The 144179-nt window shown below is 42.2% G+C and overlaps 2 protein-coding genes and 2 pseudogenes across 6 annotated transcripts in view; 3 read left to right on the top strand and 1 right to left on the bottom strand.

Annotated features, from left to right (window-relative positions):
* The first annotated feature begins 2158 nt into the window (after positions 1-2158).
* Positions 2159-75788, top strand: Gdpd4 (glycerophosphodiester phosphodiesterase domain containing 4). The gene is made up of 14 exons (XM_076842082.2): positions 2159-2296; positions 5105-5164; positions 18188-18286; positions 18359-18452; positions 19281-19358; positions 20190-20335; positions 20705-20787; positions 49915-50071; positions 60659-60880; positions 61988-62142; positions 72272-72419; positions 74814-74896; positions 75618-75670; positions 75760-75788. The coding sequence occupies exons 1-14, from the start codon at positions 2159-2161 to the stop codon at positions 75786-75788; spliced, it is 1545 nt and encodes a 514-aa protein (XP_076698197.2).
* LOC143391276 (cytochrome c, somatic pseudogene) lies at positions 29871-30298 on the top strand (annotated as a pseudogene).
* Positions 75789-79122: 3334 nt separating the features above from the next.
* LOC143388140 (histone PARylation factor 1-like) lies at positions 79123-81059 on the top strand (annotated as a pseudogene). Its single transcript, XR_013155069.1, has 2 exons — positions 79123-79187; positions 80153-81059. The product of XR_013155069.1 is annotated as a histone PARylation factor 1-like (transcript).
* A 17269-nt stretch (positions 81060-98328) lies between these two features.
* The window catches only part of Myo7a (myosin VIIA), a 61116-nt gene continuing 15265 nt past the window's right edge, over positions 98329-144179 (bottom strand). For 2 of the 4 annotated variants that reach the window (XM_076843947.2, XM_076843945.2), the window contains 38 exons: positions 143801-143943; positions 142803-143013; positions 142222-142357; positions 139827-139933; positions 133985-134122; positions 132150-132308; positions 131706-131798; positions 130032-130126; positions 128853-128937; positions 128310-128528; positions 127804-127911; positions 126538-126747; positions 125982-126185; positions 125560-125736; positions 125007-125096; positions 123641-123768; positions 121422-121548; positions 120634-120753; positions 119951-120124; positions 118986-119213; positions 117538-117708; positions 114904-115021; positions 114034-114160; positions 112880-113049; positions 111785-111975; positions 111092-111216; positions 110426-110583; positions 109525-109678; positions 108213-108368; positions 107653-107758; positions 106501-106614; positions 105287-105374; positions 105003-105109; positions 102574-102759; positions 102050-102166; positions 100632-100715; positions 99412-99531; positions 98329-98852 (listed from right to left, as the gene is read on the bottom strand). In XM_076843947.2, coding sequence (XP_076700062.1) covers positions 98763-98852; positions 99412-99531; positions 100632-100715; positions 102050-102166; positions 102574-102759; positions 105003-105109; positions 105287-105374; positions 106501-106614; positions 107653-107758; positions 108213-108368; positions 109525-109678; positions 110426-110583; positions 111092-111216; positions 111785-111975; positions 112880-113049; positions 114034-114160; positions 114904-115021; positions 117538-117708; positions 118986-119213; positions 119951-120124; positions 120634-120753; positions 121422-121548; positions 123641-123768; positions 125007-125096; positions 125560-125736; positions 125982-126185; positions 126538-126747; positions 127804-127911; positions 128310-128528; positions 128853-128937; positions 130032-130126; positions 131706-131798; positions 132150-132308; positions 133985-134122; positions 139827-139933; positions 142222-142357; positions 142803-143013; positions 143801-143943 — 5334 coding nt within the window. In that variant the 3' untranslated portion in view covers positions 98329-98762. Of the gene's footprint in view, positions 98853-99411; positions 99532-100631; positions 100716-102049; positions 102167-102573; positions 102760-105002; positions 105110-105286; positions 105375-106500; positions 106615-107652; positions 107759-108212; positions 108369-109524; positions 109679-110425; positions 110584-111091; positions 111217-111784; positions 111976-112879; positions 113164-114033; positions 114161-114903; positions 115022-117537; positions 117709-118985; positions 119214-119950; positions 120125-120633; positions 120754-121421; positions 121549-123640; positions 123769-125006; positions 125097-125559; positions 125737-125981; positions 126186-126537; positions 126748-127803; positions 127912-128309; positions 128529-128852; positions 128938-130031; positions 130127-131705; positions 131799-132149; positions 132309-133984; positions 134123-139826; positions 139934-142221; positions 142358-142802; positions 143014-143800; positions 143944-144179 lie in introns of all 4 variants that reach the window. The other 2 variants (XM_076843948.2, XM_076843946.2) reach the window with 2 other exon arrangements.

A 144179-nucleotide genomic window follows, 5' to 3' on the forward strand; every position in this document is an offset into this window, starting at 1 on the left:
CAAAGGAAGATCATATAGTTTGGTCTCTTTTATCACCTGCTTTCAAGGTAAATGACAGGTCTAGAATGTTAATGCTGAAGCCAAAGTACCATCTAGAACTCAGGAGGAGTTCTATGGGGTCTATGGCCTTTTGAAGGATGAGGAACATATAGTTTGTAGGGATGCACAAGGAAGCAGCCCCACTGGGCAGTTCCACTTGGAGAAATCTATTTAAGAGATAGTCCTGAATACTGGGATGTTTGGAGTGGAGACTCCCTCCTTAATACCTCCCAAGTGCAGTCTCAAAACAGGCCAAGCCAAGACTCGGAAGCAAGACTCAGAAGAAAACTCCATCTTGTCCATGGCTAGTCTGGCACTGGACCACCCCCATGTCTTTTAATTGGAGAGTTGAGCATTTACATTCAGTGTTATCATGGAGAGAGATTTATTAATTTCTACCACTGTGATTTATTTCTAACATTTAATTTGGTACTATTTTTCATTTGCTTAGCTATTCTTCAAATGAGATTTGTCTATTTGAGATATCTGTGGTTTCTGATTTCTTCTGTGTGTAGTTATTTCTTTTAAGTAGTTCCTGTGGTATCAGAATAGTAGTCATGAATTCTTTTAGATTCTGCTTATCATGTAGGTTGTTTTTTTCTTCAATTTTGAATGTGCCTGGAAAATAATTAGGAAAAAAAGTGATCTCATTGAATAGCAAATCTTAGGTTTTCTTTTTTACTTGGAAGGAAAACCAATATCACTACTTATACTGTTTGATTAATTCTTCGCTGTGTCTAGACCACTAATAGCAATCATTTTTTTTTTTTAAAGAGAGAGAGGAGAGAGAGAGAGAGAGAGAGAGAGAGAGAGAGAATTTTAATATTTATTTTTTAGTTTTCGGCGGACACAACATCTTTGTTTGTATATAGTGCTGAAGATCGAACCCCGGCCGCATGCATGCCAGGCGAGCGCCACATCCCCAGCCCTCATTTATGATTTTTACTTCAGTAAAATTTTTATGATCCATTTGATTGTTTTGATAACCACATGGGCTTATAGTAAACTATCCTATTCTTGTTTCATGGATGTCTTTTCTTTACTTCTCTGAAGATCTTAAATATATGTATTTTTGTGGAACTTTTCTGATTATTCTATTAATTATGTTTTCATTTTTTATATTTGTTTTTTAGTTTTCAGTGAACACAACATCCTTATTTTATTTGTATGTGGTGTTGAGGATAGAACCCAGTGCCCTGCACATGCCAAGCAAGCGCGCTACCGCTTGAGCCACATCCCCAGCCCTTAATTATGTTTTCTTGGATATAAATTCTTCTTGTTGGCTTCATTGGGTTCCTATGTTGACTTTCCTTACATGTTTTCTGATTCCTGGTTGAGAGCTCATCTATAGAGTATTCTTCTTCCCAGTGTCTTGATCTGGGATTGCTCTTACTTGGAAGGGTAGTTGCCTGTTTCTTTGTAGTATGTCTTATAGCCACTCTAAGAGGGGAATTTCCTATTTTTATTTTTAATATGTTTGTATATTTACTAGCACTTACATATTTAAAGATATAATTTCTCCAGTTTTTATATGGAAAGGAGGTAATTTCTATTATCTTGAAATGAAAAATCTAAGTTCTTTGACATGTGTAATCTCTAGACCAAGTATAATGTTGTTTTTAATAAATCATTACCAATTTTATCTTATACAGTACTTTAGGAACAGAATAATCAGGAATGTTTTTAAAGGACCCAAATCTCTTACACAGAGTAGAGCAATTAACATGGCAGTTAGTATTGCAATTGTGTAAGAAAATATTCATGCACATGGATAAAGAACCTGCCAAAATGTAAATTAATAGTTTAAGACAGAAAACTTATGGGATAAATTTTTCTTTTCTTTCTTTCTTTTTTCTTATCTTTTTTTTGGTATTATGGATTTATGTATTTTTTAAAAGAAGATATAACTTTTGAATTTTTAATCTAAATGACTTTTAAAAAGTTCTGCCTTATAGAGGCTGCATTAATGTACCCTATTGCCTATAGAATGAAGTTAAAACTCAAGTAAATATCAGCAAAGCTCTCACAGATCTATTCACAAAGGGCTTCTCCTATCCCTCCATTATCTTGTGCTCCATTTAGTCTTATTTTGTCCCCATACTTTGATGCAGTTGCTGCTATGGATTTCTGCTGTATTTTAAGGATTGAAACTAATTTTTTCAGGGTTGTTTATCTAGGAACAGGATACTGGCTCTTCTGGTCCATTTTTTTGCTGAGTTTTGCTGCAGTCATGGTTGCCTATACTTCATTGCTGTTGGTGAGTAATGCTTTCCCTTTCTCTGTTAATAGCCTCATGAGGCACTCCTGTCAGTGATAGTATCTAATTGGTGTTGGAAACCATTACAACCTGTGATCACTCTAGTCTTAGTATGAGTCATGCTTTATATCAGCCATGTGAATTTTATGCACAATGGATGGGGGAAGAAGCTTATGTAATTATAGGATGTGTCTAACCAGTTTAACCCTTTGAAAGGGTGCAGAGCATTTTTTGTCTATTTCCCATTTTCATAACCTATCCTATGGTTTACTCAATAATGTCATTTTAGATAACCATGCTTCTTATCAGCAGTCTTTCTGGGCCTTGTAAATTAAACCTGTTCTAATGTGTAGAAACTAGCCTCCTAGCCCACATGCAAAGCACATTTTAGTTAGTCTGTTTTTGTTTTTGTTTTAAGTGTTTTCTGTTCTTTTTTTTTTTTTTTTTTTTTTTTGGTGCTAGGGATCAAACTCAGAACCTCATGCAGTGGACATTTTAGCAAGTCTGGGTAATAGTGTGACTGCTTTTGTTGCTCACCATGGTAGTGTTGTGTAGTGAGGCAAATTTATACTGTGCAAGAGGAAATAGAGAGCTGAATGGGAGGATAACTTTAGTAAGAGTTTCTCAGAGCCTATTTATACATAGGGCAAATACCTTTCTCTGATTTCACTATTCTGTGTTCTGACAGATTTCATGTCTAATAGAGAAACCAACCCCTGGATCTATTGCCATTTGTACTGATTTTTCTTCCATCAGAATTTATTAATTATTAAATGAGGAAAACACTGTGATAAGTAATGAATATACAGAAATCAGTAAAATAATCAGTTTCTGTTTTTATGCAAAGTACTCCATAAATATGGGTATAAGACATAAAGTTACCACTGTCCCTTCATTCAGTATTCAGAATCTAGTAGGGCAACTAAGTCATAGACAAAAATAACATGGAATATTATAATGTTATGACTTAAGAGAGGCCTAAATGAAGTTCTGCAGAGATTCTGAGAAAAAAGGGGTGACTTCCAGTTAAGAAGATTAAATAAAATTTCTCAGAGGAGGTACCATTGGAGTGGGACTTTGAAGGGATGATGAATTTGGACTCATGGATATAGGAATAGGGAAGGACTTCTCAGATGAGTGAATATATCATAAGAAAATAGCAAGACAGGGGCTGGGGCTAGGGCTCAGTGACAGAGTACCCGGCTTGCACATGTGAGGCACTGGGTTCAATCCTTAGCACCACATAAAAATAAATAAACAAAATAAAGATATAGCATCCATCTATAACTAAAAAATATATTTTTTAAAAAAGAAAGTAGCAAGACAGAAACGAAATGTCTCATTAAAAGCAACAGGTCCTTTCTATTAGTGTGTAAGGCATGATGAAGAATAATGGTAAAAGATGGCTTAAGATAGATTTTGGAAAGCCTGGAAAGTAAGGCTATGACATTTGGCATATATCAAGTTTGTATTTTAAGAAAATCATTTTTGGGCCTGGGTGTGGTGGTGCACGCCTATAATCCCAGTGGCTCAGGAGTCTGAGGCAGGAGGATGACAAGTTCAAAGTCAACCTCAGCAACTTACAGAGGCCCTGACTCTAAATAAAATATAAAAAAAAAGGCTGAGGATATGGCTCAGTGGTTAAGCACCCTGAGTTCAAGTCCCAATACCAAAAAAGAGTATTTATGAGGCTGGGTGTATAAGCTCAGTGGCATAGTGCTTTCCTTGCCTAGTATCAATCCCTTGAGTTCTAACCCCAGCAGTGCAAAAAAAAAAAAAAAAAAAAAATAGAAGAAAAAAGAAAAGAAAAAGAAAAAAATCATTTTGGAAGTTGTGATGTGGAAAGTGGCTATGAGCAGAGAGACTAGCTATACACTTTTCTTTTTACTAGGAGAAATGCATATGATGTATGAGCTCTAGGCCAAATTCTGGCCACTGAATTATGCCACTTTCACACACAATTAACATAAAATGGTATTGTTTGCTTTTAATGTAGAATCAATTCTAGTGTCCAATAAAGGTCTGTATATTAACTAACTTTCCACTCTAGCCTATATGGGTACATGCAATTGTAAGAGCAATGAAAAAGGAAGGAGACCTGGATTCTATTTCAAGCTCTGTTATTAGGTTACACTATAGTCTTGATCAAGTCATATAACTCTTCTAAGCCTCAGTTTCCCCTTTTCAAATGAGAATAATGATATTATTTAATAAAATGACATTTTATAGGAATGAGTAAAGAATAAATGAAATCATATAGATGAAATTATTTTGATGCATTCAGACTGTCATTAATATCCTAGCATCTGAGGACTCTACTTTTTAGTTTCCATCTCCACACTGACTTGATGACTGACTGGATTTAGATTTAAGTCTGGAATTTACCAGTGTAGTTATATCATCAGCCTGAGACCCTTGGAAGGGCTGATTTCTGACTTCTATTCTCTTACAGGTGAATGTAAATTACACTGCTAGTAAAGTCCATCAAAAGAAATGGGCAAGAATTCAGAAAGGGTATCAGTGTGGTAACTTATGAAATCCAAGAGGAAATAATAATGAATTCTTCCTGGGGGTGCTGGCAAAAATTACAAATAGGTGACATTTGAACTGGATTGAAGTGTCAGTAGCATAGAGAGGGAGAGCTTACAGGTAGAGGAGCAGCACCACAAGCTCCTAGAGGCTGAAAAGTATAGGAATAGCATGAAGTAAATGTGTTGCCAGGCTCTGAGAAGAACTTTGAGCTACAGAACAGCGGGTTACACAGTAATTTGGTGATTTTAACCCCCTTTTTCTTTTTCACTTTTGCAGATACTTGGATCTTTGTTGCTTTGGGAAAGGATAGAACTGTACCTGCACACGTGTCATAAGGTAGGATGTTTGATCATCATGGGGGACTGAATGTGCCCTTTGGCATTTAGTGTTATCATACATGATTGCCCTTCTCTCATTATTGCCCTAAAGAAAAGAGATCTATTGATACAATTTTAACTAAAATTATTAAATTTCTTAAAGTTGTAACCAATTTACTGAAGAACTGAACCCAAACTTTATTCTTTCTCACTACTTCATGTTGAATTCACTCTGTGGCCCTGTTCTTCCCAACCTAATGAGATCTTAGGCAAATTTCTTACTTTCCCAGTCCTTTTTAGTCACAAGAACATTCTCCTTTCAATCATGAAAAATTTTAGTTCATCGCTGGCTGTGGTGGCGCACGTCTATAATCCCAGCAGCTTGAGAGGCTGAAGGAGGATCTTGATTTCAAAACCAGTATCAGCAATTTAGTGAGGCCCTAAGCAATTCTGTAATTCAGTGAGACCCTGTCCCATAAAAAAAAAGAGAGAAAAAAGAAAAGAAAAAAAAGAGAGATTCACAGCATTGGCGACAGGAGTCCCCTGTGTTTCTCCTTTACTAGCAAAGCAATAAGCCTTCCTTTTCCTTTTTCTCAAAACCGTGTCCTCATTATTAGATTGGCATTGGGGATGAAGACCAAACTTTCAGCAACAAATCTGGTGACCCAGATGGGACCCAAGAGCAGCCCCTGCTGCAGCTTTCTTGGGCAGGCCTGGCTCTCCAAGGAACCCTATTTCCATGCTGAAGATGCAAGGTTGCTGGCAAACTTACTGAGAGCCAACTGCTAGAGAGTTAGGAGATGGGTGAGTTTGCCTCAGATTGAACCAAGAGATATTCCTTTGAGTGAAGGAAGGGACTTTGGGACTGTCCTAGCAGCTGTGAAGCTCCTTTTGCTTTGGGGAACTCCCACCTTCTCTCCCACAAGGTTGCTCCTTGTGGTCCACTTTGAGAAAAAGGAAACTGAACTCAGGAAAGTCACAACAACTTTGGCCGTTTGGTAAGCCCCTGGTGTGCACACTGAGATCCCTGATTCCACACATCTGGTTCATTTGTGAAGGAACACCTCTGGGACCCCCCTATAGATATAAGCCTATCTAAGATAATGTTTTACTATAATGATGTCCCTTTTGAATAGCTTTCTGGATAATTGCAGTTGGAGTTGGTCTATCAAAAGTAAGTAAGTGGAAGAAATGTGTATGTGCAGGTCTGTCTATTTTAAAGCTTCCTTTCTGTCAGCCCTTGTTTCAGTGATCTTCTCTTGTCTGTTTTTTTATTTCTGTTACTGGCCCTTTAAGACATGGGCCATGCTGCATTGCTCTTACAAGTAGTCTCTTGAGCAGAGAGGTCTTAGCTTTCTATACCACCTATTGGTATAAGCCTGTCTAAGAGAAGGACATTTTACTGTAACACAATCTGGCCTTTGGAGTAGATCTGTTGGGGCTAAAGTATATGAAAGAGATTTTGTATGTATAGGCATTTATGCAGTTGCATGATAGGGGTCTGAACCATTGGGGACTAATTTGAAGGTGCCAAAGGTACTGCCTCTGATATGCAAGGATAGCAGGACACCAGAAGAAAGGGTTATAAAAGATTTAAATATTTTAAACCCAGTGCTGACACTCCCAGCACTGTTTCTTAGCCTGGCCCCAGGCAGCCAAAGATCATCTTACTGTAGGTCAAGGACACCAGCCCTAAACTGGGGGGGGAAAGTCCCAGAAAAGCTGCCTTAGCTGTAGGAAAACAGCTAAAGAGAACCTGACTTCTGCCATGCCTTCCAGCCCCTTTTGCCCATGTTAGGTGAAGCTGCTGGCCACAAAGGATGTTGCAATAGGTTCCAGCACAGTCAGTTTATGACCTGGGAATGAGAATAGTTTCCCATTTTAAGATCTAACAGGACACCTCATTTGGCCAGGGGATGGCCATCATAGGGGCAAAGCATTCCTTGCTATAAAAATATCCCATCAAACTAAGTGCATGGGGAGACTGGCAGAATGAACAACTCACTCCAAAAAGAAAAAGACAGAAACTAAGGCCAACCTATATTTTGGAGGCAGCCCCTACAAAGGGATCTTCAAGGAAGCCTAAAGAAAAGGATGGAAAGGGCTTCCTGCATTACATATCAATATGCCTAGTATGAGAAAAAGATCCCAAAGGAGCCTCTGGGTACAATTGACAATGGGGAACTCACTTAGTAAGCCTTATTATAATGATAAGGGAAACAGGTCAGGCTCAAAAATATACTGTTCGCCAACCCCTTAAATGCAAACTGTGAGAAAAACCATTAAGGCATAGTTTTTGTGCATTCTGGATTGTCCAGCTCTCTCCTGGGATGAAATTGTTGTGTAAATTGCATGCACAGGTAACATTCATAAGGTCTGTTTCAGAATATGAATTTAAGAAAGGACTGAAACTAAACTGAAGGGGTTGAAACTGAAACTAAAAAAGATAAAGGAAAGATATAGGTATGGAGATATTTTATTATAGAAAATTAAAAGGTAAAAGAAATGTTTCTGAATGAGAAAGTATTTTTTCCAGTAAAGTAGTATTCTTGGGCTAAAGTCCAAGATGAAAGAGAATAAAATTAAGGATGTAAAGTTATGAATGTCTAAGTAGCAGAAGTTTGTGGAAGGTAAATCTCAATTTTTTTTGTGTTTGTGATTACATTGGCTATAATTGCACAAAGTTATTGGAAATTTAATGCAATTATATGAAGCAAAGTCTGAAACATGGATCTCTTATCAAGATAATTTTCTTGTATTTGTTAGGTTTTATTACCTGGGGAAACTAAATCTTAAAGGAATTAGGGCTTGTACCTGATTTAAAGTCATAAACACTTTGTAACTGGTTAAACAAACAATTGTCACTTAGGTTATAAATATATGGTTTAGACAGATATGGTTGACTAAATACATGTGATTAGGTATATGTATGCATCTGAGAACTATATCTGTCTAAGCCTTGTCTAAGTGATATTTAAAAGTTTATAAAATGAAAGTTTATGTAAGTTTACTGGCGAGATAACCAATAAGTGCTCTCTTTTATATACATTATATCTCACATAGACCGGCCACACTGTCATTTTGAAGACCTGTCTTATATCGGTTTGCTTTGACTAAGTCAATTTCTGATCATTAACACTATTTTCTAAATGTATAAGAGATTTAAAGCTATCCTTTGATTTTTATTAACCCATGCAGACATGTGATTATTTGATACTGTACACTTTGGATTCTAAATTGTACTTTAAAAGTTAATTAAATGTAAAGTTTAGGAGAGCACTTTTCCAAGTTGGTGTTCTCTGAATTAAAATTTTGTGTAGCAAAAGTCTCAGATAAAATAAAAATAACAAGTTTGGTTGGTATTTATTCATGTCATTTGATGTTTTATAGCTGGATAAAGTAAGCTGTTGTCAATAAACTATATATACAATTTTGTGTTACTCTTCACACTGGAATTGGAATTTAAATGCATTTTTGGAAGATAATAATGAGATCCTGGTCTAAAGGTGACATTGTAAAACATGGAAGCATTCTGCCACTTCTTCCACAAAAAGACAGTTAAAAGTTCTCTTAATCTTTCTTTGATTCATGTTTTAAATGTAATGTATTGTTATTTGTGAAGAGCTCTGCCTTACCTGAAATAAGGCTCTACCTCCAACCTTATTCTATGTGGGAATGGCTTCAAAATAGGCTAGATTTCATCTCATTTAAAGTTGTGTTCAAAAGATTGATTTTTGTTGTAAAGACTACTGTGATCTCAAACAAGGGATATAATGTATAACTAAGTAAAGGTTCAAGATTATAAAAGTTATTTTTCTTGGTTCACAGATATTACATAACATGTTTTTGCTTTATAATTTTATTTTGTATTTTCCTTTTAGACTTTATATAACTGTTGCCTGTTAGCGTTTTGTAGAGGTACTGCTTCTTTAAGAGAGAGAGAGAGAGAGAGAGAGAGAGAGAGAGAGAGAGAAAACGAGAACACACCTGGGTTAATTTGAGATAATAAGCCATCACCTACAGGAAAGATAGTATATATAATGCTGACTACCAGTATTAACACTAACCCCAATTAAATGAAAGAGGTAACTAAGATTATAGATGTTGAAGTTATAACTTGTGACTCCCTCTTTAAGACTGGTGAAACTGGGTTGGTGGGTGTTTAAAACCAAAAATGTGGAAACCAAAGTCAAGGAAGTAAAAGTGCCAAGGAAAAAGCAGTCAACATTTTGGCCCTTGCCCTATAAGGTCAATCAAGACCCAGAGAACAATGGGAACCCTCTCTGGGCCCTGCACCTGATCTGCTTATCAAGGAGATGGAGAGGACCCTAGAGAATAAGAAGCCAACCAGTGCACATTCTGCAAAGAGGAGAGTCATCAGAGACAGAAACATCCCTGATACTTCCAGTAGAAGACACTTATTGTCAGCAGGACTCTGTCCCATCCTAGCAGATGACACCACTGGTTGAGGAAAGCTAAAGGAGTCAAGAGGCTTCAGACATGTCTCCAAGAGTGATCTCTGAGGAATCTCAGCTGCCTCTGAAGAATAGGTAGGAACAAGGTCAGTTTTGACCAACTTAAACATAAAGTGGACCATTGTTACACTTACAGCCTAAGTGTAACAGGGGTTCACTTGAATGTATCCCTTGTGGCTTTGAAACTTACATGTTTTTCCCCAGTCTTCTTTTTCCTAAATTTCTCCTACCTGTTCTTCTTTTCTCTAACCTCTTCCCTGATCTTCTTTCCCCTGATCTTCTCTGGTATTCTTTTCCCTGAACTTCTCCTTCCTTATCTTCTCTTTCCTGATCTCTCCTCCCTAATCTCATTTTCTCTAAATCACCTCTATAAAAGCCTCCTGTTCCTGCTGATGGGCAGAATCGGCTCAGCCTTTGGGACAGGAGTCCCCTGTGTTTCTCCTTTGCTAGCAAAGTAATAAACCTTCTTTTTTCTTTTTCTCAAAACCGTGTCCTCGTTATTGGATTGGCATTGAGGACAAGGATTGAGCTTTCAACATTAGCACAGCCCTACATGGACATTTAAAAGGAAAAACAATGTTTTTTTTAAATGTAACCTAAGAGGTACACTTGTGTTAGCTCTACCAAAAGTAAGTAAAGCTGGAGGCTATAAAGGAAGGGTTCTTGGGTGAGAGTGACTAATAATAATGATCATAAAGGACTCTTTTGAGTCACAAATTTGTCCTGAGTTAATTTGAGCCTGATCTCATAGACCTACAAATTTTCCTAACTTCCTACATTGATAAAGTTGATCTTTTTTTTTACTGATATGATTATGAGTCGTTGTCTTCATGGTTTTCAGAGACTGGCTTAAATACTAACTGCTTTTGTGCTAATTATTTACAAAAAAGTAATGCTTTGCTATCTTGCTTATTGTTGTCTTAGCATGATCCCTTCCCTGTGTATACCTTTTCCAGTCACCTGTCATCTGCCACTGTGGACCTCTGAACTGCTTTGATTCTGAATACCCTTAACTAATCATGCCCCAACTGATAGAGAATAAGGACTTTGAGTTACTTCCTCCTAACTTTGCCCTCTTTCAGCAGGAAGCAGCTTGGAGGTGTCATCACCCATTTTTCCATAGAAATGGAAATGTAGAAATTGACAGAGGGGAAATGTAACAGTAGTCCACTTTATGTTTGAATATAACCCTTGATGCTTGGCCACTGCAACTTATTTTTAAAATGGACATGTTTCTTTCTCTTTCTCTCTCCCTGCTCCTCCATAATCTCTCCCATTCTCTAATCTCAGAGGAAATAGGATTACCTTTCTTCCCCATTTTAGGCAGATTTATCTGTCCTTGAGTACACACCCACCATAAGAATGAAGTAATACAGAAGATCTCAGAAATGACTCAATCCCAAATTAGCAAGTGAATCACAAATCTGACAGACAATCATGGAATATAGCCTTTGAATCTCCTCTTTAAAAGCCCCCTGTTCCTGCTGATGGGCAGAAGCATAGCCTTTGGGACAGGAGTCCCCTGTGTTTCTCCTTTGCTAGCAAAGCAATAAACCTTCTTTTTCCTTTTTCTTAAAAAGAAAAAAAAAAGGGCTGAGAATGTAGCTCAGTGGTTAAGTGCCCTGAGGTTCAATGACTGGTACATACATACATACATACATACATACATAAATAAATAAATAAATAAATATTTAGTTCATGGAAACTGTCATGCTAAGTGAAATCAACCAGTCCCCAAAAAATCACAGTTCAGATGTTTTCTCCTGATAAGTGAAAGTTGATCCAAAATAAAGGGTAGGATAAAAAAGAAACTAGAAGATTGGTGGAGTAGACAAAGGGGAATGAAGGGAAGAGAAGAGGGATGGGAGAGGCAAAAGACAATGGAATGAATCTGACCTAACTTTCCTTTGTACATGTATTAATCTCACCATCATGTACATCCACAAGATACTAATTAAAAAAAGAACTATAAGTAAATAGCAGAAATATCAGTAGAGCAGAGGGAAGGGAACAGGAGTGGGGTCGGGTAGGAGAGATGGAGGGAAAGGGAAAGTACTAGGGTCTGAATTAGAACAAATTATATTCCATGCTTTTATAATGATGTCAAAATGAATCCTATTGTTATATATAACTAAAATGAAAAAAATGTTCAACATCTCTAGTAAATAAAGAAATGCAAATCAAAACTATTCTAAGATTTTATCTCACTCCAGTCAGAATGGCAATGATCAAGAATACAAGCAACAGTAAATGTTGGCAAGGTTGTGGGGGAGAAGGGTACACTCATACGTTGCTGGTGGGACTGCAAATTGGTGCAACCACTGTAGAAAGCAGTATGGAGATTCCTCAGAAACTTGGAATGGAACCACCATTTGATCTTGTTATCTTGGATTGGAACCACCATTTGATCAAGTTTTCCCACTCCTTGGTCTATCTCTGAAGAGCTTAAAAGCAGTGTACTACAGTGATGTAGTCACATTAATGTTTATAGAAGCTCAGTTCACAATAGCTAAACTGTGGAACCAACCTAGATGCCCTTTAACCGATGAATGGATAAGGAAAATTTGGTATATGTACCTAATGGAATATAACTCAGCCTTAAAGAAGAATGAAATTATAGCATTTGCCAGTAAATGGATGGAGCTGGAGCATATCATGCTAAGTGAAATAAGCCAATCCCAAAGAACCAAAGACCGAATGTTTTCTCTGATATGAAGATGCTGATTCATAATAAGGGAGGGGGCTAGGAAATAATAGAGATTCTTTATATTAGACAGAGGAAAGTGAAAGGAGGGGAGAGGTTTGGGGGTAGAAAGGATAATAGAATGAATCTGACATAATGACCCTATGTGCACATATGATTACATGATTGGTGTAATTCTACATTATATACAACCAGAAGAATGAGAAATTGTACTCCATTTATGTATGATGTGTCAAAATGCATTCTACTAGTGTGTATAACTAATTAGAGCAAATAAAAATACAAAAGAACAAGAAATATTTAAATATTAAAAAAGAACCAATGATGGGCTGGGGTTGTGGCTCAGCAATAGAGCGCTTGCCTAGCTTGTGGGAGATGCTGGGTTTGATCCTTAGCACCACGTAAAAATAAATAAAATAAAGGTATTATGTCCAACTACAACTAAAAAAAAATTTTTTTAAAGAACCAATGAAAAAAAGTTAGTTCATTATAATAACCCAAACCACAGTTTTATTGATTTTAAAGTTTTCCCCTCCCTATTTGGACCTGATCCAAGGCTGGAAATCTATATTGGTGGAGAGAGCATGGAGGTCCTTTCACCTTTCCTACCAACAAATGGGGTGTAGGGAAAGAGGAGGGAGACAAGAGCACTGTCCTGCAAGGTGGCACAAGCTGGCATCTAGGTACATGCACAGTTGGCTTGTTTCCCTTGTGTCATTTTACTGTGTGTGTGTTTTCAGGGACTCTTCTCTGAAAATCTTGACTGAAACTCTGTTGATGAAGTCAATGCCTATAATCTTCCTTTCTTTTTTTAAAATAAGCTCTCATTTTTATTGCAATATGTGCATTTTTGTGAGGATGGAGAGTTAGATTTCAAAACAATTTTCCATTTAAGGATCTTTTATACATAAATTGCCATCATGACTAGTATTCAAAATATCTTTAATATTACAATATTCACATGGTGAACATAAAACTTCTATACTTTACTCAATGGAAAACAAAAAAAGCTATTTTTTTAAAGAAACATACCGATAAAAGGAATGAACACTGAGGTACTAGGATAAATTGATGACAGTTAATGAAATTCAATTAACATTCCTTTGGGAAGGACTAAAGTCATTACCAAACAAGTGCTTTTACTTCCATGCTTCCCTGTCCCAGAAAGGCTTGCCAAGGTAGGTAAAGTATATAAATGCTATATAACACGACACAGAACTACAGTCAAGTGCAGCTATAAATAATAGAGAAAGGTTTACCATTTGACCAGTGGATAATATATTTAAGGCATTGAACTTGGTTACCTTTTGCAGAATTCTAAACTGTTCACATTAACAATCACATTCATTGTAGTGCTTGCTACAAGGGAGGCTTATAACCAATTATTTTGGCTAAAATAAGACAGGAAAGCATTCCTTTTGTTCTATTTAAAAATAGCCGTATTAAAATCTAATGGCAATCACTGGCAAATAGATGGAAGGGCCCATAGGAAAGGGAAAGCAAAAAATAAAATCTTAATACTCTTCTAGTGGACTGAGGTAGAGAAATGAAAATCCCTTAAAATGTATATAGCACTTGACTGTTATAATGGGTTTCCTTCAAGTGAAACAACTACATTGCCTCCCAGTTTATCTCCAACTGTTGAATGGTCCTTAATATGATCAAGCCATTTACTTGCCATTCATGTTTAATGCCTATAAATTTCTTTTTTTATTGGTTGTTCAAAACATTACAAAGCTCTTGACATATCATATTTCATACATTAGATTCAAGTGGGTTATGAACTCCCATTTTTACCCCAAATACAGATTGCAGAATCACATCGGTTACACATTCACACATAATGCCATATTAGTAACTGTTGTATTCTGCTACCTTTCCTATCCTCTACTATCCCCCCTCCCCTCCCCTCCCATCTTCTCTCTCTACCCCATCTACTGTAATTAATTTCTCGCCTTGATATCAAATCAGAGACTCTGCGTCTGATAGAAGAAAAAGTTGGCTCCGATCTACATATTGTGGGGTCGGGCTCCAAATTCCTTAATAGGACACCCATAGCACAAGAGTTAATAACAAGAATCAACAAATGGGACTTACTTAAACTGAAAAGTTTTTTCTCAGCAAGAGAAACAATAAGAGAGGTAAATAGGGAGCCTACATCATGGGAACAAATTTTTACTCCTCACACTTCAGATAGGGCCCTAATATCCAGAGTATACAAAGAGCTCAAAAAACTAGACAGTAAGATAACAAATAACCCAATCAACAAATGGGCCAAGGACCTGAACAGACACTTCTCAGAGGAGGACATACAATCAATCAACAAGTACATGAAAAAATGCTCACCATCTCTAGCAGTCAGAGAAATGCAAATCAAAACCACCCTAAGATACCATCTCACTCCAGTAAGATTGGCAGCCATTATGAAGTCAAACAACAACAAGTGCTGGCGAGGATGTGGGGAAAAGGGTACTCTTGTACATTGCTGGTGGGACTGCAAACTGGTGCGGCCAATTTGGAAAGCAGTATGGAGATTCCTGGGAAAGCTGGGAATGGAACCACCATTTGACCCAGCCATTGCCCTTCTCGGACTATTCCCTGAAGACCTTAAAAGAGCATACTACAGGGATACTCCCACATCGATGTTCATAGCAGCACAATTCACAATTGCTAGACTGTGGAACCAACCCAGATGCCCCTCAATAGATGAACGGATAAAAAAAATGTGGCATTTATACACCATGGAGTATTACTCAACACTAAAAAATGACAAATCATGGAATTTGCAGGGAAATGGATGGCACTAGAGCAGATTATGCTTAGTGAAGCTAGCCAATCCCTAAAAATCAAATACCAAATGTCTTCTTTGATGTAATGAGAGCAACTAAGAACAGAGCAGGGAGGAAGAGCAGGAAGAAAAGATTAACATTAAACAGACATGAGGTGGGAGGGAAAGGGAGAGAAAAGGGAAATTGCATGGAAATGGAGGGAGACCCTCATTGTTATACAAAATTACATATAAGAGGTTGTGAGGGGAATGGAAAATAAACAAGGAGAGACATGAACTACAGTAGATGGGATAGAGAGAGAAGATGGGAGGGGAGGGGAGGGGGGATATTAGAGGATAGGAAAGGTAGCAGAATACAACAGTTACTAATAGGGCATTATGTAAAAATGTGCATGTGTAACCGATGTGATTCTGCAATCTGTATTTGGGATAAAAATGGGAGTGCATAACCCACTTAAATCTAATGTATGAAATATGTCAAGAGCTTTGTACAACCAATAAAAATGTTTTGAACAACCAATAAAAAATAAATAAATAAAGAAGAATGAAATTATGGCATTTGCAGGTAAATGGGTAGAACTAGAGAATATCACGCTAAGTGAAATGAGCCAAACCCCAAAAAAACAAAAGCCGAATGTTTTCTCTGATAATGGGTAGGGAAGAATGAAGGAACTCTGGATTGTGCAGAGGGGAAAGGGTGGAGGGCTGGGGGGATGGGGATGGGAAAGACTGTAGAATGAGACAGACATTTTTACCCTATATACATGTACAGCCAGAGGAATGAATAATTGTGCTCCATTTGTGTACAGCTGTCAAAATGCATTCTACTGTCATGTGTAACTAATTAGAGCAAATTAAAAATAAATATGGGCTGAGGATGTGGTTCAAGTGGTAGCACGCTTGCCTGGCATGCACGGGGTGCTTTGTTCGATCCTCAACACCACATAAAAATAAAAAATAAAGATATTTTAGTTTTAGTTTTCCACCTAAAACTAAAAATAAATAAATAAATAAATAAATAAATACACACACACACACACACACACACACCAAAAAAAGATACTAGCATGGTTTATCTCAAAAGGCCCGTATCTAGGCCTAGGGTTATGGCTCAGCAGTAGAGCGCTCGTCTAGCATGTGCGAGGACCTGGGTTTGATCCTCAGCGCCGTATAAAAATAAAAATAAAATAAAGGTACATCTACAACTAAAAAATAAATATTAAAAAAATTAAAAAGGTACATATCTGGCCCCAGAGAATAGGCAACTTGATTCAATCATCTGTGAACCTACCGCATATTTCCAGCATAGCCTCCCTTATTTTGCCATGGGCTTAAGCAGTTCTAGTGACAGCCTCTTGCTTTTTTATGAACTTTTTCAGGCATGATAGTGATTATCATACTTGGTTTTCTCAAATTTGAAAACATTTAAGTAATGTCCTTAAGTCTTTTATCATATCACAAATACAAATGAAAACATAAATTTTAGAGTTATTAGAATGATGGAAATTGAAGCCACTAGAATCTGTGAGGCTTGGAATTTTAGTTTTGTTTTTCTCAGAATAAACCCAGGAAGAAAGAATTTACACCAGGCTCATAACCCCTTCATCTTCTATGTAGGAATATCCAGAGATGAGTGAATGGCCTCAGTCAAAACTCCTTTTAATCATGCTAATATTCTGACCTCCTAGTAAATACATTTAAAGTATTTATTAACCAAAAGATAACAGAGTCCTTTTCTGTGAACATTTCTAATAGGATAGACTGGGTATATCTAGGTACCTTTGCTGTAAATATATAAATCTTAATAGATTCCACCTTTGCTGGAATATATAGATTTCTTTTGTGGAAGACATGGTTCGCTAAAGTTTGTAAGATTAATGGAGTAACAAGTAAGGATGCTTCATAACCAGCATGGCTCCTTCTGTAAAGCAGTGTTTTTATATATTTTGCTCAAAACACATCTCATAATTAAGTCCTAAATCAGGATGCATCACTAATGGAGGAAAGACTTTTTTTAATGAATAGCTATATTTGACATGATTAGATTTCTCTAAGGGAACATATTTTATCTGTATCTCATGATTGTTTGAATCATTTAAATAATTTGTGAAGTTTGGTGTTCAGTAAGATCTGTGATTCTTAAGAGTCTGATATGACCTTTGTGATGTGATGCTTTCAGTTTACTAATAAGATTTTTGCATCTATATGCATAAAAGATATTCATGTCTACTATTTTGTTCTTACAATGCTTTTATTAAATTTGGGTATAACTATTTTGTTGGCTTTATAAGAAAAGTTAGAAAGTATTCCTTCTATTCTCTGGAAGAATTTGTAAAAGTTTGGAGACATTTCTTCAGAAGTGTTTGGTAGAATTCACCACTGGAGCTAACAAAAAGTTATTTTGTGAGAGGTTTAATTATACATTTAATTACTTTAGATAGACCATGGAAAGGAGGGAACTATCTAGATAGCAGCACACATTTAGGAAAACTATACATTTGAAGTAGAAGAAGTTAAAGTTATGTCTTAGTTTTTATGTCCTTTCTTTGTAAACCATATAGTGTTCTGGTAGGCAGATTATTTTTCATCTGTTCAACAAATATTTATTGAATGCTCACCATATGCCAGATATTCTGCAAGGCACTGAGGATATAATCATAAATAATATAAATGTCCTTGATCTTGTGATGCTTATACTCTGTCGAAGAAGACAGATGTCAAAAAGGCAATTTCAAAATATTTTTTACTTAAAATCTAATTGAGTTGAGATTTAAAGAAAAGGTGAGGATTTGTAGTGACTGTTGTTGAAACTAAGAGAGAGATACCAAGCCATATTTAAGACTGAAACTAGAGATGATAAATTAATAATACATCAAGCCACATAATTGTGTAATTTTTTTCCAGTATGCTGTACAGCAAAGACTGAAGAGCTTAAGTGAATGATTGAATCCACCATTGTAATTTGTAGGATGATTAGATTAAAAGGATGAGATGAGGTCCCTGATATTGTAAATATACACATAAAATTCCCAAACTTGGTGCCTAGAAGTCAGAAGATCCTTTTTGTTTCCCCAGATCCTGATTATGATAATGATTACGCTATGCACCTTCATACTGTCTGTTATATGCATATTCTGGAAAGATAAGTGGCTGATAGCTGGGCTGTCACTGCAGGTAAGCATCATCCTGTAGCTCTTAGTACTATCTGTCCATATATGTCTAGCCTGACTTTTGACTTTCTCCCAGATCTTTGCACCTGTTGTACAGCCGATCAGCATAATTGTGATGGTTATCCTTTCCTGGCCTTTGGCCATGTATGTGGGCTGTTTGGAAAGAGAAGGTATGTCATTTGGGGTGGGTTCTTGCCTGATCCCTTCAGTTCTGGCTTTAGCTTACATACTCTATTCAGAAAAATAGAAACTTGGCAGATAGCCATCCCTACACTCTTTGAAATTCCTTTAGCTTGTTACATAGGCATGTTTCTTATGTTTACTCACTACCCTATGTGGCCTGTCATACTGTTTCCATATACTGTTTCCATGAGGAAGCAGATCTTCTTCTAAAGATCTTTGTTCTAGAAAAATAAGTTGTATCTTTATGTTATTGTATATCTACTCTATGGAGACAAAAGGCAATTTAAATTTTTGACCAGAGTGTGGTGCAAGTCACAGTTCCTTCAGTTTGTACTCAGATGTTACTAATTTAAGTAACACTAGGTCCAAAAATCCCTGATTACATCCAAGTTATTCAAAGCAGGCCCCTGTGAATCCCTGTCATATCTGGGGACTTACAATGGGAACAGAAATTTCTCTGCCACTGGTTTCCTCTCCATTTACCCTTCCCCTACTGTAACAGAAACAGAAGAAAATGGAATCTGTACACTAAACTTTTTGAGAATGGAGTTATCTTTTACCATCCTTACTGAGAAACCAGAGGATCTTCTTTCTGTATCTCCCTGTTTACTCTTGGTTCAGTAAGGGGCATTTATTTCTTGGCTTGTGGAGGGATGCAGGTAAGAGACCATCTGATTTGATAGTGGTGCAATTGTATGTTTATATAGTGTATTTGTGTGGTGTGGGTGAGAGGAAAATTTTAGAAACTACTTCTGGGGCAGGAGTCTAAAAAGGACAATAATAAACTCTTTTCTTTTTCATTTTCTAAATTTTAGTTATGAAAAGAAGACGCAAGATAACACCTTATGAGAAAGCAAGACTCAGGAGATGTAATATATTCACAAGGTTAAGAGGTTAGAGCTGGAGACATAGATTTGAAAGTCACTGAAGCATAGGTTGTAACTTAAAATGTACAAATGGGTAAAGTCCTCAAAGGTCTAAAATAGTGTTGGGAAATGACTGTAATAATGGGTTTATGGACAGGCTCTGTGTATGAGTGTGTGTGTGTGTGTGTGTGTGTGTGTGTGTGTGTCTGTGTGCATGTGGAAATGCATGTATGTGGTAAGGAAGGGAAGGAGGAAAGAAAAATAACTAGAATTTATTGAGTAACTATTATGAGTCAATGTGGTTATAACAACTCTGTAAGAGTGATGTTAGCAGCAAGGCATCCTGTTTTACAAAAGAAAATGAAGACTCAAAGAGGTTAAGTCAGATGTTCTTAGTCATACAATTAGGAAGTGATAGAACATGGCTTGGAACCCAGATTTCTGTCAGTTAGTGCCCTTTCCACTATACTGCACTGCCCTAAGGATTTAGGATGATCTATATAGGCTTCAGGGCTTTTTCAGAACTAAACAAACTTCTCCTCTTGAGAAGCTATTTCTTAACATTTCCTTTCCTTCCTTCCCTTCTTTCCCTTTTACCTATCCTCTCTACAATTCTTTGTAAATTTTTAGTTAGAGTAATGTTGCCTTAATAATAATGTCTTATGTTTGGATGTTTGTATCTATCCCTGAAAGTAAGTGGGGATGTGACAGAAATAGAATGTAAATTAGCCAATCTACAGAGTCAGTGAAACCCATGGTCCTAGGATTTATTTAGACTGCTGCTGGTGTAGTGTTATTTGGTATGGTTTTCCGTTCGTTCAATTTTATTCCACTTCCCTCTCCTTCCAACTCTTTTAGCTCTACAAATTGCTGCTGGATTGCCCTTTTTTCTTATCCTTTTGTGCCTCTATGCAATGCCATTGGGGGTTTATTCTCCCTGCATTCAGGAGAAGGAGGAGCTGGGGCCTAAGCCTGTCTTCTTTGCACACAGAGGTGCACCCATGGTAAGTATGAGCAGGATAAACATGGATGAGTATAGGTATGTACAGGGCATGTAGATGAGAAGAGGAAAGCTCAGAACCATACAAATCCCTAAAGAGAACAAGAATTGCTTTGATATGACAAGAATAAGCAGTTAATTGTTGAGGTTTGACTTGAACCCAGGTTTTCTAATTTCCTGTACAATTCTCTTTGCTATGCCCAATGTCAGATTGGACAGAGAGGAATACAGACAGGATCTTTGAAAAGAGTTCTAAGGAAGCCGAGGTCTGCTTCCCAAAGCCCTTTTATTCCTGGACTTCATCCCTACCACAAAAGGGATTTTGAGAGGAAAGACTCTGAGGCACAGGGCCTGATGTTCCTTTCTTCCACAGGCAGGGCCAGAGAATACCGTGATGGCCTTTGAGAAAGCTGTTGAACAAGGGGCATATGGACTGGAGACTGACATACATGTAAGGTAGGAAAGTAGGGACTAGGATAGAGGACAGGAGGGGATATATCATTGGTAGAGAATCAGCGTGGCCTAAGATATAGAGAGAGCAAGACTTGGGGCGTTTCACCTGTGTCCACATGGCACATAAACACATATTACGTAAGTGAACCATACCCCCCTTACAAACTATACCTCTGTACCTCCATATTCTTAACCATGGATTTACAAACTGGATGTACACTGTGTAGTTTCCACACATAATTCAAATTTGTCCCTATTGCAAACCATGTTTACAAGTTAACCTGTATGTTGCCTTTGTAATTTATTTAATTAACATTCCCTAGACACCTGTTATATTCTAGGTCTTCTGAGTGCTGGGGAGATGCAAATGAATAAGATATAGTCAAGTTAAAGAATTATTCCCAACTAATGAAGACATGACATATTTACAAATAATCACAGAATAAGGCTATTTGTGTCAAAAGCCTTCCAGAAAAGAATATGTAAGTATAGAAGAAGCCTTAGTGGAAGGGGAAGTTACCTCCTATCTGTGAAAGAAAGAAAAAAATCCATATACTCTATCTATATGGTTTGAGCCTTCAAGGAAAAATATTATTTTACCAACCAGAGATCAGGGAAGGAAAACATTCCAGACATGTATCAGCTTATTCTAAGGCATCTTACTGAGAAATAACAAGTTTATAGATCATTGAACTGTCCTGTATGTATATGTATATCTCCTTTAGAGATAGTAGCAGCTATATAAGGAAGAGGTGTGTTTTTAAGGCTTACAAGGCTGGTTCATGGAGATCCTTAAATGTGTAATGGAAACCATGAGAAATTTTAGGTCACCTCATAGTTTTAGAAAGAGTTATCTGGGAGTTAGATAGCAGAATGTAAGAATGGTCCAAGGGAAGACAAAGGGAGACTTGAATTAGATCAGGGACAGAGGAAAAAGAACATTTTCCCTGTAGAATGTATGTACCAGGGTAGTTGAGAAACTAGAAATACTTCATTTCTAACAGAAGTTTCTATTAGTCTATGTGATGTGCACAAGGTCTCTTCATAGTCATTCTGTGAAGCAAACAGAAAAGAAATGAACATTTTATTTTGCAGAGGAAACTGTGATGTTGAAACTGGATCCAAAGATGGGAATTGTATGGCTCAGGTCATAAGGCTAGATGGTACATGATAAATAAAGATTAGAATTGATTTCCTCATCCCAGAGTGGGATTCTTGACATCACCCAACAATGATACCTGTTCTGCACAGGATGTTTTGAATCGGGATTAAAACTGTTATTCTAGCAGAGCTCCTAGAGTCATTTGTGGAGCTGCCCGATGGTCATGGATATAATGTGGTAAGGTTCTGAGCCAATGAACTCATGGAGCATTGTCTTTCTCTGTTCTCTTACTTCTGTGACTTCAACTTTGATATAGATTATCCTTCCAACTCCTTAATTTCTCTGCTGACAATTTTGTTTCCAATTATGATTTTTTCCACATATCTCCACCACATTCATGGTCATAACCCAAAACTCTATTTTACCCCAAATCCCATATCATTCAAGATCCATTCAGGACATGAAACCCACACCAGTAATTTGAATAGGAAAAATTTAATATCAAGAACTACTAAGTAGTAAATGTGGTTAACTATGAAAAGAGGTGAAAGAAGACCCTAAGGTATAAAAGTAGAAAATCATATACCATACGTACCAAAACCTACAAAAGTCTCAAAGGAAATAGTTGTAATTATGTTAGAAGAATTTAAAGCAGCTATCATAAAATGGCTTCAGTGATATCCAGAACATATTAAAAAAAACCTCAGTAACAGAAAGACACCTGATTTTTAAATGGTCAAAGAACCTGAATAGATATTTCTCAAAAGATGACATGCAGTTGTTTAACAGAAATGTAACTGGAACTAAATAAGGTACTATTTCACATCTACTAATAGGGCTATGATTTAAAAATGGAAAATAATATATAGATGAGGATTTAGAGAAATCAGAAAACTTGTTCATTGTTGTGTTATAAAATTGTGCAGCTGCTATGAAAAACCATTTGTTGCTTCCTCAAAAAGTTTAACATAGAATTACCATATGAACTAGTAATTCATCTCCTAGATACATACCTAAAACAATTGAAAACAGGGTGGAACAGATATATATATATAATTGTAATGCCCGTGTTTATTGCAGCAACATTTACAGTGGCCAAAAAAGGTGGAAACAACCTAAGAGTACATCAGCAGATGAATAGATAAACAAAATGTGCCACACCACTCTCACTCATGTACAATATAGGATAATATTTAGCTGTAAATGTGAATTAAATCTACAACATGGATAAACCTTGAAAACAGTACACTAAGTGAAACAATCTGAACAAAAAAGGATACGTTTATGTGATTCCAATTATTTGAAATATCTAAAATAGTCAAATTCATAGAGACAGAAAGCAGATTAGAAAGTACTGAGAGCCAGAGGAAGAAGAGGAGAATTATTACTTAATGGGTTATAAAGTTTATATTTAGAGTGATGAAAAAGTTTTGAAAATTAGTGATGGTTGCACAACATTGTATATATGATCAGTGCTACTAAATATTATGCACAAAAATAAATGGAAAAATTTTAAAATGATGGTACAATATTTTGCTACAAATGTTCCTAGAGCATTTGGACATCCAGAGGAATTAAAAACAAAGATGAATGAACAAAGATGAATTTTTTTTAAAAAAACCAAAAAACCTTGACCTAAACTGTATGGTTTATAAAAAAAGAAATCCTCAAAAATGATCATAGATTTAAATTAAAATCATAAAATTTGTAGAAAACAAACATAAAAGAAACTAGGGCTAGGTAAATGTTCTTATACTTTATACCAAAAATATTATCCTATGAAAGGAAAAAGAGAAAAATGGGATCTCATCAATTGGAAACCTTTTGCTCTGTGAAAGACTCTATTAGGAGAAAGAAAAAACAAGTGTCAGATTGGGAGACAATATTGATAAACCATAAAACTGACAAAGGACTTATAACTAGGATTTATAAGGAACTTCCCAAACTCAACAATTTAAAAAAGAATCCAGTTAGAAAGTAAGTAAAAGACATGTACTTAATGAAGAAGATGTATAGTTAGCAAATAATATGTGAAAAGATGTTAAGCTTCATCTAGCCAATGGGAAAATGCAAATTAAGACTAACACTGCTAACTGGGCACAGTGGCATATAAGTGACTTGGGAGGCTGAGGCAGAAGGATCATAAATTCAAGTCAGCCTCAGCAACTTAGCAAGGCTCTAAGTAACTAATGAGACCCTGTCTCAAGATTTTAAAAAAATGTCTGGGGATGTAGCTCCATAGTAAAACCCCTGAGTTTAATTCTCAGGACAAAAAAAATGACAATACTGCTCATCTATCTGAATGACTACATTAAAAAATAATGAGATAGGAGGCAGAGCAAGATGGCAGCTGAGTAAGACTGAGTAAGACTCCAGTGATTGTCTCCCCATAGACATACCAGTTTAAATAGATATCTTCACAAGAGCAAAGGAAGCAAGGTGAGAGAATTTAGTGCCTGATTTTAATATAATAATGAGTGGCCAAAAAAGGTGGAAGATAAGAAGATGCAGTGAAGAAGATAAGAAGGAAAGAGTTGCCCATATCACTGCTTTCTCAATTCTAGGCAGCAAAGAGAAAAACAAGACTACTTCCTGGGGAGCAGAGCACAAAAGCTAGCAAGGATATTATGTTGGCGCTCAGTGCTAGACCTGCTCCTGGGAGACTCAGCATCAGGCAGAAACCAAAGACCCCTATATCCAGCCCAGAGCTTGCAGATAGAGCCCCTAGGCTTGTGGGACAGACTGAAGTTTTGGTATGCATCATTACCAGCCTTGGAGTGGGCCTGGTGCACATCCCCATTTCCAGATTGTTCATGTTCCTGCAACTAAGAAACTGAGGTATATTATCCTTGACAGCTGAGGGACTGTCTCCATCACCCATCCCTTAACTTTGGGTAGCAGAGATATCCCCAGGCCTGTAGTCCCATATGGAGCCTCTAGATCTTCTTTGGCACTAGAAAGAGAACTGCATGCATCCTGGTGTGGTAAACTTGTGTTTCAGCCTGCATCATCACCAACTTCAAGGTGAGCCTATGTGCACCTCTGAGATTTTGCAGATCCTTGCAGGAGACATAGGTGCAAGGCACTGATCTCTGTGTGGTGCCAGGGCTGGTGGAGTGGTTCACTCTGCAAACACTGGCCTGGGGATAGCATTTTCCTGAGGTTGGTCATCAAGGCTGGATGATAAGTTGGGTTCGACAATACCAACACTACCCTAAACTTGGGTAGCATATGTAGAGCAAGACTCATGTGCCTGTGGTAGGACAGGGTATTAAGCATAGGAACTTAACTTGGAACTCAGTGGCCAGCTGATGAAACCTAACACTGGGCAGATCCTAATAGGCCCCCTCCCCACGCCTTCTGTGGATGGAACAACCCTGGTTTCAAGCAGAGACTACAGACTATCAGTATATAGGTCTTTTGATACAGCTACCCTCACCTATTACTGGTTGCAGTGGTCATGGGCCATGAACCCATCCCAGCAGTAGGTACCCCATAGCATAGTGCTATGCTGGTCCTGGCAGGTTTTGGGCTCCGAGTATAACACAGTACTATGGTGTTAATGGACACAAACATATCGGAGCCTGATGCTGGTCCTTTTATGGTGATTCTGCTCAGAGTCAGGCAGAATTCTGTAGTGGCTGACCATATGCTGGTGGTGACTGTGGATGAAGCATCTGGGCTTATGCCAGACCCAGAGAGAGGTTTGTGGGGTTGGACAACCCTGTTTAGATACTTCCCAGTTCATGCTGAACAAAACACCAACTCTGGATTTAGGATAAACCTGGGCTTGGATCATCCACAAGTGCTGAAACTGGCAACATACCAATAGTAGACTCACAGCATGCATTGTTTTAGAGTGCGTTCAATGCTAAAACAAAAATGGAGCTTCGCAAGAATGGAGTCTTACTCAGAGAAAAACAGAATTTCTGGAGAAACAGGCACAAAGCCAGGTTATAAAGACTGAAATAAATATTGTGTCATACACTGGCAAGCATTAAGATCTTCAGGGAACTATGACAAACCTGATAGTCAAAAGAAAGTGCAAGAGCCAGGCACAGTAGTATTCTCTTATAATCCTACCTACCTGGGAGGTTGAAGAAGCAGGATAGCAAGTTTGAGACCATTTTGGACAAGCTAATGAAATTCTGTCTCAAAAAGGGCTAGAGATGTAGTTCACTCATAGAGCACTAGCCTAGCATGTGTGAGGTCCTGAGTTCAATTCCCAGTACCATCAAAAAAAATTTTTTTAAAAAACACTAAGATACAAGAAATTGAACAGATAGTAAAATCTGTTCTATGATTAAAATCTCTGATGGAGAATTTAAAACAGGTATTGTAAGGAAACTAAACTTCAAAAGAACACAGAAACAGCTCTGTACTAGGGCTTGGGTTGTGGCTCAGTGGTAGAGTGCTCACCACGCACGTGCGAGACCCTGGGTTTGATCCTCAGCACCACATAAAGATAAATGAATAAAATTTTTAAAAAGGTATTGTGTCCAACTACAACTAAAAAACAACAACAAAAAAGAAACAGTTCTGTACTCTAAGAGAGAAACTTAATAGAGAGATAGAAGCAGTTTTCAAAAACCATACAAATGCTTGAGCTGAAAAATATACTAAGTGAGATTTTAAAACATGATAGAAGGCAATATAGATCAAATAAGAGAATTAGTAGACTCAAAGACAGGCAAACTGAAAATACCTAGTTGAAGAAGATAAAAAGAATGAAGAGAAATGAAGAGAAAATGAAGAAAGTTCTTATAGGAACTTTGTGACAGCATTAAAAGAGCAAATATTTGGATTATTGAGGTTCAAGAGGAACTTGAGAATGCCTTAGGGATAGAAAAGTTCTCAAAGAGACAATAAGAAAATTTTCTAAACCTAGAGAAGGGATGCAGATATAGAGGTATAGAAAGGTCTAAAGTCACCAGTGATTCAACTCAACAAAAGCTACTCCAAGATATGTTGTGATCAAGCCCCAAAAGTTAAAGAGAAGATTCTCAAGGTAGAGAAAAGAAACAGCATGAAGTTTTCCCAATTTCCCTGAAAACAGACTTCTCAGCAGAAACTTTATTGACCAAGAGAGAGTGGCATGAGATTTTTCAGAGTACTAAAGTGGGAGTGGGGATCCACAACAAACTGCCAAACAAGATTATTGTACCAGCAAAGCAATTCTTCAGAAATGAAGGAGAGATAAAGACATTCCCAAACAAAAGCTGAGACCTGTCCTACCAGGCATATCCCATAAGAAATGTTAAAGGGAGTTCTTCAAATTGAAAGAGGAATATTAGTGAGTAAGAAGAAAACATTAAAAGGTATAAAACTCACTGGCAAGAGTAATTATACAAATTCAGAATGCTCTAATTATTGTACACATGAGATGTAAATAATTCATATCTTCAGTAAGAAGACTAAACAAATAGTAATAATTATACAAATATGTTAAGATAGGCAATTTGTAAAGATATAAAGAACATCAAAAATTCAAAATGTGAAGAGAAATTGAGTACAAGTGTTGAGTTTTTACTAGTTTTCTTTTTTCTTTGCAATAGTGTTATATTGTTATTATTTCAAATAGCTTGTTATAACAAAAGATATTTCATGATCCTCATGGTAGCCATAAAGCAAAAATCTAATATAGACAAACCAAAAATAATAAGCAAGGAGGAATCAAAAATACACTGATAGGTTAAGTCACTTAACCACAAAGGAAGGGTATAAAAAAGGGAGAAATATTTGCATTAAAAGTAGGAAACAAGTTTAAAATGATTGCAGTAAAACTCAATCATTAATTAACTGTAAATAGATTAAATTGTTCGATTAAAAGACACAGAGTCACAAGTGGACTAAAAAACACTACCCAACTATATGTTGTTTACAAGAAACTAATTTTACCTTTTAGGACATGCATAGAGTGAAAGTGAAGGGATGGCGTGGAATATTCCATGTAAATGGAATCCAAAAGAAAGCAGGAGTAGCCGTACTTAGATAAAGTACAGTTTAAATCAGAAGTAGTAAAAAGAGACAAGAAAGGTCTTATAAGGATAAAGGTCAATTCAGCAAGAGGAAGTAATTCTAAATACATGTGCACCCAATATTGGAATGATCAAATATATGAAACAAATATTAATAGACCTTTAGGGAGAGGTGGACTCCAATAAAATGATAATAGGGAATGTTAACACCCCACTCAACCAAATGGATCTAACAGACATCTACAGAACATTTTGTCCAACCACAAAAAATACAGTTCTCAACAGCACATCATACATTTACTACAGTAGGCCACATGATAGTCCACAAAACAAGTCTCAACAAATTTTAAAAATGTGAAATCATATCAAGTATCTTTTCTGACCAAAATGCAATAGAAACCAGTAACCAAAAAACCTTAGAAACTGTACAAACACATTGAAATTGAAATCAAATAACTTGCTTTTTTTTTTTTTTTTTGAAGAGAGGTATAGCTGTGCTGAACAAGCTAATCTCAAACTCCTAGGTTCAAGTGATCCTCCTACTTCAGCCTCCTAAATATTGTGTTCCAACATGCCTGTCTAAGCAACTTATTCTTGAACAACTATTGGAGCAAGGAATAAATCAATAAGGAAATTCAAAGATTTCTTTAAACAAATGGAAATGGAAACACAGCATACCACAACTTATAGAATATAGCAAAAGTAGTACTGAGAGAGAAGTTTATAGCATTCATTGCCCACATAAAAAAAGCAGAACAGTCTCAAGTCAACAACCTATTGCTGCATCTCAAGGAGCAGGAAAAGCAAGAACAAACTAAACCCAAAATTTAGTAGAAGAAAAGTAATAACAAAGATCAAAACAGAAATAAATGAACAAGACTAAGAAAACAATGCAAAATATCAATGAAATGAAGAACTAATTCTTCAAAAGCCAAAAAAATTAACAGATCCTTAGCCAAACTAAGCAAAAGAGAGACTCAAATAAAACCAGAGATGAAAAGGCAAAGACTATAATTGATACCACGGAAATACAAAGTATTATTAAAGGTTAATATGAGGGGCTGGGGATGTGGCTCAAGCGGTAGCGCACTCGCCTGGCATGCACGGCCCTAGGTTCAATCCTCAGCACCATGTACAAATAAAAATGTTGTGTCCGCTGAAAACTAAAAAATAAATATTAAAAAATTCTCTCTCTCTCTCTCTCTCTCTCAAAAAAAAGGTTAATATGAACTGTTGTATGCCAACAAATTTGATAACAGAAAAAAATGGACAAATTCCTGTACACATATCTTACCACCTGAATTGAATCAGCAATGAAACATGTCCCATTAAAGAAAAGCCCAGGACCAGATGGCTTTACTAATGATTTCTACCAAACACTTGAATAAGAACTAATACCAATTCTTAAATATTGAAGAGGAAGGAATTCTTCCAGTCTCATTTTATAAGGCCAACGTTATTCTGTTTCCAGAACCAGACAAGAACACAACAACAACAACAACAACAACAACAACAAAGAAAGGTACAGGCCAGTATCCCCAATGAACATACATGAAAAAATCCTCAGCAAACCAAATCCAACGATTATTCACCATAATAAAGTGGGATTTGTCCCAGGGATACAAGGGTTGTTTAACATATGCAAATCAATAAACATGACAAAACACATCCACAGAATAAAGGACAAAAACTACATGATCATCTCAAAAGATGCAGAAAAGACATTGAATAAAATTCAACCTCCCTTAATGATAAAAATTCTGGACATATTTAAGTACAGGAGGATTGTACCTCACCTAATAAAGATCATTTGTAATAAGCCTGCAGTTAACATCATATTGAATGGGGAAAAACTGAAAGCTTTCTGAAGCCTGGAAAAAGACAAGGATACCTGCTTTTACCATTTTTATTCAGTATAATACTGGAAGTCCGAGAGTGGGACGTCTGGCTTCTGATTGGGATCCTTCTTTGCGTCTTTGCGCTAGCCACCAAAGAACGAGTTAAAAATGGGTGATGTTGAGAAAGGCAAGAAGATTTTGTTCAGAAGTGTGCCCAATGCCACACGGTGGAAAAGGGAGGCAAGCACAAGACTGGGCCAAATCTCCATGGACTGTTTGGGCAGAAGACAGGTCAGGCTGCTGGATTCTCTTATACAGATGCTAACAAGAACAAAGGCATCACCTGGGGAGAAGATACACTGATGGAGTATTTGGAGAATCCCAAAAAGTACATCCCTGGAACAAAAATGATCTTCGCTAGCATTAAGAAGAAAGGAGAAAGGGCAGACCTAATAGCTTACCTCAAAAAAGCCACTAATGAGTAATAGCTACTGCCTTATTTATTACCAAACAGAAATGTCTCTTGGCTTTTTTATGTGCACCATAATTTAATTGATGTGATACACCAGAAATCAGATCATGAATGACTGACAAAATTATTTTTGTTGGAAAATCCTGATTTAAGTAAAACTTACTTGTAGTTAAATTAATATTTTGGTTATATTCCCACTTAAGTAAATTCTATCACTGTTTCCCCTTTTTAAAGTTGTGGTTGGACTTAATTAGTAATGTTCAGTATTTCACAAAAAATGGTGAATGACATCTGAAAACTGGTTTTATATTTAGTTTTATGGAACTGATTATGTGAATATGTTTAAAATATGGGGGAAATCCCTTCACTCTCTCAGACCAAGCATGATTCACATTTGTTTCAGTTTGTGTTCATTAGCCTATTAAAGGTTGAAGATAAGGAAGCAGTGTCTACTTTATATTTTTGTTGATCATGCCAATTTAATTAGAATTCCCTGTATCTAAAATGCTGTTCTTTCCTTATGGAAAGGCATTTTTAGTGTGGTTTATGTATGATATTAAATGAAGAATATTTAACACTTCTCAAATTTAAAGCTGATCTATAAGTTCAGATGCTTTTTAAGTCAGCATAATACAGTAACAAGCTAGACTTTTTAATTCTTTATTTTCTAAGACTAAGTTATCATTCAGGATTGTTTTTAAACAACTATTCAGAAACAATACTATGGAACATCTAGGTGGTTGGTAGTGGTGCTTTTTGCCAACTTATTAGATGGAAAGATTAAGGTAAAAGAGATATACCCATCAATACAAATTTTGTAAAATACGTTACCATAAGATTTAAGACAATTAAAAACAATCACAGATCAAAAAAAAAATATTGGAAGTCCTAGCCCAGATAATTTGGTAAGAGAAAGAAATAAAGGCCATCCATATTGGGAAAAAAGAAGAGAGGTTGTCTCTATTCAAAGGTGACATCTTTTATACAGATAAAGACTCTGCTAAAAACCAAAACTGGTAAATCCAATAAATTCATTAAATTCACAGAATACATAATCAACATACAAAAATCTATATGGTTGGACTGGGGACATAGTTTAATGGTAGAACATATTCTTTGCATGTGTGAGACCCTGGCTTTAATTCCCAGCACCATGAGCCCTCTGACCCGCCTCCCCAATAAATCAGTATTGCTATAGGCCAATAGCCAATTAGCTGAAATAAAAATAAAGAAGGCAATTCAATTTGTAATAGCTAAAAAAATTAGTAATAACTTTTTAATCAAAGAGATAAAACATCTTAAAATGAAAACTACAAAACATTGATGAAAGTAATTGAAAAGAACACACAAAAAATGGAAAGACACTCATGTTCATGGATTCAAGGAGCCAATATTTTTAAAACATGCATACTACCCAAACAGTTATTGAATTCCTTATAATCCCTGTCAGTATACTAATGGCATTTTTCACAAAACTAGAAAAAACAGGCCTAAAATTTGTATTGGACTCCCCAAGCCCCCCAAATAGCCAAAGCTATTTGGGTTAAAAGAACAAAGTAGGAGGCCTTACAAATATATTGCAAAGCAATCACAATTTGAACAGCATGATATTGGCATAAAAACTCATATTGACAAGTGGGACAGAATAGATACCTAGATGGAAACCCACATACCTATACCAACTGATTTTCAGGGCACATAATCTAGAAGGAGCAGCCTATTCAACAAATGGTGCTGGGAAATTTTGATATCCATATGAAGAAGAAAGAAATTAGATCCCTGTTATAAAAATCAACTCAAAATAGATTGAAGACTAAGATTGTTGTGAAACTATGAAATTAGTAGGGTAAATACTTTAGGACAACAGAAAAAGCAAGACTTTTTTTTAATAAGATGCCCAAAGCATAGGAAACAAAAGCAAAAATAGATGAGTGGGATTATATCTAATTGATTATATCAATCAATATACATCTAACAAGGGGTTTAATATCCAGAATATATAAGAAACTCAATAGCAACAAAACAACCTGATTTTAAAATGGGCAATGGAATTAAATAGATATTTCTTGAAAGTAAGACATACAAACTAGCCACAGGTATATGAAAAAAAATGTTCAACAGCATTATTCATCAGGGAAATAAAAGTGAAAACCATAATAAATATCACTCCTATTAAGAATAGCTATTATTTGGGCTGGAGTTGTGCTCAGCGGTAGAGCATGTGTGGGGCACTAGGTTTGATTCTCAGCACTGCATATAAATGAATGAATAAAATAAAGGTCCATCAATATCTAAACTTTTTTTTAAAAAAAAGAATGGCATTATCAGAGGGACATATCAAATGCTGATGAGAATGTAGAGAAAAGATAACTCTTACATACTGTTTGGTGGTAGTGTAAATTTGTACAAACATTATGGGAAACAAGATGGATATTCCTAAAAAATATTTAAATAAGGGACTGGTGTGTAGCCTTGTGGTAGAGTGCTTGCCTCTTATACTCAAGGCTCTGGGTTCAATTTCCAGCACTGAAAAATGAAGAAGAAGGAGAAGATAATAGGACTGGAGATGTAGCTCAGCTGTAGAACATGTGCTTAGCATGCTCAAAGACCTGGGTCTAATTTGCAGTATCAACAGAAGAAAAAATAAAATGGAACTACCATATTATATACTCCTGGGAATTTATCCAAAGAAAATAAGTCAGTATATGGAAGAGGCACCTGCATCCCCATGTTTGTTTTGGCAGAATAGCCAGAAATGGAAACAACTTAAGTATCCATCAACTGGTGAATGGATAAAGAAATGTGATACACAATGGAATATTATTTTTCTGTAAAAAATGAAATCCTGTCACATGTGGAACCCATTGGAACTGTATATCATTATGTTAAGTGAAAAAGAGCCAGGCACAGAAGTACAAGTACCACAGGATCTCATTCGTAAGTGGAATTGAAAAAAGTTTATCTCACAGAAGTTGAAAGTAGAATGCTAACCAGAAGCAATGGAGAATTGAGAGAGGGAAGAATGAGGAGGAGCTGATCAGTGAATTCAAAGTTATTTTAGGTAGGAATAGAAAGTTCTGGTGTTCTAGAAGGAAGGCCCTCAATAAAATGATAATGTTCAATGTATTTTATAAAACTAAAAGAAAAGATTTGGGTATTTTCACCATAAAGAAATAGTAAATGAAAAATGGTGGAAGGAGTTGGAGATCATTACCCTAAGTACATATATGAAGAAACGAATGGTGTGACTCTACTTTATGTACAGCCAGAGAAATGAAAGATTGTGCTCTATATGTGTACTTTGAATTGAAATGCATTCTGCTGCCACATATAACAAATTAGAAAAAATAAATAAATTTATAAAAAAATGGTGTTGGAGGACTAAGAGATACTTAATTTGATTTAAATATTATACCATGTATACATATATTAAAACATCATATCATTCTTCATAAATATGTATTTTTTGTTTTTATGTATCAGTTAAAATTAATTAAGTTTTTTAAAAATGAGAACACTAAATGCTAGCAGATAAATTTGATCACTCATACATTGCTGATGGAAGTATAAAATGCTATAGCCATATAGGTTAAATTTGGTGGATTCTGAATAAAACTAAATGTTACCATATGTATCAGTCAGTTTTCCATTCCCATGACAACCTTCACATAATAGGGGAAGGAGTTTATTTTAGCTCACAGTTCCAGAGGTTTCAGTCCATACTGGTTGACCCTATTGCTTTGGGGCCTGTAGCAAGGCAGAACATCACAGCGGAGAGTACATGTTGGAGCAAAGCCCATGTGCTTCGAGGCTTCTGGGAAGTGCATAGAGAGAGAGGAGGCCCAGGGACACAATATTACGTATAATGGCACACTTTCAGTGACCTGATTTCCTTCCACTAGCTCCGCTGCAAACAGGTTTTACCACCTCCCACTAGCACCACAGTCTGGAAACCAAGCCTTCAACACATGGACTTTTGGAGGACATTAAAAATCCAAATTATAGTACCTTACAACCCAGAAATATAGACTCCTGAGCATTTATTCCAGAAGAGAAAAACAGCAACCAAACACAGTGTTGATACAAAAACCTTTATGTTAATTTTTATAGCAGCTTTATTAACAAAAGCCCAAATCTGGAAATAACCCAGATGTCCTCCAAGAGGTCCAAGAAGTAAATGGTTAAACAAACTCTGGTTCATCCATATTATGGAATATTACTCAGCAGTGAAAAATAATGAACTGTTGAAACATGCCATATTTGGATGGATCTTATGGGAATTATGTTGAATGAATAAAGAGTCTCAAAAGTTTGTATATCCCTTCAAAATGACAAAATTAGAATGATGAAGAAAAATCAGTTATTTTGAGGGATATAGCTATCAAAAGCAGCACAAGTCTTTATAACTTTTATAGTCTGTGGTGGTCATGTTGCTGTACATGAGATAAAAACAGCAGAGCTAAACATACACAAATAAGTACATGCGAAACTAATGAAATTTAGTTAAGGTCAGTGATATTATCAATGCCAGTTTCCTTGTGACATTTTAGTATATTTTGTAAGATGTTACTGTTGTTGGGGAAAGGATATACAGGATCTACATATTATTTCTTATAAACTTATGTGAATCTACAGCATCTCAAATTAACAATAAAGAAAAAAATACCATCAGCTTTAAAAAAAAAAAGTATGTAGAAACACACACACACATACACACACATACCGATTATAAAATCAAGAAAGAATTCACCCTGAAATTTTAAAACTACCAAAACCTGCATCCTGCTCCAGTTTATTCCTGTGTCTTTACCTTCTTTCAAACAACATTTCCCAAAGAGTTTATACTACTGTAGGGAAGGAATGATTTTTGTTTGTATTTACCCTTCTCAGTTCTTTGACTGGTCTACAAATTAAACTGGCATAAGAGATTATCAGGGAAAAAAATAATTACATAAAAACACTTGGGAATCCCACAAAAATATGAGATTCATGGAAAAAGACAGGTGATTGAAGCTTCCTTAACTATAGAAGGAATGGAGTTGGGGCCATGGTACTTATGAGGGGAGAGTATGACAAACTTAGGAGAGTGAGAGGAGGGCAAGTGTGGTGAATGAATGTGGCCTTGTTATACAGTCTCTCAGGTAATAAAAGTTGTCTCAAAGTAACTCTTCTTGAGTAAGGAGTTTTACTACAAATGAAAATTTTCTTTATAGATGTAAATTTCATTAACAAAAGAGCAATTTTCAGAGTTATTTCTGTGTCTGTAGTTTCTCAAAACAATTGGTTTGAAGCAATCAGTGTGCCAAAGAAGTGTATTTTGGGGTGGTGTATATGGTCTGCTGTAGTCCTATTTTGAGGTGATGTTCCTGAGCCACAGCTCTTGTCTTACTTTTTATTCTTCCAAATCCTTTTAAGGTAATCCTAATCCAACCAGGTTTCTTACACATGACTTCACTCTGAGCTCTTACTAAATTACCAGTGACTTCAAATTTTCCAAATATGATGGAAGATTTTCAGTTTTCATCTTAACCCCTCAGCATTTGAACACACCCATCCTTTTTTTTCTTTTAGTTATAGATGGACATGACTTTAATCATTTATTTATTTTTATGTTGAGCTGAGGCTCGAACCCTGTGTTTTACACGTGCTAGGCAAAAGCTCTAGTAGAAGTTTTAGCACAGAAGCCCAGCCATCAATATACCTCTGAAGTGTTTTCCTTGAATTGGCTTTTCTGGAGATTTCAGGAACACAGACTGAAACATATGCATTTTCTTATGGACTTTTTCTACCACTGAGCCACAACCCCAGGCTCACTCCCTTATTTTTAAAACATTTTCTTTGTTTGACTTCCAGAACATCCTACTGTCCTGTTTTTCTTTCTCTCTGGATCTTTCATATGTGATTATCTTTGCCACCTCCTCCTCTTCTTTCCCTCAAAACATTAGCATTTTTGACATTTGTGATAAAATGATTGTAAGGGATGTCTCAGAATGTTCACCCCACTTTGTAAAACTACAAACGTGTTGTTAAGAAATGCCAAATATGCTGCTATGATTTGGATATGGCTTGAGACTGGCCCTCAAGCATTCATGTGTTGGGAGCTTGGTCCTCAGTGTAGCAATGTTAAGGCTGGAGCTTAGCGGAGGTCCTTAGGTCACTGGGGTTTGACCTCAAGGGATTTAGGTGGTTTTCATGAGAAGCTTGAGTGAGTGCTCTTGAGAGGGTTGTTATAAAAGGAGCAAGCCTGGCCACTCCCCTTTGCTATGGCTGCCTGTCTGGCCATCTAATTTCTCCCTCTCATATGTGCTCCCATAATGGTGCCATCTGCCATTAGGCTCCTCTGCAAAGGCTGAACCACTGGGGCCATCTGGTCTTGGACTTTCAGCCTCCAAAACACTAAGCTAAATAAACCTGTTTTCTTCCTAAGTGCCCAGCTTCAGGTAATTTCTTTATAGCAATGAAAAATGGGCTTATATACCTGAATATGTGAAACTTTTCCTTTGAACATATTTTTGAAAAAACGTTTGGAAACCAGATCACATGTCTGTATCTCAGAAGCAAGTAATGTAAATAAATTATTTACAACTGACAGAAAACCTGTGGGAGGCCCAGATAAGAATCCGTGCAGAGATTTAATCTCCATTGCTCTAGTAAATGTTTTAGCACAGAAGCCCAGCCATCAATATATCTCTCTGAAGTGTTTTTCTTGTATTAGCTTTTCTGGGGGTTTCAGGAACGCAGACTGAAACATATGGACTTTTTTATGTAGATGAAAAGGAAACATCTTGCCAGCAGTCACTGGGTGTCCAGGCAAGCTGAGTTGGAAAGAGATTAAATAAGCAGTGTATCTTTTGCCCCCACTTCCTCTCCACCAACTCAGTTTCTTTTTATCTATTTAAGGGAAGTAAATTTAAATGCTACATTTAACAAGTATGTGTGTGTGTGTGTGTGCGCGCGATCAGTAATTTCTCTCAAAATTCTCTGCCTTTCAACATACATGATGAACAAAATGTGAAAATTTCAATAAAGATGTCATGTCAAGCCATGTTACAGTGTAAAGCAAAAGAAAAAATCAGTAATATTAATCTTATCTATGCTTAAACTTAATATTTTGTTTATCTGAATATTTCTATTAATTTTGATTTTTAAAAAACATTACATTAAAGTAGTACTTACCTTGATTATTGAAGTTTCCCCCCACCCTTTAAATTTTAGACCTGACGTAAATGAATACCATTCTATTATTTTCTCTTTCCCTGCTTCTTTTTAGACTAATAGAGTATTTTTCAGCTTTTAGTTTCCACTTTTCATATTATTAACTATATAGCTTTTTGCATGTATGTGATTGTGCTAGAGCTTACAATATTATCTGTAACATCTCTTTAAATGTTATACATTTTGTGTAAAATATAAATCATAACTGTATTAATGTTTCACCTCTCCCATTGCTTGGGAACTATCATGAAGCTCACCATACATTCTTATTAACTCTTTTTTTTTAGTAGGCAAATTATCTTTTTAAAAGATTAAACAATAAATAAGTTTTTAACATTTAATCACTATCAGTCATTTCTGGCATTCTTCATTCTTTTGTATAGATTCAGGTTTCCAATTGTGTCACTTCTCATTTGCTAATAATTTGTTTTGACTTTGCTAGTAGTGAAAGTATACTAGAAATAAATTATCCTGCCTTTTGTTTGTTTGAAAATATTTTTTCATTTTCCCTTCATTTCTGAAGTATATTATGCTGGGTATAAAATTCTAAGTTGACAGTTGTTTTCTTTCATCATTTAAAATATGTTGTTCCTAGACTGGAATATAGCTCAGTGGTTGTGTGCTTGCCTAGAATGTGCAAGACCTTGAATTCAATCTCCAGAGTCCCCCACTGCAGTGTTGTTGCATAGGTTTCTATCTTGTTTATTTATTTATTTATTTATTTAGAAGTCTGCAGTATGTTCATTTTTATTCTTCTCTGTGTATGCTTTCCCCTGGCCCCCCACTCCTGGCTACTTTTGACTTATAGTTCTTCACCAACTTGATTAATAATGATCCTTAGAACAGTGTGTGTGTGTGTGTGTGTGTGTGTGTGTGTGTACGTGTGTACGTACTATTGTATTTATCCTTTCCAAGATTCATTAAGATTCTTGGATCTGCTGATATATAATTTTCATCAAACTTTTTAAAAATTAAAAAAATTATTTTTTATTTCTTTAAATTTTTTTATTCCTCCCTACTTTTTAGGACTCTATTTGCATATATGTATAATACTGGTTGATAATGCCTTGTAGGTCACTTATACCCTGTTATTTTTTATTTCATTTCTATGTTTCATTTGGTATTTTAGCCAGTTTTTTCACTGATGTGACTAAAAGACCCAACCAGAACAATTGTAGAGGAGGAAAAGTTTGAGGGCTCACAGTTTCAGAGCCCTTATTCCATAGAAGGCCAGCTCCATTCCTCAGGCTTTCAGGTGAGACTGAACAACGTGGAAGAGAGTGGGGTAGGGAAACAGCTCACATGGTGATCAGAAAGCAGAGAGAGCCTCTTCTTGCCAGATAAAAATATGTTCCCCAAAGGCACGCCCCCAATGCTGTACCTCCTCCAGCCACACCCCACTTGCCTTCAGTTACCACTCAATTAATCCCATCAGGTGATTGATTTACTGATTGGGTTAAGGCTCTCACAATCCAATCATTTCCCTTCTGAACCCTCTCACATTGTCTCACATGTGAGCTTTTGGGGGCACCTCAGATCCAAAGCATAACATTTGGAGATATATCTATATGCACAAACACATATATACATACAAACATACATATATATACACAAACATACACATATACACATACATCTATATAAATATATATATGTCTCCCGGGATTAGAACCCAGACCGTCATTCATGCTAGGCAAACACTATACCACTGAGCTACATCCTAGCACTTTTTAAATTTTTATTATTTTTAATGTTTTTATTAGTACATCAGTTATACATAATGGGTTCATTTTGACAAATAGTTATACTTGCATGTAATATAATTTGCTCCATTTTAATTCTCAGTACTCCCCACATTCCCCCCTCTCCTCTATCTTTCTACTGTCCTTCCTCTACTTGACTGGTCTTCCTTCTATTTATTTATTGTTTTTTTAAATTATAGATATACATAAAGTTGATTTCATTGTGATGTATTCTTACATTCACATAGCATAATTTGGTTACTTTTATCCTGCAGTTCCTACCCTTTTCCATCTCTCCTCCCTCCTCATCAGTACCTTTCCTCTATTCTACTGATTTTCCTTCTGTTTTCATGGGACTCCTCCCCTTTTTAATTATTAATTTCTCTCTATCTCCCTCATATGAGAGAAAACATTAAACCTTGACTTTCTGAGTCTGGCTTGTTTCACTTAGCATGATATTCTCCAGATCCATCCATTTACCAAAAAATGTCATAATTTATTCTTCTTTATGGCCAAGTAAGACTCCATTGTGTATATATTACCACATTTTCTTTATTCTTTCATCTGTTGATGGGCACCTAGGCTGGTTTCATAACTTGGCTCTTGTGAGTTGCACTGCTATAAACATTGATATGCATGTATCACTATAGTATGCTGATTAACTAAAAGAACTAACTTTTGGATAAATACCAAGTGGTGGGATAGCTGGGTCATATGGTATTCCATTCTTAGTCAATTTAGGAATCTCAATGCTGTTTTCCAAAACAATTACTAATTTGCAGTCCCATCAACATTGTGTGAGTGTACCTTTTCTCCCACATTCTTGCCAGCATTTGTTGTTATTTGTATTCTTGATTATTGCCATTCTCACTATAGTGAGATGAAACCTCGATGTAGTTTTGATTTGCATTTCCTTTTTTGCTAGGAATATAGAACATTTTTTCATATATTTCTTAGCCATTTGTATTTCTTCTTTTGAGAAATATGTTTAGTTCATTTGCCTATTTATTGATTGAGTTATTTGGGGGGCAGTGGTGTTAAGTTTTTTGAGTTCTTTACATATTAAGGATATTAATTCCCCATCAAAGAGTAACTGAAAAAGATTTTCTCCCATTCTGTAGGCACATTTTTTACTCTCTTATTTCCTTTGCTGGGCAGAGAATTTTTTTATCTGATGCTATCCCACTTACTGATTTTGGTTTTATTTCTTGCATTTTAGAGACCTTGTTAAGGAAATCAGTGCCTGTGTCAATATGTTAGAATGTTGAACCTATATTTCCTTCTAGCAGTTGCAAAATTTCTGGTCTAATTCCTAGGTTTTAAAATCTCTTTTAGTTGACCTTTGTACAGGGTGGAAATCTAATTTCATTCTTCTGTGTATGGATATCCAATTTTCCCAGCACCATTTGTTTAAAATTTATCTCTTCTCCAACATATGTTTTTAGCATCTTTGACAAGTATCAGATGACTGTATCCATGTAGGCTTGTCTTCTTGTCTTCTATAATTCCATTGATCTTCATGTCTGTTTTGATCCAACATCATGCTGTTTGGTCACCATAGCTTGGTAGTATAATTCAAGATCAGTTATTGTCATGCCTACCGCATTCTTACTTAGTATTGCTTTGCTATTCTGGGTCTTTTATTGTTCCAAATGAATTTTAGAACTATTTATCCCAAATATGAATTTTAGGACTGTTTATCTATAAAGAATGTTATTGGTATTTTGACAAGGGTTGCACTGAATTTGTATGTTGATTTTGGAAATATGGTCATTTTGACAATATTTGTTTTGTCTGTTCAGAACATAAGAGGCCTTTGCCTTTTCTAAGGCCTTCTTCAATTTCTTTCCTCAGTGTCATATTGTGTATATAATTTTCATTTTAAAGGTCTTTCACCTCCTTGGGTTTATTTCCAATTTTTTAAGGCTGTTGTGAAAGGAATTATTTTCCTGATTTCTTTTTCAGCAGATTCATTATTAGAAGTATAGGAAAGCTATTAATTTTTGTTTGTTGATCTTGTATCGTGCCACTTTGCTTTATTAGTTTATCAGGTCTAGAAGTATTCTGGTGGAGTTTTGGCATCCTTTATATATAGGATAATGTCATAAGCAGAGATAATTTGATTTCTTCTTTTCCTATTTGTGTCCCTTTAATTTCCTTCTCTTGCCAGATTGCTTTGGCTACAGTTCAAGGAATTATATTGAATAGGAGCAGAAAGTGTGGACTTCATGTCTTGTTTCTGATTTTAGAGGAAATGCCTAATTTTTCTCTCTTCAGTATGATGTTGTCTTTGGGTTTGTCATATATAGCCTTTATGATGTTGAAGTAAGTTCTTTCTGTCCTAGTTTTTTCAGTGTTTTATCATAAATGGGTACTGAATTTTGTTGAAGGCTTTTTCTGAAACTTGTGGGAGGATCATGTGATTTTTGTTGTTAGTTCTGTATGTGATGAACTGTATTTTTTGATTTCTGTATGTTGAACCAGGCTTGCATTCCTGGTGATAAAACCAGCTTGATCATGGTATATAATCTTCTTAATGTGTTTTTTATTGTAAATTGCTAATATTTTAATAAGAATTTTTGTCTTATGTTCATCAGGGATATAAGTCTGTAGTTCTCTTTCCTTGATATGTCTTTATCGGTTTTTGGTATGAGAGTGATTATTGGCTTTTTTGGATTTGAGAGTGTTCTTACATTTCTATTTCATAGAATAATTTTAGGAGGATTGGGGTTAGTTCTTCTTTAAAGGTATGGTATAGCTGAGCTGAGAATCTATCTGGTTCTGGGCTTTACTTTGTTGGAAAGCTTTTTTTTAATATTTATTTTTTAGTTGTAGTTGGACACAATACCTTTATTTTATTTATTTATTTATTTATTTTTATGTGGTGCTGAGAATCGAACCCAGGGCCTTCATATGCTAGGCAAGTGCTCTACACTGAACCACAACCCCAGCCCCTGTTGTAAAGCTTTTAATTGCTACTTCAATCTCATTGCTTGATATTGGTTTGTTTACGTTTTTTGTATCCTCCTAGTTCAATTTGGGTTGGTTATATGTGTCTAGAAATTTATCAGTATCTTCTACATTTTCTATTTTATTGGAATATGGGTTTTCAGAATAATTCCTAATGATTCTTTGGATTTCTGTGATGTCTTTGGTGTTATCTTCTCTTTTATCTCTAATTTTGTTGACTTAGGTCTTCTCTCTCTTTTGGTTGGTTTGAGGGCTTATCAATCTTGTTTACCTTTTCAAAGAACCTACTCTTTGTTTCATTGATTCTTTGTATTTTTAAAATTTTCTATTTTATTAATTTTGGCTCTGATCTTAATGATGTCCTGTCTTCTACTGGTTTGGGGATTAGTTTTCTCTTGCTTTTCTAGGGTCTTTGGGTATAACATTAGATCATTTACTTAGAATCTTTCTGTTATTGTTATTTGGTAAGCATCAATGCTATAAACTTTTCTCTTAGAACTGCCTTCATACTGTCCCAGAGATTTTAATGTATTATCTTTGTTCCCATTTGTTTCTAAGAATTTTTAAATTTCTCCCCTGAGTTTTTCTATGATCCACTCCTCACTCTAAAGCATATTATTCAACTTCCATGTGTTAAAATATTTTCTGGGTTTTATTTTGTTATTTCTTTCCTTTTTTAAAATAGTTTTTAAAACTTAATTTTAAGTTGTAGATGGATATAATACCTTTATTTTGTTTGATTATTTTTATGTGGTGCTAAGGATTGTACCCAGTGTCTCACATGTGCCAGGCCAGTGCTCTACTACTGAACCACAACCTTAGCCCATATCTTGTTATTTATTTCTAATTTCATTCCACTATGATCAGATGAGATACAAGGAATTAGATCAGTATTTTTTTCAGTATTTTCTAAGAGTTGTTTTGTGGTCTAAAATATGGTCTGTTTTGGAAATTGTTCCATGAGCAGCTGAAAAGAAAGTGAATTAGCTGTTGTTGAATGAAATATTCTATAGATGTCTTTAAGCCCGTTTGATTTATAATATGTTTAGGCCTGAAAAGTCTACTTAGTTTATGCCTGGATGACCTATCTGTTGGTGAGAGACATGTTGAATCACCAACATTATAGTATTGGGGTCTACTTGCATCTATAGTTTGTAGGATTTCTTTTATTTAACTAGATAGATACACTGCCATTTAGGATGTAAATATTTAGAGTCATTATATTTTTTGTTGGATAATTCCCTTAAGCAGTATGAAGTGACCTTCTTTGTCTCTCCTGAGTAATTTTGGCTTGAAGTCTATTTTGTCAGATATGAAAGTAGCTACTCCTGCTTACTTTCATCCTCCATAAGCATGGAATATATCTATTCCAGTTCTTTCACCTTCAGACTAGATATATTTGCTTAAACGGTGAGTCTCTTGTAAACAACATATGATAGGGTTTTATTTTTTAATACACTCTGCCAATCTTTTTTAAAAATACCTTTATTTTACTTATTTATTTTTATGTGGTGCTGAGGATCGAACCCAGCACCATGCATATGCTACACGAGTGCTCTACTGCTGAACCACAACCCCAGCCCCAGTCTATGTCTTTTAATTGGAGAGTTCAGACCATTTACATTTCTTTTTGTGCAATATTTCATTCAGTATTTTCTGTAGTACTGGCTAATGACTAATTCTGTAGTAATATGTTCTTTTAGTTTCTGCTTATTTTGGAAGGTTTTTATTTCATCTTCAGTTCTGAAGAATAATTATTCTGAATATAGAATTCTTGGTTGGCACTCATTGTCTTTCAGAGTTTGTTTATATTTCAAGCCCTCCTGGCTTTTAGAGTCTAGACTGAGAGATGAGAGGAAAGTCTAAACAGCTTACCTCTAACTGGGACCTGACATTTTTCTCTTGCAACCTTTGAAATTTTATACTTATTTATATGTTAGCCATTTTAATTATTTCTTTGGAGCATATAATTTTTTAAACCTTGTCTGTTTGGGGTTCTAAAGGCCTCTTGTATTTAAATTTCTGTCTCATTCCTAAGGTTTGGAAATTTTTCTGAAATTATTTCTCTGAAAAGATTGTACATTACTTTAGTTTATATCTTGGGGTTTCCTTTTGTACCAGTAATTATTAGATTTGGTCTCAATGTTGTCCCAGATTTCTTGAATATTCTGGTCATGGATTTTTATCTTTATTGTTGACTTTGTTTTCAATATTGTATACTTTGTTTTTGAGGCCTGAAAATCTATCTTCTGTGTAGTCTGATCTTTGATGATTCTTTCAACTGAATTTTTAATTTGACCTTTTGAATCCTTCATCTCTAGGATTTCTGTTTGGTTCTTTTTCAGAATCCCTCTATTGAAGAGTGATTTCACTTCCTGTATTTTCTCTCTTAAAGTTTATTCCATATATCTTCTTTTAGTCCATTGAACATTTTAACTGTCAACTTTGTAAATTCTTTTACCTGGCATTTCCTCCACTGTGGTGTTAGTGGAATCATTTGTGTTGTAATCTATTTGGGATGGTTTGTTCCCCTCTTTTTTTCATATTGCTAGTATTTTTACCCATATTCTGGGATGATTATCTCTCCTACTTTTATATGAAGGACTTTTTAATGAACTTATTTCTCTTCACTAAATGCCCCAGGCTGGGCAAATATCTGTCATTATTCACATTCAACATGCATCTGCTGCTATGCCTGATATCTGTTACCACTTTGAGAAAAGAGAGAAATTCCTTTTAGCTGCAGTTAGTTTAGAACAAAGCTATTAAAAAAACGGATGGAAAGGGGTTGGAGTTGTAGTTCAGTGGTAGAGCAATTGCCTAGCCTGTGTGAAGCACTGGGTTCAATTCTCAGCACCACATATAAATAAAATTAATAAATATCCATCAACATCTAAAACAATTTTAAAGAAGCTGATTGAAAATGTCTGCACAACTTCACTAATGCAATTATGGGGATAGTAGAGTTATTGAACATATTGAGAAATTAGATATCATGATAGTAAAATTACTATTATATAGTGGTTAAAACATGAATACTTCAAAAATTTGCAAATTATCCTTGTGCAGGACCATGCTATCTTCCCTATCACTCCAATTTTAATATAGTTGGGTTTTTTTTTAGCATTTGAAATATGTTCCTAGTATTGGATTATAGCTTAATAGTAGAGTGCTTGCCTAGCATATGTTCTGGGTTCAATCTCCAGAGCTTCCTGCCAGAAATGTTGTTCCATAGTTTCCTATCTTGTTTAATTTTGAATGAGAAGTTTTATGCCTTCCCCTGCCCCTGGCTACTTTTGATGTCTGAACTTTATTTTTATCATCAGCTTTTCACCAATTCAGTTAATAATGATTCTTAATACTGTGTGTGTGTGTGTCTCTGTGTGTGTGTGTGTGTGTGTGTGTGTGTGTGTGTGTGTCTATCTGTCTGTCTGTCTTGTCTTCAAGCTTCCTGAGATTCATTAAGCTTCTTGGATCTGCTAATGTATGATTTTGATCAAAAAAATTAAAACTTTTTGTTTCTTTAAATATTTTTTCTGTTCCTCCCAACTTTTTAGGACTTTGTTTACACATATAATACTGCTTGATTATAATACTGCTTGATATTGCCTTCCAGGTCTTTTATACCTTGTTATTTTTTTATGTCATTATATCCATATTTCATTTGGGGACACATACATGAACACTTGTACATGTATGAATGTATGTGTGTGTGTGTATATATATGTATATACACACATATATGAATATTTATATTCATTTGTGTGTATGTGTTGTACTGGGATTTGAACCCAGGGTCTCATATGTGATAGATAATCGCTCTAACACTAAGCTACTCCATATTCCTTTTTTTTTTTAATTGGTTTTTCAAAAAATGACAGCAGAATGCATTACAATTCTTATTACATATATATACCACAATTTTCATATCTCTGTTTGTATATAAAGTATATTAATACCTAATTCATGTCTTCATCCAACATCCTTGCTAATCCCCTGCCCCCTACCTTTCCCTCCCATCCCTCTTCCCTATTTAGAATTCTTCTAATCATCCCATGCTCCCCCTCCCTATACCACTATGAGTCAGCCTCCTTATATCAGAGAAAACATTTGGCATTTTTTTGGGGGGGGGGGAATTGGCTAACCTCACTTACATTATCTTCTCCAACACCATCCATTTACCTGCAAATGCCATGATTTTATTCTCTTTTATTGCTGAGTAAAATTCCATTGTGTATATATGCCACATTTTTTTATCCATTCATCCACTGAAGGGCATCTAGGTTGGTTCCACAATTTAGCTATTGTGAATTGTGTTACTATAAACATTGATGTGGCTGTGTCCCTATAGTATGCTGTTTTTAAGTCCTTTGAGTATAGACAAAGGAGAGGGATACCTGGGTCAAATGGTGGTTCTATTCCCAGATTTCCAAGGAATCTCCATACTGCTTTCCATATTGGCTGCACTATTTCCACAGCAATATATGAGTGTGCCTTTTCCCCCACATTCTTGCCAACACTTATTGTTGCTTGAATTCTTAATAGCTGCCATTCTAACTGGAGTGAGATGAAATCTTAGAGTAGTTTTGATTTGCATTTCTCTAATTGCTAGAGATACTGAGCATTTTTTAATATATTTGTTGGTTGATTGTATAACCTCTTTTGAGAAGTGTCTGTTCAGGTCCTTGGCCCATTTGTTGATTGGGTTATTTGTTTTTTTCATGTTAAGCTTTTTCTTAGAGGATTTTTTCTTTTTTTCAGAAGATTTATCACTGATATACAGAAATTTTTTCTTTTTCTCAGAGGATTTGTCACTGATGTACAGAAATGCCTTTGATTTATGGGCATTGATTTTATATCCTGCTACTTTGATGAATTCATTTGCTAGTTCTAGAAGTTTTTCTTTACATACCCTAGAGATTAGTGCTCTATCTGATGTGTGAGGGGTAAAAATTTGCCCCTAGGATGTAGGCTCTCTGTTCACCTCACAGATTGTTTCTTTGGCTGAGAAGAAACTTTTTAGTTTGATTCCATCCCATTTATTGATTCTTGGTTTTAATTCTTGTGCTATAAGAGTCTTATTAAGGAAGTTGGGGCCTAATCCCACATAATGAAGATTAGGGCCTACTTTTTCTTCTATTAGATGCAGAGTCTTTGGTTTAATTCCTAGGTCCTTGATCCACTTTCAGTTAAGTTTTGTGCATGGTGAGAGACAGGGGTTTAATTTCATTTTGTTGCATATGGATTTCTAGTTTTCCCAGCACCATTTGTTGAAGATGCTGTCTTTTCTCCAGTGCATGTTTTTGGCAGCTTTGTCTAACATAAGATAATTGTAATTTTGTGGATTAATCTCTGTGTCCTCTATTCTGTACCATTGGTTTACCAGTCTATTTTGGTGCCAATACCATGCTGTTTTTGTTACTATTGCTGTGTAATATAGTTTAAGGTCTGGTATAGCGATGCCACTTGCTTCACTCTTCCTGCTAAGGATTGCTTTAGCTATTCTGGGTCTCTTATTTTTTTAGATGAATTTCATGATTGCTTTTTCTATTTCTATGAGGAATACCATTGGGATTTTGATCAGAATTGCATTAAATCTGTATAGTGCTTCTGGAAGTAAGGTCATTTTGATAATATTAATTCTGCCTATCCAAGAGCAAGGTAGATCTTTCCATCTTCTAAGGTCTTCTTTGATTTTTCTCTTTAGGGTTCTACAGTTTTCATTGTATAGATCTTTCACCTCTTTCGTTGATTCCCAAGTATCTTTTTTTTTTTTTTTTTTGAGGTTATTGTGAACGGGATAGTTTTCCTCATTTCCTTCTCAGAGAATTTGTCACTGATATACAGAAATGCCTTTGATTTATGGATGTTGATTTTATATCCTGCTTCTTTGCTGAATTCATTTGCTAGTTCTAGAAGTTTTCTGGTGGAGTTTTTTTTGGGTCTTCTAGGTATAGAATCATATCATCAGCAAATAGTGCTAATTTAAGTTCTTCTTTTCCTATACATATCCCTTTAATTTTTTTCATCTGTCCAATTGCTCTGGCCAGTGTTTCAAGAACTATGTTGAATAGAAGTGGTAAAAGAGGGCATCCCTGTCTTTTTCCAGTTTTTAGAGAGAATGCCTTTAATTTTTCTCCATTTAGAATGATGTTGGCCTGAGATTTAGCATAGATAGCCTTTATGATGTTGAGATATGTTCCTGCTATCCCTAGTTTTTCGAACATAAAGAGGTGTATTTTGTCAAATGCTTTTTCTGCGTCTATTGAGATGATAACATGATTCTTAAAGATATCTTTAAGTCTACTGGTGTAATGAATTACATTTATTGATTTTTGTATGTTGAACCAATCTTTCATCCCTGGGATGAATCCCACTTGATCATGGTGCACAATCTTTTTGATATGTTTTTGTATTCGATTTGCCAGCATTTTATTGAGAATTTTTGCATCTATGTTCATTAGAGATATTGGTCTGAAGTTTTTTTTCTTTGATGTGTCTTTGCCTGGTTTTGGGATCAGGGTGATATTGGCCTCATAGAATGAGTTTGGAAGTGCTGCCTCTTTTTCTATTTCCTGAAATAAATTGAAGAGTATTGGTATTAGTTCTTCTTCTCAACTGTGTGTCCATCTGGTCCTGGGCATTTCTTGGTTGGTAAGCTTCTAATGATGTCTTTTGTTTCATCAGTTGATATTGGTCTGTTTAAATTGTGTATATTTTCCTAATTCAATCTGGGCAAATCGTATGACTTAAGAAATTTGTCAATGCGTTCAATGTCTTCTATTTTATTGGAGTATAAGATTTCAAAATAATTTCTAATTATCCTCTGTGTTTCTGTAGTTTCTGTTGGGATATTACCTTTTTCATCAAGTAGCTGGTAATTTGAGTTCTCTTTCTCTTCATTAGCGTGGCAAGGATCTGTCAATTTTATTTATTTTTTCAAACAACCGACTTTTTGTTTTTTCAATTTTTTCAATTGTGTCTTGTTTTTATTCCATTGATTTCAGTTCTAATCTTAATTAGTTCTTGCCTTCTACTGCTTTTGCTGTTGATGTGTTCTTCTTTTTCTAAGGCTTTGAGATGTAGTGTGAGGTCATTTATTTGTTGACTTTTTCTTCTTTTAAAGAATGAACGCCATGCAATGAATTTTCCTCTTAGTACTGCTTTTATAGTGTCCCAGAGATTTTGATATGTTGTGTCTATGTTCTCATTTACTTCCAAGAATTTTTTAATCTCCTCCTTGATGTCTTCTGCAACCCATTGTTCCTTCAGAAGCATATTGTTTAATCTCCAGGTGATGGATAAATTTTTATTTTTTATTTTGTCATTGATTTCCAATTTCATTCCATTATGATCTGATAAAATACATGGTAGTATCTCTACTTTTTTGTATTTGACAAAAAGTTGCTTTGTGGCATAGTATATGGTCAATTTTAGAGGCAGGGTTCTAGGTCCCCACAATCATACTAAGAAGTCTTCCACAGATTTTTTTCTCTAGAACCCTGCCTTGTCCTTATCCCCTTCACTTTATTCTCAGGCCTATTGCTTTCCCAATATCAGAATGGTTGTAAATAGGGAAGCTACTCTTTTCCCATCACTAGTATGATTATAACATGAAATATTGATCCCTGGGCCAGAAAAATATTGATATTGAGGTGTAAATGACTGGTTCTTAGGCCTTTGTTGAGATTTGTGAGAGAGTAAGGAGTCCTAGAAAGACTTTGAACCTTGAAAGGCTTTCTGGGGATTCTGTCTGACAGGATGGCTAAGTTTAGCATGTCTACCCCTCCCACTTATCTCCCTCTGCCTGCAGTTTTGATCATGTGCCTTATCTCATGCATGACTATGACCTGAGACGAACAACCAATATCAAGGAAGTTCTGCCTGAAGATGCCTTTAAACACCCTGCCTTATTCACTTGGGATTTTCTAAAGACTCTAAATGCTGGTAAATGGTTTATAAAACCAGAGGTAAGACACATTCCTCAGTTCTATAAACTTGGATTGTATTCCTGTTTTGTATGAATTAATTTGTTGCCCCTGGAGATAAAGGTAGACAAGTGTACACAAAATTTCATCCTAGTTTGGTAGCAGGGTGAAGGGCTTTTCTGGTAATGCAGTGAGTCTGATTGCTGCTCTCTACATTCACAGAAAGTCTGAAAATAACCTTGTAAACTTATTCTTGTCATTTAATTCCTATTTACACAAGTATTTTATAAACTTTGATAGTGTGCCCACTGTGTATGTAGTATTTTCTTAGGTATTTTGAATAGCTCACAGTCTTATATATTATGCAGACTGAGGAATCATATTTATACTTTGTAGAAGACTTTTTTTTTCTTTTGGTGATGTGAGGATTGAACCTGGGACTCTGCCACTGAGCTATTTTCCCAGCCTGGAAACATTTATTCTTGATTCCTTCTTTCTATTCAACAAATAGATATTGAGTACCTAGTGGGTACTAATATGAAATATAATGATGAATAAACATACCTCCAGCCCTAATGGAGTTCACAAGGTAAGTGTAAACACAAAATTATGATACATTGTGATAAGTTCCAATCTAGAGTTCATTTCAGTTTTTTCAGGAACACACAAGAATAATCTCTAGTTCAGTTTGAGGGATGAGGATGGCTGATTCTGGAAGGAGTAGGCTACTAATGGGTGTAGTAAAATATAAAGCCTGTACTGTGTAAAATGTAGTTTTGAAGCAAGAGTTGAGTAGTTCGCCTTGAGGAAGTCAGAGAATGCAGAGATACCATTTGTGCTAAGGGGAGATAATTACTAAAGAGAACCATGGGCAATGGTGGTGATGTGTTTGAGAGGTTACATTATAGAGTGTGTGCTTACGCGTGTGTTTGTGTGTGGGGGGAGATACATAGATAGAGAAGGAAGGGATAAGATGATAGGGAATAGTTTAGGAAAAGAATCAGGAAAACATGTTGATGGAAGATTATAGCAATTCTTAAGTAAAAAGTTCTTAAATAACAAGTTAGCTTAGAATTATCTTTTGAGTGTTTTGTTTTTAGGGTTATTTTGTTCATTTTTGTTTTTGTTTCCTTTTTTGTGGGTCTGGGGATTGAATCCAGGAACCACTGAGCTGAATCTCCAGCACTTTTTGTCTTTTTATTTTGAAACAGGAGCTCTCTAAATTGCCCAGGTTGGCCTCAAACTTGTGATCCTTCTACCTTAGCCTCCCAAGTAACTGGGATTACCAAAGTGTGCGCCACTGCACCCAATCCTTTGGGGTATTTTAAAATGGGTAAAAAGTCAGATTTTCATTTTATAAAGATCAAATCTGTCTTCTCAGGATAAAGAAAATAAAACAATTTATATTTTCTATCCTGTCTTATAACTAGGGATAATACATGTGACATAGGTTCTGCCCAGATACACTCATTTGAGACTGATTTTGAAAATAGACATTTCACTATGATAGATATTAGGCATCCATATTGATAGCACATGTGACAGCAGAGATACCAGAGTATGTGGGGTATATCAATTGTGATAATAGCTCCCTTATCAGGTAGCTGTAAATAAAGAAAAAATAGTAAGGTTTTTAAAAATGGTGTACTAAGGGTGAAATGGAATTTTATTTAAGTTTGATATTAATCTTGAAAGTTATTTGATTGTGTTTCACACAAAAATAGTGAAAAGTTAGTGAAGCATTATGTTAAAATAGACTTTAGAGACTCCACTTCAGATTTATTCTACTAGCTAGTGTTAATATAAGAGATAGTTGCAAGTAGATTTATAATAGCCATAGCTCCTTAAAATATTTGTTCTCATAGGAGTACATAGCCTATAAATGCTGTTTCCTTATGTGTAGATAATGGGGTTTCTCTGATATTCCAGGTTTCTATGCATATGTAGGCCATGTAATATGTCTCATCATACATGAATACATGAGCACATAAAATCTAGATATATACATCAGCATACATATATTGGATTAGCTAGCCATAATTGATGTTTTGGCAATGGGTATTGTAGATGAAAGGGCTGTTAGATATCTGATGTATGATGTATTGCTCATAAAAGTCTCACTAGGATTTGAAGAATTAAATTTACTTTTAAAATTGAGCCAATGTTTCATCATTCTGAGATTTTTGATGGAGTAGTAGTTTGACGAATGAATGGCTGATGATTTTAGTTAATATGTGATTTTTCTTGTTGGTTCTTAGAACTAGAGTCTTTCTTTTAGAGAGATAATAATAGTCATTTTTCTTGTCAGTGGTCATGGTTAGATACCATATGGGAACTAGGATATTTAATATTTAATATTTTTATTAAATATAATGTTTCATTATATTGTTAGTGTGCTAATGAGGAATATCCTGAAATTAGGGGTTCAAATAAGATTATTTGGGGGACTTAAGGTTTGTTTGAGGTGCTTTCTTTGTTTTCATACTGTGTGGTCAGCAGGTAGTTGAAAGGACATTATCATATGATTTAAATGATTTCAGGGTAGGGTAATTTTTTACAGCAAAGAACTTAAAGGTAAAGATTATTCTGATGATTATTGGCATAGGTATGATTAATTGATGATGGTTATAAATTAGTCATTATTCATTAGTATATTTATTGTTCTTGAGATTACTTGTAAAAATCAGTCTGCGTGGTAGTAACCTTTTTGTTACTGTAACAAATATCTGAAGTAATCAACTTTAATAAGAAAAGGTTTATTTTGGCTCACAGTTTTAGTGGTTTCAGTCCATGATCAATTGGCTCTGTTGGTTTGGGCCTGTGGCAAGGCAGCACATCATGGTGGGAAATGTGGCAGAGGAAAAACATTCACCTTATAACTGTGAAGTAAAAAAGAGAAAGAAGAAGGGACTAGATCCCACAATTCCCTTCAAGGTGTACCTTGAAGTGACCTGAGACCTCCCTCAGGATCTCTGTCTCTGAAAGATTCCACCACTTCCCAATAGGACCACTCTAGGTGAAAAAGCTTGTAACACATGGGGCTTCAGAGGACATTCCAGATCCAATCTGATGGATAATGAAATAAGAATAAATACAAAAAGTCTGGGAGTTGTTCCTAAAAGCTCAGCCAAATTCCTGTTTCTTTTTGTTTGTTTGTTTGTTTGTTTTATTTTTTTATTTATACATGACAGTAGACTGTATTGTGGCAAATTATACCTACATAGAGTATAACTTATTTTAATTAGGATCCTATTCTTGTGGTTGTACATGATGCAGATTTACTCTGACTGTATATTCAAATGCAAGGCTAGGGAAGTTATGTCCAATTAATTCTGCCATCCTTCCTATTCCCCTCTCCTTCCTTCCCTTGTTCCCTTTTGTCTAATCCAATGAATCTATTCTTCTCCTCTCCCCGCCCTCCCTTGTTTTGGGTTAGCTTCCACATATCAGAGAGAACATTTGGCCTTTGCTTTTGGGGGATTGGCTTATTTCACTTAGCATGAAACACTCACTTCTATTCATTTACCAGCAAATGCCATAATTTCATCCCTCTTTATGGCTGAGTAATATTCCATTGTGTATGTATACCACATTTTATTTATCCATTCATCCATTGACGAGCACCTAGGTTGTTCCCATAGCTTGGCTATTGTGAATGGAGCTGCTATGAACATTGATGTGGCTGTGTCACTGTACTATGCTGATTTTAAGTCCTTTGGGTATAAACCAAGGAGTGGGATAAGTGGCTCAAATGGTGGTTCCATTCCAAGTTTTCTAAGGAATCTTCATACTGCTTTCCATAGCAGTTGCACCAGTTTTCAGTCCCACCAATAATGTATGAGAGTACCTTTCTCCCCACATCCTCGCCAGCATTGATTGTTACTTGTATTCTTGATAATTGGCATTCTAACTGGAGTGAGATAGAATCTTAGTGTAGTTTTAATTTGCATTTCACTAATTACTAAAGATGTTGAACATTTTTTCATATATTTTTGACCATTTGTATTTCTTCTATAAAGTGCTTGCAAATTCCTGTTTCTTCAGCCCAACCAACATTTGTGGAATTCTTGTATTCATTAGGAAAGTTTCATTTTCACAATGACACAGATACAATATTCTTAAAATAACATGAGTCCAGCTTTTGTTTTAGCACATTAATGAGGGACTAGGCAGGATGTCAAACCCACTCAAAAGAGAAGTAAGAAATCAACCAGTGGAACAAAGAAAATCTGAAATTAGATTGCTAAGTTAGACACATACTTGGTTAATATACTAAATGACAAAGTCGTAACTTGAGGGGTTGACTTCCATGAAAGAAATCATTCACATTGTTATTAGACAAAACTCATTTTTGTTTTCATCAGTTTCCTCAAGTTAACATCTAACTTTACCTAATGAGGGCTCTGATCAGAAGTAAAGAGGAATTCAAGCAGAAGTACATTCCCCTAAGTAACAGATAGATAATCTTCAGTTGTTCTTAATATCTGCCATGATATTTTGATATGAAGCAACAACTACTTGCCTTATTTTTAAGTTTTGAATAATTTAAGTTTCTGTTGTTATCATAATTTATATTGAATATTTAGAAGCTTGTCTCATTGTAATTTTGTGATATTTTGCTTTATTAATTTACATAGATGCAGTAAGAAGGATCAGTTAATACACATAAGGTTCCTTGTTATGTATGTAATCAGATGTCTAGAGTTAGATTGTATTAAACAACTACTAAAGCCATTAAGTTAGGGTCTAGAGATTATTTAGGTGTTTCTTTTTTGGTGATTCTGGGGATTGAACCCAGGGTTGCTGTATCACTGAACTATGTCCCCAGCCCTTTTATTTTGAGATAGGATCTTGCTAAGTTGCTAAGGCTGGCCTTAAACTTGCAATCCTCCTGCCTCAGCCCCTGGAGTAACTGTGATTATAGGCATGTGCCACCACACCCACCTAGAGTTTCATTTTTAATAGTATGTACCATTGATTGATGCTCCTCTTTAACCATGATAATAATAATATGGACATAGAAAACACCTCAAGAAAATGCTAGTATCTCAAATTCATGATTGTGTAAAAAAGAAAATATAATGTAAGTGAAGTCCATCTTAGGAGTAAAGACTAGTTTAACATTGAAAAATCATTCAGTGTAACTTATTATGTAAATAGTCTAAAGAAAAACTACATGATCACTTAAATTTGAGTAGCAAAAGCATTCAGTAACATTCAACAACAACAAAAAAATCCATTTGTGCTGAAAAAAAAAATCTTAAAGAATACATGAGAACTTCCTTACACTTACAGAAGAGAACTTCAAAAACCCTACATCTAGCCAGGCATGGTAGTATACACCTGTAATCCCAACTACAGAGGAGGCTGAGGCAGGAGGATAGCAAATTTGAGGACAACCTGGGCAACTTAGCAAGACCCTATCTCAAAAAATAAAAAGGGCTTGGGATGTAGGTCAGTGGTAGAGCGCCCCTGAATTCAGTCCCTAGTACTGCAAAAAAAAAAAACAAAACTACACCAACAAAAATCTACAGTTAATAACATTCTTAATGGTAAGAGGATGAATGCTTTCTTCCTAAAATTGAGAACAAGGCAAGAATGCCCTTCCTCACCACTGCTAGTCAACATCACACTGGAAATCCTAGACAGCAGGAAAATTTGTAAAAGGCTTACAGACGAATAGATTTTAAGGGAAGAAGGCAAACTGTCTTTGTTCACACACGGCCTGATTGTCTAGGTAGAAATTTTAAAATAATCTGTTTTTAAAAGTTTTAGGAACTTTTAAGTAATAAGTGATGCCACAAGATCCAAATCTGTATATAAAAGTCAGTAGTATTCCTGTGTTCTAGTAATGAAAAGTTGGAATTTGAAATTAACAAAATCATGACTGTGTAATAGCACTCAAAAAAAAATCAAGTACTTGGATATAAATCTAAAAAAATCATACATGCAGAATTTGTATACTGAAAACTATAGAAGAAAAACCCCAAAGATCTAAATTAATGGAAAGATATATTGTGTTTATACATTAAGTCAATATTGTTTCTAATTTGGTTGATAGCTTCAGTGTAATCCCTATCAGAATTCTAGAAAATTTATTGTTATACATGATGTACAACACGTTGGGTTTTCTGTTTGGTTGGTTTTGGTTTTGTTTTTTTTGTAGTGTTGGGGATCAAACCCAGAGCCTCACACATACTAGACAAGCAGCTGAGCTACATCCCAGCCCCAACAGGCTCTTTTGAAATGTATGTACATTGTATAATGGATAAGTTAAGCTAATTAACATATATTATCTCACATAATTATTTTGTGGTGAGAATACTTAAAATCAACTCTATTAACAATTAAGTACATAATACATTGTTATTTACTATAATAATCATGTAATAAAATAGATCTGTTGACGATATTCCACTTATCTCTATGAAATTTTGTATTCTCTGACCAACATGTCCCCAGCATTCCCCCTGCCCACCAATTCTGTGGTAGTCTCTCTTCTATTCTCTGCTTCTTAGTTCAATTTTGTACACACAAATGAAATTATGTGGCATTTGTCCTTCTGTGCCCGGCTTATTTTCTTTAGCATAATGTCCTCTGAGTTCATCTCTGTTGTCTCAAATGACAGAATTTCCTTCCTTTTTCAGGCTGAATAATATTCCATTGTATGTGTGTGCCACATTTTCTTTATCTAGTCACCCGTTGGTGTACACAGATTGAGTTCTTATTTGCCTATTGTGAATAATGCTGCAATGAACATGGGAGTATAGTTGTCTCTACCTTTCCTGATTGTCCCCAATAGTCCTTACATATTCTGATATTTTCCGTCTGTATTCCTTTTGTTTTTCAAGTGTGAAAGTTTATATTAATAGATCTTCAAGCTCAGAGATTCTTTCCTTAGCAGGCCCTATGTACTAATAAGCGCATCAAGGCATTCTTCATTTTCGTTAGTTTTTTTTTTTTTTAATCTGTAGCTCTTTTTGTTTTGTTGGTTCTTTTGTAGGATTTATATTTATTTCCTTATACCTGTTTTGCATGCTATCAACTTTATCCTTACAGCGCCATTGATTTTTTTTTTCAATTTCTGGTCCCTGGTTCCACTTCTTGCTCTTATCAAATTGTGTTATTTTGCCTTTTAGCATGCCTTATAATTTTTTTGATAGCTGAATGTGATGTACCAGGTAAAAGGAACTACTATATATAGGTGTTTAATAATGTCATGATTTGGTGTATGGGAGAAGTGTTATGTAGTTATATGACTGGATTGTAGTCTATTAGTGAGCTTGTGCTTCTAGACTGTGAACCCCAACCTCTTCAGATAGAACACAATGGTTAAAGAGAGCTGAAATTATTTCCTTTCCTTTTATTTTGTTGCACTCTAATAAAAACATTAGCAGGTTAAATAATTACTTCTTTTTATATTTTTTGGTACCTGGGATTGAATCCAGGGGTGCTTAACCACTAAGCCACATCCCCAGTCCTCTTTTTGTATTTTATTTAGAAACAGTGTCTCACTGAGTTGCGTAAGTGTCTTGCTAAGTGCCTGAGGCTAGCTTTGAACTCTCAATTCTCCCGAGCCACTGGGACAGGCATGTGCCACCATGCCTGGCAAATAGTTTCTTCTTAAGAAGCAGAGTACTCTAAGGTATTTAAAAGTGTTTTTTTATTTCCCCCTGCTGAAGATATAAATATTCCCCTCCCTCATATTTTTGAGAATTTGATTGAGCTCCTGTAGATAAAACTCAAAAGTGTGTGGGCTGCCCTAACACTGGGTCTTCCTTGAGTTTTTTAACTCACTGACCACACTGAACCTCCAGCAATTTATCAATTGCAGTTTAGTTTTTCCTAATCCCAGCCCTGGTTCCCTCAGTGGTTTCTATTTATGAACATTCCTCTGGGAAGCTGTGATCCCTCTTTTTGCCTCTCTCCTGAATCTTGTGGGAAGTGGTTTGTCTGTGGTCTTCCTCTCTACAGATTCAAACTCCAAGAAGTTGATTTTTCAGTCTGTTCAGCTTTTTACTTGTTGTTTAAGATAGAATGACATCTTCCAAGTTCCTTATACATGAAACTAGAAGTCTATTTGATTATCTTTTAATCTATATACAAACGTCCATACCAACTATAAATTGAAAATGTACAGTAGAATTTTCTGAGGCTTTTAAAAATAATTTGTGGTACATTTCTTCTGCTGGTTCTTCTTGGAAAGTAGATTCCTCACATTTAAGTTTATAAGGGAAGTGCCATTAGAGAAGAAAGGAATGTTCTTTAAAACAGCAGTCTCAGAGTAACAGTTTTATGTTGAGACATGGAAGAGGATTTAGGATTGTTTAGAAATCCCTGGTACTTAAATGGTTTTAATACTCTTAGCAATCTGATTTTTTATGGTAGTGAGATTAGTGTTAGATGGAGTGGAATCTATTTCAACAGAAAACTTTCTGTTGTTCATCTATATTTATAGATAGTTCTCCTAAGAATGTTTCCCTCGATGTGATGTCATTAGACACATTTTGAATAATTGTCCTATTTCTTAACAAATATGATACATTGGCTCTTCCAATAGCTCTTCTATCTGTAATATCTATCAGCCTAGGCATAGAGAACAGAGGACCTTTTAGTCTCTTTTTATTTGAGGAACTAGCTGTTTACCTGAAGAATCATAAGTTTGTTTCATTTCTAGCTCTGTACTTCCTATGACTTTTTTGAAAATGTTCAACCATATGTAGAATATAGTCTAAACCCGACATTATCCCATTCTGGTTTATTTTTCTGATTAAGTCTCCTATCTTACATAAACAAAAATGAATCTCAGGGGCTGGGGATGTGGCTCAAGCAGTAGCACGCTCGCCTGGCATGCACAGGTGCTGGGTTCAATCCTCAGCACCACATAAAAATAAAATAAAGTTGTTGTGTCCACCAAAAACTAAAAAATAAATATAAAAAAAATGAATCTCAGTTTACTTCAGATGTTAGGTCAATACCATGATACTATTTAAAACTTACTGGAGTTAAATTCTCCTACTGATAAATTTTCATTATTTTTTTGTTATTTTGAATTTTTGTCCTGTGTTAATCTTTTCTATCCTGTTAAGTTTTCCTCATAATTAAGTGATCCTGTTGATCTGGATCTTGCAGTATCTAACTAAATCTTGAATTCTGTAATAAATACCTATTTTTTTGAGAATTAAAAAAAATCTAAGTTGTAACCCACAACTCAGATCTAGACCATGGTTTAACTTACATGTTTGGCCTTCTGATCTGGCAATTTTATTGGGATATTCTACAATATGTATGAAAAATATGAGAAAGGGCAGATTGTTTAGGAAGTTAAATGGAGAAAGAAAAGGAAATATGGTATGAGAATGAGGTAAAACTGTATAGAGAAAAACATTTCTTGAGTCTTTAGAAAATGTAAGATATATATTGTTTCCTTTTCCTAAGAAGTAGACTTTTTTAAAAATATTTTTTAGTTGTAGATGGACACAATTTCTTTATTGATTTATTTATTTAATTTGTATGTGTGCTGAGGAGTGAACCCAGTACCTCACACATGTAAGGCAAGGGCTCTGCCACTGAGCCACAACCCCAGTCCAAGAAGTAGGCTTTTATCACTGAATTCACCCACAGATCATCTAAAATGGACAAGTGATAATAAAAGTAGCTTCTGTTAAATTTAATATAGCAAACTTAGTATGTCCTACTTTGTATAAGGGAAAATGCTGAGCATTGAAAATATATGACACTTCCTGCTATGAGAGAGTTACATTCCAGTGTCAGTAGAGTGTGAAGGAACAAATGTGAATTTTCCACTTTTCTATGTGCCAGATGTGTTCCCAGATCCTGTAAATATTTTTTCACATATCTTATCCTAAGAAATACGTGGATTACCCTTCTATTCCCTCATTATGTAGTTTGGGCAATGAAGTCTGAGAATTTAAATGATTTTTCCAATGTTGTACAGCACAAAGCTTATTGAGCCAGTATTTGGACTTCGATCTGTCTATTTGGACAGCTACGAAATATCTATAGACAGCACAATGAGAAATACACTTATAGAGGCATAAAAATAGAGCATCAGGGCTTATTGCCACAAAGTCTCTTTAGTTGGAATATTTAAGGAAAGCTTCATGAAGGAAGTAACATTTGAGAAGGTTAAGGGTAGGATTTTTGCAGGTGGATATAGCAAGGAAGGCAAATGAGGGAGGTGTAGAATTGGAATTGAATTTATTAATTCATTTTGAAGCCAAAGCATATGTTCCATCTATTACACAAAACTAGAACTGTAAGAGCACATGCAGGAAAACAAGAAGACTAAAAAGGACTATATTACTTTGAGTTATAGAAGAAAAGGGTTCAAAGCAAGATCAAGATAAGAACATAGAGGATCTTCAATGCAAATACAAGAAGTTCTAGGATATAGAAGAAATCATTCCAAAAACTAATTACCAATGGTGATTACATTGTATTTCTCTCCTTGGCAACTCTTATCTCAGAACTAATATTTCTGAGCAATTTGTGGTTTGTAGTGGTAATGGAGCAATATGCAGGTAGAGCTGTGGGTGAGGCTATAAAGAAGAACTGGAAAATGTTTTTGATGGAAACCAATGCTTTCTTTGATGTATTTATTTTTAGCGCAGACCATTTTTCAATATGGGACCTATATCAGAGGCTGATAAAAAAAGAGCAAGCAACCAGTCAATTCCACAACTAACTGATTTATTGGAAATTGCAAAGAAGGCACAAAAGTTTCTGATATTTGATCTTTTTGGCCCTCCACCAAAACATCCTCTCAGAAACACATTTGTTCGTGAAGTAGTAAGGGTGATCCTTGACTCGAAAATTGCGCAACATCTGGTATGTTTAAGTATATATGAAGGAAATTGGGAGGTGGGTAGCACATCCAGGAGCACAGTAGTTGAATTTGACCTACCTTATAGGTCTTACCTGGGATCCTTAAGTAATTTTGCTTTCTATAGAAATGGAAATAATTTTTTATACAGCTACATGTGATTATCTGAGAAAGACCCAGTTAAATTTATCTCAGTGAGGGAAAATATTGAGACTGTTTGCTATTCTAAACCAAGTGGAATAACAGCACCTTGTTAAAGAGGCTTGTGTATAACAGCTGTGATGTGACCTGCACTATGACCAACATAGGCCTGTTAGAAAAAGCCTTCATAACATTAAGACTTTGAAGACTTAGATTTAATGAATAATATAGAAAGACAACTGGTTCTTTCTTGAACAGAGATTTTTCTCATCACGTTTTTCAGAAACAGCTCTCTGCATTTGGATAGTCAGTCATTCCAAAGGGCTTAAATTCTCAGAATATGGGAGTATTATGAGTGAAACAGATATCTTCTTTTTTTTTTTTTAATATTTATTTATTTATTTTCGGCAGACACAACATCTTTGTTTGTATGTGGTGCTGAGAATCGAACCCTGGCCGCACACATGCTAGGCAAGCGCACTACCGCTTGAGCCACATCCCCAGCCCAGATATCTTCTTGAGAATGGAACTGTTTCCATAGATGAATCATAATAGTATCCTTGGTGACAGGAAATATCTCCCCTCAATGATAAACTTTTAGTATCACCAATTAAGAAGAGGTTTTTTTTTTTTTTTTTAACTCCCACCTTTCATCCATATCTACCAACTCCTCATCCACTTTTCAGTGTGAAGCTTTCTCTACACAGTGGGCCCTTGATCCTTGATATTAATTGGTAACTGAAGAAGTCCTAATAAAACTCAGCTCCAGAACAGCAATGGTGAAAGGCCCCATTATAAGAGTTCATTGGACAATATTAGCCAGGTTGACTCTCTTCACCAAGGACTGAATCTTTTTCTGTTTCCTACTGACTACTACCAGTGCTGGAGTGAAGTCTGATCCATTTCCCATGGGGTTGTTTGTACATTGTCAGCTAACTATCCACTGAAGAACTTCCTGTTTCTCCTTACAGATTTTTTGGTTGCCATCTCATGATAGGGAGTATGTCAAATATATGGCTCCTGGTTTTCAGCATGTGGGTCGTTTACTCTCCATTGAAGACCTAGCAAAAGAGAATATCAATATAATAAATGTTGACTACAAGAAGTTATTCTACAGTGGGTTGAGGTAAGTGTTTAACCACACCTCTCTTGGCATGTATTGCATTACTTGCATAGAATGTACATTCCACCTAAGGAACTGAACTACCTCTTCTCGTTTTAGGATATCTTTTTATGGTTATATACTCGGAATTCTATACTTTCTCCTTCCTATCATCCCCTCCCTTCTCTGCCAACACATTTATCAAGTGTAAACTGTGGGAGGTCATCCTCACATGTGATTTGAGTTGTCTCCCTGGCTGGGTGAGAGGCACTTAGACACATATTTGTGTTCAGAGCTTTCCCCACCCTTCTTAGGTCCGAGGGCTTGTTCGTGTGGAGGCGTGTCTGGCCACTACCCTTGAAGACCCAATCGTTGCACCTGACCTTGGGACACTGCCCCCCTTAATCTTCATTGGATGGGATTTTCCCCAGAATTTTTTTGTTCCCCAATAAAAGTCCACTCCCTGGCGTGTTCTCTCTCTCTCTCTCTCTCTCTCTCTCTCTCTCTGGCCTCTTCAGTAAACCTCGCTACCCTAATAGGTAGCTGGAGGCTGGAGGTAGGAGAAGCAGTTCTGGAGCTGGTTTAAAGGTAATTAGAGTCTGTCTCTTTATTTCAAACTCCCTTCGGATTTCTCACGTAACTGAACCTTTATTTATGAAGCCTGTGCTGGCCACGGGCTAAAGTAGACTATGCATTTTGAGCTCCTTCTCCTCGGTGCTCCAGTCTGTTACCATTCAACACACTTTTTTGTATACTTGGCATGTCTTTTTTATTTTTTTTTTCTCATTGCTGCTGTTGTTGTTCCCACTAAAACTACATTCCTGGCCCTTTTTCATTTATTTTTGATAGCATCTCACAAAGTTGTCCAGGCTGGTCTCAAACTTGTGATCTTTCTGCCCCCAGCTTCCAGTATAGTTGAGATTACAGGTGTATGCAGCTACACCTGACCATATTTCTGTTTTTATATATGGTAATCATTGAAAAGTCAAACTCAAAACTTGTTTATTTCCTCTTACCAGATGGATTGAAGTGCCTCATAAATAGTTTTCTGATCTAGATAGCCATATGTCTTATAGGCATAATTAAGAATATATCTAAACCATTATTAGGAAAAAATTAAAGTAGCCAAGCATGAGAAGCAAGTAAAATTCTTTCTTTCTTTCTTTCTTTTCTTTTCCTTCCTTCCTTCCTTCCTTCCTTCCTTCCTTCCTTCCTTCCTTCCTTCCTTCCTTCCTTCCTTCCTTCCTTTCCTTCCTTCCTTCCTTCCTCCTTTCCTTCTTCTAATCAGTTATACATGACAGCAGAATCTGCTTTGATTCACTGTGCACAAATAGAGCATAATTTTTCACTTCTCTGGTTGTACACAAAGTATGGTCACACCATTTGTGCAATCATACATATACGTAGGGTAATGATGTCCATCTCATTCCACCATCTTTCCTATCCTCTTGCCCCTCCCCTCCCTGCTTTCCCCTTTGGCCTATCCAAAGTTCCTCCATGTCCCCCCATTATGAATTAGCATCCACTTATCAGAGAAAACATTCAGCCTTTGGTTTTTTGAGATTGGCTTACTTTGTTTAGCATGATATTCTCTAACTCCTTCCATTTACCTGCAAATGCCATAATTTTAGAGAAACAAGTAAAATTCTTAATTACCATATTTATAAATATACAATTGAACATAGATTTCAGAATTCAAACACATGGAAATAAAATAACTCTTTCAGACTTGACTGTTTGGAATCACTTCTTAATTATCTCCCTTAAGTTTCCTTCATAAAAATTCCACTATGTGCCATTCTGCATCCCGAGGCATTAGCCACACTGTCAAAAAATTATATATGTGTGTATCTATTTTTACGTTTGTATCTATATGTAATATATTACATATTGTATATATATATATATATTTAATATATATAAATGTGACATTTTGTCTATTATATATTTATATGTAATACATAATTATATATTACATATTTTATGTTCTATTTCCCATTCAGAAGATTTTTCTACTTGACTATTCTATTTTGAAGATATTTTTATTTCCTTACATCTTTTCTCAAATTGAAGGTCTCAGATAATTCCGTCTCTTAGTGCTAACAGAGTAATCTACTGGTTGAAAACAATTATAATAGCTTCCATTCATTGAATCTTTATTATGGGTCAAGTTCTGTATTTGTTAGACTGCAGACTGTGTTTCAAATTCAGGCCTACCCATTAGCTACACATGTGACTTTGGACAAGTTTCTAACAGTCATTTTTCTCCTTTATAAATTAGTGTAACAATAGTACCTGCTGTAATTAGGATTACAGGATTAAATGTGATCATTCATATTATGCACGCAGCAAAGCACTGAACAAATGTAAGAAGACTTTAAATCATCACTATCTATGCCTTTATCATTACCAACTCTTTTGTACAGTGGATTTATCATCATTTCCCACTTATAGAGGTTAGGCAGTTCACGAAAGTTAATATAATTGGTCAGTGGTGAACCTGGTATTTAGATATAAGATGGACAGACTACAGAGTCCAAATTCTTTTCTTTCCCCTCTATGCCTTTAAAGTTGTTTCATGGCCATGGTTATATGGGCATGGTTTCCACTGGCATCATATTTAACGGAGGATCATTTCCTGAGTCCTAAAGTCAAGTAGTTTAGTTTAGCTCAGTAAATATTTACTGAGTAGAAATATGTACAGTAATATACCATGATAATTTTATATGAAGGTCAACATAAGCAAGACACCACCCATCTCCTTAAGGAAGGCATATACTGTAGTATGGGAAATAAGCTTTTTCCTTATAGTTTTAATACAAAGTAAATCATGAACAGTTCATGAGCAGGAATCTGTTACAAACCATTTCCTTCAAGGGAATGAAGAATTTTAAGAGAGTAAACAGTTACAGCTTAAATATTTATAATGCTTATAACCAGAATATTTTTAAAATTCCATATATAAGTACAATAATACAATATTTATCTTTCTATGCCTAGCTTATTTTATATAGTATGATGTCTTCCAGGTTCATCCATATTGTTGCAAATGACATTTTCCTTCTTTTTTGAAGCCGAGCAAAATTCCATTTTTTGGATATACCTCATCATCTTAATCCATTCATCCACTGGTAGATACTTGGATTGATTCCATATCTTGGCTGTTATGAATAATGCTACATTGAATATGGGAGTGCATATAGCTCTTTGCCATATTAATGTCATTTCCTCCAAATACATACCCAGAAGTGGGATTGATGGATCAAATGACAATTCTAATTTTAGTTTTTTGATGATCCACCAGCCTGTTTTCCTGTATTTATGTTCCTACCATCAATATATAAGTTCCTTTTCTTTTCATCCTAGCCAACACTTAAATTCTCTCATCTTTTTTTATACTAACCCTTCTAACAGGGGAAAGGTAATATCTTACTGTGATTTTAATTTGCATTTCCTGAGGATTAGTAATGTTGAGTATTTAACTCATTTTTTTTTAAAAAAAATCAAGTGGTTTTCTTACTGTTGAGTTCCTTATGTAGTTTTGTTACTGACCCTTTATCAAAATTATGGTTTATACACATTTTCCCACACTTTCTAAGTTGTCTCCTTGCTCTATTAATTATTTCTCTCTGCAGAAGTTTTTTAGTTTGATGTAATTCCATTTGTCTGGTTGTTGTTGTTGTTGTTGTTGTTGTTGCCTGTGATTTTGGGGTCACATATAAGAAATCATTTTTCCCAGACCAGTGTCCTGGAGCTTTTCCCCTGTTTTCTTCAAGTAGTTTTTACCATTTCAGATCTTAATTCATTTTGAATTGATTTTTGTATATAATGTGAGATAAGGATCTAATTTCATTCTTCTGCATGTGGATATGCAGTTTTCTCGATACCATTTTTAGATGCATTATATTTATACATAATAGTGGGATTTGTTGTCAAATATTCATACAAGCACATAACAGTTTGGTCAATTTCATCCTCCTGTACCTCCCTTTCCCTTCCCCTGGTCCCTCCTGTACTCTTCTAATCTTCCTTCTATTTTCATGAGATTTCCCACACTCTTTTTTTTCTTTTCTTCCTTTTTTATCTCTAGCTTCCACAAAAGAGAGAAAATATGAGACCATTGACTTTCTGAGTATGGCTTATTTAACTAATACTCTCAAGTTCTATCCATTTTCTGACAAAAGTACATAATTTTATTCTTTTTATGATGGAATAAAACTCCATTGTGTGTGTATATATGAATATATGTATGTGTGTATATCCATTCATCTACTGAAGGACACCTAGGCTGGTTCCATAATTTGGCTATTATAAACATAGGTATGCATGTATCACTATATATAGTATGCTGACTTTTAAGTCTTTGGGATTAATACCAAGGAGAGGTATAGCTGGGTCATATTGTGGTTCCATTCTTAGTCTTTTGAGAAACCTCCATACTGATTTCAATAGTGGTAACACTAACAATCTTACTGACTTCCTTCCCCCCCCCCACACATATTCACCCCAGCATTTTATATTATTTGTATTCTTGATGACTGGCATTCTAACTAGAGTGAGGTGAAATCTCAGTTAGTTTTGATTTGCATTTCCCTGATCACTAAAGATGTTGAACATCTTTTTATATATTTTCTAGCCATTTGTATTTATTCTTTTGAGAAGTGTCTGTTTAGTTCATTGGCCCATTCATTGATTGGGTTGTTGTTTTTTGGTTTTTGGTTTTTTTTTTTTTTTGGTAGTGATTTTTTTTTTAGTTCTTTATGTATTCAGAATGTTGATTCTCTGCCAGAATATTAGCAAAGATTTTTCTTCCATTCCATAGCTTCTACTTTTACACTCTTACTTCCTTTATTGTGTAGAAGCTTTTTAATTTGATGCCATTCCATTTATTAATTCTTGGTACTACTCCCTAGCTTTAGGAATCCTGTTGAGGAAGTCATTGCCTGCATCTGTGTGTTGGAGTGTTGACCTTATTTTTTCCTAGAATTTCCTCTGAAATCACTGATCCATTTTGAGTTGACTTTTGTGCAGGATGACACAGTGATCTAATTTCATTCTTCTACATATGGATATCCAGTTTTCCCAGCATCATTTGTTAGAAAGACTGTCTTTTGAGTACAGCCATGCCAAACTGGGAGCACCTGTCCACCCGCCCCATCCAGTACGCTGCGTCCTTTGACTTGTTCCAACAATCTATTAAAACATGTTTGACATGTGAGCCAAGTAGTAGTGTCAGCCTGCTGTGAGCTAACGTTGCCAGGATGAGTCTCCGATAGAAATAATTTGGATTTTTCCCCCCAGTATTTAGTAATGAAAGATATTAATACATTAATGGTAATACATTTCTGGTTCAATATAAATTTTAAGGATGTTTTCTAGTTGCGCATGAATGCTGGCAACTTAGTAAAGTATAAAGTAATGTTAAGCTTAGGCTTAAAAAAGCTGGTAAACTGGATCTTTGTCATTTGCTTTAAAAAAAAAAAAAAAGGAAATATGAATGTGTTGGTGCATTTTTTCCTGGGGGAGAAAAAAGGCTGTCTTTTCTCCAATATGTTTTTGGCACCTTGTCAAGGATCATAACTGTACATGTGTGCATTTATCTCTGTGTTTTCTATCCCATTGGTCTATGTGTCTGTTTTTAATGTCAGTACCATGCAGTTTTTGGCACTAATGCTCTGTAGTATAATTTAAAACTGGGTATTGTGACGCCTCTTGCATTTCTTTTTTCTTTTTCTTCTTCTTCTTCTTCTTTTTTTTTTTTGGTACCAGAGATTGAACTCAGGGGCACCTGACCACTGAGCCATATCCCAGCCCTATTTTGTATTTTATTTAGAGACAGGATCTCACTGAGTTGCTTAGTGCCTCACTGTTACTGAGGCTGGCTTTGAACTCGTGATCCTCCTTCCTTAGCCTCCTAAGCCATTGGGATTACAGGCCTGCGCCACTGTGCCCAGCTAGCATTTCTTTTTTCCTTATAATTGCTTTGACTATTCTGCATCTTTTATTGTTCCATATGAATTTTAGCTCAGTGTTTTCTAGTTCTGTGAAGAATGTCATTGGTATTTTGGTGGGGTTACGTTGAATCTGTAGACTACTTTTGGCTACAGATTCATTTTAACGATATTAATTCTACCTATCCATGAATATGGGAGGTCTTTCTATCTTTTAGGGTCTTCTTTAATTTTTTTCTTCAGTGTTCAGTAACTTTCATTAGGTATTTATTTTTGAGACTATTGTGAATGGAGATGTTTTCCTTATTTCTTTTTTAGAGATTCATTATTGTAATATAGGAAAGCAGATGATTTTTTTTTAGAGAGAGAGAGAGGTAGAGAGAGAGAGAGAATTTTAATATTTATTTTTTAGTTATCGGCAGGCACAACATCTTTGTTTGTATGTGGTGCTGAGGATCGAACCCGGGCCGCACGCATGCCAGGCGAGCGCGCTACCGCTTGAGCCACATCCCCAGCCCCAGCAGTTGATTTTGTATCATGATTTTGTATCCTGCTACTTTGCTGAATTTATTTATTAGCTATAGCTGTCTTATGGTGGAGATTTTTGGATCCTGTGAATATAGGATCATATCATCTGCAAACAGTGATCATTTGACTTGTTTCTTTCCTACGTATGTCCCTTTTATTTCCTTTTTTTTTTTTTTTTTTTTTTGCCTAATTGCTCTGTCTAAAATTTCAAGTACTATATTGAATAGAAGTGGTGAAAATGGATATCCTTGTCTTTTTCCTGATTTTATAGAAAATTCTTTCAGTTTTTCTCAATAAGTATGATGCTGGCTTTGGGTTCATCTTATAAAACCTTTATGATGTTGAGGTAAATTCTTCTATTCCTAGTTTCTTCGATGTTCATCATGAATGGGTGCTAAATTTTATCTAACACTTTTGCAGCATCTATTGAGATGATTATGTGATTTTGTTCTTAATTCTATACTTTCCTTTCACATAGTATGTTCTTGGCACCTTTGTCAGAAATCACAGGGCCATGATGCATGTTGCGGGTAGAGGGACAGTTCTCTACAATTTTATCAGATGTGCAGGTTTGTAGATCCAACACCACCACCAAGATACAGACCATCACTACATTTATCCCTTGTGTTGTCCTCTTATAATCAAAGTCTGTTTCCTTCCATTTCTTTCCTCACTGCTCAAACCCTAACTCATGGCAAAATTTCTGAAATATTATTTCAAGAACAAGTCAATTCATACAGCATGCAACATTTTGGGATTGGCTATTTTTTTCATTTAGCACAATTCTCATGAGATTTGTCCAAGTCTCTGATTTATTAATATTAGTTTCTTTTTGTTTATGGGTAGTATGTGATAGTATGGATAACTTAAGTTTGTATAATCATTCACTAACTTGAGGACAATTGTTTCTATTTATGAGCTGTTACAAATAAAACTATTATGAATATTTATATACAGATTTGTATGTGAATGCAAGTTTTTATTTCACTGGGATAAATGTCCATGAATGCAGTTTGTTGGGTTATGGTAATTACATGGCCAGTTTAATAAGAAACTGCCAGACTTTTTCAGAGGTGATACCATTTTACATTTTTGCCAGCAATATACGATCCAGAGCTTCTGCATCCTTGCCAATTTTTGTTGTTGTTACTGTATTTTAATTATTCTGATAGATATAGAGTGACATAATTGTGGTCTAAATTTTTATTCTTTTATGGATAATGATGTTGAACATCTTATGTCCTAATTTTCTAGTGGTATGTTCTTTTCATTAAAATGTGTTTTTCTTTTCTTTATTGTTGAATTTTGAGAGTTCTTTATATATTCTAGATTCTAGTTCTTTGTTGGATATAGTTTGCAAATATTTTCTCCCAATATTATCTGTAGCATCTTCTTAGCAAGGTCTTCCACAGAGTAAAACTTTGTTTTTTTAAAACTTTGATGGTGTCCAACTTAGTAGCAACGTTCACTCTGATGTATCATATTTTTAGTTCAAGTCTAAGAACTCTTTGCTTTGCCCTAGATTTCAAAGATTTTCTCCTATATTTTTCTAAAAGTTTTATATTTTTACTTATGTATTCAAATCTGTTATCCATTTTTAGTTCATTTTTATATATAGTGTGAGTTTAGGTTGAGATTTTGATATTTTTTTTTTCCTGACCTATGGTCATCCAACTCTTCAGTATCATTTGTAGAAATACAATTCTTTCATTGATTGTTTTTATACCTTTGTCAAAAATTATTTGGTCATAGTTATGTAAGTCTGTTTCTGAATTTTCTGTTCTGGTCCACTGATTTATGTGCCTGTCTTGATAACCATAAGTTATATGGTAAGCCTTAATACCCAGTAAAGTGATTCCCTCTCACTTTATTCTTTTCAAGGATTGTTTTAATATTCTAGGACTATGCCTTTCCATAAAAATTTTAGAATCAGCTGGCTTAATTATTCAAAAAAACTTTGTTAGAACTTTTATAGAACTTACATTAAACTTACAGATCAGTTTGGGGACAGTTGACAGCTTTATCGCATTGGATTGAAATCCATGAACACATCTCTCCATTTTCTTTTAATATTTTTTAATATATATATTTTAGTTGTTCATAGACCTTTATTTTATTTATTTATATGCGATGCTGAGAATTGAACCCAGTGCCGCACACATGCCAGGCAAGTGCCCTACCACTGAGCCCCAGCCCCAGCCCATTCGTTAAAATGTTCTTTTATTACTTCTAACAGTATTTTGTAATTTCAACATAAGAGCTTATACTTGTTTTCTTACATTTGTACCTAAATATGTAGTTTTCTTTAAAGTGATTATTGATGGTATTGTCTTTAATTTCAGTTTCTATATATTCCTTATTAATATAGAGAAATAGGATTGGTTTTTGAGTTTGGGTTTCAAAAAGTACAAGAAGTAACTTTTTACTACTGGTTGCCTAATTTCCTTTTCCTCCCTCACTCCTTTAGTTATTGATAGAATTTATTTATTTATTTGTTTGTTTGTTTATTTATTTATTTATTTATATGCAGTGCTGAGAATTGAACCCAGTGCTTCATACATGCTAAGCAAGAACTCTGCCACTGAGCTACAATCCCAGCCTTCCTTTTTTTCTTTTTAAAATTTATCTTAAGGTGGTCTGTAGAATTTTCTTAGAGGTAGTTCTTATAAATTAATTGCTAGTAATACTGGCAATAGAAGTATTATTTAAAGTTTATGTGCTGAGGCTAAGAGCTTGCCAGGCTAATGTTAAGAGCTGGGACTCAAACACAGGCTTGCACCGAGCACTTTCCAATATGACATACCATATCAACATTTAAAAAAAAAAATTTTTGACAGTACCAATGTGGTATGTTTTCAGACTAGGACTGAATCTCTAAAAATGACAACCTGGCTAGAATTATTAAGTGTTCCTTTACTTTTTTCCTGTCTCTATAGACAGTGTACAATTTTCTACTAACATTCAGTGCCTTGAGACAAATTGAGTTTTATTCCCTTTAATCCAATTCTTATAAAAATTCTTTATATTTGAAATTTAAAACATTCATCAGATTTATATTTATTTTATGCCCCCAACTAATATTTAAGAGCCAGGTATTATGCTAGGTCTGAATATACTGGGGTGAATAAGACATTATTCTTTAACTTGCTGATGGTCAAGTAAAGAAGACTAGTAGGTGATCAGATCATTGGAGTAGGAGTAGGGTCATAAGCACTGGAATACATTAAAGTAGGAGTGGTGAGTGATACAGCTAAGTGCAGGTGTTACATGAGTATGTGCCAGAGATATCTCATACTAGCTTAAAGAAGACAACTATTAAAGAGTCAGACTGATTTGATTTCCCCAGTGGTAGCTTGAAATTGGGGTAGGAATATTTACACCATGAAACTTTGGAAATGCCCCAAATAAGGCTTTCCTTTTTCTTTTTCTTTTGTTAAATTTCCCTTAAGAAATCTAGTTTACCAGTACACCACTGTTTCTATAGGAATAGAGCTACTAGATTTAATCCTTCATCTCTCTGCATGAACCTTTCCTGTCAAGTTGAATCTTGTCTCTGGATGAACTACTGCAGATTTAGGCAACAGCCTTTCACAAACATGGTGGCTGCTCCTCTCTTTAAGATGTTGAGAGCTAAACTGGATCTAAATACCCTGTGGGTTCTGTTTTTGTTCCAGAGATTATAAAGCAGCTAACATCAACATCAACTTATACGTTGTCAATGAGCCCTGGCTATACTCACTAGCCTGGTGCTCCAGGATTAACTCAGTGACCACAGACAACATTCCACTCCTGAGTCAGCTTAATCACCCTCAATTCTTCATGGTAAGCCGCTTGTTCAGATTGTTCTAAGCCTAGTACAATAGTGGTCTATATCCCCTCCCCTATGTTGCCCACTGTGCAGGCCATGGGAGAGCTACTTAAAAACAAAGACTTCTATAAATAATGGAGATGTGGCATTCTCCATTCTTTTACCCAGATCCTTCTATGATTTTTATTTATTGAATCTTTACAATGTGCTTTGTAACTTAGCCCTCTGAATAGGCCACTATTATTTTTATTCCCATGAGCTCCAAGATGTCTCTGCACAGGACCTCATGATGTAATATTCATAATTAGATCTGACTGTAGAGATTTTTTTTTTTGTACTCCTGCCTTGCTTGGAGGTATGGCAACAGTGGCAATGGGGTGTGGAAAGAAAAACCAAGTATACATGACTCAAAAATGAAAACTGTTTCTTAAGCAAAATTTTTCTGAAGAGGTGAACCAGTGTTCATTTGTCTTCCTTGGAACCTTAGCTAACCAGTTACCATATCAGAGAGAGAGAGAGAGAGAGAGAGAGCGAGCGTACGCACACTTTGTGGTACTGGGGATTGAATCTGGCCTTGCTCATGCTGTTCAAGCTCTCTGCCATTGAGCTACATCACCAGTCCCCCATCTTTTATTATTTTATTTTGAGACAAGGTCTTACTAAGATGTCCAGGCTGGCCTCAAACTTGCAATCCTCTTGCCTCAGCTTCTTGAGTAGCTGAGATTATAGGAATGTGCCACCGTGCTAGCCTATGTTTTTTATCTATATAGAAAGTAAGTTGACAGTCTCATAGGGTAGGTACTGCATTAAAGCCCACTGGTTGAAATATGGAATCACTGACCCCTTTTTCCTCTCTTACTTGAGCAACTTTCTGGAGATAATAATGAAGGAAACCTTGGATGACAGATCCATCAGCATAGGTGAAGCCTTTCTAACCACCTGTTCCTATAAACTGTCCTTAATGTGTACACTATATATTTTTCTAATATTTTGGTTTCTAAAATTGATTATAAAAAATTATTTGGTTTTTAAAATTCATTATATGAAATTCAGTCATTATGAAAATATATAATTTAGAAAGCAATACATGCTCTATACCTATCTCCCTGAATCAATAATGTCTCAAAGTTGTTCTTTTGGCAAGTATACTTTTACTTAAATGATACTGGTATTTCTGAAAGCTTTTTTTTTTTTCCATTTCAGTGGGGGCACAGCAAAGTCATATTGTATAGGGGCTTTTATACATTTGAAAGGAATACTGTGGTTCTTTTTATCAATAGTATATAAAATATAATTCACATATTTTATTTGGATTTAAAATTCATTTATGTTTTGGTAAAGTCCTTGGGGATATTAAGCTGATTGAGTTCTATGTTCTCTTGCTTATTCAAACACCCAAATGAACTAGCTATTGTTTTTCTAATTTTTGTTTCTTTAAAACAGAAAAAGAACATAAAGTCACTGAGAGAAACAATTGATATGAGGAATCCACCAAGATTTTTATAGTCTCCCTATCTTACTCTTAGTATTTCACCCACACCAAATCCAGGTGTAGTTTATTTTTCGAATTAGTCTTTCTTCATTTGACTTAGTTTTCTTGAAGATGACTATTATAGTTTAAACATTAAGTTGCCCCCGATAAAAGCTCATGTGTGAGACCATGCAAGAATTTTCAGAGATAAAATAATGAAGTTATGAGAGGTATAACCTAATTTGTGGATCAATCCAAATATGGATTGATTGGGTGGTAACTGTAGGTAAGTGTGCTGGTAGGGTGTGGGTGGAGGAAGTAGGTCACTGGGGTGTGACTTTGGGGCTTATATTTTATTCCTGGTGAGCAAAAAGTTCTCTCTACTTCTACTTATATCCTGAGCTGCTTGTCTCTGCCATCCCCTTCTGCCATGATGTACTGCCTCACCTTGGCCCAGAGATATGGGGTGAGTCAACCATGGACTGAAACTGTAAAACAAAATAAATGTTTCGTCCTTTAGATTATTCTTGTTGTTCTTTTGGATACAGCAACACAGAAACTGAGTAAAATAATGACATACTTTTTTCACTCACATTTTATAGATGTGAGCAAAATTTAATCACATTCAACAATTACAGTAACAAGCACTGCTGACTTATAGTTAAGCCATTTGGGGAAAAATTAAGAGATGAAGGGTGAATACTGTTTTGTCCTTTGTACATCCCCTGCATGTGTGTGACAGTGACTTAGAATAGCTGCATAATTTCTAATAATTAATGTGTTTGAGACTGCCACATCTATAGTCTTCTTTACCTATTCTGCCCCTCTTTCTTCTCTTCCCCAGCCTAGACAGCAGAGCAAGGGACTTAGCCCATAGCATCTAAAACTCCTTCCAACTGTGAAGTTCTTTAACAGTGGTTTATTTTATGTTTTGCAGTCACCAACAAAGTATCTGTTCATATGGCTTTTCACAGATATTGTTTCTGCAGTTTTCATTATTGCTATATTTTTTTATTGCTGGTAAGTACATATTTATAATTTAAATTAATTTTGTTCAAATAAAAAAATGGATTTTTATAGAAATTTAGAAGAAACAGTTATACTCTTACTATAATCATACATGGCAAGATGGGCCTTACAATCTGAACTTCTCGTTCTTCTTATGCTGCCACACCTTTCTCTTTCCAGCACAAGTCAATATTTTCAGGGCAAGGACCCTCACTAATATTTAATCAAGTCTGTTACCATAGATTCAGTGTGAAGCAGTTGGGAGGGGATAGGGGTTGTCCAGAACAAGTGCCTCCACCTTTCTACTTGCCAAAATGAAAGAGCAGGGTTTTGACCAGGGTCACAGACCAGGAAGGATAAGTTTTGGAACTGGCTTTGCTCTTTTGTTGCTGGGTAGTTCTGGAAAAATCACTGTCCCTTTCCGGGTTATAGTTATATCTGTTAAAGAAAATGACATTTGAGAATATTTGCAGGACAAATACAATAGGATTGCAAATTTTAAGGTTAGAAAAGAAAAGGGACATCCTGGAAGAAGAAGGTTAGTTAGAGGAGACCATGGTTCTTTAGACCCCATTATTACCTGATGTGTGACTTAACCTTTAAAGCGAGGGAAGCATAAACCTGCTAATGTGGAAATCTGACCAGATAATGTTTCTTTTCTGACCACTGCCATGGATTTTTTGCCTTTTTTCAAAAAGGACTGTGAGTTTATGGATGGTTTGCTTCCTTCTAGGTGGAGAGAAATTAAAAAAGAAAAACTGCAGGAAAGTGTCAGCCCTCCCACAGGTAAAGCAGAGGCCTCACCCACTCCTTTCTCTTCATCACTTCCTTTGCTTCAAAGAGACAGGATCTGCTTTTTGTGTTTATGACAACAGCTGAGGGTGTCTGGGAAAATAGGGGGTAGGGACCAAGAAGAAGTCTGGAAGTATAGTCAGTTCCACCTTTATCCATGGGTTTCAACCAAACTCCAGTGGAAAATATTTGAAAAAAATGTTGTTGTTGCTAAGGTGTATTATGTAGTCAGGCTTATGACAGTTTTGTCTGTACTGATCATGTAGACTTTTTTCATGTCATGAGTCCTGTGTCACTTAACAATGGGGATACAGTCTCAGAAATGCTTTGTTAGGTGATTTTATTGTTGTATAAAGATCATAGAGTTACTTACACAAAACTAGGTAGAGTCTATATTTATTTATGTATATGTACACTATAGTGTAGCAGTGTGTGCATATGTAAGGAATAGTATTGTAGTATATATAGTATATATATATAGTACATGGTATAGATGGTATAACTTAGTGCTCCTAGGGCCATGATGAACAAAACAACATGGTATTAAATCAAGCAGAGGAGAAAATGATAAAATTGAGAGACTTGGTAAACATGAAATATATGAGGCTGCTGACAGAACAAGACATACTGTTTTATGGTAAACCTTTTTATAAGAAGATATATTTAAATATATATTTTATGCATATTAAATGTATATTTAATAATATAGTTATTAAATTATAAATGATTTATCAACAAGTATTATATCTGGATATAATTGTAAAATTAGCAATACAGTAGATTTATTTATAAGAACATCAACACAGATGTGTAATGTGTTATACTCTGATGTCATGATGGCTAGAATTTCACTAGAAGACAGGAATTTTTCAGCTCTATTATGACCTTTTAGGACCACTATCATATATGCAGTCCATAATTGAGCTTAACACTGTTATGTAGCACATGACTGCGGTTTCTAAACAATACAAGGAAAAGACTATTTATATGCACTTACATCATATTAGGTATTGAAAGTAATCTAGAGATGATTTAAAATTTCATGGGAGGATATGTATGCATTATAAGTCTATTTTATATAAGAGACTTGAGCATCTACAGAGTTTGATGGAAGTTAGTCGTCTAACAAGTTGTCTAACAAGGCTACATAGGCTGCTAGAGATTCTGGAAGACCCTTTATATCAAGCTTCAGATTTTAGGCTTTATCCTCTAAGTAATGAGATCCGTTGGAAGATTTCAAGCATAAGTGTTAATTTGTTTACTTCTTAATATATTCATGCATCACACAATTATTGAGTACCAACTTTATGCCAGGTACGCTGGGAGAAGTTGAAGATAAATGAAAACTGTGAAGGGTGGCCTAAGAGAGAGCAGTGAGGAAGCAGGCAGCTTATCAGTTGACCATTAAGCCAGGCATCTAGGTCCAGGCTGCAGAGTAGCTACCATGCCCAGTAGGGGTGAAGATGCTTGATGGAGCTTCAGGCAATCAGGAGGTGACAAATGTGTTTCAAACATGTGAGTGGTAAGGTCATATGTGATTAAGGAAGTGAGATACACGCAGCGAAAGGAAGGGAAGCTAGAACTTTTTTCTCAGAGGATTGTGAGGTTAATCACACAGTGAGGTAATAGTTTTGGAAACCAGCGCAATGTCAGAGGGAAAACCAATTAGGCAGAAATTGTATTATGGTTTATTGTTTCTTTCCATAGTTCCTAGACTTAAAGTAAAGGTGCAGTCACAAAATCATGAGTTAATTTCATTTCTGTGGACAATAGTGAAAATCCTAAGATTCCGTGTACCAGCTAGCAGAGGATTGAATTTAGGATTGTGGGAATGGATCCGCGGGGCCATGAAAAACTTAGTTTAGAAATTTGAATAAATTAAGTGGAGTTCAGTGGTCTTTATCTTATGTGTTTTATAAAACTCAAAGTTTAAGCCAAGTTCATCTAAATTTCTAAGTAGCAGGGAGCTATCAGTTCCCTGTTTCATGGATTTTAAGATCATTCTACTGGCTATGTTAAGAAGTCTGAGGGCTGTATTCCAGCTGTTAATCATTATAAATAGTTGTATTAGTAAACTAGGGCTGCTGTTAAAGAGAAAAAAAAAAAAAGACAAGCACAGTACTATACATCTATAATCCCAGCACCAGGAGAATTGTAATCAAGGCCAACTTCAGCAACTTAGCCAGATCTTGCCTCAAAATTAAAAAAAATCAAAAGGGATGGTAATGCAACTTAGTGTCAGAGCACCTCTTGGGTTCAATCCAGAAGACAAAACCAAACAAAAACCAAAACAAAACAGAACGTAGACTGTGTGGTGTGAACAACAGAAATTTGTGTTCTCGCAGTTTTGGAGGCTAGAAGTCCAAGATCAAGGAGCTAGCAAATTTGGTTTCTGGGAGAGCTTTCTTTCTAGCTTATATGTAGCTACCTTCCCAGGCATCCTCATAGGCCTTTCCTGTGTGATTGTAAAAAGAGAGATCTCTTCCTCCTCTTAAAGACATCAGTGCTACCAGATTAGGGACACTTTCTCATGACCTCATTTACCCTTAATTACCTTCTTAATAACCCTGTTTCGAAGTATGGTCACATTGAGTGTTAGGGCTTCAACATAAATTTGGTGAAGGCAAAATAATATTTCAGTCTATAACAATAATCCATCCAAGAAATGATTTAAGCATGGAAATACTTCAGAAACCGTGCAGAGAGGTTTTGAAGGAAAGTTTAAAAAAATGTAAGTTTGGATGAAGGAGGTAGCTATAAATGCCTTAGAAGTACTAAGTTAACTTGTCCCTATTCCCTGCCATGTTGAAATGTAAAAATAAAATAAATTTAAAATGTTCCCTGTTTTAAAAGATCTTAAGATGCCTGAGAGTTCAATTTTGCCTGATTTAAGCAGAAATAAAATGTATTTTAAAGCTATTTGGGTATCTCCAAGAAACACATAGAAGTTGCTGGGCCAAGTTTAAAATCAGAGAAAGAATAAGGAAGTCTAGACAGAAGCCAGGACCTCAGCAAACACCAGAGCCTAGATCCATTCAGGTTAAGGATGATGGAGCCTCAGGAGTGTCATATCTTAAACCACAACCGCCTCCCAAGATGGGCAGTGATGTACTTGCTGATGACACGGTTCCCAACATAATGCACTCTCTCGCTGTCTTCTGTTTCATGTCTTCTGTTTTGCCTATTAGGAAAAGTCTTGAATTTTCTTATCTTTGTTCCATTTTAATATGTCCCCCCCCCCTCGTTGCTTTTTAAGATTGTTCCTTTTATTATTGATTTTTGGTAATTTGATTATGATACTTTTGTGGGGTGTGTGCTATACACACACACATTTTTATCCTGCTTAGGGTTTTCTCAAGTGCTTACATCTGTCAGAGTAATTTTCATCAGGTTGAACAAATTTTCAGTCTTTTAATTTTTTCAAAAAAATGTATGCCCGAGGTGCGGCAGAGGCAGAATGGTCGTCGTCGGCGGCGGCGGCAAGCGCAGGCCCGCCAGGGAGGGGCAGCAGGTACTTCCTGAAAGGCTAAGCGGGCTCTTCGGGGAGCTTTAGGTGTAGTCGGGACACCTGGGGGCAGCACATTGCATTCATCGGGTAACCATTGAGCGCCAGGGCCGCTGTTTCCCGCCCTGCGGGGGAGTGGACTGGGAAGTAGCCTTTACGTCTGCTGCCCGACTTTTCTCGGCTCAGTTCCTCGGGAAGCAGATTGAACCACCCAGCTGCGCTGGTCATTCATTCACGCAGCCACATTGATTGGAAACCAACGCCGTCCCATACCCTGTGCAGGACGCCGTGGGTTCAGGATGAGCCCGGCGACCCCTGCGCCATGTTAGAGCCCCCCAGCCTGGGAAGACCGGGCACAAATGAATAAACGTTTTACGGTAACCTTTTTTTGTTTGAGATTATAATGCTGGAGAGTAGAAAGTGCTCTAGAAACATTGGAGGAGGATTTAACGAGTTCCAGGGGATTGCTCAAGAAGACTTAAGACAACTGGTGTTTGAAAAAGGTTCTTCAAGGCAGAGAAGAAGAGCAAAGAGTTCCTTTGACGTAAAAGTGTAGGGGATTGGGGGGCCCAAAGGAGCATTCTACCTGGCAGGATCCTGGGAGATGGGAAAGTAAGGAGGACTGATCATAAAGGCACTATTGCGGTCGGACAGAAAGTGTACCCATTCTCTTACACTTTTACACAGTTCCAGGAGTCGCATAAGCACTGCATTGGTAATAAGGGAATTAGGAAAGAAGTGTCATTGTGATATTGAAAGTTTTACAAAAATTTCTCTGGCTGTATTAAACTGGATAGGATGTGGCATTGTTTGAAAGCTTAATTGTTGTGAGGGCTATGGTTACAGGCGTTCTTCTCGTTGAGGCATGCGTTCTAGGAACACCTGGGTGAGAGTGAAGTCTGAAGAGGACAGCTGTCTCAAATTTTTAGTCGTTAAGGATTTGGAGATGCTGAACTAGTGTGTGAGTTAAGTGTGAAAAGGCAGTTGATGTGAAGAAGAGTAAATCCTGTGAAGCTGATGTCTCCAGTGACCTTCGCAAAGAAGTAGAAAATCATTATAAGCTTTCCCTACCTGCAGATTTCTATCACTTCTGGAAGTTTTGTGAAGAACTTGATCCTGAAAAGCCAGCTGATTCACTTTCCACAAGTCTTGGACTTCGATTAGTGGGTCCGTATGATATTCTGGCTGGAAACATAAAATGAAGAAAAAATCATTAGGTTTGAACTTTAATCTTCACTGGAGGTTTTACTATGATCCTCCTGAGTTCCAGACCATTATTATTGGCGATAATAAAACTCAGTACCACATGGGGTATTTCAGGGATTCTCCTGATGAACTGCCTGTATATGTTGGTATAAATGAAGCAAAGAAAAATTGTACAATTGTTCAAAATGGAGATAATGTGTTTGCTGCAGTCAAATTATTTTTGATGAAAAAACTTAAAGAAGTAACAGATAAAAAGAAAGCTAGTCTGTTGAAAAACGTAGATGAAAAACAGAAGCAGCCAGAAAACTAGGGTACTCACTTGAACAGAGAACCCTGAAGATGAAACGGAGAGATAAGAAAGTTGTGACAAAGACCTTTCACAGTGCGGGCTTGGTTGTTCCAGTAGATAAAAATGATGTTGGGTACAGAGAGCTCCCTGAAACAGATGCTGACCTCAAGAAAATTTGCAAGACAATTGTTGAGGCTACAAGTGATGAGGAGAGACTGAAAGCATTCACTCCCATTCAGGAAATGATGACTATGGTGCAGTTTGCCAATGATGAGTGTGATTATGGCATGGGGTGGGGGGCTAGAGCTGGGAATGGACCTCTTTTGCTATGGTTCACACGTGATGGTAATGCTCCTGCTTTACAGACCACATTTGAAGAGTAAGACTAAACCAATGGCTAACTTTAGCATACATCAGAATCATCTGGAGGACTGTTCACAGATTGGTGCTCTCCATCCTTCCCCAAGTTTGACTGAGCTCTTGGTATTTTCATAAAGTAGCTGGCCAGCTTTTACCTCTTGCATATAATCTGTTGAAGAGGAATCTGTTTGCAGAAATTATTGAAGATCATCTGGCAAACAGAAGTAAAGAGAACATAGACCAACTTGCAGGATGAATTCGTTTGCTTTGTTTGGTGTACAGTATTTTAAAACAGTATCAAACATTGTTTTTAAGGAATACGGAAATAAATTGTTGGAAAAAATTAAAAATTAAAAAAAAATGTATGCCCTTTCCCTTCTTCACTTGTTTCTGGGATTCGAATTACGTGGATGTTAGAGAGTATGAAATTATCCCATAGGTGATACAGGATAATACTGAGATTCTGTTCATTTTTATTTTTAGCCTATAATTTCTTTGCTTCATTGTGGGTAAATTCTATTGTGTATATTAGGGGGTTTTGTTGCTGTATAAACACTTACCTCAAAGCTTAAAAAACATAAATTTATTGTGTCACAGTTATAGGTTAGAAAAGTTCTCTGTTTAAAATCTTACCAGCCTGAAATCAGAATAACAATTGTGGCTGCAAACGTTTCTGAGGTTTAGGGTCCCCTTCCAAGTATACTAATTGTTACCACAATTTCATTCCTTATAGTACTGACATCTCGTCCTTGCTTTCTTAATGGCTGTTGGCAGTTTTGCTCTGATCTCCTAGAGGCCACCCTCAAGTCCTAGCCACATGTTCCTTGGCAATTTACTTCTTCAGTCAACAAGAGAACATCTCTCCAGTCTGCTATGATGGAGTCTTGTAATATAATGTAATCATGGAAGCAACTATCTCACTGTTTTCATCATATAACAAACTTATCATGTCCCGTTATAGTCACAAATCTCATCCCACTCAAGGGAAGGCGATTTACGAGGGATGTATACTGGAAGTTAGGAAACTTGGAGGTTAACAAAGCATTCTGCCTCCCATACTATATTAGACTTCACTGATATTTTCTTCAGTAATCTTACCTGGTGTTAATTTCAAACAGGAAAATTTTCATTTCAAATATTGTATTTTTCATCTCAAATATTGTATTTTTCATCTCTACAAGTTCTTTTTGGTCCTTTTTATATTTCTCTTGTTGTATTTGTGTTTTCTTTAAATATCTGAACATAGTTAAAATAACTGTGTTAATATTCTTCTTTACTAGTCTCATCATCTCTACTATTTCTGGATCTGTTTATATTAACTGATATTTCTGGATACAGATCATATATTCCTGCTTCTTAGCACATCTAGAATCTATCATTATTTACCATATTATAAATTTTCAAACATGTACTGATTGATTTAAAAATAGTTTTAAAAATCTATTCTGTAAAACATAAATATAATGTTTAGAAAAATAATCACAAAACAAAAATATGATGAAAGTGTATTATTTTAAAATTTTCCAAATCTCTTTAATGTCTGGATTAATAAAGGACAAGAATTCTCATTTCTGCTTCTGAATTCAGTCTCTTGTAATATCTAAATTTTTATCTAATATTTAAAATAGCTTTAAAATACATTTTATTTCTGCTTAATTCAGGCCCTGAACATTAATGAGGCAATAAGGAAGAAAACAGAAAATAACTAGTATTATTATAAAGGTAATTCTGGTTTTAGAGACCCCCCAGAAAAGGGTCTTACAGACCTCCAGAAGTTCTTAAATGATGGTTTAAGACCTGCTGATCTAAATTTTCATATTTGTCAGAAAAAAGTATATATAATGTCTCATCTCTGAGGACATTCATTATTATAGATAATTGAAGCATCTGTAATCATAATCATATTCCTTAATAATTTTGTGTCTTCATTTTCAAACTATTAATCAGTGTCACTAGAAATTTTTAAATTTTATTATCCTTTGATGAAAGACATGAGTATAAATATCCAAGAAGCTGAAGGAACTCCAAGTGGGATGAACTCAAATTCACACCAACACACATTAGAATAAAACTATCAAATGGCAAAGAGATGTAGGCAGGGACCAAAAGAAAAACCAAAACTATAAGGCATGTGGAAAAAAGTAGCACAGTGACAGAAGTCCCTCCTTGGTAATTATTGCTTTAAATGTAAACTGCCCTAAAAAATGAGATTAGCAAAATGAATTTGACAAAACATGAACCACCACCTATATATGCTGTACAATAAACTCAGTTTAGATCCAAAGAGACAAATGAATTGAAAGTGGAAAAATGAATAAAGATATTCCACACAAATAGTAAGTGAAGAGGCAAGGAGGAGTAGTTATACTAATATCAGACTAAATAGGCTTTAATTAAAAAAGTCCTCACGCAATTTCATCTTACTCTGGCAGTCATCAAGAATACAAATAATGATAAATTTTGGTAGAATGTGGGGAAATAGGAACACTTTTACACTGTTGGTGGGATTATAAATTAGTACAACCATTGTGGAGATTCCTTATAAAACTAGAAAGGGAACCATCATATGACCCAGCCATACTACTCTTTATTATTTATCCTAAGGAATTAAAGTCAACATACTATAGCAAAAGATGCATTTTGATATTTATAGTAGCACACTTCATAGCACCCAAGTTATGGAACTAGGCTGGGTGCCCATCAATAGACAAGTAGATAAAGAAAATGTGGTATATATGCTCAATGGAGTTTTGTTCAGCCATAAAGAAGAATGAAATTATGTCATTTGCAGGAAAATGGATGGAACTTGAGATCATTATGTTAAGCAAAAACAAGCCAAACTCAGAAGGGCAAGAGTCATTTGTTTTCTTTCATATGTTGTGATAAAGAGAGAAAGTGGGGAGGGTGGGGGTATCATGAAAATAGAAGAGAGACCAGTAGAATAAAGGAAGGGGGACCAGAAAGAGGGAGGAGGAAAGGGGAACTGGGGAACAAAATTGACCAAAATTTGTTGTTATATTGTGTGCACAAATATGTAATAATGAATTCCATTATTACATACAATTATAATGAACCAATAAAAAAAATTTTAGAAAATCCTCACAAAGGAAGGTATAGTTACTGGAAACTATAAAATTTACTGAAAGAAGACCTAAATAATTGGAGCAATATATCATGTTCATAAATTAGAAAAGCTAATATTAGCTATCATGGAATTGACCTACAAAGTCAGTTCAAGTCCAATAAAAATCCCCTTCTTCCTATGTAGCTAACAAAAAAAAATTAAGCTCATATGTTTCTTGTTGATTCAGATATACTCAGGGCAAAAATAACTTATGCATTCTAGGCTTACTTTTTCAGATTCTCATTTGCTAGATTTGGCTCCATAGTTCTTCTCACCATGTTCTAAACTCTTTGATAGTTTTAAGAAGTTTTCTTGTTTTTATATCATCTAGTTTTTAATTTCCTTAAACAAAAGGATTAGTCTCAATTTTTTAATTACATTATTTAAAGTCTCTACCTTGTTTCTTTCTATCAAACAAAAATTATTTGTTTAGCATTTGTTGTATGACAGACACTTTTATTCACTCTGTATTTAGTGGCAAACAAAACATAGGCTGTGCCCTTAAAAAGCCCCCATTCTAATTGAGGATGTATTCAGTTTTCTATTTAAACTGATTTGTAACCAGTGATTGTGAAGAACATAAACTGTAAGCAAATGTTAGTCCTTGCCTTCTGAGGGCCTCCATAGTAAACTAGAGCCTCACAGTAGACTCTTCAGCAACAGCGCCAGTCCCAGGATGACTTCTAGGATCATAATAAAATTTGTACAAAATCTGAGAAAGAGGGGAGAGCTTGGAAGAAAGCACTTTGGGTAAGTGAGAAGCTAACATTTGAGAGATGATTTGGATTTCATGCATGACTGCAGAGATTGGAGAAGTGACATCTGAGGAATCTATATTTGTGTCTTTTCTATCCCACAGATAGTCCGAGCACAAGCCTCTCAGGGGAACACAATGAGCGTGGAGAAGTTTCACGCTTACCTGTAAAGCCTCCTGCCAGAATTGCACAAACTCCTTGGATTCCTGTACCCCTCCAGCCGGCTTTAACCAGGAATGTACAGAAACATCCAGAAAGTTTCCATTTTGTACAAGCTCCCAAGAACAAGATCACACCACTGACACCTATAGATAGTGATGATAAATCAGTGATGTCCACGGAGATCATTGAACATACCCAAGCATCCCCCTGGGAGGATAACAGCGAGTCTACCTTCCAAACTACAGTTACCTCCTTGAAGACAGATGAGCTAGCAGAGCTAGCAGTGCCCTCCACAGAGCACTCATCTGAAACACAAATTCAAGAGATCACATCAGTACACTCCGAAGAATCCTTTGTAACACTACATTCTACCACATCCTCCTTTAAAATTCAACCAAAGAAAAATTAGCCATACCTGTCTCCTTCTTCTTCTTCCTCTTCCTCTGTGTGCCTTAGGCTGGTGATGGTGAGGAGTTGTCCAGAAGTCATACAGAAGGGTCATCCAGGCTTTCTACCTAACCATTCTGGACCAGGCTTTCTATAAAGAGTGCCTCTCAAAGGGATAGGCAAACGAGAAACTGTGACATGTGGTCTTGGAACTGGAGCTAGTTGCTTTCTGGGTTATCTTACAACAGTTGTCTTTACATTCTAACACTTCCATAGTATTCTTCTAAGGAATGACTGTGGTGAATATCAGCATGTAATAAAGGCACCCTCTCAGGAAGCCAGAAGGTAAGTGGTGTATTCTTTGGCCCCCTCTATGATCACCCAGGCTCTTGAAGACCAGGGGATAGGTGCAATAGTGATGCCATCCTATGCCAGGGAATGATAGTGGCATGGGCATGAGTCAGGGGCAAGCATCTTATTCCATACACACATTTTATGATCTAGTGTATTGCGGATGCTTCCTAATACCATGCAGCTCACTGATTCACCAAGGGCATAATCCCATATCCACCCCACGGCCATTGGCCTTGAAAGAAATCCAGAACTACAACACATGCCTGGATCCCTGTCATCTGGAGAAGCCCAAGGAAGGCAGGCCTAGGATCTACCAAGTGAAAGAAGAAGTACGATGAGATAAAAATGGAATATTTAAAAATACATCATTAATCAAACCCAGGTATAAGCTCTAGAGCCTGTCTTCTTGCTTGAAGACAAGAATAGGATATTGCCATTTCCCTCAAATAAGATTCAGTGTATTGCAAGAGTCAAAACAAATATAAATAAATTCATATATTTAATTCTTCATGGTATAACATGATTAATTGCCAAATAAACTCATTTAGGCAGTATATTTCTTGGGATCCAGAAAATTAAAAGTTACATTATTTTAGAATTAATCTAGGGAAGAATTAGAATTGGATTTTGAAGATTGACTGGGATTTGAAAAAGAAGATGAACAGAGTATGTATTAAATAGGCTAGACAACATAAAATAAAACTTTTAACACCAATCTTAAACATTCTTTTTACTTGTCCTTTTTTAAACTGTAATTAATATATATATAACAAAGTTTATTATTATAACCATTTTAAATACAGTTCAGGGGTATTAATTACATCCACATTGTACAGTTATCACTGGAGCCCATATCCCAACTTTTTCAACCTATAAAACAAACTGAATTGAGAAAAGATTGAAGCCATAAAACAACTAGAAGAAAACGGGGAAAGTTTGTTGATATTGGTCTGGATATGACTTCAAGAACATTGGCAACAAAAGCAAAACACAGACAAGCAGGACTACATCAAGCTAAAAAAGCTTTTGCACAGAGAAGGAACCAGTCAACAGAATGAAAAGACAACCTGTAGGTTGGGAAAAAAATAGTTGCAAACCATACCTCCGATAAAGGGTTAATAACAAAATACATAAGGAACTCAACTCAATAGCAAACAACCTGATTTAAAAATAGGCAAATTGCCCAGACAGACATTTCTCAAAAGAAGACATACAGATGGCCAATGGGTTATAAAAAATTACTCAGTATCACTAATGACTAGGGAAATGCAAATTAAAACCACAATGAAATATTACCTTGCATTTGCTAGAATGGTTATAATCAGAAGAAGGATAACAAGTGTTGACAATGATGTGGAAAAAGAGAACCCTGTGCATTGTTGTAAAAATAAAAATTAGCAAAACCATGATGGAAAACAATGGAGAAGTTCCTTAGCACATTAAAAGTAGAAATACCATTTGATCCAGTACTGGGTATATTTGCAAAGGAAATTAAGTCAACTTGTCAGATATTTCTACTCCTCTGTGTACTGTAGCATTATTCACTATAGCCAAGATAAGGGAATAACCTAAATGTCCATCAATAGATGAATGGATAAAATATGGTATATTTATACAGTGGAATATTGTTAACCCTTAAAAGAAGATAAATCCTGCCATTTATGATAACATGGGTAAACATGGAGGAACATTTTACTAAGTGAAGTAAGCTAGACAGAAAGACACTACATGAACTCACTTATATGTGAAATCTAAAATAGACTCAGAAGCAGAGAGTAAAATGGTCATTTCCATGGGGTAGGGGAGGGTTAAGGGGAAATGTTGGGTACAAAGTTTCAGTTATGAAGATGGAACAAGTTCTGAAGATCTTATGTACATCGATGTGATTATAGTTAACATTATATTGTTTACTTGAAATTTGCTAAGAGAGTAGAACATAAAGGTTCTCACCATTAAAATTAAATAAATAGTAACTGTGGTATGTTGGATATGTTAATTAGCTTGATTATGGTTACTATTTCACAATATGTAGGTATATAAAAAAATCAAGTTAGATACCTTAAATATAACTTTTTATCATTCCCCTTTTCCCCCAGCCCCTGGCAACCACCATTCTACTTTCTGTCTCTGTGACCAACTTCTCTGCTTAGTAAGTAAAATTGTATGGTATTTGCCCTTTTCTGACCTCCTTATTTCATTTGGCATAACATTTACAAGTTTCATTCATGTTGTAGCGTGTGTTAGAATTTCCTTCCTCTTTAAAATTGAATAATATTCCATCTCATGTTTATACCATGTTTTTCCATTTACCCACAGATGGATACTTGGGTTGCTTCTGCCTTTTGACTATTACTATTATTGCTGTTATAAAAATGAGTGTACAAAAAATCTTCCTATCCCACTCTTATTATTATTTTCTTTTATTTATTTTGGGTTCAATTTGCTCTTTTTCTAATTCCTTAAGATGGTAGCTGAAATCATTGATTTGAGACTTTCTTTTCAAATGTAGTCATTTACTGATTCAGCTTTCCTCCTACATATGCTTGTGTATTGCCTCATAGATTTTGATGTGTTATTGCTATAGTTTGTGTTGATCCCTCCAAAATTCATATGTTGGAACCTAATACCCAATGTGATAGTATTAAGAGGTAAAGCTTTTGGGGAAGTGATTGTTATGAACCCAAAACTCTACCTTCATGTGGGTAATGCTCTTATAAGTTGAAGGATTGATTCAAGATGGAAGATTAGAGGAAGACTGCATTTGTGGTTACTCTGTGACTTGGGATTCAAGCAGCAGGAATACTGCTTCTCAGCAAGGTGCATGAAAGAGGCATTTCACTAAAACTCAATATTGGACAGAGTTTCTTAGAGACTCAGAAATGTGGTTACATTAAAAGAAGAAATGAGACTGGGGCAAAGGACAGGTAGCTGATTATGAAAGAAAAAGGAAATGGGTAGATAGAGTTCCTCATCAATCAGTTGCTAAAACCTCCAGGGGAGGAGAAAGATTGCACTCTCCAACACAAGCAATTACCCTTTAGGCAGCTCTTTTCCTGCTTTTTAGTAGCAAACCTGACAACTATAAAAATGCAAGACACCTCCACTCCCATGGGCACCAGCTCTGGGTCCCCTCCTCTTGCCTTGGTGTTTCTCAGATGTTTAATCCTCAACACTGGGACCTGATCCTGGTTTTCAAGACCAGTATCAGAAAGACTACATTGAAGCCAAGCTGGTTTTGACATGGTAGTAGCAGCATTAGTGGAGCTGGTTCAGCATAGAGGGAGGGAGAATACAGGGGGAGACACAACAGAAAGATTTAGTACTGAAAAACCTGAGATCAGAAAAGCAGCCTAGGGCTGGGGATGTGGCTCAAGCGGTAGCGCGCTCGCCTGGCATGCGTGCGGCCCGGGTTCGATCCTCAGCACCACATACAAACAAAGATGTTATGTCCGCCGAATACTAAAAAATAAGTATTAAAAAGAAAGAAAAGAAAAGCAGCCTAGACTGGTGTTTGAAAAATGCTGTGTTTCTAAAGTGGCCATGGAGAGCTGAGGCAGGAGCCAACCTGAGGCAGCCAAGTTGCAGCTACTGCTGTGAAGCTGTGAGATTACAGCAAACACTACCACAGGGTCCCAGCAAGTGCCTAGGATGTACTTAGCAGAATGGGAGCAAAACAGGCACAGAGAAGATATCAGTCAGGAGGATGCACGTCAGAAAAGCAAAGGGGAACCCAATTCACTTCTCCTTTGATTCTGGCAGCTCACATGACCAGCTGAAGCTGGTCTGGCATCTGAATGGGCAGGTGTGAATACACTCAGGGACTAAGCCTAGGAAGACTGTGTACATGGACAGCAGAGTATGTGGAAGATTGGTTCCCCTGCCCTACAAGGCTCCTGAGATCCATACTCCCAATAGATTGGCAATTGCCAGGCCCCAGGGGTGTGTTGATCTAATCTCTCCATAGCAGATACCACCCAACAAAGCCCCTGAGACCCAATTAGACCTAAGCCCTGGCCCCAGAACTCCCTTCATAGAACTCTGCAGCATCCTCACCCTAGGAGTACAAGGATCTGGTCGGTGCAGGTAAAACTCCAACTGACAGTAATTCCCAGCCCATCCTACCTCATACAGGTGAGAAGATAAGCTGAGACTTATTTGAACCAGTTTCAGTATTAAGCCACTCCAACTGGCAACTTGGAGAGCAAAGTAAAAAGAGGAATGGGGTTAACAACCCCCAGAAGAACCAGAAAGAAAGTTGGGCATAGACAATGACCATTATTCTCATTGATTATTTGACCATCTCAGTGGAAATGATTCCTTCACTTTTCATTAAAAATCCTTTTTATTTTTTTATGCACATGTGTGTGTGTGTGTGTGTGTGTGTGTGTGTGTGTGTGTTTTGTGCTGAGTGGTTCATGAACATATGTTTTATTTTCCTTTTTAGCATTTTTTTAATGTGGTTATTTTTCCTTGCCTTATCTCTTGAGGGTTAGGGTTTTGGATTGTATATTTTCGTTTTATGTTGTTTTCATTTGTTTCTCTTTCTTTTCTCCTGCTAACAGCCAAATTCTATTCTCTATTTCTCTCTCCCTTTACTTTGTTACCTCTATTTTTTTCCTCCTTTGTTATAACCATCACCTGCTACATCTTTTCTGCTATTCTGTTCACTTTTTGAAATAGTAAACTCTTTACTACCTCCTGTAACATTTATTTTCTTAAGTAACTCTACTCTTACCATCTTTTAGAACTGATTGATTTATATAACTCTTTTCCCCCACCATTAGTTCTGTTGGAAATATTACTACTGTGGATGACATAATTGACACCAGTTGTTTTCTTTAATGCCAGGTCTAGTTTATGGTTACTTATTGTTTTTGCTGTAGAAACTTTGATGCTCAACTACACTCAACCAAAAGACAGTGCACCTTGCTACACACACAAATTAATAATACTCAATCCTCATCTATAATACAAAGAATAGAAGAGACAAACACCCAAACTGATGACCAAGTCCCAAGTAGAAACAGGTAGGAGTGGGCCCCAAGGTCCCCCTCTCTGGACATCTGCTGCTGTAGCAAAAACAGAATACCATACCTATGAGGTGGTCTCAATCTAGATCACTCTAGGACACTTTGACAAGTGAAGACTGTGCCCTAAAAAGGCCCACTCATAAGAGTGGAAGAGAAATCCCTTTCAATAGATGCATAAGATCCAACATACGACTACAAGAAATATGAAAAAAAAAAGATAACATGGAATCTCCTAAAATTCATAATTCGCCAGCAACTGACTCCAAAGATATTGAAGTGGATGGAATATCAGATAAAGAATTCAAAAGAATTAATATAAAAACGCTCAACAAATTCCAAAAGAATACAGAAAAATAACTGAAGTTAGAAAGTAAGTACAGAATATGAGAAATTCAATAAAGAGATTGAAATATTGAAAAAAAATCTTGGATGAAAGACACAATAAGATGTTCAGTTGAAAATCTCTCTAATTGAGTCGACCATGCTGAAGACAGAATCTCAGGCCTGGAAGACAAAATGGCCAGCATTGAACATTTAGACAGCATTAAAGAAAGGAAAATAAGTAACCATGATCAGAATACACAAGAACTCTGACACAACATTTAGAGACCAAATTTAAGAATCACTGGAATTGAGGAGGGTTTTGAGACTATAGGGGGTGGGAGGAGGCAACCTCATAATAAATGGGGGAAAACAAAACATTTCCTTTAAAATCTGGGACAAGACAAGGATGTTCACTATCACCACTTCTAATTAATAAAGTGCTAGAAATTCTAGCCAGAGCAATTAGGCAAGAAAAGGAAATAAAAGGGATAAAAATAGGAAAGGAAGGAATCAAATTATCACTGTTTGCAGATGATTTGATTCTTTACCTAGAGATCCAAAGAATTCCACCAAAAGACTGCTAGAGCTAATATACAAATTTGGCAAGGTAGCAGGTTACAAATCAACATACAAAAATCAATAGCTTTCCTGTATACCAACAGTGAAGCTGTTGAGAAAGAAATGGAATGGGGTTGTGGTTCAGCTGTAGAGTCCTTGCCTAGCACGTGCAAAGTTCTGGGTTTGATCTTCAGCACCACATAAAAATAAATAAAATAAAGATATTATGGCCAACTACAACTATATATATATATATATATATATATATATATATATATATATATATATATATATATATATAAATTAGGAAAACAATTCCATTCACACTAGCTTCAAAAAATAAATAAAATACCTAGGAATAATTGAAGACCTCAAAAGATGGAAAGGCTTCCCAAGTTCATGAATAGGCAGAATGTTAAAATGACCTTACTATCAAAAGCAATATACAGATTCAATGCAATCCCCATCAAAATACCAATGACATTCTTCATAGAGCTATGGGGAAAAAAAGTCCTAACATTTAGAAGAGTAAAAGACCCAGAATAGCCAAAAACAATTTTAAATCAGAAAAGCAATGCTGGAGGTATCACAATACTTAGAGTTATACTATTAAAACTATAGTAGCAAAAGCTGCATGGTATTACATAAAACAGAAACAGGGCTGGGGTTTTAGTTCAATATTAGAGCACTTGTCTCGCACATGTGAGGCACTGGGTTCGATCCTCAACACCATATAAAAATAAAGATAAAAAAAAAAGACACATAGACGAGTAGTACACAACAGAAGAAACAGAGAAACCCACATATCTATAGTCATCTGATCCTTGACAAAGATGCTAAAAACACACATTGGAGAAAAGACAGCTTTTTAACAAATGGTGCTGGAAAAACTGGTTGTCCTTATATAGAAGAATGAAACTGGACCCTTATCTCTCACCCTGCACAAAAATCAACTCAAAATGAATCAAAGACCTAGGAGTTAGAATAGAAACTATGAAACTCCTAGAAGAAAATACAGGGTCAACACTCTAGCATATAGGCTTAGGCAATGACTTTCTCATTAAGACCCCTACCTAAATCTCCGGAAATAATGTCAAGAGTTAATAAATGGATGATATTAAATTTAAAAGCTTCTGAAAAGCAAAAGAAACAATTATGAAGAGAAAACCTACAGAATTGGAGAAAATTTTTGCTAGCTACTCCTCTGACAGCATTAATATCTAGAATATGAATATATATACATAAAAGAACTCAAAACACATTACAAAAAAAATCCAATGACCCAATTAATAAATGGGCAAAAGAACCAGACACTTCTGAAAAGAAGAAATACAAATGGCCAACAAATATATTTTTTAAATGTTCAACATTGTTAGCTGCTATGGAAATGCAAATCAAAACTACATTGAGGTTCCATCTCACACTAGTCAGAATTGCAGTCAACAGAATACAAATAATAAATGCTGGAAAGGATATAGAGAAAAAGGAACACTTTTATGTTCTTGATGGAACTGTAAATCAGTACAACTACTAGGAACCAGTGTGGAGGTTCCTCAAAAGACTAGGTATGGAACTGCCATATGACCCACCTATATCACACCTTGGTATTTAGCCTGAAAAATTTAAATAAGCATACTATGATGATACATGCATACCCATATTTACAGCAGCACAGTTCACAATAGCCAAACTTTGAAACCAGTCTTGGTATCTATCAGTGAATGAATGGATAAAGAAAATGTACACAACAGAGTTTTGTGCAGCCATAAAGAAAAATGAAATTATGGCATTTGTAAGAAAATGGATGGAACTAGAGACCACTAACCACTATGTTAAGTGAAAGTCAAATTCAGGTCAAGGGAGGTATATTTTCTCTCCTGTGGAAGCTAGAGAGGAAAAAGGAAAAGAAAGGTGCTGGTGGATCTCATGTAAATCAAAGGGAGATCAGTGGAGGAAAGGGACCAAGGCTTACAGCCTAGGGGTACAGCTACACAATATTTATCAAGTAAAATAATAGCATCTAGTTAACTGGCAAGAGCTACAGAGATAAGGAAGGGGAGGACTGAGTGTAGTAGGGAAGGAAATATGAAGCAGGTACAAAGAAGAAAGGAAAAAATTGGGATAAGGAAAATTACAATTTCAGATAAATTGGCCAGTTAGCTCTAATGGAGGAGACAACTGATCTTATTTTTTATACATATTTTTAACATATAATATTAAATTTATTGTCTATGTCATTGATTTTCCTTTAATTCCCCCTTTAACTGCTAAAATAAAAATGCTTCAAAAAAGAAAAATGAAGGGAGCATCTTAGTCCCTTTTTGCCCTTCTGTTCCTTCTACCATGTGAAGACACAGCATTCTTCCTCTTCAGAGGATGCAGCAAGTGCCAGTTTTGAAGCAGAGAGCCCTTGCCAAAAACCCCAGGTTATAAGCTCCAAGAGGGAAAGGATTCGGTCTGTTTTTTCCCCCATATTTTTTATTGGTGAATTATAGTGGTACATAATGATGGAATTTGTTGTTGTTACATATTAGTACATGCACACAATATAGTAATATAATTTGACCAATATCAGTCCCCATTACTTCCCTCCTCCCTTCCCATCTCCTACTCCTTGGTCCTTTCCTATAAGGGAAGTGGAATTATATATGTATGTATATATATATGATGGATAAGGAAAATGTACACAGAGTACATATACATATGAATATGTATACACATATAATATATATATATATATATATATATATATATATATATATATATATGAAGAAAAGAAAAAGAAGGAAACTACAGACCAATATCCCTGGTCAACATAAATCCAGAAATTCTAAATAAAAATGGAATCTGATAGCACATAAAAAATATTAAATAGGGTTTTTTTGTGTCCTGAAACTTCATAGCCTATATCATACTGAATGTGAAAAAGATGAGTTTTCTCTAAAATTGGGAATAAGACAAGGATATCCGCTTCCACCTCTTATTCAATATAACATTGGAAGTCTTAGCTAGAGTAATATAAGAGAAGGAAATAAAGGGGATGTCTGCTGATAACATGATTCTATATATAGAAAAACCTACAAACTGCTTCAAAACTGATCAACAAATTCAGTAAGGTTGCAGGACACAAATTCAACAGAAAAATCAGTAGCTTTTTTTATATCCAATAACAAAATTGGTGAGAAAAAGATCAAAATATCAGCCCCATTCACGGTAGCTACCAAAATGGGAGGAAACTCACCTAGGAATAAATTTAATCAAGGACATTAATTACTGCTACAATGAAAATTACAGAACACTGAAAGAAATTGAAGAGGATGCAAAGAATGGAAAGGTATCCCATCTTCATGGATTTGAAGAATTAATATTGTTAAAAATGACCATATAACCCAATCAGTTTACAAATTTGATGCTATTAATTTACTGTCAAATTACTAATGACATTATTCAAAGACAAGGAAAAGACTCCTAAAATTTGTATGGAACCACAAAATACCCCAAAGAGCCAGTGCAAACCCATGCAAAAATAACAGACTGGAGGGGTCATAATACTTGACTATAAAACATACTATAAAATGACAGTAACCAAAATCACATGGTGCTTTCATAAAAGCAATCACATTTTTTCACAAAAACAAAGAATATACATTGAAGAAAGTCTCTTCAACAAATGATGCTGCAAAAATTATGTATCCATTGGTAGAAAAAAGAAACTATATTCCTATATCACTGACTACATACAAAAACCAACACAAAATGGATCAGAGACAAGACTCAAGACTGAAACCACTAGAAGAAAACATAAGGGAAATGCTTCAGGACATTAGTCTCAGCAAAGAGTTTTTTGGATATGACCACAAAAGCACAGGCACCAAACCCCAAAATGAACAGATGCGATTCAAACTAAAAATATTGTGTATAGCAAAGGAAACAACAAAATGAAGAAACAACCTGAAGAATGAAGGAAAATATTAGCAAATCATTCATCTGTTAAGTGAGTAATTTTCAGGGTATATAAGGAACTCAAACAACTTGATAGTAAAACACAAATAATTTAATTTAAAAATGAGTGAATTACCTGAATAAGCATTTCTCAAAAGAGAATCACAATGTCCATATAAAATATAAAATTTTTTTAGTGTTCAGCATCACCAATCATCAGGGAAAGGCAAATCAAAACCATGAGAGATTATGTCACCGCAGTTGGAATAGCTATTTTCAAAAAGACAAATAACAAATGCTGGCGAGGATGCAAAGGGAAATTCTCAGACACTGTTGGTGGGAAAATAAATTAGTATTGCCATTTATGGGAAACAATATGGAAATGCTTCAAAAAATTAGAAGTAGATCTACCACATGATCTACATATCCCATAGTAATAAAGAGGCATCTGCACTCATGTTTATGGTAGCACTATTCACAAAATCCAAGACAAGGAATCAACCTAGGTGTCCATCAGTAGATGAATGGATAAAGAAAATGTGGTATACATATACCATGGAATGTTATTCAGCTATAAAGAATGAAATTCTGTTGACAAGAATGAATTCTGTGCAGCAACAATGAGTGGATCTAAAGGATTTTAAGTGAAATAAGTTAAGCAAAGAAAGACAAATACCTTAAGTTCTCATTTATATGTGTAAAGCTAAAAAGTTAATTTCATAAAAGTAGAGGATACAATAGTGTTTACAGAGCCTGGGAAGGATGTAGGGGAAGGAGGGATGGAAAGAGCATAATGGTTAGCCAGTATAGGGGTGGAGCTGGATAGGAGGAATAACTTCTAATGTTCTAGAGCACATTAGGATAAATAGTGTTGACAATTAATTGAATATTTCCAAGAAGTTATTAGAAAGGAATTTGAACATTCTCAGCCAAAAGAAATGATAAATGTCTGAGGTGATAGATATGTCAACTGATCTGCTTATTACACAATGTAACATGTTAAGATGTCACATAGAACCCCATAAGTAGGTACAATTACTGTCAATCAAAAAATATGTTTTTAAAAAAGTATGTTAGTTTCCAAAAATTAGGAGATTTTTCAGATATCTTTTTTGGAAACTTTAAGGCATTAGGATTGAAACCCAGAGTCTCACACATGCTAAATAAATCCATAATCTTACCACTAAGCTACACTCTCAGCCCCAACTTTTCCAGACATCTTTGTTATCAATTTCTAACTTAATTCCATATTGGAAGCAAATCATCTTATATTGTAAAATGCATAACCTGGAAGCTAGTGTTTGTCCCTCTCTTCTAAGAGTTTCCTTGGTTAACTTTAGCCTCACACAAACTTTTTTGCCCCACACAAAACTGGAGGACCATCTCTAAGCTTGCATAAAATCTTGGGGGTGGAAGAGTAGAGAACAAGCTGAGTCTGGAGTGGAGGCTGTTTTAACATTTAGCAAGTTCACATAGAGCAAACAAGAACTGGGCAATTGACACTTGAGGAATCTATCTTTTCTAACCTCCACAGACATTCAGAAAATAGTTTCTACAATAGAAAAATAGTCATGGAAAACTCTTGAACTCTGACCATCTACTAGCCAGCTTGAATCAAAAAAAACGTCAGATACCTAAACTCACTCCATTTTATAGCAGTCCTCAAAGAGGAGGTCCTCAAAAAAACCTAACGAGGGTTTACCAAAAAAAAAAAAAAAAATCAAACCATCCATGCCCTCCAAGAATGATGCCAATGTCAAACCACCATGTCCACCAAAGAGAATATTGAACAACAAATATTCCTCAAGGAGGATATTATTCTGCCAGGGCTTGCCAAACCACCAGTGTCCCCTAAGAGGGATATAAAATCACCAGTGTCCCCCAGGGGTAATGTCAGCTGGGGAAATCAGGAATAGCACTTCCTGGAGGGTAGTTGGGCACATAGGTGTGGATGACCCAGACACTTGAATGTTTGAGGGAAAGCAGGACCTAGCTCTAACTTAGGGCAAATCACAAACACTCCTATCTCACACTGATGTGTCTCTAAGCACTCATCCCAGCCATAACCCAGGAGATTCCCCATTCCCGAATCACCTCTACCTGAAGCTCCTATCTCCAGACCTACCCCAGTCATGCCCCAAATTGGTTGTCTCATCCTGGATGCAAAGCAACATTTTGCAAACACCCACTGGACATAAGCATTGTTTGGGGGGTTCTTGATATGGCTTGATGAGCCAAAGAGAATTGTCTGGCAGGGTGCAAGGACCATTCTGGTTCCCCTGGTCCTAGTTAAGACCCAGAAGATGGTTCCTCCTCTAATCTCCCAGCCCACGCACAATGAAGTCCCCACATCTCAGACTTGATGTCCAGCACTTTCCTCCAACCCACTGTGGTGCCATCTGATCCATTTAAGACACTTTCAAGCATACCTTGAACTAAAGCACTCCAAAATCAAACCCAGAGCAGCTTGGCCAGGCAGCCACAGACCAAGGAAGTAGCACACTTTTTTGTAGATCTCTGCCCCTCCCCCAGCAAAGACACTGTAGGACCAGAGGACAAAACATGTACTTTTATGCCCTGAGATGATCAGGGAGACTTAGCAGGGCTCGGCACTCACATTGGAATATGCAAAAGTTGTCCATGTTCCTCACCCCAGCCAAGGATGCTGCACGTAGGGGAAGTGACCTAGTCCCTTGAGTTTCAGAGTATCCTATTCAATGCCTTGATTTGGTTGTTCCCAGTATGGAGAGCTCTCAATTCCTCTGCCCCCAGAGTACACAGAAAGTCAAAGGGGGTCACATGATAGATCCAGTCTGAGACAGGAGAGGCACTGAAGGAGCACAAGTTCTTGCACTGGGAAGACCACAGCAAGCTAGGATGAGAGCTAACACAGGCGCCATGCACAGGTGGAGGGAAGTTGACCTCACTGGGAGATAGTTCAGAGCCCCAGTTGGTGTGGTCTGCGGTAGATGGCCAGCCCAGCCTCCATGCCTGGATGGCAAAGGTCCTCCCAGCTGCAGGAGTAATGGGTGGGCCTGAGCCAGCTGCTCCTTGGAGAGCAGGCACAGAGCCAGCACCTCCTTCCACTGTTTACTTGCCACTCCTGGAGCCCCGCTGCTTGCTCATGGCTGTGAGCATCTGGCTGATGTAGGAAGTAAGGAGGTCATCCATCTTGTAGCCCTGGGAGCAGGGGTGGGAAAATAAGCAGAGCACAAAGTGAAACCAAGCCCAGCCATTTAGACCCAGACAGCTCCTGGGACACTCTGCAATGAACAGAACCAGAACCAGGACCAAGGCAAATCCTGTCCCACTCAGCATTCAGTCTTTCCGTCGACACCATTGAGGGTTTGGAGTTATCCAGCCAGATGACTCAGGTTCTAAGCTGTATCATCCCACAATAAGCACATAGCCTGTGGTCCTTCACATCCTGGATACCTTGAAAGTTTGAGTTTGGTCCAAGAGGCCTCAGTGCTAACGGTTCTACTGTCGAACTCAGGGCGAACAGGCTACAACTACAGGCTCAATCCCCAGATAATGAAAAAGAAGTTGAATGAGGGATCTAGTCCTCAGCCCCAGATTAAGACCCCAGGCTTAAACTAGCCTCAAACTGAACTGATTACCAACCTGACCCTTGACCCTGAACCCAGGCCACCCCCTACATTCCTGTTGTAGGGGTTGGGAGGAGAGGATGGCCGAAGCTGCAAGAGAGACTGGAATCCACGCCAGGAAGAGTTCTCACCAGTGACGTCTCACAGAGCAGTTTGCTTCCGCGCACCAGGTTCCCAATGGTGATGTGGAAGTAGGTGTTGCCGCTGCTCCAGTTAGAGATCTTGGTGAAAGGGTGAGTAGTCAAGATGTCCTGGGGAGCAGGATGGGCATAAAGCTGCATAGCATGGCTTCACTCTCCCTGGGTCCAGCCCAGAGACACCTTTCACAGAAGGTCTCAGGTCCTCAAAGAGGGCCAGCTTTGCATGAAGCTGCTATGAGAAGCAGGTGCCTTTGCCTCCTCGCCTTGGTTTGGACTAACTGGCTAGACACCCAGGGAAATCTGGGAATTTGTTGGGCACTTGGAGCCAAAATTAGAAACTTGGGCAACTTGACTGAACTGACACTGAGATGACCAGGGAAGAGTGTAAGGAAGGAACCAAGAAGAAAACAGGGTGGAATCTTGGGAAATATCATATCCATGGGCCGAGTAGAGAAGAAAACCACAACAGTATCTGAGAAAAAAATGACCAAGAGAGAAAGGAGAACTGGGAATGTGTGACACATGATGCCATGGATCATAATGGTCATTAGTGTTCTTCACCAACTATCTAGGTGTACCCCTTCTGGGGAAATGGTAGGACTATGCTTCCTGGCCCTGGGGCAGAGCCACTCTGACCCATATACATGCATTTACCCCAGCATAGACTATCCTCCTGGCCAGTATGGGGACAGAACATTTTGGAAGTAGGAAGCATTTTTATTGCACCCAATGATGCTGAGAGGCAAGGTAGACTAAAAGGAGTTAATGGGATTTGGTGGCAAGAATTTTATAATACCAGTGACTTGCAAGGCTGAGAAAGGAAGATTGCTAGTTCAAGGCCAGCCTGGGCAACTTAGGAAGACCCTGGCTCAAAATTAAAAGGGCTGAGGATGTAGCTTTGTGGTAGAGTGCTTGCCCCAGTTCATGCAAGGCCCTGAGTTCAATCCCCAATACTGCCATCCTTCCACCCCCACCCCATCCCCCCAAAAAACCCCCACCAAAAACCATTAGAAACTCCAGGAGAGCAATTTTGGTGGAGCAAATGAGGGGTAAGGGTGTAGACAAGGCAACCAACCTTTCAAGATGCATGGTGAGTGGTGCCGGTGAGTTGGGCCGGCAGAGGCTTGTGTCTGGGACTTTGGTTAATGTGTAGGCAAAGCAGCTCCCTGCCCCCCACCCCCACCTGCTTGCTCGCTCTTGTCCCTGCTCACCTTGGTTCTGGGATCAATGAGGCTGACCCCATACTTGTTGATAGCAATTAAGAGGATCTCAGGGAAGTTTGGCTCTGTAGTTTGCTAGAAAAGAAAGATGGAGAACCATCATATGGGGATCCAGATCAGGAAAAAGCACTTGGAGATAGGAAAGAAGTGCCCTCAGCTGGAATAAAACCAACCTGGTCTGTGCCAGGGGTGAAGAGATGCTGGTGGCCCTGCCATGACCTTGTGATTTCTGCTGCTGCCATGCTCCCAGTGCTGTCCCCACATCCCTCCCTGGGTCCCCAGCAGTGATTTCCATCCCTCTCTAGGAGTCTTTGTTATGTCCTTCTCTCCTTCTCTCAGCCCAAAAGGATCTTTTTTTTTTTTTTTTTCAATGCTGGGATTGAACCCATAGGCACTTTACTACTGAGCTACATTCCCAGCCCCTCTTATTTTTTTTAATACCTTTATTTCACTTATGTATTTTTATGTGGTGCTGAGGATCAGACCCAGGGTCTCACACGGGCAAGGTGAGTGCTCTACCACTGAGCCCCAGCCCTAGCCCCTCTTATTTTGAGACAGGGATCTTGCTAAGTTGCCCATGCTGGTTTCAAACTTGTAATCCTCCTACCTCAGCCTCCCCAGTCACTAGGATTACCCGCATGTGCCACTGTACCCAGCAAGGTCTCCATCTTTAAAAAGCCCTCCTTGAACCTTCTGCTGCCCCCAGCTCCCACCTACCCCTCTGCTCCTTGCACAGCCAAGCTTCTCAAGAGCCTGCATCCTAGATGTGCGGCAGGATCATCCCTGCATCTCCTCATCCCAGCCTTTCCACCATTCTCCTGCCTCTGGTGATGACCCTCCACTCCATCCTCCACCCTGTGACCAGAGGGGCCACCTGGCACTGTCATCCCTGTTCAAAACCCTCCAAACTCACTCCCCCTGCAAGAGGAAACCCAGCCCCGCATCCTGCTTGCCAGCTTGCCTCTCACTGCAGCCTGCTTGCCTATACCCAGCCACACGCAGACCCTGGCATTTCCTGCCCAGACCTGAGCTCTCACACTTCTAGGCCTTTGCCCATGTGGGCTGCTTGCTAAAAGCACTCTCCTCGGGTCTCCCTAAAAAGGTCAGGAGGCTTCTCCAGTCTGAGTAGGGCTTCCCCAGCTCTGCCACCTAGGTAGTACTCCACACGGTCACAGCACAGTCCACCCTCCATTACTCTGGCCTGCCTTCCCTTCCAGGCTGAGCTTCTGGTTCCTCTGTCCTCAGGGTTGAAAACTAGCCAAGACACCCCGCTGGCTCGAGGCTAAAGGTGCATCCCTCCTCTCCCTGCCAGGGCAGCGTCCAAGACCATCACTGTTTCCCTCAGTCCTGGGGAGGAGTCTTGTCCCCTTCTTCACCTCTTCCTCTCCAAGGAACCCCCTGTGGCATACCTTCACCTCAAAGAAGGCGGAGCCAAAGGTGGGCCACTTGAAGATGAGCCTCAGGAAGGCCAGCTTGGCCTCCTCCTTGGATTTCCCTGCGTGTTTGTTGAAGTAGGCGACGATGGACTGCAGGGAGAGGGGGGTCAGGACAGATGGCTCACAGCTCCCTGCCTCCTGCCGTTAGCACCGTCAGGACTAGAAGTAAGATAGGCAGACCCGGGAGCCACTGGGGTCCCCCCATTATCCCAGCTCATGGACTTTTGATCTCCCTCCTCTCCCCAAGGCAGGCAGGCCAGAAGGGATCCAATAAAATCAGGTCACCCTGGTAACCAGGACAGGACAAATCACCACCATGGGCCCCTGAATTCTTCCCATGGAAGATGAGAAGAGGCAGACTGAAGGGTGGCCTGATCACATCGGGAGCCACGAGAGGCACTCCCTAGGGTGCTGGCCAGCACCTGCCAACCTGCCCCCTGGGGTTCCTGGAGTCCACTTCAGGGGTCTCCCATTCCCACCGCCAGCTCCACGCTCACCCGCTTCCAGTCATCAGGCGAGATCTGCCGGATGAGGTCCTGGGGCACCAGCTCTCTCAGCAGCTTGGGGATACTAGGGAAGTAGGACTTGTCCTCCTCAAACTTGACCCTGTAGATCAGTGCCCCCAACTGCAGCACCTCCTCCCGTGTGCACTTGTGGTAGCCTCGGAGATACTTGGGTAGCTCCTGCCAGAGACAGAGCCGGTCACAGGTGTGGAGGGAGCTGGAGGAAGTGGACTCCTTCCCCACCACCCTAAGAAGAGGGGGCTCCTGCCTTACCCCCATATTTGGGCCCACCATTTCTTCAGCCTCCACTGATCCTGCTTCCCTAAGGGAGATGTCATAGGACAGGGAGACAGCGAGTACACCTCCAGGTTCGGTACTGGGTAGTTCGGAAGCACAGCCATACCAAAACACTGTCCCAGTTCCCTAACAGTCCAGTGAGAACAGAACTGCTTCAAAAGTGAAGTTCAGGGTGAAACTGAGATTGTTCCCCAGCTCTCCTCTCTAGGCCTGTCCTCTCTTGGCAGAGCCAGTCAGTTTGGCCTCCTCCCATTGTGTTCCTTTGGTCCTGACTGATTTCTGCAGCGGCACCAGCCCTACCCCTTGAACTTCCAGACCTGGAACCAGAGCATCTGAGGAGGGAGAATGGACCAAAAGCTGAGATGCAGCCTCTGAAGGGCCAGCACTGGAGCCTTAGGACTGTCCACCACACCTGGAGCATTAGGACTGTCTTATCCACTGTGGGAGGGCAGGGAATGAAGGATGGCTGGGAGATGCCTTACTGATCAGAGATGAGTCAACCACCATCTGTCCACTTCCCTGCCCATCCACACACCTACCGTCTACTCACCATCCACCACTCACCCATTTATGGGTCTACCTACCCATGCAGCCACCATCCCATCCACTTCCCCCATCTGTCCATGCATCCACCCACCAATATCCACCCGTAAATTCATTCAGCACTCACCCTTCCACCCATCCATTCACTGAGTCACCAATTCACCCATTCAGCCACCCATCAGTCCAACGAACACTTGTTGAGCATCTGCTATGAGTCAGGCCCTTTAAGCAACAACACTCACCCTACTCTCATGGAACTTGCAGTCTCAAGACAAGAGCAGGATTTAATACACACCAAACTGACGTATGGTTATAATCTGTGAAGGTACTGTTCACGGTGCTAAGAGAACATATAACAAAGTGATGTGATCCCACCATGGGGACAGGGAATTCTTCAAGATAAGACATCTGAAAGCTCAGTGGGTAAGGGGAGGGATTGAGGGAAGAGTATCCCAGACGGGGTGACATGACAAAGGCCCTGCCAGACCTGAGACTCTGAAAAACTGTAGCTGCAGTGAATGGAGCCAAGGGGTGTCAAGTCCAAGAGGAGGCAGAGGCACCACCATGCAGGGTCCAGTCAGGCTTTGGGGTGTACCTCAAGAGCAACAGGAGGGCCTGAAGAGGCCTGGAAAGCAGGAGGGCTGTCTTGCACACAGTGAACTGGGGGGAAACGAAACCAATGGGGGAGACCAGGGAGAGACTGCAACCAGCCAAAGGAAGGAGGATGGTAACTGAGCCAGGTGGGCAGGGGGTGATGGGGAGACCCAGTGGTGTCAGAGATAGTCCAGAGGTCAGATCATTAGGCAAGTGATTCAGAATGTGGGAGAAAGGCAGTGGGAGAAGTCAAGGCTGACTCTCGGGTTTACACATTGCATTGGTGGAACTGGTAGGGAGAGGCAGATACTAGGTGCACATGAGGGCAACCCTGCATCCCAGGCAGCGTGTCTCCACCATGGCAACCCCCACCTCCTCCTCCTAGCAACCTGGTCTATCTCTCCCACCAGAATGGTAAGCAGACCGCAGCCCAGAAAGAGCACTGAACTACAATCATGGAGCCCTGGGATCAAACCCCAGTCTATCTGCTGTGTCACCTTAACTACATCACTTGTCTTCTCTGAGTCTGTTTCTTTCTCTATAAAATAGAAACAACATGCCTACTTCTGGAGTTAACTGGAAGGACAGGAGTGAAAGGTGCCAGGTAAATATTAGAGGTCAACATGCAAGCTTCCCTCCTGACTCCCTGCATGCCTGTGCCAGAAAACATTTGCAGACTTGCCTAGAAGCACTGGACATGCTCAGTTGTAGCAGCAGAATCTTGAATTCAGAGAACAGCCAGGCACCGAAGGAGGGGCCTGAACAAGCAGGGAGCTCAGAGGAAGAGTGATCAAGCCATGACGGCTGGAAGATCAGGAGAGAGAGGGATCTGAAGTCAGGCCACTCCCTGGGCCCTGGGTCCCAGGAAGCCCTGTAAAGCCGGCTATTTCGGGCCCCTCACCTGGCAAGGCCCACAGGACTCTGCTTCACAAGTACAGCCAGACTGCAGCACGGTAGCCCCAGGAGCAGAGAGGCCCTGGGCAGCTCACCTGGTAATAGTGGAAGATGGAATCGGCCATGGGGTCCTTGCCCGGCACCGTGGTGGTCCACAGCTTCTTCATGAAGAACACCTGGTAGGTGAGCGAGGGCACGACCCCTGCAGCACAGGACAGCCCGTCACCCCGAGGCCCAGCACTGAAGGGTCCGTCCTCCACCCAACCCAGCCCCAAAGGAGGCCCTCTCTTGGGCCCTACCCAGCGGGCCTCACAGCACAGCCCTGAGCAGCACCTGCCCTCTTCGGGCCTCAGGTGACCCCAGGACCCAGCCTCATTACCATCCTTGATGGGCCGTGCTTTCTTTATCCAGTCTGTCAGGTGTCGCACAAAGTCAAAGAAGAAGTCATTCTCTGGGACGCTGATGACCTGGGGACGTGGCCGTCATAGTCCATTCATTTTAGTTAAAGCAATACTGCCTTTTCCAACTGTCCTACCCAAGGCCTCTTATCCAGAAAAACTCCACTCCCTGTATCAGCCCTGCCCTGCCCCGACTGCCTGGTCAGCGTCTTAAGAACACAACCCTCTTCCTGCCAAGGGACAGTCACCCTATCCATTGCCGAGGCCCAGGGGAACATGGCCACAAATGAGGCCCAGTCCCCCAGCCTTGAACCATCCAGCTTCTCCCACAGGCTCTGAGCTCTCTGGATGCAGAACCTCATCAGGGTCATATCTGGGTCCTCAGTGTCTGGCACAGGGACAGTGGTCAGGTGAGAAGATAAATGTGGATGTACATAGATCCGTTAGTGATCAACAGGAAGGAGCCCCTAACTCTGCCTGAGATGGTCAGAAAGTCTTCCCCTGGAAGGGGAACTGCAAGACCTCTAAGGACAGAGCTGGAGGGATGTAGGCTGTGCACCTGGATCTGAGTTCCTGATGTGTGACCTTGGATAAGTTACTTAACCTCTCTGAACTCTAGTTCTGGGATCTATTAGTCTATTTTATCCTATCGACCCAAATGTGGAACACCTATAAAATTTTTAAATATATTTAAAATTATATTATATTATAAAATATATTATAAAATTATATTATAAAATTACACTACTTAATGTTGATTAATATTAATTATCATAATCATGTATAGGTTCTAGATAATGATTTTAATAAGCCTGTGTCAATTTCATTGAAATATTGGCAGAGTGGAAAACTTGAGACTTCATGGGTTCAAGGGGGCTAATCAAGGGTTAATTCAGTGGTTAATTGGCCTCAATTAACCCTTCAAGGGTTATTTCAGTGGTTAATTGGCCTCAGCATGGCAGCTGGTGTGTCCAGATCATAGACTGCCTGGGCAGATGGCCCCCAGAGGGTCTGAGGCCACGTGCAATGGCTCCGAGGGAGAGCTTTGGGGCAGCTGGTCTTCGTGGACTGAGAGGCTGCAGGGATGACTGTAGGAAGGAGTGGGCAGAAGACACCTCTCCATGGGTTCCTGTGGCCCTGGAAAATCTCACAGCATTTGGGCAGGCAGATGACAGGAAGAGAGCCGGCGACTCACCTTGTCTGCAATTTTGACAAAGAGGCTGAATCCCTCGGAGGACTTGAGGAGCAGCCGAGCGGCGATGTTCTGGCAGAAGTCCTTGGCCTTGGTGCTCGACTCCACCTCAAAGGCCTGAGAGGGGAGTGCTCACTTAGCGCCTGCAGAGTGGGCCTGGCCTCTGGCTGCCCCTCTAGACCAAGCCCTGCCCTTCACAGGGCTTCCCCGGGGGGTCCAGAGCTGGACATGGCATTTCAACAAAGGAAAAAGCAACTCCTTTTAGGTCCCTGGCTCTCTGGGAAGGACTTTCCGTGGCCTGCCAGCCCCAAGCCTGGCTGCAGGATCATGAGGGACAACAGAGCCAGGCCTCATGGATGGAGTGGACAGAGAGAGACCCGAGGAAGGGAAAATCAAATTCCAAATGGGAAGGGAAAGCAGCCAGGATGGGTGGGGGGACCGGAGAGTCTGGCAAAGTTCAGATGGAGAGAGCAGAGGGACTTGGGGACGGCTTCCACTAGAGGGGACAGACAGGAAAGGAATTTAGGAATTTCTTCTGTCCTTGCCCCTGGGACCCTGTTGTGACGTTTCTGAGTCTCTAGTCTCTAAACTCAGACAAGTTTTAAAACTTCTCTTCAGACTTAAATATTTAGACTCAGGTTCGTCTGAATGAGGCGCGTTGCTGAGACAGGGCAGAGAGTGGGGGTCTTGGGGCAGCCTGACCGCGAATATGACAAAGACAACAGGTCCCTTGGAGGACAGAACCAAGGTGGAGGGGACCCCGAGCACATTATGTGAGGGGCAGGAAGGGGCTTTGGGGTCCTGCCGACAGGAAAGTGGGCCTGGGGCAGTGGGGAGTCCAGCCTGGCCTCATGCCTAGGAACAAAGCTGGGATCAGGGAAGTGGCCTGCTAGAGTCCAGCTCAGCAGGACAGAGTTTTCTTCAAGGCAACTTCTCCTCAGAATGAGGGACAGAGCACTGGGGGGAAGCCTTCTCTAAGAAACTGCTCTTACCCAGGGAGTCTGTGACACTGAAACTGAGCCCTGACTCCACCAAGGTGCAGGAGGATAAGGTGGCCCGGGTTGGGGTGGCAGGTGAGAAGTCAAGGCCACCTTGTGTCAGCTGAGGGAACCCCACCCTCTCAGGAGATGGAACCCAGAGGCTAGAGGCCCTCACCTCATCAGTGTCATCAGGGAAGTAGACCTTGTGGAAAATCTGGGTGGTTTTGTGCTGGATGGCCTCCACCTCCACCAGGTGCGGAGGGTACTTCCGGGACCCATTTCTGAAAATGGGCAGGGAAGGGTCAGATCAGAAGGGGGACCAATGGAACCAGGGAACAGAGGAAACTTTAGAGACAAACTTGGGTCTGACTCTCTTCCCATTTTCCTATAGCAGGACCAGCCACTTCTTACATTCTTGAGTTCTTTATCTGGGAAATGTGATAACAACAGTGCCCAAGTGGCATAGGGCTTTAGAGGGCAAACAAAGTGCAAGGTGCCAGAGGGCTTTGAGGGTCTTGAGTGTGACCCAGGGGTGCATGCCTGCTCGGCGCACTTAAAGGGATGCGCCAAGCACCTCTGAGCCACCAGACTCCCAAACTGTCCAGAGTGCGACTGTGGCTGGCATCTGAGGAGCTCAGCTGTGTGATCATCCTCATCCTCAAGGGCTGGTCCCATGAACCCAGTGAGGCTGAGGACCAACCCGGGGCTGCTTCCTGTCCCTGACAGCCCCTGTACCTCAGCGCTTTCTGGAGCCGCTGCAGGCAGTCGATGGCGAGCGGACAGTGCTTGCGGGACTGCAGGAAGCGCTGGACGTGGGGCAGGAGGATGTTGCTAGGTGGGAAGAGGCCGGTGCAGAGCCAGAGCAGCTCCCAGCCCCGCTCCTCGCTGTACCTGTGGGAGGAGGCCCCATAGGAGTCACAGGGACCTGTGCAATCCCAGGGCCACACCCCCAGTTCCTCATCCCAAGGTCCAGCACCACCCACATCCCTGTAGCGGGATCCAGTTAGTGCCACTCACCCTGTGGCCGCCCACCCACGCCAGGCCTTGTACTGTTACCAGTCCACATGGGGACCAGGTGCCTCTGCCAGAGTGAAAACCCACTGTGGCCAGGGGCTCCGCTGGGGTCAGCTGAGGTTTCACTGTCACAGCAAGACTTTCCCCAGGAAGAGGAAGCGAGCAATTTATACTGCGACTCCGGACTCGCCACACTCCCACAGCACTGAGTTAGGCCAGCCCCCTACTTGGGACTGAGGTGGGAGGCTTGGAGGGCTTCGAGCAAGGAGGTGGCATTTGATCTGGGCTTTGAAGGCTGAAGCAAATTCTGACAGGCAAAGAAAGGAATGGAGGGCTTTCCTGCCAGCAGGGCCCAGTATGTACAAATGTCTGGTCATGTGAAAGATCTGTAGTTCCAGAGGGAATTTGTGCAAGATCTAGAGAGTGATGAGGCTGCGGAGGAAGGCGGGTGGGGTGATGGAACAGGGCAGGGCTTTCCTCAGTCTCTGAGGAAGAAGGAGACTGATTTTCCTCTCCTGCCTCTGGCTGGCCCAGTGGAGAGAAGGTGACAGCCTCTGGGGCTGCCGACTGTGACCCATGACCATTTTCAGCCACAGCTTCCAACTGACAGCCTTAGCCCAAGCCAGGACAGGACACTGGCTAAACCTGTAGGTCCAGCCATCCCCGGAGCCCCCGTGGCCTGCAGGCCTGGGAAAAGCCATCCACAGAGGCTCACACAGGTTTAAGAAGCAGCAGTTGGAGGGACTCATGCTGATCAACACAGAGGACAGACCAGGAGGGTACGGCCACCACTCCCCGTCCCCGCCTTCCTTTCTCATTTTTTGCAGTGCAAGGAATGAACCCAGGGCCTCAAGCCCACTAGGCAAGCACTGTGCCACTGAACTAAACCCCCAGCCCTACCTCCTGGTTCTGGAGGATTGACCTTGGGCTGCAGGCCAAGCTAGGCTGAGTGGCCGCGGAGCCGGCAGCTCCCTCTGTGCAAGGGAGCCATGTTTCCAGGCAGAGCAGTGCTGCCCACCCCACACCCGCTCACCTGATGTGGTTGTCCGTCAGCTGCTTCAGGATCTGCACATATGCCTCATCCTTGAGGGGCTCAGCCTTCAGGGCCCCCTCAAAGATCTGGTCTGTGAGCTCGTTGACAGAGCGCATCCTCTTGGATGGGTAGTCACCCATGTACTTGAGAACAGGTGGGATTGTCAAGGAAGGGCTTGTGGCTGAATGGGGCACACACTGGCCCGGAGGTAGAAGGCCACCCTCCCTCTGACCCTGGGCCTCAGGCTACTAAGTTAGAAAACTGGAGTGATCTGCCCACCTGCCACGGCTGCCTCACAGGCCACCCTCCCTCAGTCCCCAACCCTCACGGCAGCCAGGATGGACTCCCCAAGTCACCAGTGTGGCTGTTCCATTCCCTGTCCAGGGCTCCCTCTGGTCTCAGGACACAGCCCAAGTTTCTAAGTAGGGCTTGGAACCCTTCCCTTAGTCAGCCCACGTCCTCCAGATGAGCTGAGTTACTCTGTGCCCTGTTTTGCCTTAGGACTTTTGTGCATTCTGCTCCCTCTGTCTGGGATGCTCCCTAGCCGTCTCCCCGTTGCCTGCTAGGTTCTACCCAGCCTTCAGGTCTCAGCCTAGTTGCCACATCCCAGCACTGCTTCCTGTTAGCACATCGCCCCCATGAGGCCAGGGGCTGGTTCTGGTCACAGCTCCATTTCCATGCCCGGCCTACAGCAGGCACAATACTATCCATTAACTGAATGACAGGGTCAAAGGAGACAGTGGGAGAGGTGGGGCCTTACATACTGTAAGATGTGCCTCCACGTGAGCTCAGGACCCAGCCAGCCCTCAACAGGAAAAAGGTATCTAGCTGAAAAGCCTCCCTGCCCAGCAGCCCCTGCCCCACCTGTCCCCACTGTCCCCACCCAGTGCAGCATGGATATCGATGAAGGCCATGCAGGCCTCCTGCGAGAGCTCCTCGCTCCCCAGGATCTTCTTGAGCAGGGCCTGCTTGAGTGGCTCCCGTGTGTGGCTCCACAGCCGATCCTTGCCTCGGGCCTTGGACACCATGACACGGCTCAGCGTGTGCTTGGGTGGGGGCCTGCCACAGCACAGGGAGAGTCAGCAGCCATCCCATTGCAGGCAGCCTGGGGAGAACCCCAGTGGGGAGCCCCCGAGCAGCCTGGAAGCCACGCGGGCAGGAGTGGGCAGTGCTGTCCCCACTCCACTCTGCCACCAGAGATGTGCAGAAGCCACCTCCTGCAAAAAGCCTCGGCCCCGCCCACCAGGCCTCCTGGGCACAGTGCTGGGCTAGCAGAGTCAGAGCCCCCCGATTTCTTGCTGTCTCCCCACAGGATAGTGAGGCTGCAACAGGCACTGGTGTGTGACACTGAGGGCCAGGACATGCCTGGGAGGGCGCAGTCCCCACCACCTCAAGGAACGATGCAGTGCGCCTGCAGGGAAGCACCATTTCTGGGATGGAAATGGCCCTGCTGCTGACCCTGGCAGGCCCTGCTCACAGGCAGGCATGGCAAAGCTGCTCAACCCCTGGCCAGAGCCCATAGGAGCCTCTGCCCACCGTCCTCTCTCTCGTCCCCAGGAGCTGGCACCTAAAGTAGTCGTAGGAGAACTCCTCCAGCGTGTAGGGCTTGGCGCGCACCTCGGGCTCTGCAGTTCGCAGCTGCAAGAGCCGGATGACGTCCTGCCTCTGGTCAGGGGTCATGGTGACCAGGGCCTGCAGGTCAAGAGACAGGGAGCTCATGTCAGCCCTCAACTGGAGCCACTGGGATAACATGGTAAAAGCCCAATGTCCGGCAACCTGTGGCTAGGGACTGTCTCCACAGGTATAGACCTACTGTTTTCTGACCCCAAGTCCCCTTCCTTCCCCAAGGACCTCAGGTTACTCCGCCTCCATCCTGCGGGGCTCTAAGCTGCATCAACCAGGCTCAGGAGCTGCCTGGGAAGCCGGGCTCTACGTCCTCAGAGCAGAACTCTGAGGGTCTCTGGGAGAACAAGGCTCCCAGCCCAGCTGTGCCCACACTGCCTTTCAGACAGTGCAGGCTGACCCCTCCCGCTGGCCACTCTCCTCCCATCCCTGCCCCTTGCAGCTCCTCCTCTGATGTGCGCACTAGGCCCCTCCCGACCTGACACAGGTTGGAGTCTGTGGTGCCTCAGCCCCGCCCCCCACTGAGCATCTGGAGACCATTGATCTGTCACAGTCCCTCACTCCACGTTACAGATAGGAGAGAGGACAGAGGGGTCTGAGGAGCCTCCCACCCACCTGCCACTGCCAGACCACATACCACGATCTCCTGTGGCGGCATGGTGACAGTGGGCATGACATACACACAGTCGGTTGGGAAGTCCCCATGCTGCTTGGTCCTCTCATTGATGCCGTTGGCCCAGCCTGAGTTCATGACCTGCTCACCGGTGTCATGGTCCAGGATGATGAGGTCTCCCTTGGCGAAGCTGAGGAAGCCTGACTCCTCACCCGCTTTGGAGCAGAGGTGAGCGGGGGCGACATGGGGGCAGAGAGAGGGGCTGGGTTGGAACATCTTTATTTAGGTTGATGATCCATCAGCCACTCCTCCCCACTGAAGAACTGAGGCCCTGTCCCACTCATGTCTGCTCACCTGGCCTCTACCTTGTCACAACCTTCTGCACGAAGACACCAGAGGGGGCCACACTCTTGCTCAAAAACTTTCTGTGGCTCCCCATTACCCTTAGGAGAAGACCTACCCTGCTGAGCCTGTTGGGAGCTGGCCTCCCTGATTCCTTCCACCTTGCTTCTTGCCCCCCCCCAACTCCAACCCCCCCCTTCCCCGCCGTCACACTCCAGACACACCTAACAATGTGAAGTTCCCCCAGGACACGCTGGCTTTCTCCTGCCTCTGCATGTGGTCCTCTGCCCTCCACCCCACACGCTCTGCTCACTCTGTGCCTCCTCCATGGATTCTGGACTATATGAGGGACTCTCCTCTGAGCACCCACAGCCCTGGGGCTTCTCTGGTCACTGTGCTGTCCCTGGGCCATCATTCTGCCTCCCTCCCCACTGAAGGCAGTCCACACTCTGCACAGGCCTAGGCAGCCCTGGAGGTGCTTGGCCAGGGTGGTTGTCATGCTGCTGTCATTGATGGCAGTGGGTATTTAGAGAGCACTGAGGGGACCCCTGATCAAATGTGGAGAAGGTGACAGGAGATAAGAATGGAGGACCAAGAGGTGGAGAGAAGAAGGCTCCTCTTGGGCAGAGGTGAAGGCAGTATTCTGCCACAGGCCCGTTACCCCGCGTAGGACAGGTTAAGACGGGTAACGCGTTCCTCGCAGCCTGGAGTGCAGGGCCAGGGCCAAGGTGTGGGGCCTGCCTAATGCCCCAGCTACCCACACCAGCAGCCACTCACCAGGGTTGGGGTTGTCCTGCAAGGCCACCACGTACTTAGACCTCTTCCGGAGCCCCTCCAGGAAGGTGACCACCAGGTCACGGATGTCCTCGGCGTTGTTGGATGTGAAGGTGTACTCATCCCCCTTGATGGTGGCCAGTGTGAAGCTGGGGGCCGTCAGTTTTGCTCCCCTGCAGGACCAACACGGAGAACAGGGCCCAGCCGGGGTCAGTCCTGCGCGGCCCAAGTGAGGTGCTACACAGCCCAGATCAGAGCAGCCCAGCGAGAGCAAGACACGGCACTCCCTGAAGGAGACCAAGCCCAGTCCAGTCAGAGGAGCCCAGCCTCAGGGAGCCCAGCCAGAGCAAGGCCTGGTCCAGCAGGGGGAGATGTGGCCCAGGTCAGACGCATCTCAGAGCCCCAGCCAGCATCAGGCATGGCCAGGCCAGGCCCCGGCTGGCCTAGCCCTCTTGCCCTTTGCCAAATCTAAGTCCAACTTGTCCTTAAGTTGCAGCCTAAATACCACTTCCTTCGGGAAGTCCACCATGCCCTCCCCCAGTCCTTATCACACTGTCCCTTCTTTACAATGGCCTCTTTGATGTCTGTTTCCCTCTACTGAAGCTCTAAGAGGTCGAGGACCGTCTGTCACCACCGAATCTGACGTGTTTAGGTGCCTGCTCAGAGCTGGATGTGACCACATCAGATGCAGCTCAGAAATATTCCTGCAAGCTCCATATTGGGGGAGGGGGCGCTGCACTGCTGGGAGAGGTGGTCTAATCCAGGAAACCGCCCCTACCACCTGTGTGCCGCTTAAGGTTTACAAAGAGCTCTCCTATCATTTATTACTTCCTCCCTGTTGTTGAAGGGAAATATTCAGAACCCTACTTTAGGAATGGGAACACAGAGGTGAGCCCTGAAGCCCAAGTCTAGCCTTCTCTTGCACACACTGACCTGCTTCTGACTGTCCTTCTACCCCACTGAGGTGACCTCAGAGCCACCTTTACCATCCATGAGGCCCCTTGTGGGAGGGGCCTGAGGGCTGCGTAGCGCAGCACAAACAGCTCGGCTGTGTGAAGCCAGGACAGGCCACTGTGCCTGTGCCCCCCACAACCCGTGATGCCCTGAACCCTCTCCTTCCCTGCAGGTCCATCTGTGCTCCACGTGCTCCTCCTCACCTGCTGCTGGACACAGCCATGATCTCTGGGAAGGACAGCTCCAGAAGCACCTGCTCCTGCTCATCCACAAAATAGATGCCTGTCCAGTTGACAGCCACAATGACATCATTCTTAGGGAGACTAGGACCTGGGACAATGACAGAGACACTTGGAAGGTGGCCTCCCCATTCCTGGATCCAGCCCCTCCTGATTATCATAACTGTCAAGGAGGCTACTAGGACAGAAGTATAATGATTCCCATTTTGTGAGCAAGAAAACTGCAGCTCAGAGAGCACAGCGGCTCAACAAGCCAAAACCCAAGGTGCAGTAACATATTTGGAGATAAGGTGCAGGGAAGAGAGTGTTGGGTCAGGAAACCTGGCTTCAGTCATATCTGCCATGGTCTCTCTGCAGCTCTGGACAAGTCCTTTCCTGCACCAAGGTGGAATGTGGGGTTGGACAATGGAGCCCCACAGCTCCCTGTGGCCCTAACATCTGATGATTCTGTGAAGTCCAGCATGAGCACAGGACCTGGCACAGAGCAGATGCCCAGTAACGATGGCCCAAGGATGGCTGAGCAAAGGCCTGGGCAATTGGCACAACCACGCCCACACTCAGCTTCATGGAGACACTTAGCACAGCTGGCCCACCCATCCTCTTCTATCCACGTGAAGTGCTTTAAGGATTCCAGTCCTCATCCAGTTGTTCAACCCAGCACACCATGAGCATCTACTATGTGTCATGGAGTCACTGTTGGACTGCAGGGTGACAGCAACTCTGCAGCATGATCTAAAAAGAGCAGGCACCCTGCAGGCAGGAGTCCACTGACAGGGAGCTGGGCTAAGTTCCCCTCTCTGCTGTGAACTGAGAGACTGGGAGACCAGGGGTTACCTGAGAACTTATAGGCTTCATAAAACCTGGAGAATAGCAAGGGCCACTTGAAGCGGGCATAATTGACCACATCCTCTTTGACCTTCTGGGCATCCGTTCTCCTTTGGGCATAAATCCCCTGGAGAGGACAGAGAGGGAAAGAAGGTAGAAGACAGTATATAAGTTCTAGAAATCATACATCCCTGCTGCTAGTCAGGGGTGGCCCAGGGCTCCTGTGCCCCCCTGTGCATTCTTGATGGCCTCACCCTGTTCCTGATGGCCTCACCCTGTTCCACAGCAGCCCACGCCACCCCCAGTTGATATCAGTGAGCCCTTGTGTGGATTCATACTGCCTCTGTGCAGGTCCTGGGACACAGAGAAAACATGGGTGCCACCCCCAGGGAGTTCCTAGTTCAGCAGAAACTGGGTAGGTCCAGGCCTTAGAAAGGTCAGGTACAGAGGAAGGATTACAGACCAGAGGTAAGGCCAGCAGCAAGGGGACTGCAATGGCCCTGGCAAGGAACAAAAGCACTAGTGCTTTGTTACTCCAAACACGTCCCCCCAGGCCCTTGTGAGACCTCCGTGCGTTGAGGTGGAATTAGAAGGATCAGAATGAACTCATGGTTTTGACAATATGTAGACACAGACAAGGATAAAGATAACGGTGTGTGCCAGCTCAGACTGCCCCATTTCCATCTTGGAGAAGGTCAGACCTTGGAAGAGTGAGCACTCAGGGTGACATGCTTGACATTGACACTGCAATGAATCTCAAAATGTTCAGAAAAATAATATGTAGGTATGCAGAGAGAGAGAATCACAAAGCAAAGGTGGCTTAGTCCAGATGAAATGTGCATAACAGGTCTAGTTTTTGAACTTGCAACTTCTCTGGAAGTTTGCAATTATTTCAGAATGAGATTTTTTTTAATTCTTTTTTTTAAGTTGTTGATGGACCTTTATTTTATTTATTTGTATGTGGTGCTGAGAATCGAACACAGTGCTTCATGCATGCTAGGCAAGCACATTACCACTGAGCCACAACCCCAGCCCCCAGAATGAGATGTCTTTAAAATACCTCTCCATTTTAGTTTGAATTGTGTCCACCACCCCCACCCTGCCAACAAATTCATGTGTTGAAGTCCTAAACCCCCTGTAACCATATTTGGAGATAAGGTCTCTTGGAAGTTAAAATGCCATCGGAAGTTAAAATGCCATCTTTAGGGTGGATCCTACGCCAATGACTGATGTCCTTATAAGAAGAGGAAACTGACACAGACCTGCATGAGCACAGAGGAAAGACAATGTGGAGACAGATGGAGAAGATGCCTCCTGTGGGCAAGGAGAGGCCTCCGTAGAAGCCAACCCTGCCAACACCCCAGTCCGCACTTCCACTCTGGAACGGAGGTGTAAACACCTGTCCTTTCAGCCCCGAGCCTATACTGCTTCACTAAAACAGCTCCAGCCAACTAACAGCCTTCCCACCCCTCAAGAGTCATTCACCTCTGGTCCCCTGCGAGGGCAGCATGGGGTTCCATGTGAGGGAGGCCTGGATGCAGGGGATGAAAGAGTGCGTCTGTGGAACCCTCCAGCAACTAGTGTGCCAAGAGGAGTCTGCTGTGAGGCAGCAGGGATCTTGGAGATGGGAAGGCCTATGGGTCCTCTGCCAGCAGTCAGTGCCCCCAGCCCACCTGGGTGCCCCTGTTCCACTTAGGCAGGCCCCTGAGCTTGGCTGGGAACCGCTCATATCTGGTCACAGACCTGGGGCTGCAAGCAGGGGCTATACCTCATTCTCCAGACAGGAAGGTGACTGGCATTCTTTTCTTTTAGGGAAAAGAAGGGGCATTTCCTAGTTGCAACCTAAGGCACCCCTTCTACTTCCCTCTTGGAAGCTCAGCCTCATAAACAGTTGATGAGACATAAAGCAAGGCCACCACAAGACCCTGCGATCTCAGGAAGCTGTAGGACTGAATTTGACTCTTCTCTGTGTCCCTGGATCCCAGCCCAGAGTGGTTGTTATGGTTTGGATATTCAGTGTCCCCAAAAAGCACATGTGTGAGATAAGGAAAGAAATTTCAGAGGTGAAATAATTAGATTATGAAAGATGTGACCTCATAGGTAGATTAATCCATGGATATGGATTAACTGGGTGATAACTATAGGCACATAGGGTGTGGCTGGAGGAGACAGGTCAATGGGGGTGTGCCTTTGGGGTTTATATTTTGTTCCTGGTGAGTGTCAGTCTGTCTGTCTGTCTGTCTGTCTGTCTCTCTCTCTCTCTCTCTCTCCCCCTCTCTCCCTCTCTTTCCTGGTCATGTCCTGAGCTGCTTCCCTCCACCATGCCCTTCCACTGGGATGCTGTGCCTCACCTCAGGCTCAGAGCTGTGGAGCTGGCCATCTATTCACGGAAACCTCTCAAACTGTGAGTCAAAGTGATCTTTTTCCTCTTCTATGTTTTCTTGTCAGGTCTTTTGGTCACAGTGACAAAAAAGCTGACCAAAACATTGGATGACAGAAGACCCATGTGAACCCATGTCCACAGGGGAGAAGTGTGGAGGTCCTGACCCCCGCAGCCCCACAAACAGGAGATGCCAGGTGGGACCATGACTGCCTGGACTGCGCGTTCCTCCCCTGTATCCACGTCCCCTGATGCCCTCTTACCTTCTTGTGGGCAGCAATGGCCAGCTGGGCCCACTTCTCAAGTGTCTTCAGCGGTGTGATCTCGCGGTCCGGGATGTAGGTGGGGACAAGGTTCAGCAGGCGCTCCAGGATCATCTCAGAGCCATAGTCTACGAAGTACTGCTGGGAGGCCAGCTCCGCCAGGTCATCCTCCTGTGGGAGGGGACCTCAGTCATGCGTGCGGCCCGTACCCTCTGCCCTTCCAGACTCCTAAAGCCTTCAGGTTGCTCTCCTGGCCCTGTCTCCTGTAGTTCTGGGCCCTGCCCCTTGGGACCCTGCATTTTCACTGATTTGCTGGGGTGTTCCTGAGGGCCGCACCCCTGCCTTCTCCTGGGTCCCATTAGCTCTATGCTGGATTCTGACCAGGGGCATATGAGCTGAAGAGATCAGTCAGCCTGCCAGGAATGGGCCAGCCACTGCAATGTCCAGCCCTCTGCTACAGCAACCGGGGCGGATGAGCAGAAGAAGAGGATGTGCCTGTCCTGGATAATGGGAGACCTGGGACCACGGGGGATGAGCAGAGAGGGAGTGCATCACCGTTACCGTCTCCATCACCATCACTCTGCCCCTGGGGATGTCCAAGTAGTGAACAACCAGTGGCTCTGCACACAGACTTCAGAGGACCAGGTGGACACTGAGCATTTGCTGCCTCTCTGCTGGGTGATGCCTACCTGGGGCTCCCCAGGGCTCCAGCAGCAGGGGCAATAGAGAAAAACTCTGGGGGCCTTAAAGGCAATCGATATTTTCCAATGAGTTTGAAGCATTTCAGAATTTCAGCAACTAATATGGCTGTTCCAACAATAATACCATCAACACCAACACCAACAACATCACTACCAATCACAGCATCATTACCACCATCAACACTGCCATCACCACCACCAATAATGACACCAGCACCAACACCATCACCACCTCCACCACCAGGCACCACTGACCTAATGCCCATCCTCACCCTCCATCACAATCGCCAGCAGAGCCCTAAATACCATAAGCAGCACCATCACCATCACCAAAAACAAGACGACCACATTGCTCCAGTCCTCAGGAGGAGACAGAGGATACACACTTGTAAATTCTGGTCTAAAGGACTGAATCTGTTTCCCATTCAGAGCAGAGTTTACTGGACTAACCCAGAACCATAAGCACACACACTATGCCATGCAGTCACAGCAACGTGTAGGACACCTTCCAGGGTTGGAACTCAGTATACTCTTCAAAGCCCCCGCTACCATCATTGTACCTCCTCCTCCCAGCTCCTGTGAGGCAGGTCATCTTAAGTCCAGCAGAGGCCTGGAGAAGGTCCAGCTGCAAGCAGCCACTCTCAGCATTAGCTGATGATAGGTCACAGATAGGAGCACCTGGCCCAGATTGGGTAAAAAGGGGTCTGTGGGCCAAGCAAGCGCAGTACAGGATTTGCCTTCACTCACCTTCTCACACCTGTACTCCCCGAACTTGACCCCGCGCACCACCTGCTGGTAGATGAGGTTGGTGGCCACGTTGTCTTCTGAGGGGTTGTGCCAGGGTGTGAAGACCTCTTTTCGGAAGAAGAGCCTCCAGGGGGCATTGCGCTCCTGGGCACCCTGCTCCTTGGCATACTGCTCACACTGAGAGATGGCGTCCATGACATGGTCACTGCCACTGCCCAGGGAGGACACCTGTGGGCACCGGAGAGAAGGCCCAGTAGAAGGGTGGGCAGGCATGGAGTCAGGGAAGGACTACAGGAAGCCACCAGCTGTGGTCCTGGTCCAGATGGAAAACAGACCCAGAGAGAAGCAGGATGTGCCCTAGGTCCCCTAGAAGGCAGACCCAAATGGGATCCCCAGGTCCCATGGGTTCTGAACTGGCACCCCAAATTATTAACTTTCTAGCCTCAGTCATGGGCACACTTATGTGGAAGTTGCAATTTCCTAGTCCAAATCCTTTGTGAAGCTGTTGGACAAACTGTCACTGAAATCTACAAGTGAGAAAAATCCTGGCAGAGTGTCCAGAACAAGGTTCTGTCCCTGGACCTGCCGGGTGGAGAAGAAGGCAACAGAGGAGCCTGCAGTCCCGAGCCCAACAGGCTCACACACGCTGCTACAGAAGAAATGTGTGACTGCTTGTCATTTCCCCAGCCCACAGCACAGCAACCGCGCAGGGAAGGGTTGTGAGAGAACTGGCTGCCTGCTGCCTGCTGCCTGTCAGGGCCCTGTTCTTTCTCAGCACCAACAGAGGATTCCTCCCACCTGGGCCCACATGACTGAAGAGCGCCCCCAGCACCCGTCCTAATGAGTCAGCCAGAACCGGGGCTACCCCTGGCTGGAGTCACCTGAGCCAGGAGTCAGCACTGGGACAGAAGAAGGTAGTTCCCCCACCCAGAGTGGCGTCAGGAGGTGATGGGGCTCCGCCTTACCTTATCAAACAGAGCGATGTACAGGGAGAACCCAAAGCGGTCCTTGAGCGAGATCTTGTCGGCCAACGCATTGCATAGCTCCTTGGCTGTGGTTGCTGAGTCCGTCAGAAGGGTCTTGGTGGTCCCATCCATGAATGTCACAGGTAACATGATGGGCTTCTTGGACTTAGTGGCCTGAAGTGACCCCAGAGAGTTTGAGGATCCCTTCACTTCTGGCCAGCTTACCCCCTGCTCCAAACTGAGTGAATGGGATCTGCCCCTAGACCCCAGGTCCCTGCCATCCCACCAGGACACTATTCCTGTCACAGGTGCCTGAGGAGCCGTGCTCCACAGCCCATTCTAATGGGACCTTCAGGGCCCCTGAGCAAGGCCTCTGAGCCAGGCCCTGGGGCTAGGAGGTTGGGCACTGCCACAGGTCGGGCTTCTGACCTTATTTCACATAAGGACATCACAAAACCCTGCAAGATGAGTATCACCATCCCCAGGTTGCTGGCAGAGCCTAGGAGATGCAGAGGGAATCCCTCTTGCCCAAGTGATTTTGGTACAAAGCCATTGGTCCTTTGGGGGCTTTTCTGTTCTGATGGGCCTGGGACTCCAGAACAGAGGAACAGAACTCAAAGCGGGGAGCATTTCTGGGGCACTGGGGTGCACTGAATACACACTTGCTGTGGGCAGGGACGCACCTGCAGCTCCAGCCAGCTGGGTGGCTGCGTCCGAGTCCCATTGACAAAGGTCCTCCTCAGGCGCTCCTCACAGTACGGGGCGTAGCCAGGTGGTCCCCCGTGGATGAAGTTCCGCAGGTACTACAGACAGGGGACCCAATGAGGCAGCTTCCAGCCAGCCTCCCTGGGCCTCCCTAGCCTGAACCATTCCAGCGGCCTTCAGCCCCTTGCCCACACTCGGGACCTGACTCTCAAGGTAGGACTGTCCACACCCGTCCTCTCCATGCTCCAGCCATGGCTCCCGCGGCCCTCAAGACATGTACTGTGGCTCGGCAACAAACCCACACAGTCCAGCTCCACCTTTCTCTGCCATGTCTCCAGCCTCACCCCATACCACCATCTCCCCTGTCCCTGGCATAACTATCCTCCTCCAGCCCTGTTTGGACTCCACCACCTCCTCCACCCTCACAGCATCCTCCAGTCAGGCTGGCATCCCCAGCACCCAAGGCCTAGCTCTGAGTTGAACTGAAGTGCCTGACCCAAGTCACATGCTCAGAGGGCCCAAGACACCCTCCTGACTGACTCAAGCTCAGTAGAATGGGGCTGGAGGTGGTGGGACTGAACAAAGTGGTGGCTGCCTGGGCAGCAGGACACCAGTACGATGGGTCTGGGTGGGGGGTGGTGAAGCCTGAGAGGCCCCAGGCCCCTGATAGACTTGGTCACCAGGCCCTGCTGAGCCACCTTCTCTGCTTTCTTCCCTCGCTGCCAGGACAGGGCCTGGCTCCTCTTCCTCCTGGGGGCCTCCCTACCTTAACAAACTTCTCAGAGGGGGCGAAGCAGCCCACACAGAGAGACACGAGGATCCAGCCCCGGGCGTAACTGCTCTTGGAGGGGTTGTGGGTGAGCTGCTTGCTGATCTGGCAGTAGATCTCATCCCTAGGTAGGAGGAGAACCGCCTCAGAGAAATAGCCCCAGCCCCGCCACTCCCAGCAGCAGGTGTGATGCGACATCTTGATGTGATCCAACGTGCCCAAGACCATCCAGGGGGAGGCAGAGTGGGCCAGGTTGGGGAGGCTGAGCCCAGTGCTCTAGGGAGCCACCGAGAGGGTCTTGCTTTAGAGACAGGATCATCAGGCAGGAAGCACGTTGATAACTCCAATCCAGAGTCCACCAAGCAAAGGGTGGGACGTATCCTGCTCTGGGCACAGCAGCCACAGCCCCTGGTGGCAATGCTGATGAGAAGCACAGGCCTGCTTCTGTCTGGTCCCCGACCTACTGGCTGGCCCAGGCAGATGGGTGGGCTCCATTCTCTGACCCCAGCCCATAGTCAGGGACAGTTTCTACTAATGGCAGCTGGTACAGCAAAAACAAGCCCAGCACCTGGGGCTGGCTGAATGGGGACTCTAACTTCTCCAGATGCATTCCTGTAATGTTGGAATTTTAAGTGGCTATTATTTTTGTGCTAAGATGAAAGTAATTTTTGTTTTCATTTTAAAGGGATCCTCAGGATTGCTGTGCAAAAAAATAAGTCAAGGTGTATAAAGCACCCTGCACAAGGCCTGGCACAGGGTCTCCATGAAAGGGCAGCTGTGGTCACTGCGGTTGTGAGCAATGTCTCTCCTGGTTCCTAAGCCTTTAAGAGAGCCTGCTGGCTCAGGGCTGAGGGAGGGCGCGTGGTGCATGCTGACCACCAGGGGGCACTTGCTGATCCCCTTGGCTGTCCAAGGACAGCCCTGGGCAGGAAGAGGGATGATCTGATTCAATGGTATTCCAATTTTGAGTGATTGTGGGCCAATATGATTTAAACTTCAGAAGTTGCCAACTTTTTAATCATGACAAAATAAGAACATCTAAAACACACAAATATACCTATGCACACACCCTGCACGCTACCCTATTTCCTAAAACGAAGGTCATCTAAGCTATCCAAAGCCAGGTAGGGGGTGCAGCTCAGTGGTAGAGCCCTTGCCTGGCCTGTGTGAGAACCAAGGGTCAATACCAGTATTAAAAAAAAAAAAAAAAAAAAGGCCCAAAATTCCAGAGGTCTAAATCTCAGAATCAAGAGCAACGCTTAAAGTTAGACAACTGTAGCTGTAGTTCCCGTCTTGCCACAGAACCGTGAAAAATCTTATCCCCTGCCCCCGGAGGCACTGGCGTAGTCCCTCAGGGAGTTCATTCCCTGGCCTTCCAACTCTTGGTCCAGGTATTCCAGCACTTCCCTCTGGAGGCTGTGACAGTGAGAAGACTGGCTGGCTACCACTCCCTCCTGGAGGGGTGGCCCTCTGTGGCCTCAAGCAAGGCAGTACCTGGCTTTGGGGAGCGACGGGGGGAGACTCTCCTGGAAGGCAGGAGGTCTGGGAGGCCAAGTGACCCTGGGCAAGTTTCTTCCCCACTCTGAACCTGTTTTCTCATCAGGAAAATGGGGCTCCCCGTCACTGACCCTGCTGCTGCCACTACCCCTCCCTGCAGGCCAGCCCCCAGCAGCAAACAAGTTCATGGGCTCTGCTCGCCTCACCCCTTCCTGTGCTGCTGCGGTTGGGGAAGCCTGCCCACCCTCATCCCACCTAGGTGGGCAGATCCCTTACTTGCTCCTGGTGACTCCCAGGTCTTTGCATCACATCCCTGACGACTGCGGCCTACATAGAGGCTCTCCTGGCCTCAGGGGAGGGTACAGTCGCCCAGCATGCTGCCCATAGTGACCCTGAACTCAAGTAACAATAGTCATAGTTACTATTACTGAGGGCCTACTGTGCTCGGTGGCTTTTACACACTTCTTGTCTTTGTGGCTTTCCACGAGCCTAGGAGGGGGCACCATTATTTTTCTCCTTTATAGATAAGAAAAAAAGGCTTAGAGAGACCAAGGAACCTGAGGTCGCACAGCCAGCTGGCAGCAGAGGCAAACACAGGCCTTTGGCTTAATCTGTTGCTAAGGTGACAAAGTCACAACCCAGCTGCCATAAGCCTTCCAGCCCAGCCCGGGGGTGCCGGGCGCCCCCTCGTGGCCTCCCTGGGCCCCTCAGGTGCTGACCGCAGTGCTGGCCGCAGGATGCCGTTGCCGATAATGAAGTGCAGCTTCTCCAGGTTGGAGGTGGGCCGGTCCTCCAGCATGCTGTTGCCCTGCACTGTGGACTCCCCGTCATGCAGCCTCTTCGTCACCTGGGTCAGGGGACACAGTTAAGGGCAGGTGAACCTGGGGACCTGAAACTGCCCAGTCTCCAGAGCAGATCCAGGCAGCAGGCAGAGGAGTTGGGCTCCCCATCACTGACCCTGCTGCTGCCACCACCCCTCCCTGCAGACCAGATGCTGGGCCAAGAGCTGTTCACATGGCCTGGGAGCACTGGCCTGGCACCTCCGCTTCTGGAAGAAGTTTCCCCCAAACCTTCCTTGACACCCACTCCCAGCCTCCACTCGGGGAGGACCATTCAGCCAGAATGGACACCCCCCCTGGGTGGGGTCCCTCCTAGCTCCAGGGCACACCCTGGGTTCCACCCACACAGTCACCAAGGCCCCTGACCCCAGTGTGCCCAGCTTCAGAACTGGTTCCTAGGAATCAGTGTCCCCTGTCTGGGGCCACAGCAGCAGCCCCACACTCTGCCCAGATGCAGTGAGCAGATGGAGTGTGGGTTACAGATGGGGAGGGCTATGGAAGGTTCCCATATCTCCTGAGCACCTCTGCTGCCATCTTGGGTCCCTCTCCCATGACCCCTGGGAGTGGGCATTTTCTTGCCTTGGCTCCTCTGATTCCAAGTACAGAGCTGGGATTCAAATCTGAGCCCATAAGACTAGCATCTTGCGTCAGGTGGGGATGGGACAAGGGCAGAGGCAAAATAGGAGCCTCTGACTTTGTAATAAGGGGCGAGGAGGAGGATCCTGGGAAGAGGAGATTCCCAGGAAGAAAAGGGGAAGGTGGTATTTCAGGTGTGTGCAAGGAGGAGCGTGTGGGGAGCTGGCCCAAGCTGTGAATGCCATGATCCGTGTCTGCATCGCAGCCCCCACCAGCCTGCACCACCCTGGAGCCTTAGGACCAGGACAGTGCTCAGAAGATGAGGGGACTGACTGAGTGAGCTCAGAGCACTCAGGGGAGCAGACGCTCTGCCATCTCAGCCACAGAGGAGCGCCCACCTGAAAGGTCCTTTGATCAAACGCCCCAGGCAGGTGTCCACAGGAAGTGACCCCCTCACCCTGCACCACTCGGACGCTCTTCATTCCTGCTCTGCGAAGCCCTCCCTGGCCGCAGCCTGAGCCCACCGCATTTTCCATGCCCTCCTGTCTGCTCAGTCCCCCCACCACGTTGTCTTGTCCCCTAAAGACAGGCAACATTGACTCCTGCTCCTGCTCCTGGGGGGGTCCCAGCTCAGTCGGCTGCAGCTTAAGGCCCCGGGGTCCACTCTCACCTCCTCTGTGAGTTTGGACTTCTTCTTCAGGGTCAAGTGCACCAGTTTATGCCTCACACTGCTCTTCTTCTGCCCCTCAGGGAGTTGGGCCTGCAGGACCAACTAGGGTCAGGGGCAAATGACTGGGCAGAAAGCAAAGACAAGACCACCTGACAGTGGGCTGCACCTGGGATCAGCTGACCTCCACACTGACACAAGACACGCCCACCCTGCACCCTGCCACCCTGCACCCACCCCCACCAGCCAGCTGGCAAATGGGAAACAGACTCAGAAAAGCATAATGACCCCCCCCAGCCCCCCAAGAGTCGTCACAGGAGCTGGCTCCAACAGCAAAGCCCATCTGCTCTGCATGAGCCCCTGAGTCACCATCACTTCACGGTTTACACAACTTTCACACTTTTGCTTCCATAAGTAGAGAGAGAAGGCTGGGGATAGGGGAGGTGAGGCAAATCGAAGGGTGCTCTTTCTGCTGAGGGCGCTGAGGCCAGGTAGCCCTCTCCACTGGCCTGGGAGGGTCATCAACTCGGGGGGAGGGGGGGAACCTTGGTCTGACCTCACTCTCGCCCTGCAGGGCCTGCAGCTCCCTCTTGTATGTCTTCTTGCCCAGAGTCTCATAAATCTTGGTCATCACAGGGATCTTCTCGCTGCCGTCACTCATGGCTGTGTGGTACTTGGGCTCTGGGAGATCCCCCATGAACCTCAGGATGGTGATCCAGACTGCCAGAGCCGCCTGGGGGCAGAGCGCAGATGTCAGGAAGCCGGAGCAGAGGACATTGCTAACACCGTGGAGATAGCGGGGGATTCGAGGACAGGGCTTGGAGAAACACCTGCCCACCTGGTGTGGACCTAGGCTGCGCCCCAGGTAGGAGGCGGCAGTCAGACCCAGGCCCTGCCCACCCAGGACATGCCTCCTGGGCAGCACCCACAGCCCCAGCCCAGGCTTGCTAGCAGGGACCAGCAGCCGGCAGGCCTCACCAGCTGGTCGCCCTCATCATCATGGTAGAGCAGCGGCTGTTTGAGTGGCCGCCGGGTGTAGGAATGTGTGGTTGTGCCCTGGAAGTAGGTGGCAGCAAACTTGGCGAATTTGTACTCAGAGAGGTCCTCCTCGTCCTCGTCCGGCAGGGGCAGGGCCGCGTCCACGTCCTCCTCCACCATCTCCGTCCGCCCTTGCTCCAGGTCCTGATGGACACAGAGGGGTTCCCTGCCATGTGGGCCTCAGGTGGGAGGGCCTGGAGCAGACTCAGGTTGACTGCCATCTCACATCCTGTCCCTGCAGAGCCGGCTCGTCCTCCAGGAGGGTAGGGGCTCTGCATGTCCTGTCTGCTGCCCAAACACAGTGGTTTCTCGAGAAGGCTCCAGAGAGGGACAGTGACCAAGGTCACATGGCAAGCAGGGTCTGGATGGGGTCTGGGAGCCAGCTCATCACCATTCTCTGCTCAGAGGGGTCAGGTGGGTTTTGGTGCAAGGGGACACACACAAGAGGAGGAAGGACCATCACCCAGTGGGGTGTAGGCTGTCCCCAGTTTGGTACCTCAAAGCCACTAGGTGCCTGGCCCTCCTGGCCTGGCAGGCCACCCGAAGTCCCCAGGAAGCCAAACATCTTGTCCACCATGTCAGAGTGATTGATGGGCTCGTGGCGGGCCTTCTCCATCTGCTCCAGCAGCTCCTTCTTCTGCCGAGCCGCCTCCTTCTCCTTCAGCTCCCGCTCTGCGTCCTCACGAGCCAGCTGGGCCAGGCGTTCCTGAAGGTTGGGGTGAGGCAGAAGGGGTGGGGTCGGCATCCAATGCCACAGCCTCAGGAAGCACCCTTTCCTTGAGGAACCCAAGGTTGGGACAGCCTCAGTCCCAACTTCTACCAGGGCCTCCTGAGTGCAGGGAAGAACTGCACCCCCATCTTCCCCATGGCTGGCCATGCTCAGCTCTTCCCTCACGTCGCAAAGCAGATATATGCCCAGCACCTCTGGGCCACAGAGAGGCCTCTGGAGCAGCCCAGCCAGTAGCCCTGCCCATCCCTCAGGGCTTAGCCTGGAACCTCTGCCCCAGGCAGCTCACTCGCACCAACCCAGAAATCCCACAGCCACGGGGCGGAGGTCTAGATCAAGTACTGCCCAACAGAAATATGATATAAGACACACATGTAGTAGCCATAGTTTAAAAAGCAAAGAGAAGCCGAGCACAGTGGTGCACGCCTGTAATCCCAGTGGCTTGGGAGGCTGAGGAGGAGGATTGTGAGTTCAAAGCCAGCCTCACAAACTTAGCGAGGCCTCAAGCATCTCACCGAGACCCTATCTCTAAGAAAATGTACAAAAGGGTTGGGCATGTGGCTCGGGTGTTTAAGCACCCCTGGCTTCAATCCCCTGTACCAAAAAAGAAACGTGATGCTAATTTTAAAAATGTCATTTACCAAATATCATCTTAACCTGATCAGTATTATAGAAACAACACTGAGGTCTTCAGTCCTTTCCCCCCTGAGTAAGCGTCCAGAGTCTAGATCAGGTGTCTCAGTGCTCTCATTCCAAGTGTTCAGGAGCCCTGTGGCTGGTGCTCCCACGTCGGGCTGCACAGCCCTCGGGGCTGTCCCCTGCTCAGGCTTTTTATCCCCCCTGAGAGAAGGTGCCTCCTGCCTGTCCCAGTGAGAGCCGAGACATGCGCCAAATGCGACATGCACCAAGTGCGCCTAGGAAGAGACACCTCCTGAATGAAGGCAGGAGGGTCGTGGGACAGGTGGCAAGTGGCTGTGCTGGAGGAAAGCCATGGAGCCAGCCAGCAGACCAGGACATCAGGTGTCCCCAGCTCACCTGATGCTTGCGCTCTGCCTCCTCCTTGGCCTTCTTGGCACTCATCTCTTTCCGGAGCTTCTCCTCCTCTGCCAGCCGCATTTTCTCCGCCTCTAGGCGCCTCAGGTACTAAGGAAAGGGACAGCCAAGGAATGTCAAAACACAGGCGCAGTATTTGTCATGGCAGGGTGAGCCTGGGTTCTGGAACTGAGAGCACCTGACGAGCAGTTTGGCAGACAGGGAAACGGGCAGCTGAGACTCTCCAGAGCAGGTCGGATCTCAAAGCCAAACCAGGTTTGCGGGGGCCCTGAAGATCCACTAGGGTGACTGGGGCCCAGCCCAGCCTCGGCTGGGAGGGTGGGAGTGGGGTCTGTAACTCCCCAGAGCTGGCCTAGCCAGAAGTCCCCCTTAGGCCTCGGCCTCCTTGGCCAACACCAGGGCTGACCCATCTGCCTGAGACAGCACACACCTCGGTGGACACCCCTTCTGGGTGCAGGGCTTGGGTGCTGGGACTTTGTGGTCCTCACCTCTGCCCGGAGGCGCCGGTGCAGCCTGCGGGCGATCATGCCCCTGGCGTAGGCCTGCACGGTGAGCACCGCCCAGAGGCGGTGGCGGAAGGCCTTGCGCACCAGGTAGGCACGGCAGCGGGCCTGGAACTGGATGATGCGCTGGCGGGCCAGGCAGTACTGCTGGTGCAACTTCCGGGAGCGGTGCAGGGCCTGCAGCCGCAGGAAGCCCAGGCGCATCTGCAAGGACACGGCCCTGCACTCAGAGACTGAGCCGCCACCCCTCCCAGAAGGACCCTACCAGCAGCAGCCTCCGCTGCACAGGTCTCCAGTTCCAGACAGGCCTCCTCCCGAGGCAGCAGCTGCGCTGCTTCACAGAGGTCCACAGGACCCAGCCGCTCTGGGGGTCCCTTCTGAGGTCTTGGTAACCCCAGAGTACTCACAACTCACCAAAACGTTCCCGAAGAAAAGCAGCAAGCATTGCTGACCAGTTGGGAAGAGCCACAAAGACTAGACCGGGACTTTGGTTGGAGGACAGGTAGGGGCAGGCCCTGGGAGGCTCACCAACTCGTAGTTCCTCCTGCAGGTGTATCCCCGCCAATGCTTCTGGATCAGTGTGGCAGCATTCTTCAGCTTCAGGAAGTTGGACCTGAAACAGCCGTGGTGATGGAGTGAATCTCAGAGCACAGAGCTAGTCCTAGAGGCAGCCAGGGTACAACTGGCTTGGGATCAGAAAAGCACACTGGGACCCAGCTCTGTGATGCCCCAGCTGTGTGACCTTGGGCAAGACATAGACCCTTTCGGTGCCTCAGTATCCTCTTCTAGAAATAGGGTAGAATAATGCCCACTCTTCCTGCCTCAGATTTGTCACATGAGCCCATTAAGGCAGATATTCAAAAGGTACTTGATAGAGGAGGAAGTGTCTGAACAAATTAGTAAAATAATGTAAAAGACTAATAAGAGCTTTCAACGGTCTAACTTTCAATTTTATTGATGAGGAAGCTGAGACTTGAAGTTGGGACTAGAGCCCATGTCTGTCTGACTCTGAGGAGCTCAGTGCTGTCCTCCTACACACAGTAGGGCTGCTTCTCCAGAGAGTCGTCTCCAGCCTGATGGAGGACGGAGAGAACACACATCAGACAGCAGTGTGTGTGGAAAGCAGGAAAAGACAGAGGGGTGAAGGATGCAGCCGCAGCAAACGAGCCCCAGGAGGCGGGAATCAGTGGATGGATGGATAGAAGAAGGGACAGACAGAAGAGGGCAGATGGACAGGTGAATGGATACAGGGTGGGGGAAGGGCCACATGTACAGCAAAAGGGGCAGGTCATAGATTTGCGTGGAGCTGAATCACATTCCAGTTAGTCCCGCCCATTTGCGAATCATCACAAGCGTACACACGTCCCTTACATAAAATATGAGAAGCACTTTGTAATTTACAAAATCTCAAATTTCCTCTTTGGGAAACTCCACTGGCCTCGAGATGAACAGAGGGTGCGTGAGTGTGCCTCACAGCCTCATGTGCCCACGTGTGCCCACAGGAGAGTGCACCGCTCCTTGGTTTACCTAGCATGGGGGAACTTTGTGAATCTGCTTCCTCTGTCTGTGTGAGCATCTGTGTGCTTTCCATGTGTGCACCGCAGTGTGCCTGTCCACTCCTGGTGTCCATGTGGGAGCAGAGTGAGCCCCCTGGGCACGCGCACCTTAACCTGGGCTGGGGTGGCAGGAGCTGTTGGGGGCAGGTACCTGTCTTTGAACCCCCGGATGATCTTCTGGAGGAGGATGACTCTGTCAGTGATGGCCTTGTCCCGCTCCACCTCCAGCAGCATGTCATGGTGATCCTGGAAGGCACAGCTCCTGAGCAGCGCCCAGACAGTGTCTCCTCCAGGCCAGGCCTAGGGCTCAGGGGCGCCACCCAATCTCCCACACATGCTCGGACCCCAGGGTGCCTCCCATCGCATCAGGGGCTGTGGAGGTTTCCAAGAGGCCCAGCAGGACCCACGGAGCAGGAGAACCATCATTTCCCTGGACAGGGTCATAGGGCCCATTCACACACCCCCCAGCTTTGCCCCATGGCCATCTCTGCCCAAGCAGAGACTTCCCAGGACCCTACCCAGGCCACTGTCATTTCTCTCCAGAATCCTGGCAGCAGCTGACATTTCCAGCCCTTTCTCCTGCTAGCTCCTGACCAACCCTCACTCCAGTTGGAAGAAGCCTCATTGGTTCATTCAACACATGAGCAAACATCTGCGCCATGCTGTGCTGGCTTCTGAGGGCAGTGTCACAGCAGGGCAGGCTGACATGGCCCTGCCTGTGGGCAGATGAGGCTCTCATAGGAAAGCCACCTCCACCAAACAATCCCAGACACACAGCACAGAGGAGCTGCTCAGTCGGGGCTTCTGAGGACGGAAGAATGAACGAGACTTCCACCTTTGACCTTTTAAAATGTCACCATTTCTAAAGAGCCCAGAAAGATAGGGATGGAGATGATGATGCTCCTCCGAGTTCCCTGGCTCTGCATGACATGGTGCTCCCTGCCTGTCCTCCTCTGACAGGGCTGGATATTAGACCACCCCGGGCTAGAAGCCCTGCTCTCTGCATCCTAGCTGCCTGACCTGGGGACACTCACTTCTCCTTTCTGGGCCTGTGAAATGGGCATGCTTCCTACCCCACAGGACTGCGGGAGGACTTAATGAGATCACAGAGAGCCCCTCCGAGGCCTGGCAGAGGTGCTTTCCAGCCAGCGGCTGTGGGACACGCAGGCTGTGGACATCCAGAGGAAAGAAGGGCTCCGGGAGATGAAGGGACGAACTCCGAGCCCCTCAACCCAAAAGGAATCAGACTAGACCCCAGACTCCCTCCTGCTGAGGTTCCTCTCCCTCCGCCAGCTGTCCTGGCCGTCCACCCCCACACTGGCAGGAGCCCTGCCCTGTTACCCTGGACAGCCAGAAATCTAACCCAGCGGAAATGGAAATGAGGAAGCCCACACTCCCTGCTCAGCTGCCCTTCCACGGCCCACTCACAGCAGCTCTCCAAGGCCGTGACTCCCAGGGCCAGCTTCCTGCTCCCCCCGATAGCTGCTCCGGCCTGTGGGAGCCCAGCTCCAGCTGCTGTGCTCTGGGAGGCTGGGAGGGGGCCAGAGATGGGCGGGCACCCAGGGTGAACCCCGCCTGCCAGGAAGTCACAGGAAAGGACCTAAGATACACTCTAGACCACCCCGGACCCATCTCTTTGTGTCGACAAGGAAAGGAGAGGAACGGCCTCACTCAGGACGCTGGGATTCCCAAATGCCAGCCTGCCTTCCCCTTGCCACCAAGGCTGCCTTACCTGGCCTGGCAACTCACTCTGTAGGGAGCCCTGGGACACCACCCATGGGAGTTGACAGCCCCCGAGGCAGCCTGGAGACAGAGATGTGCTCACCTTCAGAAAGATCTTGGTTTTGCCAATCTGCCAGTCGTCATGGGTGCCCAGCACAGCCTCAGCTATGCGTTGGCATGTCCCTCGGAGGTCGCCCTGGTAGGCACAAGGGAATGGACAGCCTCACCAGCAGGAAGCCCTCCAGGTGTCCCTCTTAAGGCTGGGAGGCAGGGCCCTCCCAGCTCTGCCCCGACTGGTCGCATGACCCAGGCAGGGACCCACCTTCTCCAAACCTCCATTTACTCCATGTGAAAGTCAAATGATGACCACCATGGCCACTGGGGCCCTCTGACTGTCCCACTGCCCAGCCCCCACCTTCTCAGCACTCTCTGAGGTGGACGAGCAGATGTCACCTGCTCAGCTCATTGACCCACTGTGAATCCAGGGCTCTTGCCCGGCCAGCGCGGGAGGCCGACCCTCCCACCATCTGCACCTCAGACCTGGTACCTGCTTGTAGGCTGGTTTCACGCCAGGCAACAGCACACGGTAACGCTCCACAAATTCCACAAAGCTGTAGCGGATGGGGTAGCCGGCGCGGCGAATTCGGATGGTCTCCATCATGCCCGAGTACCTCAGCTGGCGCACACACAGGTGCCGGTCGAACAGCTGCCAGCAGAGCCAAGGGGTCAAGGTGAGCTCCTGCCAGGAGGCCAGCCCTGCCCTGTGTGTAAGCAGCCCCACGCAAAGGTCTAGAGGCCAAGGTAACACGGCATGAGGAGCAAACCAGGGTGGGACCCAGGTGCACAGGTCACATCCACATGGCAGGGGGCAGCGAGGACCCCGTGGTGGTGGGGAGCTGCACCATGTGGGAGCCCAGGGGAGACACGGGCTCACTCAGGTCCCTGGGAGGTCCAGAGGGGGCTTCAGGGACGAGGAGTGGTAGTCTAAGGTCAGGCGGGGTGGGGGGTGAGCCAATGCACAGAGTGGACATCTGAAAGGACCTAGTGGCGGACTTTGAGGGCAAAGAGGCTAGTCCAGGACAGTCCAGCCGTGCTGGTAGTGGGTGCTCGGCCCTGTCCCAGGGAGCCCTTCATGTGGCCATTGTAGATCTCTAGCTATTCAGACAACTGTCTGGCTGCTGACAACAGAGAAAAGGCACAGTTTTCTAACTCATGAAGCTGTTTCTGTGACGACTGGAGGGCAGGGCAGGGCCAGCCCCGGGGGCTCACTGAAGGGACAGGGGGAGATGTGCATGGCAGATGCAGGGGCTGTGGGGAGCCTCGAAGGTGGGGCTGGGGAGCCAGGAAAGGTGTGGAACAAGGACAGACTAGATGGGCATCTGAGAGTGCTGTCCCTGAAGTGCAGGGGTAGCCGGCAGAAGGCAGGAGACCAGTAGGGAGGTCCCTGCCAAGGTCCAGACCACAGACCAAGGTCCAGACCAAGCCCCGGCTGACAGAGGGTTCCAGGGTATTTCAAGGCCAGGGGAGATGGTGCCCTACAGTTCCAGCTTCAGTCCTCCTGGCCCACCTGCCCTGGAGGGAGAGATTGCTGGAGCCCTCGGACTCTCAGGCCCCTACAAACCAGAGTCCCCAAAGGGACAGGCGTCACCCACTCTGGGAAATGATTTCCTGGCGGGGACAGTATGTGCGGATGGTAGACTTCCGCAGCCTGTTTCCTCTCCCTCTGGGCCACTTTCCCTGGCCTTCCTTCCCTCCCTCCCCGGACCCGGACCGAGGGCCCCAGCTCTGGGTAAACAACACCTCCCAGAGCCTGCTGTGGAGGGACAGGGGCGGGCACTGGCAGCCTGCAGGGCATAAGCCCCTCAATGTCCCTGAACATCCACACATATCTCCAACCCAGGTCAAGGGTCTGCTCCCTCCACAGAAAAGGCCCAATAAGTGTTAATCAGAAGAGTGAGGAAGGAGGACAGTCCCAGTGAGAGGAGCCAGGGGAGGTTTCCAGGGGGAGGGGGTAGTTGCGCTGGGCTGAAGGGACGGGTCTCTCAAAGGAGCACAGCCCCCAGCTGCCATCTACTGAGCGCTGTGTGCCCCGCAACCTGCCCACGTGATTGCACAGACTATGCCCAGGAGGTGGGTGTGATCGCCCCATTTCCATCCACAAGGAAACTGAGGCATAAAGGGACTCAGAGACAGTCTCCAGCTAGGAGGCGGTAAAGCTGGACTGAAACTTGCTCTCTCTGGTGCACCTGCCGTCTCCAGTAAATGGGAGTCTAGCTCTCAGGTGCCGGCCACTCCCCAGAGAGGAGGAAGTCTTGCATCATCCCCCGACCCTCCTCTACCCTTGGTCCAGCCTCCAGGGTCCCTTCGCGGCCCTCCGCTCACCATGGGCTTCTTGAACTCGTTGGGCTTGATGCAGCGCACGAAGAAGGGCTGGCAGGCCCCCAGCGTGCGCATCAGCAGCTCCAGCGACCGCTTGAACTGGCTGCTGAGTGTGGGCGAGCGCTTCCTGGTCTCGGCGCCCTGGGGGGATGGACAGACTTCAATGGGAGGGGCTGTGCCTGCCCCCTCCGGGCCTCCAGCGGCCGCCCCAGGGAAGCAGAAGGGGAGGTCAGGGGGCCAGGGCAGACAGCGTTTTCGTTTGAATCTGTTTTCCTTTGGTGGGCTGCAGTTGGCCCCCAGACCTCCCCTCCAGGGAGCCTCCCGGGACCTCCACAGGTATCCCTCTAGTTGCTCCCTTCCTGGTAGGCTGGGGGACTCTCGGCAAGATGTCAACCCTGCCTGAGTCTCATCCTCTCCTTCCCGTGAAAATGGCCACCTCAGGACCCTGGGGCCATCTTAGAGACAGGGATCAGGCAAACCTATGTTGGAACCCTGGCCCTCCGCTTCCAAGCTGTGTGGCTTGGGCAGATCATGAAAAGGCGCTAAACCTCGGTTTTCCAAGTGAAAATAATGCCATCTATCCACCCGATGGGACAATGAAGAGGGTCAGAGGTCAGGTGTGTTTCAATAAGCGGCACCCAGGAATGGTCACTGCAGGCCCCTGGGGACTGTGGGGGAGGAGAGGGGGAGCTGCCCTGACCTCCCCGGATTAGCCCGAGGCAGCAGGCTGGGGGTGGGGCAGCCGGCCTGGATAATCTTCCTGAGAAGGCACAGGAGCTGGCTCCCCCAGAGCCACCCTCTCTGCACATCCTGGCCCTGCTAGGGTCCCCTCCCAGGTTACTGTGAAATAGGGGGAGCGCTGGAGAAGACCTGAGAGCAAATAAACAGGAAGCGAGCCTTCTCTGCTGACAGAAGCCAGGTTCTGATCCACGGCATTTCTGTTTTATTGTTCTGGTGATTTTCAGTTGGGTGAGAAGTTCTTATAGATACATTTGAGCATTATTGTAAGATTTTTTTTTTTTTTTGTATAGTTATAATGTCATGTCCTGTGTCAAAAATCAGGGTGCAGGTGTAGATGTGTGAGGTTATTTGGGGGGCAGAGGTGCCTAATCCAAAGTGAATTTAGACAATATGCCACCAGGCTGTAACGAAACCCACCAAGAAACAGCAATTGCTTGCAATTCTGAAATCTGCAGTGCTTTCCATCTTGGTTTTACTGGGGATTCAGTCTGGGAGTCTGCCCAGGGAAACTGGGAGTGGAATGATGGTCAGGTCTGTGGGGGCCACTCCAGAGGCACACACCTTTAAGTCCCGATGCACCCCGGGGATCTGAAAGATCACTGCAGTCTGGCACAGTAGTGCTGTGATAATAAGGTGTGGCCTGGGAGTGGCCCTAGGAGTAGGCCGCACCCAGAGGGGTTGAGCTATGCTCCCCTGTTCCCTTGTAATCTTACTCCTTGCCTCATTTGAATGGCTTCTGCCCCATAAAAGAGTTCAGCACGTGCTCCTCTCTCTTTCCACAGATCCCTAAGGTCAGAGCTGCTTTGGGGTCACAGGACCCAAAGAGAAAGGCATTTTTCTGTTTGTGGTGGTTATTTTGTGCAGCCCAGTTCACCTGGAGTGACCCTGAGTGTTTACTCATGAGACGCAACACAGGTCTGTGGCTCCAGAGTTGCCAAGGGACCCAACCCAGCCACAGCACTGGGTGGCCTCCCTCTTAGACAGGGAGCTGTCCAGGTAGGCCTGAACCGAGCCTGCAGCAGAGCCCCTGCCTGCCTCGCACCCGCACAGAGAGCACCTACGACCACTCCCAGATGTACCCGGGACATGCACACCAACGCCGCACACACCCTCCCTTGATTTTGACCATTACTGGAGCTGCTCTTCTCTGTCTACCCCGCCAGCTGTGAGCCCTGTGAGGGCAAGTAGGGCCCACCTTATTTACTGCTGGGCTTGGCACATGGAACAATCAGCACTTTCCTCAACTGAAGTGTTATCGAACTGGTTTCTAGTGTCATCCATGGGCTCACAGATACTGCCCACCATCCCTCAGGCCCAAACGCTAGGAACTATCCTCAACACCTCTCCTCTCACATCCACTGTATCAGCAGATCTCACTGGCTCCATTTTCAAAGTATCTCCAGAGCCATGTATGGTGGTGCATGACTGTAATCCCAGCGACTAGGGAGGCTGAGGCAGGAGGATTGCAAGTTCGAGGCCAGCCTCAGCAACTTAGCAAGACCCTCGGCAACGTTAGTGAAACCCTGCCTCAAAAAAGAAAACTAAAAAGGACTGGGGATGGGCTGGGGTTGTGGCTCGGAGGTGGAGCGCTCACCTAGTCTGTGTGAGGCACTGGGTTCAAACCTCAGCACCACATAAAGTAAAATAAAGACATTGTGTCCACATATAACTAAAAAATAATTTTTTTTTTAAAAGACTGCGGGTGTAGCTCAGCAGCAGAATGCTCAGTCTCCACTACCAAAAACCACACATATATTTCTCCAGAAGCTTACCCCTTCCCACCACTTTCTCCGCTATCAGCCTGGTCCCCGGCCTCACTTTCTCCCATTATTGTGATAACTCTTAACCGGTCTCCTTGCCCTGTCACCCACACTTTACACCCCTCCTCTTCTTCCACACAGCAGCCAGAGAGCCTGTTAAAATAGTCCAGTCACATGTCTCCCTGACCCCAAACCCTCCAGGGTCTCCCAATAGTGAACAGAGTGCTGTAGGAAGGACCAAGTCCTTTTAGAACCCACACTGCCCAGTGGATCTGTTTCTCTAGACTACTCCACTTGTTCACCCTCTTGCAGTCACCCCAGCCTCTGGACCCTGCCAAGCAAGCCCCAGGCAGCACCTCAGGGCCTTTGCACAGGCTGCCCCCTCTCCCTGCAAAGCCCTCCCTCTAGATGCATGAGCTGGCCTCCTGGCCTCCCTACCGGCCTCACAGTGAGGCCCTCCTGGACTTCTGTGCATAGCCACAGCACCCACCACCTCCTTCCTCCCTCCCTCCTGGGTCCTCCCCACACCACTTACACTAACTTGGCACACTGTCCTTATTCATTGTCTTATTAACGATTTCCTGCTTCTCCTAGAACACAAGTCCCAGGAGGACAGAGAATTGTTGTTTTTTTTTTTTCCTCTGTTTTGTTCACTACTGTGTGTCCAGGACCTGAGACAGTGTCCGGCTCATGGGGGCACTCGGTGAATATTCATGGACTGAATGAGAGCCTGAAGCTCTGGGGCCTGCTCTCCCATCTGGGTTTCTGATGGGGTTCGATTTGGTTGAGGGAAATCCTGGGAGTTGTTGTTTTCTGGCATAATCTGCAGATGGTGAGGATGACTGAGAAGTCAGGAGGTCCGTGTTAAATGGCTCCACAGAATCGAGCCAAGGGGGGCAGGCGAGCCTCAGGCCCCCTGCAGGCTGCGTTTGATGTCCATTGGGTGCACTTTGCCCTGGAGCGCTGCCCTCAGGGCATGACTGTCCCTACACCAGCCAGGGCTGGGTGGGGCAGTAGAGGAGAGTCAGAGGACGACAACCTGGGGAGTGGCCCTGCAGATCACTGAAGGGGGTGCTGTGGGCTCCCCCCTGAGGAGAGCCTTGTAGCTGCCACACTGCCACTTGGCCGGCTGTGACCTAATGTTCCACAATCCACCAAGCCCTTCCTTCCCCTTTAAGAGAGAGATCGTGGTTCCAGCCCTTAGGAAGCGGTTTCTGTCCCACTTGTGACACACAGCGCAATGAACAGCAGGGACTCAAAAACCACACTTCAGCCCTCACTTGTGTGTGGCCTTGGATACATCCCTGCACTGCACGGGACAGAGCTGAGTTCTAATCGCTGCGCGTCACGAGCTGTGTGACCTGGAGCAAGTACCCTGGCCTCCCTGACAGGAGCTAGCTTGGCTCACAGCCTGGCCCAGACGAGTGCCCAGGAGATGTGACCGAGGCCACTGTGTCACTGCTGTACTGTGACCTCAGCTCCTGATGGCCCCTCAGGAAAGGAGGGAGGACAGGGGAGCCCAGGCTCCCGTGTCTGGACCTCAGCACACAGCTGCTCACCTCAGGGAGGGAGCCTCCGAACAGCAAGGACACATGGAGGCTCAGGCACCTCCAGGAGGTTGGAAAGAGAGGACAGAGAGAAGAGGGCGGGAGGAGAAGACAGGGTTCAACAGGTGTGCAGAGGCCAGGGGACAGACGGCGGCAGAGCGAAGCATCTGGGAACAGGAAAGAGAAGAGCTCGGAGGACCCTGAGCCACACCTGCCTCACCTACAACACCTGAGCTGCAGGTCAGAGGGGTGCGGGCCTGGGTGCTGGAGCCTCAAGCGCCTAGGAGCCCTCTCCCTGAGGTCACTTGTGTGTGTGTGTGTGTGTGTGTGTGTGTGTGTGTGTGTGTGTGTGTGATTGGGGGGACAGAGGAGGGGGTCACCATCCAAACAAGTTCCCTGACCTGCTGTTGGAGGGCTTCTAGATTGTTCCTGCGCTCTGTGAGGCTCTGGCAGCTGGGGAAGGAGGGGCCTGGCATTAGGCCACATGTGGGGGGTGTCCATGTTAGGCAAAGAGGAAACTGAATTGACAAAAGGGAGGCAAAGGGGAGGCAGTGCCACACTGTGCTAAGGGACACCTGGCACCTTTGGGATCTGAAGCACCTCAGGAGCCATACCCTGAAGGTGGCAGAAAGGACACCCAGGCAATGGTGGCCCCAGATGTCATATCCCTCCCTTTCTGACCCCAGCCTCTCATCTGCAACATGCAGAGAAGACCACCTGTGCCCCCTGTGTCTGAGATCGTCAGAGGCCCTGAAGAGCCACCAGGGCCCCGTGGAGGAGCGGCTGAGGGGCGGGGGCAGGAGGTGGGGGCTGCAGTCCCGGCTCTGCCTTAGCTCCTGGTGCCCCCTGCGCAAGGCCTGCCCCTCTTCCCGGACTCGGTTTCCTCCTTTACGAAACCCAGAGAGCTACAGCACACACAACTCAAAACCCAAACCAAACCACTCCAAAACCACTCCACAGAAAACACACTCCACAAAAGGGGGAAAAGCCCCACTCTTTCCCCACGCCTCTGCCCCACGGGGCCGAGGCCTCTCCTGCCGTCCTGCCCCCGGCTGAGGCTTTACCTTGGTGGAAGCCGCTGCCTGGCGGAGAGAGCCGGAGGAGTACCCACAGAGAAACTACAAGGGGAACCACAGGGCAGGTGAGTGGACACAGGGGCCAGGCCAGGTCAGCAGACAGAGGACCCAATGCACTGTGGACAGAGGGAGGCCCTCGGGCACAGGCCTGGGGTCCTGGCCTCTCTGTACGGCTGGTGTCCCAAAGCAGCTTGGTCACCTGCACAGGTGCTGAGGGGGTGGGGACTCCACCCTCCCCGTGAGCCCTTCCATGCATCCTCCAGGAAAGGAGAGAAATGTGGAATAACAGGGCAAACAGGAGACCGGCCCACTAGACAGCCAGCTGGGGCCTGGGGTGGGGGTGGGGGGCAGTCTTCCTGTCTCCTGTGCAGGGTCTGAGTGTCACTGCATGCCACACCCATCCCATCTCCTGAGGCGGAACCCGCTCCCCTCATTCCATTTACCTGCTGGAGGTTGGAGGGGGACGCCCTCTTGGGAAATCCAGTCCTGGCCAGGTTCTGCTCCGTGACCTCTCATGTGGCCTCTCTGGGCCTCGTACCCCAGCCACAACCCCAATCACCACAAAAGGGCCAGACGGAGCATCTTGAAGACCTCTCCAGGTCCCTTCTGGAACCTCAGCAAAGCCCTGTCCTTGCTCTGTGGCCCTAGGAGCTCCTCTGATGGACACCCAGGCCTGGCTTCCGGGGCCCGCACTGCCCAGTGGAAAACCCGCTGGCCTTACCATGGCCACGTCAGCCTGGAAGATCTGCTTGATGAACTTGTTCCGTGAAGAGTGGACCAGCTGGATGATGTCCCCGTGCAAGGTGTCCCGGTTCTTTTCCAGGAAGCCTGGCAGTGGGAAAGAGCAGTCAGACCTCACCAGCTGTGGAGCCCCTGGAAACCAGATCATGCCTCCCCCAGACCAGCAGTGACTGAGCCACCAGGACCCTCAAGATACACCTAGTTTACCCAGGTCCGTTTCACAGTGGGGGACACTGAGGCCTACAGTTGACAGCATCTTGCCTAAGATCAGAGGAAGTGAGGGACTGTCCCCCCACCCACACTGCCCCCCTCTCGGCCTGTCCAAGAAGGGCCAGAGGTCTTGGTCTCTGGGAGAGGACTGCGTCACCTGCCTGATTGAACCTTCCTAGGCCACCATGAACCAAGGTTTCAAAGCCCTGGAGAGAATACACACTCACCCAGTACAAGCTAACAGAATGAAAACTACCTCATGGTTGAACAGTACATATGTTTTACAAAGTGTCCTCACAGCCCCCTACATATATGGGATGGCCAGGACTTATCTTCCCCATCCAACGATAGGATGCTCAGAGAGGCTAGGAGAGTAATCTAACACCACACAGCCAGCCATGGCAGAGTTAACACTCAAACCCAGGACTCCTGGTGCCAACCCGGGCAGGGCCCTGCACCAGAAAGACCCCAGAGGCAAAAGCCATTCCAGTATTGAGGAGTTAGGAACTGGCTAATGGGGATCTCTGCTAGGGATGGGAGGCCCACAGGCTGGGGATGCCTGGAGGGGAGGACAATGCCCCCAAGAAACAGGAGGTACGCCCAGATGGCAGATGGCACAGAGGCCCAGTGTTGGGCTGCCCACCTGGTGTCTGGGGATGGGTGAGTCGCAGGAGGCACACAGTAATGGAAGGGGGCACTTGTGCTGGGATGGAGTGATAAGGCTCTAGGAGCTTCACTGTGAGACTTTAGGGGTGTCCCCTTTCTGGGGCCCCAGTGTCCTCAACTGTTAGATGAAAGTGGTAAAGCCTGTCACTGTGGTGCGGCCCACAGAGGAACTAAGACCTCTGGATCAATACAGTGAGGCAGTGTGACCCGAAGCCTCCGAGCTTGTTTTGAATGCCCTTGACCTTTGACCATGGGTGGGATCTTTGGGGCTGATTGGCAGGAACTCAGTGTAGATACACCTGCAACAGACGCCAGTGTGAGGTCAGCACTTTATACCAGGATGGAAGAGGCGGGACACTGGCAGGCTGCAGTCTTTTGACCAGTTCCTGTGAAAATTCTGAGTGGGAAGAGCCTGTGTTCTGGTGCCTCTTCCCACCTTCTAGCTTTGAAATGAACCCAGCCGTGCATCCTCAGGAGGAAAGACCATGTGTGTGCATCCCTTTCAATTCTCACACTGGGTCTTGTCGCTGGAGAGACTAGTGAGTAAGGGGCTGTTTCTAGGCCTGGTTTTGAGACTAACAGGCTGTGCCATGACATGTCAGGACAGTCAACCCGCCTTCTGAGCCTGTCTCCTCATATACACAAAAGAACATAGATCCTTCCCCAAAGAATTGAAAGCAGGGATTCTGATCCTCGTACACCAATGTTCACAGCAGCATTATGCACACAAGTGTTCATTAACAGAGGAACACATCAGCAAAATGTGGTGGAGCCGTTCCCTGGAATATTATCCACCGTAAAAATGAAGAAAATCTATGCATGCTGCCACATGGATGAACCCACTGTGCTAAGTGAAATGAGCCAGATGCAAAAAGAAAAATATTGCTGGGTGCATTGGTACATGCCTGTCATCCCAGCGACTTGGGAGGCTGAGGCAGGAGGATCGCAAGTTTGACACCAGCCTCAGCAACTTAGTGAGACCCTGTCTCAAAATAGAAAAATAAAATAAATAAGAATGGTTGGGGATGTAGCTCAGTGATAGAGCATCCCTGGGCTCAATCTTCAGTAACAACAACAACCAAAAAAATGATAAATACTGTGGGAGTCCACTTAGGTGCTAAGGATGGTCAAATTCATGGACACAGAAAGTAGAGGGAGATGATGAAGGGTGGGGTTGGGGAAGGACAGAGCTGTTGATAATAGGGGCAAAGCTCTGTGTAGGGTTACAGAAAGGTCCAGAAAGTGGATGGTAGTAAGGGTGGCCCAATATTGTAAATGTACCTAATTCCACTGAATTGGTAAATTTTATATTATACATACTTCACTGCAATTTTAAAATATATTAAAAAAGAAAACTCTGGAAAAACAAACAAAGAGCACTGAGCCCCACTTTTTCTAAGGTCCCCTCCCTCTCTCTCTGTATCCCAGGACCCTGAGGCCTCTCTCTGGGGTAGGATTTGGGGACAGGCAGACGCAGACACCCTGGAGCCTGCCCGCACCTTGGGTTTCGTAGTAGACTATGCCTGCAAAGTGATTGATGCCAAACTGGGTCTCATGGTTGTTCTTGGGGGGCACGTAGTTGGTGTTGAGCTTGTGCTGTGAGTTCAGCTTGTACAGCATGGTGGTGTCCGTGCCCTGCAGGAACAGAAGGACCGCTGAGAGCCACCCACTCCCCAGGCCCCCTCCCTCTAAGCCCATGGATGCACGCCCTTCGGGAGCTTGAGGACCTCTGCCTCCTGTCTGTGAAATGGGTGCTTTGGAACCCTACAATCTTAAAAGAATATTCCAGAACATCTCTTCCTGGGATTAAAATCCTGAGAGCTATCTCCCTTCTCCTCCCTGACTCCAAGGCATAGTCTGTGTCTTGAACATGTATCCTGCACCAACTATGTGCTTGGATTTTTGTTGTCTGGCCGGGGACCTAGGGGACAGTGGGTGATTCCCACACGTCAGGCGACTCTACTGGAGTTGACCCAGAGTCACCCTGAGAGGCAGTCTCATGTTACAGATGAGGAAAGCTGAGGCTCAGAGTGGGGAAGGGACTTGCCCGCTCTCCGGGACCCCGCGGGCTGTGGCCCACCTTGGGGAACTTGCTCTCTTCATCGATGAGGGAGATGATGTTCATGGGCTTGTTGGCGATCATGTCCAGGGCGTCCTGGTTGTCGGTGAACTCGATGTGCAGCCAGTCGATGCTCTCCAGGTCATACTCCTCCTGCTCCAGCTTGAACACATGCCGCACAAAGAACTGCTGCAGGTGCTCGTTGGCAAAGTTGATGCACAGCTGCTCGAAGCTGCAGGGACACCGGGGACTGTGAGGGGATGTCGTTGAGGCCCAGGCCCTGCCACCCAGCGGCTGCTCTGCCTCGATCTGCAGCACTCTGCAGCATGTTGCTCCTGTCAGGGCCTCTGGGGCCTCCAAGGCGAGGCTGGATTGTCAAGGCCACCTCTCCACCTGCAGTGGAGGATGCTGAGGCCCAGCAAGGGCAAAGGACTTGCCCAAGGTCAAATGACAGGTGAGACTTCAGATCAGGTCCATGGAGAGGCCTGTCGGAGCACCCAAGAGTGGGGAGCCAAGATGCTGGGGAGGTGGACCATAAAGTGTCATCGAGAGGTGCCAGGGGGCTGACAAGCTGGCAAGCAGAGCCACACAGCTAGGCAGTGGTCCAGAGCTGGCTGTCCCCAGTTCCACTTGTGCCACCATCAGTCCCTTTCATGGCCCTCAAGAGGTACAGGTCCCCAAGGGTGGCTGAGACCCTGGCACTCCAGCTTGGTTCAGCTTCACCTGTTTCAAGGCACCCTGCAGCTTGGACACTGGGTGGTCAGCAGGGGCTATGGGGCCTGGGGACCAGAGGCTACCTCCCGCGTCCAGGACCATATGAGGGCTTTCCCCACCACCTGGGCTGGCCTCAGCTGACCCTGGGGAGGAAAGGGAGGAAAGAAAGACCTCCACATGACCAAAGTCAAAATTTCCAAGGGCCTGGAGCCTCATCCATGTGGTTTCATGGGAGCAACGGGATAGTTCTCCTAACCATGTTACCAAAGAAACCCCTCCTCCCTCAGCAGAGTCCCACAAGATACCTGTTCACAGTAAAGTTCTCAAACCCAAAGATGTCGAGGAGGCCGATGGACCGGCGGGAGTTCTTCACTTCCTGGGAGGGAGGCTTGTAAATCGCCACGTTGATCTTGTCCACGATCCACACAAAGAGCCGTCCATAGATGCCCTGAAAGGTGGCCACACCAGTCGCACCTCCCCTCTGGGGACAGCAGGCTTCTGGACCTATGTGACCTTGCCCCACCCTGGCTGTGGAATGACATGCTGTTTGAAGGCCCCAGGCCCCTCCTCACACTGTTCCCTCACTCCCTCCTGCTGGGACAATTCCCCAACCCAGCAGGCTGGAAAGAACTCCTCCCGGCTCCCACCTCTCCGTCCATCTGTCTCCCCAGAGCCTGGGGGACT

This window comes from Callospermophilus lateralis, chromosome 2 (genome assembly GCF_048772815.1).
Source record: "Callospermophilus lateralis isolate mCalLat2 chromosome 2, mCalLat2.hap1, whole genome shotgun sequence".
NCBI classification, from domain to species: Eukaryota; Metazoa; Chordata; class Mammalia; order Rodentia; family Sciuridae; genus Callospermophilus; species Callospermophilus lateralis.

Excerpts from the sequence above, each read along its gene's own strand:
- Gdpd4 (XM_076842082.2), top strand. The coding sequence starts at position 2,159 with ATGGATTTCTGCTGTATTTTAAGGATTGAAACTAATTTTTTCAGGGTT. Across the intron at positions 19,359-20,189 it reads TATATTCACAAGGTTAAGAG|CTCTACAAATTGCTGCTGGA; the intron begins GTTAGAGCTGGA and ends CAACTCTTTTAG. Across the intron at positions 20,788-49,914 it reads GAGACTGACATACATGTAAG|TTTTGATCATGTGCCTTATC; the intron begins GTAGGAAAGTAG and ends CTCTGCCTGCAG.